The sequence below is a fragment of the Panthera onca genome, chromosome A2 (assembly GCF_046562875.1).
Source record: "Panthera onca isolate mPanOnc1 chromosome A2, mPanOnc1 haplotype 2, whole genome shotgun sequence".
Taxonomy (NCBI): domain Eukaryota; kingdom Metazoa; phylum Chordata; class Mammalia; order Carnivora; family Felidae; genus Panthera; species Panthera onca.
Window position 1 is genome coordinate 50215629 of NC_138340.1, and position 118281 is coordinate 50333909.

Sequence of the window (118281 nt, forward strand, 5' to 3'; positions counted from 1 at the left end):
CCCGCTTGTGCTCTGACTCTCTGTCTCTCAAGAATGAACAAATGTAAAAAATAAATTAAAAGAAAAAAAGTACTCACTAGTGTTCATAACAGCATTATTCACTATGGCCAAAATATGGAAACAAGCCAAAACATGGAAAAACTTGGTCAAAGTTCCCACAACTAGTAAAAGACATTAAACTCAAGCCTGTCTGACACCTAAGTACACTATCTGCCCAGTATGCCCAGTGTGTTGTAGGTGTTTAATAAATATTTGTTGGATGGACCAGATAATAGAAAGCTTTCGTGACACTTTTCCCTTTTGCTATGTTTAATCGATGGCTTCCTGGAAACAGAGATGGCAAATGATAATCAAGTAAAAGTAAAAAAGATGTCAGTACTATCCTTGTTCACTCCAGGGCTCCCAATCCCCAAAGGAAGCAAAATCCTTGGAGCTGCCAGTGAGACACAGTTCTCCAAGAGCAAGCATACAACAACTGCACAAGGTGATAAGAGCTGGTGGGGGGACATTCCCTTTTCCAGTACATCAGCCACACTGGTTCTGAAAGTCAGTGAGAATCAAAAAATATGGAGATAGGTCCACAGAGCTTTGCTCAAAGGAAAGCTGTCCCTTTACAGATGAAGAAAGTGAAGCCCAGAGACAGAGAGATTAATTCAATGCCCTCCATCCTACTGGTGGTGTAGCAGGGGCTAGAACCAGACCTCACATTCCACAGGTCCACAAACTTGGCAGTAAGAAGACTGTGTAGCCCTGGTACCTTCAGTATACACCAGGTCAAACTGGTCCTCCGTGAATAGCTGTGTGATCTTAAGCAAGTCACTGACTCTCTAGGACACTCAGTTTCTCCACTGATAAAATAAGATGTTAATTCTTCTATTTGGATTAGTAACAAGAACATAAGAAAAAAACAGAAATTATTAAGTAAAATACAGCCAATGCAATAGAAAAGTAGGCCAAGAAACAAACAATTCACAAAAGAGGGAACATAGTGCCAAAGAAAGATATGTGAACTGATGTTCAATATCATTAGTGATCAAGGAAATGCAAATCAAAGCCACAATGGGAGACAAAGTTTTTTTTACATGTATTGGCTTGGAAAAAAATTTTAAATCTGACAATTCCAAACATTGGATTGGATATAATACAAAGGCTTTCTTATACATTGCCATTCAGAGCGAAAATTAGTGCAACCATTTGGAAGAAGTGAGACACATAAGAAAGTTCAAAGGCCACACTGTTAACAAGAGCAAAAGTCTGGCAACCACCCAAAACCTCATGAGTAGAAGAGTGAATGAATAAACTGGGATATTCCCACAGTGTAATCTTCTAGAACCATCACCATGGATGAGGTACACAGAAGTGCACAATATGGATGGATCTCAGCAAGATATTTATTACACTGAAATTGTGTCAAGTATGGCAGCCTTTTGTATAAAGTTAAAACAACTAAAATGAAATATACACATACATCTTTATGGATGCATATAGATGCAATACAAGTATAAAGAGGAAAGCCAGAGTGTAGTGGAAATGGGGTTCAGGACAAAGATTGCCTCTGTTGGGGTGGCAGGGATGAGATGGGAGAGGGAGCCCTATGGGTAGATATGAGTCCATGTCAATGCCTGAGCTTTAGTTCTAAGTCCAGGGTCGTGAGTTTTCATGGCATTATTAAAACATGGGATTCTGAGCGTGTGTCATGAACCCAGAGTCACTATCCATGTAGTTCTTTGAAGCTGAGGACCAAGGGTGACAACAGGGATTCCTTCTTGGCAGGGCTGCTGGGAGGATTTAGAACGTATGGCCCAGCGCCTGGGCACCTGCACCGGAACATCCAGTCCTGGCTGGTGGTAGTGGTTGAGTGTACAAGTGGCTTGAGAACAGCTTGAAGTGAGCTAAAGAAAACCAAATTTCACTCCAGCTCCCTCTGCCTCATGGCTCCACTGATTTTGTGAATCAATTCAATCTCTCCATTCTCTTGGGCATCTTGCTTTTAAAGATCACATAGCTCTGGGTCATAACAAGACCCAGTTACTTTCAAAAGCTTCAGCCAACGTTCTCTGGAGAGTAACCTCTTCAGAGTGGTGTGACAGGCTTGTATTACCTTCCCTTCAGAAGGACCTCTCATAGTTCGGTCCCTGGCCCTGTCTTCTTGAAGGATTTCACATGGCCAGGACTTTGCTTTAAAAGAAAAACTGGCTTTCAACAGAGGTGGGGGTGGGGGTATGTTGTTGACATTGCTCTCTCACCCCACTGAAGGTAAGAGTTTTCTTTTTCCTCCCACACAACACAAGGAACAGAGAAGTCATTTAAGCCTTATAAATACTGGCAGGCTCAAAAAGCAAGTCGCCAGTCTTAAAAACATGTCTCTGTTTCCTTTGGCTATTCTGCAAATCCAGTCATATTTTCAGATAAGAAGGTAAACAGAGGGTGGAGGAGATTAAGAAGGCCTGTCTTAGGCCAGTATCTTTATAGAGAGACTGCGAGAAGAAATGTTACTGGAGTCTTTCCCTTTCAGGGAAAAGGATAGTAGCTAAACCCATAATAGCCCCCAAACCTAGGAGGGTGGTAGAAGTAGGCACTTCTCTCTGCACCTCCAAGAAAAAAACAGAACACCAGTGAATAGGGTGCCAGATATATTTGTGCCAGATCCCAGTCTCGGGACTTAGAGGCAGGGAACAGGGTGGAAAAGGAAATTGGTAGAGTCTGTAGGGCTGCCTCCATCCACTACTTGGATGGAATCGGCTGCCTGGAGAGGTAATAAGTCCATCATCTCTTTGAAAAAGAAATAAACCCACACCTTGTGGTAAGCTTCTCTTAGCAAGGATGCTGAGGAATGTTCTGAAGGTGGGAGAACCAGATCGGAAACTTGAGGCTGGGGAGATAGGAAGGATACAACAGAAACCCTCTGAAACTAGAGGCAGAAGTTGGCCTAACTCAAGGGTGGGTTCACAGCTTCTACAGTATTCTCAAAGAAACACGTCACCCTAAGAAAGATAATGAAACAACAGACTAGGTGATCTTCAAGGTGTCTGACTCTGTCAAATCCCAGGATCTGTGATCCTTTAGGTCTCTGAATTCAGGGTAAGGCATGTAGATATTTCATGAGATAAAGATGTACCCTAAGTGGCATGGGGGCTCCATAAAGGCAAGGATTTCTGTGTGCTTCTTTTACTGTGCTGCACCACTGGCATCGACAACGGTGGCTGGCACATACTTGGGAAACATCTGTTGACTTATGTGCATGAATGAACCCCAGTCAAAGCCTCTACTTCTTTTCCTTTGAGACCCCTGGACAAATGCAGTCTCTCATCTGGCTGGCGGTGGTGATGGCTGGGCCTTGGCAAATGCTCATCTTTGGGCCTTATCTGCACAGATTCAAAGAGTCTCCCCCATGATTCTAGTGATAATCTCATCTGGAATCTAATGTCAGCTCCTGATTACTCAGTCTGATGGAGAAACCCTGAAATGTCCCCCTACTTCTAGCCTGGAAAGAAAGCTGTTAACTGTGGCCCTGGACACCAACTTTATAAAAGGCTTCTGATGCCCCTGACTTCAATCCTTCCCATGTCGCTGATATTGAAACCTAACTGTGTTGATATTGGTCTCTAAGGTAAACAAAGCTTTACAGAGGAAATGTTTGGAACTAGAGATTCCTGTTTGCTCCAAGTTTGGACTAATGGCTGGAATAATGAACATTTCCATTCATTTCCTTTTAAAGTACCACTGATAATGTAGCTAAGTGGAGAGTCCTAAACCATTCCTATTGGTCACTTACCAAAAACAGTTTCTGAACTACAATCGATACTTCCCACCCCTGTGGAATTTCATAGAGAGAAGGCCAAGAACTATTCCTGTGTGAAGGCCTCAAGACCCTGAGAGGAAGAGCAAGGAGAGAAGGGGGAAAGAAGAGAAGGTTAAAAAACAAGAGAGTGACAAATAGCAGTGGCTAATCTGAATTGCTAATCTCCACTCTGATTATGGGCCTGTCACAAAATTAAGCCTTTTAAATATATTAACTCATTAAGCCCTTTCAACAGTCCTATGGGAAAGGTTCTATTTATCCCATTATAGATGGGAAAACTGAGGCCCAGAGACTTGCTCAAGGTCACACAGCAGAGGTGTGACCAAACTGGGATTTGTACGAAAGCCTGTGCTCTTAACCACTGGCTTGCACTGTCTCTCTTTATGCCCCAATTCTGCTCCTCTTTCTCTTTACCGTGTGTTTCCTTCGCCACCTATGAGGATGGTTTGACTTAAACAGTGACTCAGAGCCTGGAGAGAAGAGAAATCAAGCCTATGAAACAGGGCACTCAGGGTGGTTCTATATGGGTGGGTTGTAGATTGCAAAAGCTAGAGATAGAAGTGGAGCTTTGTGGGTAGGCCAGGGAGCTTGACCAGGGCCAGGGCAGGATTTGATGTGGAGGAAAAGCGTGGCCAGGACTGTGTGTTGGAAACACACGCTGATTGTGGCATGCCAACCCTCAATGGGCCCCGAGCAAGACAGACACCGCTGCATTGAGGAAGCCGTCTGGCCCACGGCATTCCCGGAAGGGGCGAGCCTGGCAAACCTCAGCCTCGTAACTCAGTCTGGGAAGCCGGCCCCTGTTGGGTTTGGCAAGGAGGCGTTTGTGAGCTCAGCAGGAGAGAATGCGGAGTGTCACTGGTTTAGAGAGGAAAAGAATCTGCTGCACCAAGATGACAGCTGGGCCATCGCACAGAAAGGCTTGGCAGTGCGTCTGGGCTACCTTTGTTTCTAACACGTGTGGTATCACATCCGAACCAGAGTCAGGCTCCTCCATGGTACATGGGGGCGTAAAGCTCTGAAAATGATCTCTGTGAATCTCGTTATCCCGAGTGTGGTCCAGAGACCAGCCGTGTGGGCATACCCGGGAGCTCATCAGGGATGCAGATTCTCAGGCTCCACCCAGGCCTGCTGAATCAGAATCTTTAAAGTCTGAGAGGTGCTGTCCTAGACATGCCCTGACCTAGGATCAGAATCTCTGGAGCTACATTTCTCAAATCTGCCTGACATATAAGCTCCCCAGGTGAATCAGATACAGGCTGAAGTTTGGGAACCAACACAGGAAACCTGTGAAATGTCATAAGGCATTGAAGCCTCATCTCTCAAATGCCTCCCTGACACAGAAATTTCCCTTTGAGCTAGCATGGAAAATATCATTAGTTGATTTGCAGTCCATCTACTTGTAAAAAAGGATTTATGACAGTTCGTGAACAGAGAAGATGGTTAGTGAAGCAGCATCACAGACTGGATTGCAGGGAAACTCCACCAGCCCACAACCCACTAAACACCTTTCTCCATACGTGCGGTATGACAGAGCCTAAAATCCCGCCGCTGGGTTTATCCCTGTGCTTCTTTTTAAAATTATAAGTTTTCCTTGGAGGAAAAGGCATCTTTACATTCAGAGTAAATTGCTGATGACTTTTCAAAGCCTGCTTTCCTGATGGCAATCTGTGAGCAAGTTCTGTCATTCTACCTCCAAAGAAAATCTCTAGGGTTCCACTTCTCTCCACCTCCACAGTGGCACTGGGTCTCACCTGCAAAAACCTGACAAGACCTTCCCACATGGTCTATTTCTGCTTCTGTCCCCTCTGATCTCTGTTCCACACAACTCTCAAGGCAGTCACTGAAGGAGGGAAATCACATCATGTCACATCCCAGCCTAAAGCCAAAACCTGCCTGTATCAGTTTCCTTCAGCTTCTGTAACAAATTACCACAAACATGGTGGCTTAAAACAATAAAATTTATTATCTCACAGTTCTGGAGACCAGAAGTCCAAAATCTGTATCACTGGGTTGAAATCAGCATGTTGGCAGGGCCATGCCCTGGAGACTCTAGAGGACAATCTGTTCTTTGCCTCTTGCAGCTTGTGGAGGCTATCTGCCTTCCTTGGCTTGTGGCCACATCACTCCAATCTCTGTCTCCATGGTCAAAATGCATTGTCCTCTTCTGTCTGTCCACTTTCTCACTGCCTCCATCTTTATAGAAATACATGTGATGGGGGCGCCTGGGTGGCTCAGTCAGTTGAGCATCCAATTTCAGCTCAGGTCATGATCTCCCTGTCTGTGAGTTCAAGCCCCGTGTTGGGCTCTGTGCTGACAGCTCAGAGCCTGGAGCCTGCTTCGGATTCTGCATCTCCCCCTCTCTCTCTGCCCCTATCCCGCTCATGCTCTGTCTCTCTCTGTCAAAAATAAATAAACATTAAAAAAAAAAAAAGAAGGAAGTGCATATGATGGCACCCAGGACCACGTGGATAGTCCAGGATAATCTCCCCATCTCAAGATCCTGAATTTAACCACATCTGTAAAGTCTGTTTTTGTCATATCAGATAATGGGGACAGTTCCAGGACTAGGGTGTGCCTATCTCTGGGGATCAATCGGACTACCACACTGTCTTTCCATTGCACTTGATTAAATCCAAAGTCTGTACTGTGGCCCCTAAGGTCTCATGTGACCTGGCCCCAATCCAACTGAGACCTTCTCCTGCTCCACTTTCCTCATTTTCCAGCCCATTCCTCTGGTCTGCTTTTAGATCTTAAAGTAAGTACGTCCCTGCCACAGAGCCTTTGGTCTTGCTGTTTCTTTTGCCTGCAGTGTTACCACTCTGGGCCTCATTTGCTGGATGAATGAATGCATAAATCAATGAGTGAATGTCTTATTCCTAAAAACTCAGGTAACAAGATGATGGGGAAAGTGGAAACAGCAGCATGGGCAGAAATGAACTTCATCTACCTCTCAATTTTTCCTAGAAATTATTTGGCTAAAGATGCTTCACCTACTCTTTTTTCAGTTGCCAAACACTTCAAAATACCCGCACCTCTTAGGCACCGGAGGCTCCCTAGAAAGGAGGTGCCTTAGATGGTTGTAGCCAAGGTGGAACTGGGCATCGATAGGAATAATATCACACGGAACCATCCCCACTCTCCTCATTCTTGAAGAAATAAGACAGTCCAGGGTACACAAAGCTATTTTGACTTCCAGCAACAATTTCGATGATGTTTCTTCCAGTGGTCAATGAATGTTCACTGTTGATTTTAGTGGCAATTTTACAAAGGCCACTGCTAATGGCTGCATCCTGCCCTGGAGACAGCATGCCTGCCAGTGGTTAAATGACCTTTAATTATCTCCTGATTCTGAGAGAAGGTCTATCATTAAGTGGAATTTCTTGCATGCTATTATGATGAAAATGTAAACAGAAGTTCTTCCTGCCCCAGAAAGAAGTCGTCTGAGTTCCATATAGTTATATAAATCAATAGTGGTCACTACATTATAGGTAGTAGGTAGTCTAGATTGACCAACTCATTTTCTTTTTAAAAAAATTTTTTTAACGTTTATTTATTATTGAGAGACAGAGACAGAGCATGAGCATGGGAGGGGCAGAGAGAGGAGGAAACACAAAATACAAAGCAGGCTCCAGGCTCTGAGCTGTCAGCACAGAGCCCGATGCAGGGCTTGAACTCACAAACTCCAAGATCATGACCTGAACCGAAGTTGTACGCTCAACGGACTGAGCCACCCAGGTGCCCCTGATCAACTCATTTCCTTCCAGTTTTCCCAGGTCTTTCTCCACTAGCACTTTAAATCCTGAATCCCAGGAAACCCCTTAGTCTCAGATACACTGGGACGACTGATTGCCCTAGTGGTAGCTAACAGGCCTACCTACCCCTAACACTTGTGGGACATAAGGAAAAACGGTATAAGTAGAGGCCCATGGGGTGTATGTCTAAATATACACAAGTTATAAATCAAGCTAACATACTGCTAAATAAAAATATATTCTATCCTCCTACCCGACAATTCTTCAAAACAACCTAGAAGGCTGAGTTTGAGTTCCAAGCTCTTGGACTTCCCTCTGGTTTCTGGCCTGTCACCACCTTCTCTTTCTGCTCCTAGCTCTGCCCCACACCCCAAGGGGTCTTGCTTAAATAAGTGAAGACACTCAAACTCCATCCACATCCCATAAGCAACCACCTCTTGGTTTCCTCCTGGGCCTAGGGGTAAAGTGTGACAAGATTCATCCTTGGAGGAGAATGGCGCTAGGGCAGAGGCCCACTCTGTTCTACAAATGAGACTGGGGCCATTGACGAAGAGAATTCTGGGGTCCATGGAACCTAAGCCTGGCCTGAAAGGAATGGACCTGAAAGGGAGGACCAGGACCAGATGGGTTTTCAGGATAGGAGCCACTCTTCCCTGCTGGCAGTCATCACTCACTAGAGTCCCCTTGACATTAGAAATGATGGGTTAATTTCCAATTTCCATATACACCACCAGGGCTTCCTGAGCACAGGTTAGAGTTGTTCAACCAGGAGAAATAAAGTTTGAGCAAAACGTTACAGATGCCATGAGACTGTTCCTAGAAAGAACTGAGGTCATCACTAGAGAAAACAAAATTATAGGACAGTAGAGAAAAGAAGTCCTGTATCAAAGAGGAATAACTACTTAAAAAAACGGCTCTCTTGCCTGGAGATTGATAAGTGTCTGCCAGAGAGGGGAGACTGGGAGTTTGAATGTCATCCTTCTGAGTCCATACTAATGCAGGATTTCTGTTTTCCTTCAGGGGATTTACTTTAATAGATGATGCAGACTGATCCAAATATCAGTGCATGCTGAACATTACCTGTCTGTTCCTGCAGTCTTGATCATGTGAGTATAGCAAGTATCAGGCAGCCAGTATTACAAAGTTAACCGCACAGAAGCGATAGGATGATGATATGAGATGGTGGAAAAGATCACCAAGTTAGAAAATACGGAGGTCTTAGTTAAAAGCATAGTGTCAGATAAGTTGGGTTTAGATAATTCCTCTGCCAATTAATAACGGTGAGACTGCAAGTGAGTTACTTTGCATATTTGAACCTTGTTTTTAACTCCTAAGCAAAATCAGGATCGAAATAGCACCTAGTACATGCGACTGGTATGAGGATTAATTCAGATAAAGCGTATTAGGAACCCAACCATTGTTTCTAACATTCTAAGTATTCCAAAATATTGCTTACTAGGAGAAATGATGGTAGGGGTGCTGCTGATGGTAAAGGCTGGATTGCACTGGTAGAATACTACTAATTAGTGTCAAGAAGAAGTAATACTATTGTAGTAATACAGAAGAGAGGCAGATTACATGGATTCTGAGGCTCACGGTTCTTGGGTCTAGAAAGGAAATTCTTCAAAGATAATTAAGGTACTTAAGAATAAGGGGATGATGTATGGACTACACCTGTGGCAACTGCGGAATACCAAACAGGACTGACAGGGAGACACAAGGAAACATGACTCACGCATACCTTCACTGAGAATACATGGCACAAACTTAGTGTCAATAAGCCCGGAATCATCTCAGACCACGTGGGGGACACCAAGAGAAGTTGCTGAGGGAGCTCGCTGTTGTATTCACAGTTGTACAGACTCGAGCTGAGTCATCACAGCAGTTCAGTAATATCTCAAGTGATAGAAGACAGATCACTCACTGGCAAGCCTGAATCAGCACCAGGGCAAGCAACTATCCCCATCTGTGGCCAAACTTAGGTACCACTCAATGTGCAGATGAATCATTTCTAAATTTAGCACAAAGATTTCCAAATTATCCCAATATGATCTAACATCTGGATGGGAGATATTTATTATTGCGTTCGTGTTTGAGGAGGGGACATAAGGAGAGAGAAAAAATAGAGAGAAGGCTATGTTCTCTAAGAAAACTATTTTCTTTTGAAATGACTATTTTTGCAAAAATGACTGACTCACATTATTTTTTCATCACTGAAAAGGAAAGAGAGCATGTGTAATGGATTGCTTTACACTAAATAAAGACATCCTGTGGACATGAGGCTTTCTAATTCCGTTTTATATTATTCTAGCTACATTTAAAATGCACATACGAGCATAAGATTGATTCATTTCTGCGTTGGATTGCCTAAGGTCTTTCTACTTTTACAAATAACTTCCCGCAAAGCTTTCTCATGCCTTCTGGGATGCAGGAACAGAGTTCACCCCAATGCTCTCTGACCTGATCACCCCAAGTTCTTGCTCTTTTTCCCATGGGCTGTGAGGCTCAATGCAGACCTCTTGGTTCTTTGGGAGTAGAGTAGGAAGGTCCAAAGGCTCTCTTTGCCCTGGCTTCTTAACACCTTTTGTTACAGAGTTTCCACTTCCTGGGCACAAAGGGGGAAAACATTCATGGTTATTTCCATGAGCTCTAGAATCAGATAGAACGGTGTTCCAGTCCTGGCTCTACCAATTCACTCTATGTGACCAACAAACAAGCTGTTTATCCTCTTGTGAGCCTCAACTGCCTCATCTGTGAAGTGGGAATATGTAAAGACACTAACTCAGGAAAGATTAGGTGTTGTCTCAGTGGCTGTCTACATCGCAAGGGCTCCACAAAGCTAGCTCTTATTCTTTCTAATGGAAGAGTGTTTGGAGTTATGTATTTAGACATCCAGGAAGTTAAGCCACTGGGATCTGATGTTTTAGGTAATGGAAAACTAATCTCCAGCCAAACTGAACTTCTTTTGCCTCAGGGTTCATGCTTTTCCTATCATAATGCTCCCCATTCATCACCTTTTGTTGCAATTGCTTGTTTAGCATCTCTTTTTCCCAGGAGACTTGATTCTGTGAATCTGTTTTCACTGCGCATGTCTGACACCCAGGGGAGCTCTTGGTACAGAAAGAGATGTGCAAGAGTCATTCAGTGAATGAAAGACTGAACAACCAATGAACCAATGAAATGACTGAGTAACTGATAGAACCACAGACCAAATGACTGAATGATCAACTGAGTGATCAAATGAACAAATGAATGAACTAATGAATGAATGACTGACATTGGTCATGTAAATTCAACAGGATGTGAAAACACTTTCCTGGGGCACCTGGGTGGCTCAGTCGGTTAAGTGTCTGACTCTTGGTTTGGGCTCAGGTCATGATCTCACAGTTTGTCAGTTCGAGCCCCACATCCAGCTCTGTGCTGACAGTGTGGAGGCTGCCTGGGATTCTCTCTCTCTCTCTCTCTCTCTCTCTCTCTCTGCTCCTCCCCTGCTTGCTCACTCTTTCTCTCCCGCTCTCAAAATAAATAAACTTAAAAAAAATAAATTTAAGATCTCGTGGTTTCGTGAGTTCAAGCCTCGCATCAGGCTCTGCTCTGGCAGTCTGCAGGGGAGAAGACCTGTGAACATACGACAGACCCTGCTTGGGATTCTGTGTCTTTCTCTCTCTCTGCCCATCCCCCGCTCACACTGTCTCTGTCTCTCTCAAAACAAATAAATAAACTTAAAAAATTAAAAAAAAAAAAAAAGAAAATACTTTCCTAGTGTGACAAAAGATACTACTAAATAAAGAATTTAAACTTGGAAAAGTAAGGTCTTTAGGGGGATACAGAACACCTGTTTTTTAATATCTCAGAGTTCAATTCACCCACCCCCACCAATGATAGGATGGGTGGTAATACCCTACTGAAAAACATTACTCATTCCACACTCACATGGCCCTTAAATTGTACATCCTTCCCACCCTCCATCATAATCCAGAATCTGTTTGACAGTTTCTGGTCTCAGCGTGTCTATCTGTGTCAGATGACATCATGGCCAAACCATGTGTCTTGGGCTGTGAGAACAACTTGGGAAATCAACAGGAAGCCCCAGATCTTCCAATGCCTAATTTCTGATAACTAAGAATCTTTCCTGAAATCTCCCATCCACCGTTTTCTTCTCAGTGAGCTCATCTAGTCTTTCCAGAAAGGCTGATCAGTGGCAAGGCATTGCTGGACTTCGTCAGGGGGATTTGGTGTCTTCATAACTTGTTCATCAGCCACAGGACACACTCATCTTTCAAGAGTTCTGGAATTCTGCCCATGGATGTCTGAACACTCCACTGCAATCCCGAAGGACCTCTTAGAATGTACATGTTTAGCCACAGAAGATCCAAACTGTTTTTAAATTAAATCCTGCCTCCCATGAACATACTTAAAATGACCGTTGAACAGTATTTTAACAGTCCTATCATCCTCCTAAGAATCTGTGATTGTAACAAAATACACGGAACACTCATTTAAAGCCCTTTTCCTGGTGTAAGGGAGTGGGGGGAGGGAAAACTCCCAAATCCAGGCTGATGACAATGTTAAAGGTCACTAGGAATATTTTCTAAGAGAACCAAGCATGGTAACCACTTGCCTAGAAATTAGTTAAAAAGTAATTATACAGTTACCACACCTTTTACATGCTGGGCAAGAGATTGAATACTTGGTACATACATTAGCACATTTAATCTGCCTGGGAGTCCTAGGATATTGGTATTACTGTTTCCATTTACAGATAGGTAAATTGAGGTTCCCAGTGGGTGTCCATGCAGGGATTTGAACCAAATGCCCCTGACTTCAAAGCTGATGCTCTTACCCCTCCACAGGTTGCAACACAGTTACCAAGATAGGGGAAAGGATGGCTATTGACAAAGTGGAATGGAATGGTGGAATGTAACTGGGGCCAGATAAAATAGTCCCTAAAGTCTGGGGGAGAGAAGACCTATGAACACATGACAACAGTTTTCTAACAGATCAACTGTCACTATTCAAGAAAGGGAGAGCCCTTCAAAGACATTGCAAAGGCTAGAAAAAACACGTAGGTAACAGCTCTAGGAAGGCAGATGTCAGCCAAGGTAACACAGAACCTTCTAACAATGAGAGATGTCCCAAACTGCCAGATTGGCCCAGTAAGAGCATGTGTTCTCGGACATGGAAAGCATCCAAGCAGAGGGTAGGTGCCGCATGGGTGGGGATGGGAACTTGGAGGTTCTGGCCCTCTTGTTTTTTTGGGGGGTAGATGCCCACTCATCAGCTGACAAGTTTACCCTGCCTGCACCTGATCACCATGTGCAAGTAAAACAATGTCTGCAGAAACAGTCTAATGCAAGTTTCATCTCTGAGGCTAAAGGAAGGAATAGCAGGGAACTGTTACTCTGAATCTATTTGTGGATTTGAAGACATTCCAAGTGACAGAAAACTTGGGAAAGGAAGGAAACCATGGGTATTAATTACTTTGTATCAAGCAATGGGTTGGGTGCTTTGCACATGCCCCCTCATAAAGCAGGGTGCTACCCTCTGGAAGTAGGGCTGATCATTTCCATCTTATAGCTAAAGCAGTCTAAGAGAACAGTTAATTTGCCCATGGCCACATAACTAGTAAGTAGTATAATCAGGGCTCAAACTCAGGATATTGGTATCACTGTTTCCATTTTACAGATAGGTAAGTTAAGGTTCCAAACCCTCACTCTTTTCTCAACAGTTTTCTGCCAAACCCAGCAGCAAGAGAAGCATTTTGCTGCATCTTGGCTGCAAAGTTGATGCAGGTCAGCAAACTACAGAGATTCAAGAGGGTCTACCTCAGTAAAGGGCTCCAAGTCCCCCAGCGTCTCACATTCAAGGCTTGTCCCCAAAGACACAAGACTGGCTTTATGTCAGCTGGAACCCTGGCATGGGAACAGAACATTTGGAAGGGCCGTCAGGCGTAGACCAAACTTTTGCATACGACCCACATTCATTCCTCACAATGAGCCCCACTGTGACACTGGAGAGGGCCAAGGCACAAGGGAGTTATGCACCTAAAGCCACTGTCAATGGCCATGGGCAGCCTCCTCTTCATGACCCTAGAGCAGCTGTGGCAGTCTTGTCATGGGGAAGGCCCCCAAATTTGTCTTATTTCTCCCAACACCTCCAACTGGTCTTCCTATTCTAAGCATTTGCAAAGCTCCAAATCATTTTAACTAATTCACATGCCAAGAGCAGAAAAGACTACATGAGAAACCCAGAGGGTGTTCTGTATCTCAACAACCCAGCAAAGGCTACAATGAGATCATCTCTAAAATCCACTCTGTTTCAGTACAGGTCAGGGCCCTGGCTAGACACACTTGAAGGGGTGACTGAAGGAAATTTAATAAAGGCACTCTCAAAGAAGGAGAAAACAAAGTTCAAAGGACTCACTTGAGAAGAGGAAGCACCCTGAGGCCAGTGACAGCAGGAAGCAGGGACCACGCCCAGGCCTGAAGCAGCCACGGGAGAGAGCTGTCCCCAGGCTGACAGGAGCTGTGGCTGTAGGTAGAAGAGCACGACCATCTCTAAAATCCAGGCCAACAAGGAGGAAGAGGGGAGATTAAATATACACACCCCTGATCTCCTACCAGTCTCCTGCTTCCAGGAAGACAGCAAAGGGGCCCGAGAGTGGAGACCCGTATGAGTCTCCAGGTACAGAGCAAAGAGTGGATATGGAAGAAAACACAAAAAATACCCATTACAATCCTGAAAGGTGAGGAGCCCATTCTCCCCGTCTTAGTCCAAGCTAAGCCCTTACTGTAAAGCCAGACATCTTGTGAGTGATCCCAGTTGGGTTTGGATCCTAACTAGCTATGAGGCTTTAAGCAGCTTAAATAACCCAGCGGGGCTCCATTCTCTTACCAGCAAATAGGCAAATACATTGTCCGAATGCCTGCGCCCATCCCTGTGACAGAGCTAAAACACATGCAGAGATTTTCTGGGTCTAAATCCTGGCTCTTCACACTCTCTCACTGACCTGGCAAATAAAGGGAAGGGCTCCATTGCACCATCAAGTGGGATATGTATCTGATATTCAGAGCAAATTTATCTCTGCCTCCTAGTAAATAACACATTTGAGTCACAAGTGGCCTTAGAGATGATGGCCAGCCATATCATTTTAGGAGAGCTAGGATCAAAATGTAGGGCTCTGGACTCCTGATCCAGTGCTCCTTCACAATGGATAGATTCTCCTTGGGTACTTCACAGTCCCAGTCAAAGTTGGGCTACAAAGCAGGAGAATGCTTGGGTCCAAAAACCATGTTTTGTTTTTATCCAGATGTTTTGACCTTATAGACAAAGCCTTTCCTGATCTAGGAATCCATCCAAAAATCTGGAAAAAATTAGATAGTTATTCTAAAATTAAAGTCACTGTAAGAATGGCAGGAAATAAACCAAAATATTTAAGTTGTGAACAAGTCATATATACTTGGTATAAATGATGGTCCAAGTTGATACAAATTAAAACATGTAAGTGGTTTATGGTATATTTCTATCAATTAATATTAATATATTAAACTATATCATATGGTTCAGGGATTATTTATATCAATCAATTATTACACATCAAAATATATCAGGTGACTCATGGATTATTTATATATACCTATTCTTGGGTGCTGGGTGTTTTAATGAACACAATAGGTCTAAAAACTCATAACCAAATAGAAGCCATCACTCATGTTTGCATACTAAAACAACTAAGCCACACCTGCTACAATGTAACAATAAAAACATCATCATTGTGAGCCATTAATTATTGGCAAGTTCCTAAAGTGTCTGGCATGAAGCCAAAAGATCTGGGTTCAAGGTTTGCTTAGCTTCTTTCTACCTTTGTGACTTTGGCTAAATCACTTGCCCTTCCCAGTGTAAGTAGAGTAGAGTTGAAACAGAGTAGACCAGACATGTAGTTACTGGTTTTCAAACCCTTGGTCTTTCCACCTGATAACAAGCTAGGTCTCTGTTAGTACCTCTTGGGCATCCTTGCTGTGAATTAAATAGTAAATCAGATACTGTCATTCCCTGCCCTTGCTTAAAACTCTGTAACTGCTCTGTTCAATATGGTAGCCACTGCCCACAAATGACTACTAAGCATTTGTAGTGTGGTTAATCTCAACACAGGTGTACTGAAAGTATAAAACACACACCAGATTTCAAAGACACAGTACCAAAAAAAGAATGTAAAATGTCTCAGTAATACTGTATATCAATCACAGGTAGAAATGACAACCTTCTGGATATACTGGGTTAACTAAAACATGTTATAAATAGTTCACCCATTTCCTTTTACCTTTTTTTAATGTGGCTACTAGAAATGTTTAAATGACTTATTTGGCACACATTATGTCTTACATGGAAAGCACTGACCTATAATTTCCCACTCTTCCCAGAAAAGAATTTAGCCTCCATAGCAAGGTCCAATGTGATCCAATTACCAAATACCTCTCAGGTCCCCTGATGTATTCTCCCTGTCCCTCACTGCCCTCCAACCACAGCAACCTTATGATCTCTCAGACACAGAAAACCTGTACCCCCCCTTAGAGTCTTTTCACTTATGACTCCATCCTTCTGAAATGTTCTTTCCATGGAGACTCTACTCACAGATGACTCATTCTCCTTCTTCAGGTCTTAGCTCACATGATCCCTTCAGTCAGGCCTTCCTGGACCATCTGATGTGAAAGGACCACATATCAAGTGAATGTCTTTTCCATGTACTTCCTCCAAGGCAATCACTGCCATCCTCAATTGCCTTATCTAATTATCTGTTCACCTGATTAATGCCTGTCTCCCTCCACTAGAATAGAAGCTGTGTGAGGGCAGGAACCTTTTCTGTCTTATTCATGGTGTGCCATATCTCAGCTCAGGGCCTCCTAACCCATTGTAGTTCTCAGTTCAATGTTTGTTGAATGAATGAATGAGTGAACAATGAAAAGGGCAGGAGACAGAGTGAAAAGTCCCAGTTAGGACAAACCCATTGGTAATGACAATAACAACACCATTTTCAAGTGCTTAACTTTTTCCCCATAATCAATCCTTAAGATTCATTTGAGAGGTAAAGCAGTACAGTTGAAAGGACACAGTTTGGAGTTAGAAATCCTGAGTTCAAATTTTAGCTCTGCCACTTACTGGCTATGTGACCCTGGATAGAGCTTGACTGTCCAATATCTCCATTTTTCTCCCAGAAAAATAATTAGAATTATTATGGAATAATTAGAAGTATTCTGTGATTGTCTTGAAGTTCAAGTAAGAGAAGAACTTTGTCAGCTGGAGAGCTCCAATGATGTTTATGACACCAAAACATTCTTGAAAGGGAAGGATTAGTTTATGTACCTGGGGTGTCCCCAGTACCCAGCACAGGGCTTGGCTAAGGCAGGTGCCCCCAAATTGCTTAAAGGATGAATGAAGCTTCTGATAAGCCCCAGCACCACAAAGCAATGAGCATTGGGAAAATCAGATCTCTCACTGTTCCTACCTAGAAATGACAGTCCACTTTCTTCCAAACAGAAGCAAAAGGATCTCAGAGCTAGAGTGAAGCTGAGGTATAATGGTCACATTTCCTCCTTTTTCCAGAATAGTCCAAAAATATAATAGTCTGTCCAGCTATCCAGCCAAGACTCTGAACTATAGGTCCCCTGGAACATTTGGCTCAAGAGAAGGGTTTGAAGAGTCAAAGTCAGCATCTTTAGCTGGGGACAGAATAAGTACTAAGCAGGGACTGGGGGGGGGGGGGTGCCTTTCTGCCCACAACAGGTTATTTTCCAGAAAAAAGAGACTGCGCCACCCCAAGCAGTAGCTCCTGATTCTCACAAGAGCCACAATATCTGCCTCCTTAAATGACACTGGGGCCAAGGGTAAAAATATGGAGAGGAAGAGGGTCATGTGTTTGGAGCTACACAGTGTTAAAGTTAATACAATTAGAATTATTCCATGAAACAATAATTTCTCAAGATGGGGCAAAAGGGTGGCTGGGAAAGGAGCGAGAAATGACTTCACTGAGAAGGCTTCTGCCCAGTTTGCTAGGGATAAAGCCTGTCTTTGTTATTCTCCTGGCTTCTGTTCCTGTAACTCTGAAATACAAAGGCTTCTGGCATGACTTCCCAGTTCAGCACTTTTGTTCCTAGGATTTGCTACTGAATGGGCTATTCACATGGAAACTCTTTCAGGCCAGTCTTCTGTTGGCCACCGTTTATTTATACACGGGTTTACTGTGCAGCCCACCTTGGAAGTTTGGACAAACTAAACCAGGTGTAGCACTGCACCGTTTCTTCCTAGCCCTGCCTGCCTGCTCACTGCTGATTAAAAGACAGAACCCAACCTGCATTCATTCAACACATGTGTTCCAAGTGTGTGTCACATGCTAGGTGTTGGGGCTACAGCTGGGAGCAAGCAAGACAAACATCAATTCCAGCAGATCCACGAAGGAGGAAAATGGGGAATCATGAACAGAAAGCCAGCATTTTCCAGGAATGTAAAAAAGGAATCATAATTTGGGATCGTTGGTTAAGATTTGGGATTGCTGGGGATGATGATGTTAACAACCAAACTGGAGGAGGTTTTAAGAAGGAAAGTATCTCCAATACAAGAGGAAGACCTAGAATGTGACCTGCAGCTCCCCCATCCACCCAAATAAGTCACATAAAGTACTTTGAGACCACTCCCCCCCCCCCCCCCCACCCTTTCAGTCTCCCTGCAACCTGGTTTATGTTAGCCCACCTGAGTCCTGGTAGAAGCGGGTACTCATTTCTGGCAGTGAGTTACAGGACCAAAAACCTGACGAAACATTAGTATTCTCCCCAGGGTAAAAAGGGGTTGGGGTTTAGTCCTCTGTCCGGGCAGGGAAAATGCCCCCAGGACCCCAGGTTTGTAGAACCTGCTTAATAGAGATGTGGAGTTATAGGCACACAGCACGGCACTTCGAGGGAAGACCTGGCTGATAATGTCTTACAGGACCTGTTATGCTAGACGTGGCCAGACACTTTGCCCCACGGATGTGAGAAATCCACAGATGGAAGCTTGCTGGTCCAGATCTCCATAACCCAATTTTCTGAGTTTAACTAGAATTTCCTGGTTTATGGCTTGCTATAATCCCATGCCCTTTCTTCCCAGGTAAATGCTCACTCTCACTAACTCAGATTTTAAAGCCTTGCTGAAGAGTTCAACTTTGGACCAGTTATCCTCTCTGATCCTGTGTCCTCATGTACCAAATGCAAGTGAAAATCACCGTCATTATCATCACGGCAACAAGAACACCTTAAGTATTCACGAAACTAGAAAGAAAATGTGCATCTCAGCGCTTATTTAAAATCATAATTGTATTCTCCTCCTCGCTGAATTGGGAGGGTGTACTCTAACACAACTTATGGAAGGCACATTCATATAATTTAGAAACCTCCATTTAAAAACAAACAAACAAACAAACAAAAAAAAAAAAACTTAACTCCGCTGGACTCTCACCTCTTGTCTGCTCACTGGAGGGAGGACTTGCCCGGGTTTGGGAAAGTTAGCAGGCCCAGTCGGTGAGGCTGAATACCACCTGCCTCCCCCGCCTCGCCCCGCAACACACACCCTCCCCCCCCCCCCCGCCCGCCCTCCAGAACAAGGCAGAAAGGGTGGGAAGGGGAACACGCTCAGCATTTATTTTTGGACCCAGCTCACTAAAAATACCTCGGCCTACCAGTTTGATCACTCTCCCCTCTGACCTGAATGGATCGCGGGGCCCAGCAGCCCGCCCCACCCTCTGCCCGTTGTCCTTTAAAGGAGAAGGGCGTGGGGACGGATTCCTGCCGCTCACTCGAGGGACTGATGAGAGCCGCCCCGACCGGCAGGGGCCGCGGCCGCACTGACGTCAGGACAGTGCTCGCGCCGCAGCAGCCGCCCAGCGCGGCCCTGGCCGCCCAGAGGGAGGGGGTTGAGCCGCGCGCTGCGATTGGCTGGCCGAGCGCGAGCGCTCGCGAGGATTGGCTGGAGCGGTTTTAGAGGGAGTCCCGCTCTCCAATTAAAGGACCTCGCGGCGCCGGGCTGCGCGCAGAGCTCCCCCTGGGCCCGCGAACCTGGCCATTCAGCCAGCGCTGTTTCCGCTGCGCGCCCTAGCGCCTCTGCCGAGAAGCCAGGCGCTGTTCCTGCACCACAGAAGATGGCAAAGGTGGCCAAGGACCTCAACCCAGGAGTTCAGAAGGTGAGCTGCTATCTGTCTGTACTTAACCCACATTCTACCTTTTCCTTGTGCCCCTCTCCCAGGTTTCGCGGAGACTTCCCCAGACGTAAGTAGAAGGAAATTCATTAAATTCCAAGACTTCCCAGAAAACAAGTTGGGAATACATATTTGAGCCAACAGGCACACACCCTAAAACTTACTCTTAAAAGCCATTGTGTAAAGTATTTGCAAAGAATCTTAGTTCTTCGGTGATGCTAATTAAAATTTAAATAAAACTTTTTTTTCTTTTTAAGAGTAATTCTGTTGTCTGAAACGAGGGGGAAAAAAAAATCCTACCTCCTCCCACCCCATCTTCCACCTCCCGGAATTGAGGTGAAGGCTTGGGGGAGAGTAACATTTACTCACAAGGAATCTCCCCTTTGGCTGTCTGACCTCCTAGTATTTTGTGTTTTTCACACACACACACACACACACACACACACACACACGCGCGCGCGCGCGCGCGCGCGCACACACACGTTTCTTTAGTTGGTGATGTTGGCAATGGCAGCAGTGCCAGCACAGGGGAACTAATTTCTGTCCCCAGGGTCTTCACGTTTCCCTTTCAGGAAGGGCTGGCCCAGAGCCCAGAAGGTCACGGGTGAGTTACTGCAGGAGAGGCCCTCAGCTGTGCCTGTAGCTCCAACACCCACCAGCTACTTACCTGGATGCAGTTGGGAGAGGGCACAGGTCAGAGACTTAGAGGGCAAGTGAGCTGGAAAGGAACAGAGAGACAGTCTAAGCCAGTGGAGAAACAAAAGCCCAGGGTTATGGAGCATTGGTTCCAGCAGGCAACACAGGGTAAGGAAAGCCTTAGGCTCTGAAACCCTGGCCCTGCCCCTTTTTAGCTATACTGTTTTGACCAAGTCACTTTTCTGTGCCTCATTTTCCTTGTCTCCAGTTTGGGGGATAATAGACCTCGCCTCCCTCCCAGCAGTTGTATCAGTAATGATACACTATGGGTTAATCTCCCAAAGCAGTCATTTTTAAACTCTTGCGGGCAGAGTCCTCCTTAGACATCTGCCATTACCTGTGGAGTAGGATGAGAGGCAAAAAACCAAAACCAAACAAACAAAAAACCCCAAACCCATGTCCGACTCAAAATAAAAATGCAAGCCAGATACTTAGAGCCACAGAGTTCGTGCATCTGATTTATTGCTGCACCATTACATAGCTGTCCTGCCCCAGACTCCCACACAGAGTCCTGCAGACCTTTCTGAATGTGTTCACCAAGTCAGACTTAATCAGGGCATCTCTGGAACCTACCGTGTCCCATCACATTTGCCAGACTATTTGGAGAATCAGGTCGTCTCTCCTTCTATGGAATTCTCAGAACACTTTAGATCTTGGTAAGGTACCTGCTAATTTCTACCTAGTAGTGAGTCCCGCACGCACTGCTCTTATTTCTTTACACATCTTTCTAAACTCCTTGAAGGCAAACCTTTCTGGTTCATCTCTGTTCCAGCACAGCATACCATACACAGCAGGACTCAATAAACTACCGGGGAACCACTGAATATCTGCCCAGCTAAGACCATAGTGTTCGCGGACAGTACATTTTGTACATGAATGTTTTTTAACTTGTAGCAGCCGGACATTTGTGTGCCTGAACTGCCTCCCCAAATTCAGCTGAGGTAAAAGAGTTTAGGACTAAAGGGGCAGAGCTCCCACTGTCCTCTACAAAGTCAGGTGATTTGGGGGTGGTTTTACTACATGTTGACTGATAGATAATGTCTGAAGTAAGGCAGAGTACATGGAAACCCTCCTCCTTACTGAAAGCCAAAGCCACAGCTTGGAGGAAGCCTTGTTTTTATTTTCCTTTGCATCGGAGAGTGTGATTATCCGGATTAGAGGTGGAACATGTTCTCCTTCTTGTCACCCTCTAGTGCCAACTTCCTTGGCCTGCAAAGGGTTTATTTTCCATTTAGATCCAATTACAGGCTTAGAGAAGGAATGTGGTGGGTAGAGATGAAAGAGTGGACTTTTTTTTTTTAACCTCTTGGGACTGTGGCAATGAGGAGGACGGTCACCACTATGTAGATTAACCAAAGTCTTCAACTCAAAAAGTCAAGGGAAAAGAAGGGAGTGGGAGAGAACTTCTCTTTGTTGAACTTTATAATAGTGATTAAACACTGTCATACCAACAGCATGCTGAAAAGCTTTTATTGCATATTTACTCTTTAAATCTGCAGCAGCAGGGCGGGGGGTATAACATTTGGCTTCAGGATGCCTAATCACACGTAGGCATTTTGAAACCATTTCATTAGACTCTTGGAGCTGCAAGAGATGCATTTACAAAATGAGAAATGGTTTAAAATGGCACACAAACTGTCTCTGCTGCCCTACCCCCAAAGGGAAGAGGGATACGAGGAATCCTTAGCAGCTGGGAAGTCATAAAAAGGTCTTCAGGAGAACATAAAATCCAGAACCCGGAGTAGCCTTAGAGACTGTCTAACCAATCTGACAGAGTGGCTCCTGAGGATCACATACCTAGTTAGTGGCAGACCTTAGGAACAGTTACCTGCCTCCTCTCATCTGTGCCAAGTTAAATGCTCCCAATGGCTACTCTTGAGCCATCATTTGTTTTTTTTTCTACTGGGAAAGAGAAGGTGTCCTAGCACAGAAAGTTCCCTGAGCATAGTCAACATTCCTTGGTAATAAAGGGCCTTGAAGGCCAAATGCCATTTCTTTTAGTGGAATCAACCACTACTGCGGATTTATTCTGTTGTTGATTAAGCAAATTTAAGAATACTGGTACTGCTGTTCTTGTAACCAGATCCAGGTTCCTACCCCAACTCTACCACTTACTAGCTATGTGCTCTTGGGCAAGCGAATTAACTTCTGAGTCTGTGTCCTTATCTGAAAATTGGAGAGACGGTCACAGCACCTACCTCCCAAAGTATCCGTGGTCATTAAATGAGATAATGTATATGACAGGCTCAGCACAGCAGCTTTCAGAGTTAGCTAGTAGTAGTAGGCGTAGTGGTAGGAGTAGTATTGGTTGGCAATGGTAGATTCCGATGGGTGTGTGAATGCTGAAAGGAGTCTTTTGGTGGATAAAGGACATGCTTTTCTTTATGACTATCTCATCTCAATAGCAACTAATTTTTATTCAGCTGAACCAAAGCCAGTTGCTCAGTCTTTTTTTTTTTTTTTTTTAACATTTATTTATTTTTGAGACAGAGAGAGACAGAGCATGAACAGGGGAGGGGCAGAGAGAGAGAGAGACACAGAATCGGAAGCAGGCTCCAGGCTCTGGGCCATCAGCCCAGAGCCTGACGCGGGGCTCAAACTCACGGACCGCAAGATCGTGACCTGAGCTGAAGTCAGACGCTCAACCGACTGAGCCACCCAGGCGCCCCAGCTCAGTCTTGATAAGTTGAACATTGATCTTGTCTTCATTCTCCCCCCAACAGATATAAAATCTGCTTACAGGGAACAGAGATCACCAGTCATCTCACTCTGGAGTCATAGAATTTTAGGCCTGAAAAGGGACATGGAGCTCTTTTCACTTTTTAGACAAGGAAACTTAGCCCCAGAGGGGTCCAGCTCCTTACGTGAGATTGCTGAGAAAATGTGCCGAAACCCATTAGGCTTTGCAAGAATACAGGCCTATTGGCTGCCAAGGAGCCACTTGCAGGAATTTAGAAAGGACTAGAACAAAGAGATCTAAGAGCATGTTCACTGTTGACTGTACATGTGCCAGTGGATTGGCTCCAAAGGGAGCCAGTTTTTTCTGTTTTCACCCCTCAACACAATGTCAGAAGAGGATTACATGATGGTTCTAAGTGCATTGCCAGGTTCAGCTGGGCGTCTCCCCACATCCTCATCTGCATCCCCTCCCTCCTGGCTTTCCTGTCCCCCGGCTTCATCCTCTCCTCTGCCCTCAGCGCTTCCTGCTTTCACCTCCAGTTCCTGCAGCGTGCAAAACTGCTGGCATGTTGCCTGAGCGAGCCGATCCAATGTAAACACAGCTCCTCAAGAACTGTCGTTGGCTCCTTCAATCTTAAAAATATACTAGGCTGTCACTTAAAGATCTTTATAGCCAAGGCAGTGGAGACATGCCCATAGGTGTATAAGGAACTTGGCCCCAAGGAGAGCCTTTTTAAAAAAGAAAGACAGAAATTATCCAAGTCCTTCTTAAAGGATCTCTGAAAACAGATGCTGAAGCCATTACTTGGTAAATTGCAGATGCTTGTCATCTTGTGCAGACCTGTGTGAATATGTGGGGTTGGTGGCTGCTGATGGACTTTCACCAGTGCATCCACCACCTGGGGTGGTGGGGGGCAAGGAAAGGCTTAATCACAGACCATCTCCAGGCTTTACACTCAGCCATCTAGGCTCCAAGACCTCCTCTTAGCCAGGGCCTATCCACCATTCTATAAGCAGGACAGAGGGAAAAGGACTTCGGTATTTCCCTCTGAGTTCCTGTGGTTTGATCCTCTTTCCACATTAACTAGCCGAAGGTGACAGGAAGAAAAAGAATAGGCTGAGTCCAGCAAAAGCTGGGGACCAGGAAGGAGGGACAGTGACACAGGCTCACGTGTGCCTCTTTCTTTCCCACCCCCATGCCTGCCACTTCTGGTGAGAATAAGGTAAGGACAGAAAGGTGAGGGAATAATTCCTCCTACAGCCTGCTGGAGTCAGCAGGTCTCCTGAAGAGGTATTCAATTTGATTTTGGAAAGGAGATTCATTTTTGCTTTCCAACTTACACATTCAAAATAGCGTGTGAATAATAAAGTGGAAATCTGTCATGTTGAGCATAGATCTTGGGAGTTCTTATCTCCCTAGGGTTCATCCAACACCATTGAAATATTTATTATGAGAAGTTTTCTGGCAGGGGTTGAGTCATGATAATAACTGCAGGCATTTCTTTACCAGGTGACTTTGGACAGGTCACCTTTCCTAGGAAGTAGCAGACCTTGAAGGAGAACCAGTCTTCCTTTTCCCTCCAGTCCACTGACCTTTCCAGTACACCAGACTGTCTCCCAAATAGCAAAGGATTATGGAAAACAGGCCTAAAACCTTGTCCCACTGAAAGTAGAATTGTGGAACAGCTCTTCAGGACATCCAGAAGGAAGAGACAGCTGTTGTCCTTTAAGTGCCTTCCTTTGGAAGTACCACCCCCCTCCTTTTCATTTGCTGTTGGGAAGAGGATTTGGCTGGCAGCTGCCATGATCTTGCCAGGTGCAGGGCCACCAACCACTTCTATAGGAGTCGCTCAAGATGATGATATTTCTTTAACTCCACATGGAATGTCTAGGGTGTCCTAAACCTATTCTTGGAGCTTCATACATATCAATGGCATGGATCTGCAGAAGTTCTAGAAATGCTTTCTATAAAGCTTTTATAGAAAGCATTAAACAAGAAGTTGGGTCTCATTATGTGCACTGAGATTCTTTCAGTGGCCAACATTTATACTTGGTATCTAAGCCTAAATATCTGATGTGGAAATTTGATGGTGGTTTCACAAAAACAGAAACGGTAATACAATTACAAGGCTTTGTCAAACTTCCAGATCAACTCTTTGCTCATTGTCTGCTGTTTTATATGAGAAGCAAACCCTTTTACATTTTCTCTCAGAAGGTACATGTTTGATCTTTTATCATTTATTTGGACTCCTGTCCCCTAAGGACTCTCCAGGAAGACTGCTTCATTGTCTGCTAGCATAGACAAATTCGAGGAAAGACAAAAGAGAGGAGGGAAAGACATCTCTTGAGTACATGCGGGTGCCTGACATTTTCTCACATCCCATTTAGCCTTAAAGACTACCATGCAAAAATTTGAATATCCTTTCTACACATGAGTAAATTAAGATTAAGTTTAAGTGATTATATGATGGCAGGTTACAAACTCAAACCCAGTCTTCTCTGGTCCCAAACCTTAACCTCTTTCCACTCTAAGAAAAAAATAAGAAGGCTTTCCTCAGAAGTAGCAGTCTGGTGGAGGGGAGCTGTGATTATCAGCGAGAGCTCCACTCAGAGATCAAAGTCCCTCTACACCTTACTAGTCTGATTCAGGAATTACCCAGCATTTACCAAATGTTACCAGGCATTTGTGCCTGTCTGGTATCTCTTGGTCACTATACTGTCACCCACATCAAGTCAAAGCCATTTCCAGATATAGAACAAGGGCTTTCTAGATTTCTCCTGGTTCCTGGTTTTCTAGAAGTCTGGTATAACTCTCAAGGGAGGGGGCTAGTAGGGAGGCAATCTAAGGAAGCATACAATAATATCCTGAAATTACTGAAGAAGTAGTGACCCTTGGCCAAAAAAATAAAAATAAAAATAAAAATAAATCCTAGAGATCCCAGTCCCAGAGCTTCCAGGAAATTCTAGCCTGGGGATAAGCTTGACCTCTGGAATGTGTATCTCTACATGCCTGGTCAGCCTGACTCATGGTCTACCCAATAACACGTGAATCAGGACCAAGCAAAACACAGCCAAGCCCCCACCAGGACATGCTTTAAAAGGAAATAAGATTGCTGAGGGGGGCGAAAAGCAAAGGCTCCATTTGGCACGTCACTCTTTGGAAGAACGAAAGAGGACTGGGGTCCAGCCCATGGCGGCTGTTTCAAATCCACATGATATGTTTATGGATTTTTTTTCTCCTTGTGTTTTAAAACATGAGGTTCTTTATCAAATTAATCTTTGGAGAAAAATGCAAATGAATCATTTAAAAGAGCTGAGCTGAATCTAGGGATCCTTTGTGTGGCAATTGGGACACAGGGGAGAAATAACATGTCCAAGATTTACTTGAGACATAACCAAAAGATGCACTGATTCACAGCATCTTTTATGAATGCAGGAGAAAAGGGGATCTTCTCTATTCTGTCACTTCCATGCCCAGAGGACTCTAATTTCACGTCAACTTCATACCCTCAAACTTCAGAAGGTCAAGTGAACGTTTTGGCTATGAATTTAGCTTTGGCCACATGATTTAGAGGCCAACTGAGAAGCGGTTAAACACACAGCCTTTGCAAGTATGGAGATCTAGATGTGACTCATGGTTCTGCCATTTGCTAGGTCTGTAATCTCTGCCAAGTTGCTTTTCCTCTCTGGACCTCGGGTTCCCCATTTGAGAAAGCGAGTTAACAATAGTTCTACATGTAAACAATAGTTAACGAGATAAAGCACGAAAAGTGCCTGGATGCCTCAAAAAATATTTCCTCTTGCTGTTACTGGTATCCCCTCTCATCAGTACAGCACAGAAATCCCATAGGTAGTTAAACCAAGTTCAGCTTACCTACGTCATGTCACATGTGGCTTCCAAGATATCAGATTGCAGGACCTTCTCTTTGTAGCTAAACTTAGACTTAGCCATAAATATACTCAGGCAGCATCATATGCAAAATCGTGACAATGGCAACAATTTGCTTTGCGTATTTGTTGCTCCACTTCTAAAAAGGAGCCCTCCCCTTGCCTGAGACCAGTCATTGACACCAGCCATGTGATCTTACACAGGGACTCCCTCTCACCAAGTCTCGGATGTCTTGCTTATAAATCAGGGTAATGGTCAGTCATTTCTTCATTTAGCAAATATTTATTTAGCTTCTGTCATGTGCCAAGCACCGTGCTGAGCACTGAATAAAAGACAATGAATAAAACAAGTTTTGGTCCCTGCCACATAAACTTGAGTCTGCTCAAATGCATTTCTCATAAAGGTAGGATAAAGGCCAAATAATGTCAGTGTCCTAGGATTCTGTGTGTTCCATGACCATCTGTAGCACTCAGGTGTATACACACACACCTACCTCTTCTCCTTTGCTACCCACCCTCATATTTCCCAGCACTGCACACATTTGAGCCACAACCAACCCCAGTCATGTCTACAGTGCAACAGTAGAACAAGTATGATAATTCTCCCAGTTACTGCATTTTAAACAGGCAGTTTAGTGATGAGAAGTCTGAGGCAAGGGGCATACTGGCAGCTCTCAGGTGCTACTGGTAACGAGCAGCCCCTTCAGCTGCCTTGCAGACATGGAAGAAAACAGATCGTCTGTGCTCAGCCTATGTCCTCAGATGCAGCCCAACACCCCAGGCTCTGTCCTTAGTGGTGTTGATGGCAAGGGCACCAAAGGACAGGAGCACAGAGAAAGGTCTCTTGGCTGACTAACACCCCATAACCTGCCCTTAAGAAGACAGCATCTATTTGGGCTGTATGACTAAGTGACATGTCCAGGTACTGATTCATGAGGTGGACTACCAAGGTGACTGGCCTGGCTAATCCATTGGCTAGAAGAAGTGGAGGGAGAGAGGAGCCCAGCCCTGCCCTCATCCTGGAAGAGAGCCACCTACCTGCTGAGACATTCCTGTGCTCCCTACCCAACCCTGGCACTGATGCCAGCCAGTGTCCTTCTTAAGGGAGATCTGGCCCCAATGTGGGCAGGGGTCAGCATTTGTGGGCTTATTGTAGAGGAAGTCAAGGGAATTTTTAAATCTTGCTAGCAGATGGAGGAGAGGTTTTTAACCAGGGATCTGTGGATAGAATTGAGGGTATCAAGGAATGTAAATGAGGAAAAATCGCATCCCAATATACCCAGCCTCTATCTGATTCAGCTTTTTCTTCAGTTATGATGGAAGGCAAAAGCCCAGATAGCTTAGCAGCCCGACTTGTCTTTTTAACCAAATAAAGCTATTGAACAAGATATTTACATTAGAAAAAGATAGCTGGATGTAGGCCCTATGCCCTTGATACCAGTGGAAATCTGATACTTTCATATCCTATTACAGCTTAGATAGATGTCTAATGTACCACTTATGCTTATCCATATTCTGGAATAACAATAAATCCACTGCTGAGTTTTGTTAATAACTTAATAAAGGCATGTGTGTTCCTAAATCATAGATCTGTTTTTATCTATTGATACTGTTTCAGTAATAATGGTTTCCTCTGTAATCCTACATATTTTATGCATTTAGAACATTATTCTAAGAGGGAATGCCTTTGTGTCAGACAACCAAAAGAGCCCAAATACATTAAGACCTCTGTCAAAATCAAGCTTTAACAGTATTCTATATACATGTACACAAATATGTGCATATATAGGGGCGCCTGGGTGGCTCAGTCGATTAAGCATCTGACCATTGGTTTTGGCTCAGGTCACGATTTCACAGTTGGTGAATTTGAGCCCCACATGGGGCTTTGTGTTGACAGCATGGAGCCTGCTTGGGATGCTCTCCCTCCCTCCCTTCTTCCCTTCCTCTCTCTCTCTTTCCCCCATCTGCTCCTGTGTGCTCTCTCTCAAAATAAACTTAAAAAAAAAAAAAAAAAAACGAATTTAGTTTGTGCAAACATATATGCAATTATGATATGCCAGGAACTAAGCTGATAAGTAGAAAAATAGAAGGAAAAGAGTCCCAGAAGCTGATGGTTTCAGAAGAGGAGCAGCCAGTCCGGCCATTCAAGAAGAAACAGTCCCTGAAGACCTTGACCAGAGGTAGGAGTATGGAAGTGAGGGGGATCAGAAAAGGCAGTACTTAACCCCACCTGGGAGGTCAGGGAAGGCTTACCCAGGAGGTGACATCTGAGCTGAGTGTTGAGAGACAAGGATAAATGAGCTGTTAGGATCGGGTCATGGTCTAGTTTTATGCTTTCCAAGTACGTCACGTATACTGTCCATCCTACCTGACTTCTAACTCAGGGAATATCATCCATCTTGAATTGCAGAGAAATACATTTCCGTGTATCCATCCATCCCTACATCTGCAGCTTTTGTTTTCTCTTCTGAGAACTTGCTCCTCTTGCCTCTCAACCAAAATATTTCGGGTGATGAGGATACAAACCCTGTCAGACGGGCACACAGAAAGCTTTATGGCAGTGGCTTGAGACTCTCAGCAAAGGAGATCCGGCAAACTCACCCCCGTCGAGTTTGAAGTTTTGCAGGAAGATTTAGATTCAGAGACCTGAGATTATGCAATAGAAATGGGAAGAAAGGAACACACACACACACACACACACACACACTGTGAAATTCAGCACACAGCACATGTGAGCAGAACATGAAAACAATCCAGAGCACCACAGGCAGCAGTTTTGCTCCCCGAGTTTTATTCACCTTTAAACTCTGAAACCATAAATGATACTTAGAGGAAAAGAAATCCCAAGTAGGACACCTTAATGAACTAACAGAAAGAAAATCAGCCTTTTGAAATGCAGGAAGTTGGTTAATAGGATGGAGAATCTGCCATCACACCAATTGCTTTTGTCCATTTCTTCAGATTTCTCACTTGGTCTGACAATGTGGGTTCCTTGTTGCCATGTGGTAGAGCAGATGAGGCATCAAAATGAAAAACACATGGTTTGGATGTCAAAATGTCACTGGGATGATTGTTCTTGATTTTTGTCAGTTGTATATGGCATGTAAAAGAAAAATTCCAGATGATTCCCTGCCAGTTATCTGGAAAATGAAATTATGGAGATCATTGCTATGTGTGGACCTGAGAAGAACCTGGGAAGAGGCGAAATTTAATGGAAAAGCTGTGTTTCCTCTAGAGTCTCTCCTCCTACACAGCCAAAGGCCTGAACAGCCCGTGGGGGGGAGACACCCCATAATTAAGATTCATGCTACCTAGAATGGCTGTTGTCACTCACCTTTATTTTTCCTTGGACCCAGCCCAGGGCTGGGGCCATCACAAGGGAAATCATCATACATTTATTTTAATAATGCTTGTAGTGAATACTTCAGCAACTACAATTAATTTTTAAGAGGTCGAAAGGGCTTCAGAGTTTCCCTAGGTCACCTTCCTTATTTTTTTTTTTAATTTTTTTTTTAACGTTTTATTTTATTTTTGAGACAGAGAGAGACAGAGCATGAACGGGGGAGGGGCAGAGAGAGAGGGAGACACAGAATCAGAAGCAGGCTCCAGGCTCCGAGCCATCAGCCCAGAGCCCGATGCGGGGCTCGAACTCACGGACCGTGAGATCGTGACCTGAGCTGAAGTCGGATGCTTAACCGACTGAGCCACCCAGGTGCCCTGGTCACCTTCCTTATTTAACAGACAAGGAAACAACAGATCTAGCAGGTTAGGTGACTTGTTCCAGGTCACAGAGCTAGTGAGTAGAAGAGGTGGGGTAAGAATTTGAGGTATCATAGCATTTCAGGTTCAGAAAAACTTTTAAAACTTTATTTTGTTCAACTGTCCCATCCTTAAACATCAGATGAACTGGACACGACAGGCAGATGCTCTGAGAATACCACTGACAAGCACTTGCAGCTCCCGAGGAGACCTATTGAACTCCTCTGCTTATGAGACAACTCCTCCTCATTGTGAGCTAAAATCTGTCTCTGCAACCTCTTCCCATTGCTTCTGTTTCCCTAGCTCCTCAGTGCAAGGATGTGATGACCACTTTTTCCTAACGTTCCTGTTCTGGTAACTGACCAAGTCCTACATGTTGTTCAGGATTAAGGTCAAAGCATCTGTTTCCTGGGTTAGTTCCTGGCTTCTGGGGGACCTGGTATCAGCCTTTAGCCAAGTGAGATGGCCAACAGACAGCCCCCATGTTTTGTTTTGGCATGAGTTTGGTGACCTCCACTTAAGCAGGTTATTTACCTCTCCTTAAAATCTCACCCAATTGGGAAGGTCACTTCTATGCCACCAAACTATCCTATTTCTTGGAGGATAGCTTTTAAAGTGGAAAAACATGGCAAAAGAGGAGGGGATAGGCAACTCTAAGAACTAAGAACTCCAAACCTGTGTCCTAAATACTCATGAAAAATCAGCACTGTTCTAAACACAAAGTACCTGATTTATAAAGGGCGGAGGTGTGGAGGTATGATAAGAAATCAGAAAAGGCTAAGGAGGAAAAGAAGAAAACCTTGATAAACAGAGGTAATATCTTTTTTAAAAGCTTTTAAAATTATTTGCAAAGTTGTCATAGCTTACTATATGGAATGCGAGAACAGTAACAAAGTAGTCTAAATTTTATATCCTGGTGACTTTACCATCTAGAGGGAATGCTCAAAATATAAATATGAAGGGGGCACAAGCCTAGGTAGCTCAGTTGGTTAAGTGTCCAACTGATGATCTCAGCCCAGGTCTTGATCTCAGGGTTATGAGTTCAAGTCCCACATCGAGGTCCATGCTGGGCATGAAGCCTCCTTTAAAAAAAAAAAAAAAAATCGGGGCGCCTGGGTGGCTTGGTCGGTTAAGCGTCCGACTTCGGCTCAGGTCATGATCTCACGGTTCGTGAGTTCGAGCCTCGCATCGAGGTCCGTGCTAACCACTCAGAGCCTGCAGCCTGTTTCAGATTCTGTGTCTCCCTCTCTCTCTGCCCCTCCCCTGTTCATGCTCTGTCTCTCTCTGTCTCAAAAATAAATAAACGTTAAAAAAAAAATTAAAAAAAAAAATGAAGGCTGGTCACCATAATAACTTGCTTTCATTAAAAGATGCCACTAAGAAAGTGAAAGACAATCCACAAAGAAAATATTCACAGTACATATATCTGACAAGAGATTGTATCCAAAATATATAAATAACTGCTTTAAATCAAATTTTTTTACCTTTTTTTAACATTCATTTTTGAGAGAGACAGAGCATGAGTGGGGCAGGGGCAGAGAGAGAGGGAGACACAGAATCAGAAGCAGGCTCCAGGCTCTGAGCTGTCAGCACAGAGCCCGAGGCAGGGCTCGAACTCACCAACCCTGAGATCATGACCTGAGCTGAAGCTGGGCTTTCAACCAACTAAGCCACCCAGGCACACCCCATTTAAATCAATTTTTTAAAAGCAGTCCAATTTAAAAAAAAAATAGGTGAAGATTTGAACAAGCATGTCACAGAAAAAAATGTCTAAATGGCTAATAAGTGTAGGGAAAGGTATTCAACCTTATTACTCCTGAGAAAAACACAAAAGCACAATGATACGGCATTACATACCCAGAAGAGTAGTAAAATTAAATATTGACAATAGCAAGTGTTGCCGAGGATGTGGAGCAGCTAGAATTCATACATTGCCAGAGACAATATAAAATGATACAACCTTTTTGGGAAACTGGTAGAAGAATCTTAAGGAGGTAGAAAGAAGGAAAAAGCATGAGGGCAGAGGACACAAGACAGACATGGAAAAGAGTAGGTGAGACCAGCGTCCCTCAGCGGGATCCTCAACCATGGGGCTTATTCTAAAACCTTCTTACTCCTGGGCCAAGATCAGAACTGACAAGGGAGGAGTAGAGCCAGAGACATGGGAGGGAGACTCTGGTAGATTTAGGAAGAATCTGGAGACGAAAAGGAAATGAAAGTGAGAGGGTTGGGGAAGGCACCATTCCAAACCAAACTGAATTTTTAATGTCTGGTCCCAAGTTTTATTATCTTCCTGCAGGCTCGCCTATGAAAGGATTGGCTTTAGGATGGTGGATGAGCCAAGCCTTGATTTGTTTCCCTTCTTCAAACAACTGACTTGAACTTTCATCTGATCCTTGAGGCCCCCTCTTTCTGGCTGGAGGTCTCTTGAGAAAAAACTCTAGTGATTTCCATGGTCCGGGGAGGCAGTTGGCTCAGTGCGCTGGACAACAGCAGCCACATCTCAGCAGAGTTGGCCCTCCTGAGAGACAAGAGCCAGAGGGACAACTGAAAATTGGCTGAAATTTAGTCCAAACCACTCAGAGCTCAGACCAATATCGATGTTAAGTTTCTAGTCCTTGATGAATATTTATACCAAAATAGGGCCAGTGGAAAAGTTCCATCTGTGTGGATTTTAAGAATTTTGCCTTCCCTCAGCCACGTTGACCAAACTCAGGAAAGCAGTAGAATCATTGCCAAGTACGTACTCTTTGAAGTACAAGAAATTCTGAGAAGGCCCTGGACCCATCATATTTCTTCTTATCCCAAAAACTTAGATTTGGCACTCCTTTCTTTAAAAAATTCTTACTATCTCCACCTCTTGGTGCTTTATTATTTTAGCCTAGCCTTTGACACCATGAACACTCTTTTTTTAAATTTTTTTTAAATTTTTTTTTCAGACACACACACACACACACACACACACACACACACACACACACACACAGAGTGTGAGCAGGGGAGGGGGCAGCAAGAGCCGGAGACAGAATCCGAAGCAGGCTCTAGGCTCTGAGCTGTCAGCACAGAGCCCAATTTGGGGTTCAAACTCACAAACCACAAGATCATGACCTGAGCAGAAGTCGGACACTTAACGGACTGAGCCACCCAGGCACCCCCAATATGAACACTCTTTTGAAAGAGTGGATAAGTCTATTCAAAGTCTTGTTGGGTGAAATTGCTTTCCTGGTTGATATTTTCCCCATCTTTCTAAAATCTGGGTGGTCCAGTTAATCACTTTAACTCACCTCCTTACTTTGCTAGTAGAGAAATGGCCCCAAATTTTCTCCTCAGTTGTATTACTCACTCCATACTCCTCAGAACCAAAAACAAAAAATTTCAGTAAGTTCTGCCCTTGATAGGAGGGATTAAACTAGAAGCTTTGCTCTTGCACCAGGCATATTAACTGCATTTATCAAACACGGGCCATGTGCCAGGCACTGTGCTACATAGTTTTTTCCTAATGTTTATAGAAATCTCATTTTACAGATGAGTAAACTAAGATTCAGAGAGATTAAATAAATTGCATTGGTGACATAGCTAGATGATGAACATGAATTAAATGTAGGAGATTCAATCCACAGCTCTCCCTCTGCCCTCTATGCCATTTCTTATCTACATGTAACACATTTGCAGGGTTCCAGAAAGATGAGTAATGATAGAGAGTAGTGCTCAGGCTCAGACCTTTTAAAAGTCAATAGCACTAGTTAGAATTTAATAATGTTGTTTTATATTTGTTATATTTTTTACACTTACCTTCTATTTTGTTAATTCTTTTTAACGTTTGTTTATTTTTGAGAGAGAGAGAGCATGCACACGTGTGTGCAAGTGGGGGAAGGGCAGAGAGAGAGGGAGACATAGAATCTGAAGCAGGCTCCAAGCTCTGAGCTGTCAGCACAGAGCCCGACGTGAGGCTCAAACCCACAAACCGTGAGATCATGACCTGAGCCGAAGTCAGATGCTCAACCGACTGAGCCACCTAGGCGCCCCAGTTTACCTTCTATTTTAATATATTTTAGGGTTAAAAGGTTTTTTTCAAGAAATAAGTTTTTTTTTAAGTAATTTGTTTAAAGAAAAATTATAATAATCACCCAGGTGGTATACTGAGGACAGAATTCATAAAGGAGGAACATAGGCTTTCATAAACATCTAATATTGGATTACCCTTGATCTCTATAGCACTTTACAAATTTCTCAACATCCTATATGCATGATCATGTTTGATTCTCACAACAGCCCCATGAGGATGGTAGGAATTATGATCCATTTTAAAGGTGAAAAAAATCGAGGTTCAGAGAGCAGAAACTGCTCACCAGGGTTACATGTGTAGTGATAAAGTAGCCAGGGCTTGGGTTCAGCTCCAATACAAATGGTGTCCCCTGCTGCTCCACCAGCAAATTCAAGGGCAGGAGTGGAGAAAGAGATGTTCCAAAGCAATGATCCAAGACCAGAAATGCCATTGAAAGTCTGTAGAACTGAATGACTCTCACAGGCTGGCCTGAGTTTTCAGTTTCCCAGTGGTTGTGTGTATTCTGTTTCATGGAGAAGCCCGAGGTTGCTAAGTCTGAGTTGCTCTAGAGAAGTCAGATTTTCTCTCTCTGGTGAGTCACCTTTCAGAAGGTCAGAAAGTAGCTCTCCCATCATGAGAGCATCTCCTATCTTCTGGGGTACACCATGGAAGCGATAGCACACACTAGAAATGGGCCCCTCAAAGAGGAAAAGCTGGATTCTGCCCAAGAAGAAGAGCATTTCTTTCCATGTCTACTTGCCTTGAACAACTGACTGGGATGCAGACCACAGGTCTGGGTGACTGGATGGGTAGGAATACCATAAAGATGGGAGAACCAGTGGGTTTGGGTAGCAAAGAAGGTGAGGTGGGAGTGCCAACAGCCTATCCACGAAGAGATTCCAGGAGCTGAAAGCACTCATGGAGGGAACACTGAGAGCTGGAGAGAATACTGAAGCCATTTGAATAGACAAATGCTTAAGAGAGAAAAGCATGTTGAAAATCAAGAGGCTATAATGGGGCACCTGGGCGGCTCAGTTGGTTAAGCGTCCAACTTCAGCTCAGGTCATGATCTCATGGTTTGTGAGTTCCAGCCCTGTGCTGACAGCTCAGAGCCTCGAGCCTGCTTCTGATTGTGTGCCTCCCTCTCTCTCTGACCCCTCCCCAACTCACTCTCTCTCTCTCTCAAAAATAAGTAAACATTAAGAACAAGTGCTGGAACCTTAGAGTAGAGGGGAGGAGGAAGCGGTTGGGGAGGGCTGTTAAGAAGGGTTGGCCAACCAGGGGAGGCTAGAATCTTGGAAACTACAGGAAATCAGGTTGATTCTTGTTTTCCCAACTCTTCCTACAGGCATCAGCCTCAGATGAAGGGTATCTATTACGCATTAGCTTTTAACGCAACACTGAAGAAGCATTAATCAAAGGCAAAAATGAAAGTGTTATAAAAGAAGCTAGTCAGACACATGTTTATTAAGGAGCTACTATGTGCAAAGCAGAATTTGAGGCACTGGTGACAGAGCAATAAACTAGACACACAGGGACCCTGCCTCCATATTGCTTTCTGTCTAGCAGGAAAGAATGTCATTGAAGAGTTATATTCAGGATTAAGTAATAATCATGATGAGTGCTACAAAGAAGTATAAGATACAGGGTTTTCTAAGACCCTATGATAGGGGTACCTGAATGACAAATACGAGTTAGGTGAGGGGAGAGAGAAATGTTCCACACAGAAGGAACTGCATATGGGCAGACTCAGAGGTATACAGGAATGTATCATCTTTCCCGGGGCGTATGGTTAAATGAATAATCCTAAATTTATTCAAGAGATAACTTTCTGGAAAGTGACTTGGTTTCCATAGTTCTGACTACATTTTAATTGTGTTAAATGAGCTGCAAAGGTGAGACCTTGAAAATGAATTATTTGCAAGGTGAGTGACCAAGTGCTGATTTCTGTTTCATAAAACTAGCTTGCAAAAACTTGATCTAAATGCCCTTAAAGTGTTTTTATTTCTAAGACTATGATTTCCTTCTGTCAGATTTTCTTAAACATAGAATTCCACTATATAAAGTATATACAACTGATGCATTATGGAGAGGGAAAGTCAAGGAGAGGATTAAGTATTTGAAGATATATTTAATATTAGTTTGAAAAACATATGCTAGTGAAGAAAAAGAGGGAAGTCATTTGTAAGAAAGGGTACTTGTTTTAAACCAAGAAACCTTCTTGGTAAAGGCACTCCAGTAAAACGGAAGTGGTTTCTTAACATCAAGGCACCAATGTTGGCTGAAGGAAATGTGCGTGTCTCCATGCTTCCAATGTCATAAGTTAACCTGAGAATTTATGTGTGCGATTCCCAGCAGGAGTCATTTGCATAAGCAAAGCCTTCAGACTTTTAATAACAGTGCTGTACTTTTACATGGCACACTCCCTATTACAATGTTAAGATTCGGATAAGCAAGATTAAAAATTCTCCAACTTGGTTTGCTAAGTCTCTCCATTTCCAAAATTAACTCCAATAAAAGTGTGTTATCCTTAGATCAGTAATGCTGCAAGAATTCAGACACATACACACACACACACACACACACACCCAATTAACATCCTTTTAGGAAAAAATTCTTAGGACATCAGGCCGCTAAAATCAGGAGTCTTATAAAAACTGGGGAGGTATAATAAGTAAGTATTGCTGGCCTCAAGCTTAGAGTTTTATACTTGAGGAGGAGTCTACTAAGGGCTGAAACCTAAGAAGTAGGAAGCCACTTAGATTTTAATTTCCAGGTATGGCCTGAAGGTATTAGGCCTGGGGACACCAACAGCTTGTTCTCATTTAGGAAATGGGGGAGGGGAGAGTAAAGAAACCCTACAAGGACTTTATTTTATCTTAATTTCCCTCAAGCCACTTGGTAAATCTCTGATAAAATTCCCAAGGGGGTTGGAGAGCTTCTGGCTCCTAGCAAAACTAGTGGCATTACTTAGATCTTCCCAAGAACTGGCAGGGCCTATCAGTGAAAGAAAAAAAAGACAAGTTTAAAAAAGATATGTTGGAGCCTCTGCAAACAATTTGGCAAGAAATGCCAGGTCAGCTCTTGCCCTGTGGGAATCCCTTTCACAGTCAATGAAAACAACGCCCATGCTTTGGGAACCTAGTGGTCTCAAAAGATCCATAAAAAGTCTGGATGTTGGGGGGGGGGGGGGGGGGAGAGAAGGAGGACCCTCCCCCCACTGACTATTTTAACTAAGCAGTGTGCCCTCAAATAATGGGCTGACCTGTCTAAAACCAGGCAGTTCTCAAAAACAGGAGAGAGTGGTTTTGGCAGTCTGGTTTGTGCAATTCACACTATTCATGTTAGCCTGGGCAGTCCAAAGGAAGCTGGTGTCAAAGGAAAATATTAGTTCAGCCTGAAAATCCTATCACTTCAGTCCAGCACGGTCCCTTACACGTAAAATTTGTGGACCTGCTTTGGATTCAACCACGTGTACCCATGAGCTGTCAGCAAGAAGCTGGCAGCACACAGGCTGCTTTCCTCTCTCCTTCAGTCACCATCATTTCTGCACTACCAAAGGAATGTTCAACAATGGAGGCAGAGTCCTGAGCAGGGCCTGACAACTTCCAGCGTTTTCCATGCGCTGCCTTCAGATGCAATCATCCAGCCATGGAGCACTCGTTTTAGGATTTGGAGCTTTCTGCCTTGTTCTGTACTCCTCTTTTTCAAAGTGACCCCAGCCCCATCACCTTTGAAAGAAGAGTTACTCTGAAAATATTTCGAGACTGCCCACTTTGAAGGGCTCCGGCCATCGCCAAGTGGGAAAGGAGCCCAGCCATGTGAATTGTCTCATGCAATTGCTACAGCTCCTTTGTCCAAAGGTCCCTCATGTCAGGCCTTTCCAAGAGCCGCAAACCCTTGGAAAATGTACTGATTTGAGTCTTACCGCTTTTTTGCCTATTTTTGATGAAAGTGCTAAAAATACAAAAGAGTAAAATTACCCAAAAGGCATATGGAAGCAAAAGAAAAAGGGGGTAGGTAATCCCCTATCTTGGCTAGCGGAGCACTCACAGTGCCTGCTCCATTATGCCAAGTGATGATGTGGTAAGAGGTAGACATTACTAACAGACGCAGCCAACCAGGCCTGATAACGGGAAACAATGGTTGCAATAACTCGTTCTAATCAAGAGGAGACATTCAGGATGCAGACGGTTAAGGATGGGGTCAGCTGTTGGATGGGCTGCAATGTTAGAACCAGCTACCTCAAAGGCAGGCTTCCATGTGCCCACTCTGTTCATGGCCCTGGGTCTGGGCGTTCCTGTTTTTCTGGAACCAGCCTCAAATCAGTGAAGGTTGGCTCAAAGAGGAGGGGGGGGGGGTGTTAGGAAGGGAGTTGAGAGCAGGGTCTTAAACAGAGAAAGCTTTCATTTCACATTTTCCTCCCCCCATATGGATTTGCTTTTCTATTCAGTTTTCATAGCTAGATTAACCCTTTGTGTTCACACATGTGAATCTTGGGAATCTCCAATAATTTCCTTCCCTGGAGGGGAAGACAGAACCAAACAAGTGATTACAAGTATAGAAAATGTTCCATACAGGGCTGTGTGTGCGTGCGCACTCATGGATATGCATGCCGTGTGTGGATGTGTGCACGTGTGTGGATGGGTGTCTAACAGGTCATACGTGGTGGTTAGGAGCTTAGAAAGGATAGGAGAGGGGAGAGCTTCCTGAAGAGGTAATGGGAGGAACTGGCTGGCAGTTTCCGGAACTACTCCAGGGGCATGGTCATCAAGGAGACTCAACAGATGGATTGGGACCCATTTCAGGGGAAGCTGGCAGGGTAGACAGAGGAGCGAAAAGCTTCTTTCACCACCCCAACGGGCTGGGACCGCCGGGCATCCTGCTGACTTTTCACACCTTCTAGAGCATGTGCTGGGATTCTGTGAATTTTCTTCTCCTTGCTGGCTGCCCTGCTTTCAACTTAATTTTACCTGTTAAATATCATGTGTTGAGAGAGGAAGAATAGTAAAGAGAACATGGTGTATTTTGTCCCAAACAAATTCTCGTAGAGTCAAGCCTGGACAAACCATCTTGACAAAAACAAAAACAAAAAACAAAAACAAAAAAACTTTTCTTATAGAGAGTAAAAAGTGCTCTTTTGTTGGGCATTTGTTCAAAACTTTATTTGGGATACCAGACACTCCTAACATGAGCTAAATCCATCAGACTAACTCAACCACAGCTGGTCTGAGGAATCAACTTAATACACACAAACCATTTAACAGGAAAGATAATCAGATCTATACCCCAAAATACTGACAACTCAAGCATTTCTGCCATCAGCTCATCAGCCACTAAATGTTTTCCTTTTCTGCTGCTTTAAATAGGATTGGGCTTTAAAAACAAAAAGGAAAAAGAACAAGTTTTCCATCCATTGAATTCTGAGTACAAGATCAGCTGGGCTAATCTCAATTTGTTTAGTCTATGCATTTTTATCCTTATTACACAATTCAGGAAAAGGGTATCTAAGTTGAAGTGATTTCGTTACATCTGTGCTTGTCCAGACAGAAGACTAGGAATGCCCAGGGAACAACCATGGAGAAGAAACAGTGTATGTGGACACATACCCACACAGATACCCACATGCATCTGCGCACACACATCCATGTACACACATGCACACACACACAATCCCCTGAGGAATATTTGTGTCCCCAGATATGACCTCTGATGTAGGCAAGGTCGTTGTTGCTGCCTTTGTGAGACTTGCTGTGGTTTTAGGAGGCACTTTATTCTAAGTTGTTTCCATGGCTAATTTGCATGGCATTATAGAGAGCATAGGTCAGTCAGTGCAGAATGGAAATTTGAATAAGTAAGTTTCTGCTCACTCCTCTGTACCATATTTGAAGCCAGCCACCTTAAGGCCAGGCTACACACCCCACTTTTTCATCTCCTGTTTGGGGAAACAGGGTTTTCTTGGCCACAAACTGAAGCCCTGGCTTGAGGCTTCTGCAGCCAGAGTACAAGTATCAGTAGGGAGGAGAGAGAGGCAGGAGATCAACACAGGGCAACAGTTGTGCCTAAGATTGGAGGGGCAAGATGGGGAATGCCCATTTTATATATAATATTCCATATATATATATATGTATATATATGTATACATATGTATATGTATGTATATGGAATATGGAATAACGCCCAAAGTCACCCTAATGTAAGAGTTTGTGTTGTTCATCCAGCATCCCTGGATTTCTGGGCCCCAGTCTTTACCTCTGGTGGCACACAGGACATGTCACAAGGAGGGTTTATGTTCAGGAAGGGTGACGAATGTAACTCTGACATTAAGAATGGACAGTTATTGTACTAGTAAGTGTATTGATTTCATTACTCTGTTAAGATTTTGTAAGGCTATTTGGCAACTCATTCTTTCAATCACTGGAGAGCTTCAAAAAAAAAAAAAAGAAAGAAAGAAAAAAAGAAAAAACACAGAAGTTCAGACCCTGTCGAGGCCATGGGGTTCTTGAGTGGGACAATGAAATATAAGGCCCCCATTACACTTCCCAGCCAGGTCAGTCTCTGAAAGGATCACACTTCTCAAGTGGGGGTGGGGAAAACAACTATCCACGATGCAGCTTGTAACCATCTGGGCCTTGAGTGTCCCAGCTTGGGCCCCTCTGTCTGGCAGGACCTCTCAGTTCCCACTTGGGCCCCAGGTTTAGGGAGGACCACCCTGACCTCAAGCCTGGCAAAGGATCTCAACATCAGTGGGAGTCACCCAATAAGTCATCCAGCCAGGGAACTTTAGAAGCAGAGGAAGGGCTGTGGTCTCCCTTCTGTCTGGCTATTCAGAGAGTTACTGCATTTGGCATGAATGCCTGTGAGGTGGGCTTATGCCAGGTAAGAAGGAACCAAAATGAAATAACAAAAGTCAGACATGCTGTAAATCTCACCTTGTAGGGAATGGTGGTCTGGGAGGAGATGTCTCTCTCCAATGAGCTGAGAGCCACAGATTCCAAGTTGTAGTGGCTGAGGGTACAATGGGGAAGCCCAGTTGTTCCCAAACTTGTCTGCACATTGGGCTCCTCCAGAGAACTTCCCAAATGACTGAGGTCTGTTGCCCATCTCCAGCAATTATGGCTAAATTTCAGTGGCATGCAGCTGGGATTTTAGAAGTGTTAAAAGATCTCCAGGTGATTCTATTGTGTAGACAAGTTGGGAACCACTGATGTAGCCCTTTGCTCTTTAAACCGTGGTCCCCGGACTGGCAGCATCAGCTTTCCCTGGAAGGTCGGTAGAACTACGGAATATAAGGCTCATCCCAGACCTGCTACACCACAGTCTTCTTGTTAGCTAGATCCCAGCTGATGTTCATGCTAATCAGAGTGTCTGATTAATTTCAAACACATGCAGACCAGGCCAAATCCCCATACTAAAGTACAATGTCATGGCACACTCTTTCTAATTCCTGGCACCAAATGCATTTGCAGTTCTACAGTTACATGGGTTCTTTGAGAAGTAAGTGTAAGGGCCCCAAAATACCTGGAAAATTTCATTTCTTGGCATTGCCTGTAGTGCATTGGTTAAATTAAGATGGAGATTGGGGATTCTGAGAGACCTGGGTTTATTTCTAAGCACCAGGACTTTAATTTGACCTCTGTGAATAGTGTTAATTAGGGAGACCAACTCTTTGTGGTTTGTCCAGAGCATTCCTGGGTTCAGCACTAAAAGTCCTGCATTCAAGCCCTGATTCAGTCTGGGGCAAACCAAGACCATCCGTTTCCTTCAGTTCCTTTATGCACAGCCTGATCAGTGGTTGTCAGACTTGAGCTGTGCATGCAGATCCCCTGGGGGGCTTGAACAGCAATGGCTAGGCCCTACACCAAGTAACTGAGTTAGTGGGTCTGGGGTGAGAACTGAGGATTTGCACTGCTACCAAGGTCCAAGGTGTGTGGGGGTCCACACCTCGAGAACCACCACGAGGCAGCGTAAGATTTGCCTGAGCTTGGGCTTAGCACAGTGGCTGGAAGCTGCAAGGCCTAGTAGTCATTGCAGCTGCAACTGATTATTTTTTTTATGGAAAAGATGCGACGTGAGCTGGTCTCAAAAGAGTAGGTGGGGCTGAAGCTCCCTGAGGTTTGATGAGCCTGAGCAAAAAAACAAAAAAACAAACCCCAGTGTATATTTCAGAGAACTTCCAAGTGATTGGAACTTCTCAAGTGATTGGAAAGAGAATCTGGGTAGAAATAGTAGATGATATGGAAGTAAAAATAGATAAATTTGGACTGGTGAAGTGGGCCACATTCTAGGAGAATGGAGACATCTAACACTCAACAACGTTTATCCCTCTTAAAGTGGCTTAATTCAACTTCAAAATGAGATGGGTGTGAGTATCCTTGATCTAAACAAATTATTAAGAGTTGGGAATACGTGTGCCTGGGTGGCTCAATCGCTTAAGCATCCAGTTTCGGCTCAGGTCATAATTTCAAGGTTTGTGAGCTCGAGCCCTACATTTGCCTCTGTGCTGTCGGTGCAAAGCCCACTCCGGATCCTTTGTCTCCCTGTCTCTCTGCCTTTCCCCCTCTCACACAAGTTCTCTCTCTCTCTCAAAAATAAGTAAACATAAAAAAAATTTTTTTTAAAAGGAAATACTTGAGAATAAACCCCAAAATGACTTGCCTCTTGCCTTAGTTATTATGATTTTGTTCTTTTTTAAAGTGGTAACAGTTTCTAGAAGACAGTTTTCAACATGTTGTCCCCCAAGCCACTGTCTGTCCAGTCATCTCCAGACCTTGGGTTGGAGGGTGAGCCCCAGCTCCCCAGTCTGGTACTAAACATAAGTGACCTCTCGCCCCTCACTTGGGCTTCCAGGGAGGGAGCAGATAAATCAACTGAAGCCAATACCCTGGTGCTTTTCTCCTACAGGCACTGCCTGTGGTTCTGATTCACTTTCTCCTCCAACCACTGCCTCTCTAGCTGCCTTCAAAGCCTGTCCATTGCCTTGAACATGTATACTTTAGTTTATTTAGCAGAACAGGGTTGGATGGTAAAAGTACTGAGACCAATGTGATCATGGCCTTGTACTACTGCCCCCAACGCTAACCTGGAACCCCCCCCCCCACAACTCCTACAGACACACTGTCCCGCCTGTTTGGATCCAACTGGCCTAATGCCCAGAGTCAAGGCTAGACCTGTAGGAGGCCGTCTGAGGTCTGGAGACTCCTAGTGTGGTAGGAAATCATAGGGTCTGGATTCCAAAAACATGAGTATGAATTATGTCCTGAGCAGCAAATCCCATTAGATCTATGAGCTCAGTTTTTTTTTTCATGAGACAAATGCAAAGTGTCCACATCCTAAGGTTGTTGTGAAAACCCAGTGAGATAAGGAATGTAAATATACTTTGTAAACTGTCAAGTGCTATATCCTTGATGGAAAGTACCAGAGCAGATCAGATGAGAGCACAACTCTGAAGTAAGACCCGCCTGGTTTCACTTCTTGGCTTCACCACTTGCTAGCCGTTAGATCCTGAAGAAGAGGCTGAACCTCTCTGGGCCGGCTTCCTCATCTGAAAAGGAAGTCACTAACAGTACCTCTCTCACAGGCTTGTCAAGCATAAATATTATGAATATGCCTGGCATATGCCTGGCACATGAGGTCTACTCAATAAATGTTAGCTACAGTCAGAGTCATTAGGAAAACTATAACATTTTGGCTTGAAGTACAGATGAAGGTAGAGTGAGGGGACTCCCCCCTTCCCCATAGGGGCTCCAGCACAGACCATTCTGAATGGACAAGTTGCTTCTCCTTTCTCAGTCTGTCATGCATCCTCTGTTGTTTAGGAATAATGATTATCCTTCATAGTGTCATCATAATTGTTCAGGAAAAATGCTTAAGTAAGTAAGATCAATCCATGGATTGTCAAGCTGTTAATAGTTGGGAATTGTTGATAGCAATAGAGTCATTGCTGGAATCATTTTTTCCTGTTGATGATGGCAGTTCTTTTCTGGGCCTTCTCATAATTTCACCCCACCCCACTCTTCACTACCCTGACTCTACCTTCTCTCCTTGGTGGGGAGGAAAAGGTTTGTTTTTAAGAAACAGCATGTTGGCTAATAATTTTTAATAACACATATGCTTATAGGGGCTCCTGGGTGGCTCAGTCGGTTAAGCGTCCAACTCTTGATTTTGGCTCAGGTCGTGATCTGACAGTTCGTGAGATCAAGCCCCATGTCAGCGCTGACAGCTGACAATGTGGAGCCTGCTTGGGATTCTCTCTCTACCTCTGTCTGCCCCTCACCTGCTCTCTCTCTCTCATTCTCTGTCTCTCAAAATAGAATAAATAAAACTTAAAAAACAAAGAACACATATGCTCAGAGACTTTACCTGTAAAAATCAAGTCAGAGTAATTGACTTGAAACAGAATTTAGTGTCAATATTCAGAACACCCCAGCTCAGAAAGCAAACCCATGGAGAGTCAGGAGTGCGTGTGATGGTGTTAAGATAGAATTTTCAAAAACATAAAATCACAACTCTTGTGCAAATATACAATAAAACTTAGTAAAGATTTTACTCAACTCATTAGTTAATAAAGTAATCAGTAAGATATTTAGGCCAGTTCATAAAGCATCTGAAGGGCTGTGTATTTCAATGTTAGGACAAGATTGATGGGTTAGGTACATAACTAGCTAATGTCCAGCAGGACAATAAACCATAACCTTTAAGGTTATCTGTTTCAAAAAGACAAAAACTGCTTGTATTTGTATCTTTACTGGACAAAAAATCTGTACGTTAACATGTGACTGCACCAAGTCTTGGGGTAAAGCAAAGTAAATTTGTCTAGATAATCCTCATAGGGGTGGGGGGTGAGGGCCAAGGTCATTGTCACCATATGATACTGAGAAGATGTGCCACCCACTTTTCTGCCTCATGCTCAACGTTTGGATAATTGTTTTTAACGATGGTAAATATTTTACTGTGCAAACAACCTTTTAATCTGATTTGTGGCTTACTACAGCCTGGTGGAGGCAGAAAGGGCAGGGAAAACCCATTTCTCAGAGGAGGAAACCGAGTTACACAATGGGAGGAGAACTCGCATTTTCTAATCCCAAATCCTCACTTCTACACTTCATATCGTATGCCCTCTTTTCCCTTCTTCATCCCCGTCCTGCCTTGTTCTTGGCTACGTTTCCTCCCTGTAATACTTCCCCCGGCGGTTCACCTGAAGGAAATGCTCAAAGTGGGGAAAAGGCTCTGTGGCCCCCTGCCCTTTGCGCCCCGTGGCCCTTGCGCCCCATGGCTCCTGGCCTGAGCTAAGTCCTTTCAAGTCCCTGACAAGATTCAGTTCCACAACATCCTACTCCTCCAGAGCCAAAGAAAATTGTCAAAACATTTTATCTCCCCTCAAGAAAAGGGTTAGAGTACATGCTACATTCCAGGGACCCATTTTTTAAAGTGATGGCTGCTTTTAAGCTCTTCTGTGTTCAGCTACTGTGAACCACTGTGAGCAGCCACTGGGCCATCTTCCATCTGAGACCGAGTCCGCATCGGAGAAACCTACTGTTTATAAACCAGAATGTCTTGTTTGAAACGCTGTTTCTGCTTGGTGTTTTCCTCCCCTCAATAAACAGGATCATCATTTTCTGTGTCCCAGATAGCTAGGTCTGTCTGGCTCCTGGATAAATGACACGCAGTGGACAAAATGGCTATTTATTGTGCTAAGCAGTCGGCCAGGAAACTGGCTGCAAGTGTGTCCTGATGGCCCAAATCTGCTGCTTCCTTGCAAGACCATCTATTTTTCTCTCCCACGGACTTCTGTCACCATGGAAACTGTCCCACTAGCAGGATGAAGGCTAAGGCCAACTGTCTGCCTCCTCCCCTTAGTCAGAGAGACAACATTTGCACGCATGAAGCAAAGTAGACAGTAAGAAAGTCTATGAGGTATGCGCTTAGAAAGTAGTTCCTCTGAAGCTCTCTAGAATTCTGAAGCTGGGAAAAGAATTGTTTTTAGAATGTCTGATTCAGAGTCTCTCAGACCGTTTACACAAGGTACAGTGACAACGAGAACAAACACTCGGTGCATAATATGTGCATGCCAAGCCCTTTCCATGCAGCAACCCACATAACCCTCATGGTAACTCTGCAAGACCAGTTACTTGCCGAGGTCCAGCAGAGGAGCCATCCACTATTTGGAAACACATCATACAAGAGGATTCCGGGTAACAGAATTCCAACAACCTCGATCCAGGCCAGTTTTCTCATTTTACAGGGGAGCAACTTAGATGGGACAAGGAAATGAGTCGCCTCTAGCCGCACAGCTAATAAATGTCAGAGCTGGCACCATAGAGCCAGCCCCCCGCCGCAGGCCCGTGCTCTTCTGTGCTGACTTACATCACTAGTTCTAACCAGACCCTGAGCCAGCAGCTTGGCCCTGCCGGCCAAGCATCAGGTCTAATCCCCTTATAGGATGACTGTTGAATCTGCCGCTCGTTAGAAGAATGGCAATGCTCACACGCAGGGTGTTTTGCCACTTGTGAAATGCTTCCACCTAGCTCTTCTGTTTCCAGGCTTTGCTGCCTCTGGGTCTAAAACAATCCAACAATGAAGCCTTATTCATACGTTGTATACCTTCCAAAATAACCATTGAATCACTCAAACATTAAGTGCGGAAGGATGGCTGCATTTCAACTAGTAGAATCCAAGGCAACAGGAGGCAGAAAGGAGAGATGAAAGTTTGCAAGGTTTTAGATGCCAGGGTCTTAGAGAGTAAAGTTCCACGTGTGAGTGAAAGCTCCGCAGCTTAGGACGATGACTTGATGGTGAGCATCAAACTCTTGTTTTCAATTTTCAACATGAATCTAGCACTGAACGGGCACAGATTGGAACGTGATCCCCTTTAGATATGTGCAGTGTGGCTCTTACTCTCCAAAGTTGTGAATGTGTATAAGAACAGCATGGTATGGGGGCACCTCGGTGGCTCAGTTGGTGGAGCGTTCAACTTCAGCTCAGGTCACGATCTCACAGTTTGTGAGTTCGAGTCCCGCATCAGGCTCACTGCTGTCAGCACAGAGCCTGCTTCAGATCCTCTGTCCATCTCTTTCTCTGCCCCTCCCACACCCCTCCCCTCAAAAATAAACATTAAAAAGAAACTTTACAGAACAGCATAGTACGAGAAGATATCGTGCAAACAGCAGTTGTCAAAGTTGGGGGGTGTGAAACCTAGGTGTCATTGTGGGAAGATTTGAGCAACGGAAGAGAAATCTGGTAAAGAATAACTGTGACCTTTCGTGTACTTCTCTGGATTCTAACAGTAGCGGTGAGGGTGGACTCACAAGTTTCACTCCTTTTTTTTTCCTGCTTAAAAACAGGAAGAGGAAACAGGGGTGCTCAGAATACAAGACACCCCCCCACACACACACCATCATGCCCTTTCATATCTTTTTGCCCTCACACATTTCTCTTCTAAGAATCCCCTTCTCCCTTTCTGCCTGCTCATTTTGCATAGCCCCCATCCAGAGTCACCTCTTCTAAGAAGCCTCACTGGACTTCCCCTACAGGTTTATTAACACCTTCCTCTGCGCACCTAAACTCTGTGCAAAATAACAGCAGCTACCGTCTTGAGTACCTCATGTGAATGGGCACTTTGCATACATTATCTTTGTACCCATTCGACAAGTAAGGAGACTGAGGCTCAGTTGGTCCAAGGCCAGTATGGCTGGTAAGTCCCGAAGCTGGGTTGGGAATCCTTGTCTCCCAGGCTCCAAAGTCCAGCCTCTGCCACACAACAGGCAGCTTCCTTTGCCTCAAACTTACCCCTTCCAGGAGCAGGTGATAAGTATGTGTTTCTCTCTTCATCCCCTCCTAGTCTGCGAGTACTCCTAGGGCACACCCGAATCTTATGATGTATCCCTGTGCCTGACATACAGTAGATACTAAATTAGTGGTTAAATGAATCAAATGTCTGTTGAATGAGGAGCTTATCCGTTTATCTTACTAGTTGATGAGGACTTGTTCTTGATAAAATCATAGTACGTGTGCATACCTGCCACCAAGTCTTCCCCACCCCCAGTTGAGAGTTAGGGAAGTTTCTCAGCCAGCAGATCCATACACTAACCCCAGGCTTCTCCCATCTTAATGTCATACAAATCTCCCAGGAAATTTGTTGGTGTGCAGATTCTGATTCCGAGGGCTGGAGCGGGGCCTGAGGGTCTGTGCTTCTGGCAAGCTTCCCATGATGCTGCTGATTTGAAGACCCCGTTTGAGAGTCATTTGGGTCTCAACACATCGGCAGCGGCTGGTGACAAAGAGTAAAACCTGTGTCGGGTGTTGTTCTCCTTCCAAAGGACAACCAGATTTCAAATGCTCCTGATTTTCCGTGGTTTAGCGAAATATTTAAGTTATGGTTTGAGCTATAGACACGTGGCAGCTTGCGCATTTGTTTGTGCCTGTAGCTTTGGTTTAATCACACCCTATCAATAAATCACAAATAAATGAGGGAGAGGAGGCACTCACTGGAAGATTCCATTCCAGTGACAAGTGGACCAGGGGAGCTGATGAATATAAAGGGAGGAGTGGAGGGTTTTCAACACAGCCCTGGTGGCTGGTGACAGCACTGAAAGGCCAGCAATAAGCCCCCGCCTCATTCCATTTTTACTAGCAAGGACCCCACCCTTCCCCACTTGCCTGCCCTATGGCCACTTCCCCGGCTGGTCTTCTCCATTCTTGGTAAACAGTAACTGATGGCTTATTCATCTTGAGCCCTTTGAACCCCACACAATCCCTTTGCTGGCATGCCAAGTCTTTTAGAGGTCAAGCATCCCCGATCCAAGACTTGTGGAAGTGAAACACCCTCTTTTCTGTCTCCTTTTCCAGATGTCCCTGGGCCAGCAGCAGTCAGCAAGAGGTGTGCCTTGTTTGAGATGCAAGGGGACGTGTTCGGGCTTCGAGCCACATCCATGGAGGTAACAGACTTTGTCAGGAGAAGCTCTGCCTGCCTGCACTTCTTGGCTGTCCTTTCTGGGAACCCCAGCCATTCTTCTCTGCTGGGACTGCTTACTTAGGATGCATGCATTTCAGGGAGGACTGGCTCCAGAATGAACGCACTCCTGCTTGGCCTCATTCAGAAATGACAGAAAAGCCCTTAGGAGCCAAGATGAGGAAGGAGCTTAGTGCTTCATGCACCGTTTTGAGGTGGAGACCACCAAGCTGGCCCCATGAAGGACTGCACTGGGCAGATGTGGGCAGATGTTGGTGCCTCGTCTTCTCTGGACTGCTCTATCCTTGGGCTTGGTGCATGTGGCGGATCTCCCCATACGGTGCCATCACCCCATTTGGATCTCAGAGTACCCCTGGGCCAGAAATAAAAGTCACTGTGTCCACAGTATTTAAAAACCAGGCGCTACATTCATATCCGTGAGGGAGAGCCATGAGATCCAGCTGGACTTGGAACTGTAGAGTGTTTCTTTCTCTCTTTTTATTGAGGAATCTGAAAAGCAGAGGTGGAGACCTCACACTGCACAGCCCCCAGGCGCTATTCCCATCAGCATCTGTGTGGAGTTGTGCAGGGCACACAGCCTGTGTGACTGTCCTGGCAGCCCTGGAAGAGAGAGGCAACCTCTATAGGGCACGATAGCAAAGTAGAGCTTTTGATCCCCCTACCAGAGGGGTTCCTGGGGCACTCAGAGCAGGAGTGAAATTTGGGAGGTATTTGTCTCAGAGTTGTTGATTTCCATGGTAGGATGGCAATTAGAAAAACATTCATTGCTAAATCTTGTACGTTGGAATATTGAAGCAATCCTGAGCAGTTGGTATTAGTATCTCAGTGTCTCCATTTTTCATATCAGGAAACTGAGGCTGGCTAACAGGGGTGGGGAGGGGATGGCTACTAAATGCCAGGATTCAAAGTTGGGTCTTTGTGAAACCCCACTCCATGCTCTTAGACATTCTACAGTAGTACTGTGGGTCGTGAGCTTTTGAAGCACGGGACTGTTCCTTGACTCCATTCCCTGACAGTCCTTGACCTCACAGGAGCTCATGTGGTCTTCTGGATGCAAGCGACTTTCAAAGTCATCCAAACCCCACTGTATCCCCCGCACAGATTCCTCCTACAGCTAGCACACTTCCTGTTGGGGGAATGCCCCACGCATCTAGTTTGGCCACTAGAGCTCTTTCTGGCCTTGAGGAGTCAGCTTCCCTATCATTCCTCCCCCTTGGTGCTGAACCTGCCATCACGGTGTCACGGAACAATGCTGACTCCTCATCAGCTCTCCAAGGACAGCTGGGATGCCTCCTTTCAGAATCCTTAGGGCAGCGGGGAGAGATAATGTTCCCTGAATGCACCCCCTGACTCAGTCAATAATGTTTCCCCCTCTCAATGTTCAGCCCCTTGCTGCCTCTTGTCTGACATCTGAACAGGGTCATTTAACATATTCTGTCTGGTTTTCTAGCTGTTTATGGCAAGAGGACACTTCTGGGCCCTGTTCTTCAGGACTGTAAGCAAGGAGTCTCAGCATTGTTGTAATCCCTACATTCCCCCACCATTCTACAAAGGACGTGAACATCCAGTGAATTTATCCTTGAGAAATGTAGATTGCAGCTTCGGGTCCCCCATAGCAAGCATTGTATTTGGTTTGAATCACTTTAATGGGGACTTAAATTCAAGCCACACTGGAGCAGTGAGGTCCCAGAACCTTAGCAGGGAAGCTACATAAAACCATTTTTATGCTCCAATTTTCACACTGTCAGTAGTTAGAAATTTATTTAAATGACCCAAGTGGCAGCCAGCCTGGTTTAGTGAGCAATTCCCTCAAACAATAATTCATGTGCTCACTCACCTTGAACAAACACTTCCCTTCTGTAAGCCTCACCTTTTCCATCTGATAAATAGGAGCATTGGAGTCAGTGTGCTCTTGGTTCCCCTTCTGGCTTTACAATCCATAGTTTCAGGCAAGTTGTCTGTAATCAAACCTGTGATTGACATGGTTAATGGAATTAGAATGGAATTAGAGGCACAGATGGTAGAGTTATTTGAAGAGGACAGTATGGAGTGAAGGCAAGAGCAGACTTTCAGAACCAGCATATCATGAAAATGGAAGGGGAGGCTCCCCCAGCAGCCTGCAGCCTCCCACTTCCCAGATGGATGTGCTGGGCTTGCTGGCATTCCGAGACAACCTCAGGATGCTGAACTGCCCTTCAGGGCAGTGGGAAACACGCCTCCAGGACTTCAGGCTTTTCAGAGAGAGCCCAACAGAAAGTCTCTTCCTTGCATGCAGAGATATTTTTACATTATCTTTATTGTAATAGCTTTATTTTTTTTAATGTCTACTGACTCCAGTGAGTAGAGAAAAACCGCAATTTGAGGGAAGCAGGGACACAGTATGAAAAATGGGAGACAGACCACACAGGCGCTTCAAATTACAAAGTTTTACATGCTTCAGGGGTCACTCTCCGAAGGATTCTCCTGGTCTCCTCATTGTGACGTGCCTTCTGATGAGGTCTTGTCTCCATACCAGCTGCAGGAATTACATTGTTCCCTCTGCCTCTTCTGCCCAGGGCAGTGGATCTTCACAGATAACTGTGCCCTGAGATTTGGGCTTCCTTTGCTTTTTGACAGACAATCTAGAGAAAGTCAACCAGAGCCGCTTAAATTCCCGAAAGGGACCGACTAGTGACTCTGGCACTTTGATGTGCATCCGAATTACCTCTGAACAGGATTACAAGTACCCATGACCAGATCCCACTCCTGACCAGTGCATCTGACTAGCTGGGGCCAGGGAGGGCATCTCCAAGTTTACCAAGCTGCCCAGGTGATTTGGATGCATAGCAAAGTGTGAAAACTCATCAAATAGACCAGGGGTCAGCTAACTTGCTGTAAATAGCCCATTAGTAAACATTTTAGGTTTGTCAAGCCATAGGGTTTCTGGCATAACCAATCATCTTGGCCCTTGTAGCATGAAAGCATCCATTAAGCGTGTAAATGAATGAATGTGATTATGTTCTGTAGATCTCTGTTTCAGGACACTGACATTCAAATTTCCTATCATTTTCTTGTATCACAAGATAGTAATCTTCTTTTGAATTTTTTCAGCCATCTAACAATGTAAAACTCTTCTTCACAGGCTGTGCAAAAATAGGTGATGGGTCAGATTCAGCCAATGGAATGTAGTTTGCCAACCTCTAATGTAGACCAACTCTCTCATTGTCAGATAGGAAATTTGACCACGGGCTGGTGTTGGGCTAGTGTTGAGGCTGGCATTACATTCCAAGGCTTTGCCTTTTCCACCATTCCAGGTAGCCCAGGAGAGATTGCAGAAATGGCCATTTTAACACCTTTGGGGATCTTCCTGGGTGTGTCCGTTGCCCTCTTCAGTCTGGGTGCCTGGAAAGAGTAGAGTGGGGCCAGAGGGGTGCCTTCTTCATTTATGGTGTCCCAGCAACAATACCTGGCAACATGACGGCATGAATAAAAGGAGAAATAATACTGACATAATGTCAAAGAATATCTCATATCCGTCAACATTTTCCATTTCAAGGTGTTTTGCATTCCACACATCTCTAATAGCATCCTGAGAGTCTACATTAACCAAATAAGCAAATTCAGCCTCCCCACCCAGCTCCACACATGGAAGGCATTGGGGGTCCAAGGGTCCACTTGGACACTGGGCTTTCCCTCACTTCTTTCCACTTCCTCCTTCCATTTCCTCCTCGGCTGCTGTCACTCCCTACGTGTAAACTAGTGGTTTATTCCCTACCTTAGGGAAGCAGTCTCCTCCATGTCTAGCTCATGAAAGGGAGAGGCAAGAGAATATTTATCATGAGTAAGATGCCCCAATTCTGAAAACACAAGCAACAGAGAAAAAAAGAAAAGACTTCTTGGTTTTGCCCCATGTCATCTTTAGGGTCATATTCTCTTTTGTAGTGCTGGAATTATCCTTGAGATCAACAATTTTACCATTTTTCAAATTATAGCCCACGGAACATGGACTGGGGCTGCAAGCTTCTCCTTGAACAACACTGGAAACACTGCATTTTCCCTGACTTAAAGTCACGCTGTACATCAGTGCGTTAAAAACAAGAATCAGCCTTGCACTGATGAAACGTGTTTCACCTTCTGTAACCCACTGTTTCCCCACACTGAGCCTTTTTCCGTGTGCCACATACTTACATGCTGGGGGAACTGGTCCAGACCAGCGGAACCACCCCAGAGCATATGTGACTCTCATATGGCCCAACCTTACTCTATGTTACATTTTCCATCTGATTTGCTTTCCCTCTCCCACTCCAACTATAGGCTCCTGGAAGGGTGCACTGGGTCCTCCTCACTTTATATTAGACAAGGTTTCTCAACCTCAGCACTATTGATGTTTGGGGCAGGATAATTCTTTGCAGTGGAGGGGGCTGTCCTATATTTTATGGGATGTTTAGCAGCATCCCTGGCCTCTACCCTCTAGAAGCCAGTAGCACTCCATTGCCATAATCAAAGGTGTCTTCAGACATTGCCAAATGCCTCCTGGGCATCAGAATTGACCTTAGTTTGGAACCACTGAGGTAGACTATCAAGGTGTGCTCCTGCGGGCCTCCCAGGCAATATTTGTGATACATGGGTGAACATATCAATCTCCTGAGTTTAGAAGAGAAAAAAAGGAGGGTTCCTTCGGGCATGCCTAGCTGTGAGGCGCCCACGCTACTGCAGTGACACCTCTTTTGCTTGGGCCTGCCCCATCCATCCCTGCTGCAGGTTCCGACGTTGCTTGCTTTACTTAACAAGCTCTTAAGTCTCGTGCATGGGAGCAAGTGAGATACAGCACGCCTCAGGAGTCACAGCACACCTCAGGTGACAAGCCAGAAAGGGAGGGAAGAGGTTTTCCTCTACACTGCGAACACTTGGATTTCACAACCTTAACAACATGGCACAAGGCAGCCAGATGCTTTTGTTTTTCATTGTCAGAGACAAGTGTCAGGCTTTCAAGTGAATGTGAAGCTTCCCTAGGATGCTTTTCCTTCTCACAGCCTCACAACATAGCCTTGCCAGTGAATATCAATCTCTCCAGCCCAAGGGGTTTTCTTAGCTCATTCTCTTTCCCCTGGGTCCCAGCCACAAGTTGCTTAAAGAAATTTTCCAGCTGTATTCTAACTTCAGTATGAGTGCTAAAGAGTTCACAGTTGCTGAAGCTCCAACGCTCATGAATCTTGGGAGACAATTTCAATAATTCCTTAGAGCAGGGGTCAGGAAACATTTTTTATAAAGGACCAGAGAGTGGATAATTTAGGTTCCGTGGGCCAAATGGTCTCTGCTGCAATTACTCAAGTCTGCCGCTGTAGCCCAAATGCATCCACAGACAATATATAAATGAATGAGCATGGCTGTGTTCCAATAAAACTTTATTTATAAAATCAGGTTGTGGGCCAGGTTCAACCTACAGGTCATAAAGACTCCTGCTTTTGAGCATCTTTAATGAATGAACCAGCCCTTGCTGCCACCATGAGTAAAAATGTGCTGTTCTTCTGACCAGCTGAAGTCATATCCCACATTCCCCACAGACAGACAGTCGGATTGATAGGTAGTCTCCCAAAAGCAGTTCCCAATCCCAAAGTCCTTTTGGTCTCACATTACCATTCATCTGCTGCCAGCCGTTCCAAGTTACTAAAGTTGAGCCTTGAACTTGCTTTCAAAAAGGCAGATGCTACCAGCAGGAGACTGCTCCTCTTCTCTGGAGGTTGATCTCACTTTTCCCGATTACCGCCCCCCCCCCCCCCCACCCAGGAAAATATGCAAGTCATGCAAATGCAGCCATGAGGACCACTGCCTGAGCTCTGAGCTGGAAGATGATCGGAAAATTGGCCGCTTGCTGATGGACTCCAAGTATTCCACCCTCACAGCCCGAGTGAAAGGCGGGGACGGCATCCGGATTTACAAGAGGAATCGGATGATCATGACCAATCCCATTGCCACTGGGAAAGATCCCACCTTTGACACCATCACCTATGAGTGGGCCCCCCCTGGAGTCACCCAGAAACTGGTAAGACAGCTTCCTCCAACCAAATGGTTGTTGTCCTGTCCTTGTAAATGTTAGTCATGCCTGAATTTCAAAGACAAGGTAAGAAGAGGGCAGTATTATAGAAATGATAGGAATAACTAAGGTTCCAAACCTGCTCCTGCATCACCTATGTGATCTTGAAGTGAAAACTGTCTGGGCCTCGGTTTTCCTCTTCCATGAAATGGATAGAAGTGTTTCTATGAATTCTGAGGGCCCTTCCAATTCCAGTACAGGGTCGTTCATGATTCCCTTTGGGCTCCCCACTTCTGAACAAAGGCTGACTTATCATTCAGGACTCCCACAGTGCTTGTCTTCATGTGTGAGTTGTTCCTTTTCCCTCAGAGTGGCCTGGGATGTATCCTTTGCAGGCCTGTGGGGGAGCACAAAAACAGTTCTCTCTTCTTGCCAACAGCTGAAGGCTCTTAGCCTTGGAAGGGAGAACCAGACTAGCTTTACACAACCCTGGGGGTGAGGCACCCAGAGAAGGACAACATCCAGAGAGAGCAAGTAACTTGCACAAGGTCACACCCTGGCTGCCCACTATAAAGACCCGTATCAAGTTCCCATGCACAGGCCTCACCCCAGATCAGAAGCTCCAGATTACAGGATCAGACACCAGACATGGGCATTTAACTCTTCAGATGATACCTGCAGCCATTGTCAAGACCCCACAGACCTGACCAGTGCCCCTCCAATTTCAACAAGCACATACATCATCTAGACAACTTGCAGAAATATATCTAGGAAGCTTGGGGCTGGTCCTGAGACTCTGCACTCCTGACATGCTCCCAGGGGATGCTGGTCCCCAGACCATGCTTGGAATAGTGAGGGCCTAGATGATTTCCACAAGTTCATGAGATTGAAAAAGTTCCTACAATTTTAGATATGGAAGCCTGGCATGTAATTAAATCTCTTCTGGGAGAAAAGGAGAGCCTTCAGAGTCCTGCATGGTCATACCCCCACAGGCTGCACCCGCAGCTCTGGCTATGACCCCTCACCCATTACTTTATAGTGCTCTGACCTTCTTCTTTCCTGCTCTGGAACACTCCAGGCTTTTGCCCTCCTCATGGACTTTACACTTGCTGTTCCCTCCCCTTGAAATGCCTTTCCCTGCTCTTTGCATGGCTGGGTCTTTCTGATAGTCAGGTCTCAGACGGGCCTTCCCTAACTCCCCAGTCCACCTATCCTCCAGCTATATTTTTTTCTCTCTCCCTCAGTTCGCCATTGATTCTTTAGAAGATTTATTGCGAGCTGCAATTGTCTTATGTATGTCTTTGTTTGGTTATCTCTCTCATTGGAGTGAAGCGAGGTCCACGAGGGCAGATACCACACCTGTCCTGTGCACCATCCTATTTGGCACATCCTATTTGTGCTACATCACCCTCCGGGCCAGTGGCATTCCACACATGGTCTGTGGACTAACAGTGTACCACAAAATCCTGTGACTGGTCCACAACGAGAAGTACAGAAATTGAAAATAAATGTTGGGGAAATATAGTAGCAACTGACATCCAAGCATGTGATCAGACAACTCCTCTCACTGAACAGAATTCCACTGTGGTCAGACTCACGTGGAAATCTCATGTGGCATGGGCTACATTCTCATCGCATGCAGTGAGCCCAAGAATCCTTCTGCAATCAGTGAAAAAAAAAATCAAACAAAAAAACCTGATCCTTCACCGTAGAGCACCTGAGCAGCACCCTTCTAAGCTATAGCTTAAGTGGAGGAAAGGAGGGGGAAATCCCTTTTCAATCAAGTGGAGAGAGGCAAAGATGCTTTTTTTTAAAAAGCTATAGTTCTTGAAAACATATTTTAAAAGAATACGTCAGCATTTGTGAGCTCAGCCACCCTGTGAGGTAGGAATTATTTTACATGTAAGGAAACATAGAATGGTTAATTGGGCTTGACCAGTTGGAGGGGCTGGGCAGGGGCAGATCCGGGCCACAGAGAGTGGCATCCAACTATAGCAGTGCTGGGTGGCTCCAAATGTGGGTCTGCCTCCAGCACCCAGGTCTGGCTAAGCCATCAAGCAGGTCTCCAAGATGTCAGTGGAAACTAAAGCAAGCAGCTCGTAAAAGAGCTGGCTGTGGGCGTCAGGAACTGGCTGGTGAAAACCCCAAATGCTTCGGCTCCAGACTAATCAGAGGAAGGCATCGTGAGGCTGTGATTAATGCTCGCTCATAAAACCACATGGTATAAAGGCCCCTCTGTCTGCTCTGCATCTGGCCTGCCTGAGCAAGTCGCCTGAGATTGGACAGCTCTCCCTTCCCATTCACCCTCCCCACTTTTTTCTTTTTTTAATTACCAAGTGATCAGGACTGATTATATTTTGGAAATGGAACTGAATCTTGCTGTCATCCTTCCCAACCAGAATGAAAAATGGAGAAATTCTTAAGCCTTTAAAGATTAGTAACAATAAACCTAATAGCTAATATTTACTGAGTACTTTCGTGTGCTAAGCTTAGCATATGCTAAGAGCTATGCATACGTGGTCTCATCTAATTTTCCAACACTGTTAGGGATATACTGTTACTACCCTTATTCACAGAGGAGAAAATGGAGGCTCAGAGAAGTGACACCACTAGCCTGATGTCCCATAGCTGGCTTAAATGACAGAGCCAGGTCTTGGATTCGGGCCTCCCTGACTCCAAAGCTTAGGCTCCCACCTATCAAGCCAGGCCAGGAGAACCAGACAGGTAGGAGGAGAGGCAGAAAACAGCATGTATTTTGGGTTAGCACTTTTAAGGGAAGGCTTCTAAGAATAGGGAGGGACTTGGGAAAATCTTTGAAAGCTAGCCAGGATTTGGGAGAGGGAAGGATGAAAAGATGAAGGGAACCAGCATCCATTGAGCATTCTGCATGTGTGTGTGCACGTGTATGTGTGTGTGTGTGTGTATGTGTGTATTTATGATGATGGGGAGAGAGGTTGGGTCAGAGGTATCTGTGCCACTCAGAGCTTGTTAGAGACTCTCTCACGAATCCCTGTGATATATTTATGATTTATGATAAAAAAATACTATGATACATATGATATATGTCATCAACATCTCACCACTCCCTACGTGCTTAATAACCCCATTTTACAGGAGAGCAAACAGAGGCTCTTGAGGAACTCGTGCAGGTGTGGCACTCCTACCTTATCCTCTACTCCCACACCCATGGCAAACATTGCTGGTCAGTTAGAGCACGATCTTCCATTGAGTCTCTTTGGGCCTCAGAATCCTTCTCAACACAGCACTCAAGTAGCCACTGTTGATGGAGATTAGCATGTAACACAAAGCCCATGTACTGTCCTTGCCTGACCGCCAGAGAAGCCGAAAGAGCAGGCAGGATGGGGTCTTCCGATTCCAGAGTCCATGTGTGTTCAACTATGCCCAACTCTGGGAATAAGGCACCTTTCTTTTCCACTTTTCTCTCTGCCTTTTGATTCTTCTCCTGATAAAGCCTGATTCTGGGAACCTCTTCACCCAAGATGTCCCAGCCAGACAGCAATGCACCAAATGACTCAGAAAGGTCCTCGTGAAAAACTTGAAACCTAAACCAACCTTTCCAACTGCTCTGAGAAAAGGCCTCCTGCTAAAGGTTTTGGGAACATGACCTTAATCAGCTTCCTGGAGGGATTTCTGAGAGATTCTCTTACAAGCTCTGAGTGGCACAGGCAGCTGACTCTGAGCCAGCCCTCTCTCCCCATCATCCCCGTCCCAAGCCCATGCCAGTCAACAGCAATTGTCTGAAGGGCTGTGTTGAGATGGACTCTGATGCCCTCACCGGGGTTGATGAGTAATGTCTACCACAGGTGTGTGAATAGGGTTCTCAGGCCAGCCAGGCAAGGCCAGCCATCACAAAACAACAACAACAACAACAACAACAACAACAACAACAACAACAAAACATTGGCGGCCACATGGTGTGGCCTTGACCCTGCAAAGGCAGAAAGCAGGTACCCAGCTGGGGCTTTGACCTGCAACAGGTTCCTGGGAGGGAACACTCCCTGTCTCCAGGGTTCTGGCCAGGAATCTGTTAGCCCTGCAGGTCACAAACACCTGTAGCCAGGACAGAGCCATGAAAGGACACTGAATACACGGATCAACAAACAGGTGGCCAGCAAGGCCGCTACCCCGGGACTCCTACCACAGTGTTTATTTGTAAAGCTATGCAGGGAGGGATGCATGCTCTTGAAGGCCGGAATCAGGGGCATATCCAGGGGCTGGGGGATCATCTCACTAGGCAGTGCCCACACAGCCTCCTCACCCTGAAATGAAGACAGAAGGAAACTCCCCTAGAGATTGGGGGAATTTGTTTTTTTCCTCTTTGCAAATTATTCGCCTTCTAGAGAGGCAGTGTAGAAGGGGTTGAGACCCAAGCTGCTGAGTACAAAGCTGTGTCCACCACAGACGAGTTGTGTGACCCTCTGGAGGTTATTTCTCTGTGCCTCGGTTTTTTGAGGGGTAATATTAGTGCCTTCCTCCCGGGGGTTCTGTGAGAAGTAAACGGGCTAACATGGGTCAGGCATTTAGAAGTGTGCTGGAACATAGTAAGTACCACGTAAGTGTGAGCTCTTCCTGCCATTCCTTCAACCACTCAACCCGGGAGGTCAGCAGCCCTCACAGAAGAAGAGGCTGTGCTCCCATGAGCTCGATCAGCCATGCACTTGGAACTGCTTCCACAGTGGGAGCGAATGAGATGCTAAGCAGGTCTGGGTGCCCTTTCTGGCACGGTGAGCCATAGTCTTGTCACCACCTCCCCATCCCTTCCACAGATCCCGAGGACGGGGCAGGCCTCAGACACGAAATAAGAAGGCCTGGGATAGATATTTGCCCCCCCACCCACCTGTCTCTAACCCATCTCCCCAGGGCCCTGTGCCCTGCCCCAGCCTGTGTGCTGCTGGTCTGCTGCTTGCCCTGTCCTCAGATGGTCACACCCCTTCCCCCTACCCACTGTCCCTGAGTCCCCCGATGTCCTGCTTCAGATGACCCAGGAGGACCTGCAAAAGTGCTCACTTCTGGGCTCCTCCAGACTCCCAAATCAAAGTCTAGGGTGATCCCAGGAAGCTTTTTCACAAGGTGGTCGGGCGATTCTCATGCACCCCAAAGTCTGTGACTAGGTTCTTCAGACCTACCTGCCTGGCATTTTTGTGCTGGAAGCCACCTATGGTTTCATACTGACCCAGGGAAAAACCGCATCACCCCACACCACCCGCAGACAGAGTCAGGACCGAGCCTTTCCCAGACGTGTGGTCAGCCGTGTGGCTCCCTGGCACTTCTTCTTCCGTGTGTTGGGGTTCAGAGTCTTGGCCTCTTTGGCGAGCCAGAAACCACGGGCTCCTTGAGCCACTTTCCTGCACTGTAGACCCGGGTCAGTGCTACTGCCTCTCTCTCTGCTAATTGTGGTGAGGACCGAGTGAGGTCACCACAGACTTCTCACAGTGCTCAGGACCCTGAAGATCATGCAGTCTACCCCAAACTTTGCAATGATGAAACCGAGGCCTGGGTGGCTGTGTACTTTCTCAGTGTTACACAGAGAACAGCATCAGGGAGGGAGCTAGAAACCAAATTCCCCGACACCCTAAGATTCTATCTACCACCCAGTCCATCTCCTGTGCCTGAAAAAGCACCTGGAAAAGTCCTTAGGGACTGTACAGGTGAAGGGGGATTCACAGGGTATTCTGTGAGCCCACAGGTGTTCCAAGCTCTAGGGCAGAGCCACATAGGGCCATCTACAGCCATCTCTCACTTCATGAGTCCACAGAAACCCGGGTCATCTGCCTCTCCCTTCTCTAAAACTGCTCTGACCCGGAATTCATTTATTATGGAAGTTAGCAAACCAGGCTCTGGACTAGTACGCCCCTCCATCAGGTTCCTTGCCCCTCCTCCCTAACGTGAGGCAAAAGCCGGGATTGTTCATTATGAATTACAGTATGACTTTCCATGTTGATTACCACAATCCAGTTCCAACCACAGGATGTGATAGGACACAGGCAGGTTCCAAGAGGGTAAATATGGCAACAGCCACCTGGGCAGTGGGAATCCGGCAAACTGGTGGGGGTGTCAGAGTCACAGTCAGGGTCAAGCACAGAAATGGAGACCAGTTGTAAAGGATAAACAGTTTGCTTTTCACGCTTCCTCATGCTGTGTGGCCTTGACCTTTTTCTCCTCTGAATCTTCCCATCCCTGCAACCCACCCAAGTATAAGATTACTGTTCATTACAAAAAAAAAAAAAAAAAAGCCAAATCGGACAGTTATCTATGGACATATTAACATTCAGATGGTTTTCAGTCATACCGATGTGGAAATGTTATTACCACGAGACCTTATCAACTTGTTCTATTAGAAGGTGCCTTTGCCTGTTTTTAAATGAACAAACCATGAAATACCTTACACCTATAATGATTTAATTATACTTTTCCAAGCAAAGCAATTTTAAACTAGATTGACTCTTTTTCTTTTTAAGGAGCATTGCCATGAGGTAAAGTGAAGTAAAAATATTTAGTTTTGAAGGAAACCAAATCTGCGTTGCAAAGCCAACGCATCCAGTACAACACTCCCATTCAGAATGTGAATCTGCGACCACTTGGGTGGAGAGTGACAGCTTATTTAGGCCTCTCCGGGTGTCGCCAAACTCACAACATTTCTGCCTTGACAAGCCTCGGGGCTCTGCAAAAACAGATGGAGAAGCTGGAGGCTGCTCACCAATTCCAGATCTGGCTTGGGTGCCTGAGAATCACAGTCGGTTTATCTCCTCCCCACTAGGGCCTACAGTACATGGAGCTCATCCCTAAAGAGAAGCAGCCAGTGACAGGCACCGAGGGCGCTTATTACCGCCGACGCCAGCTCATGCAGCAGCTCCCCATCTACGACCAGGACCCATCTCGCTGCCGCGGACTTCTGGAGAATGAGTTGAAAGTAATGGAAGAGTTCGTCAAGCAATACAAGAGCGAGGCCCTTGGCGTGGGAGAGGTGGCCCTCCCTGGGCAGGGTGGCTTGCCCAAGGAGGAAGGGAAGCAGCAGGAAAAGCCAGAGGGCACAGAGACCACCGCTCCGACCACCAACGGCAGCATCGGTGACCCGTCCAAAGAATATGTAAGTGTCTGCCGTGCCTCCAGGTCTGGCTGAAAAAACCAGGCCCAGGGCTTGCACAGGCAGGGCCCCAGCTCCAGGCTCTTGCCCCTCATTCCAACATTCATTTCATGCATTCATGTTGCCAGCGGCTGTTTGGTGCTCAGTTACTCTGTGCCAGGCATTATCCTGTGAAAAATAACACAAGGTCACTGTGCTTGAGAGGCTACTTGTCCAGTGGAGGTCACAGGCTACCAAACTGTCACGGCTTAGAGAAAGGGCATCTAACCTTGCTTGAGGTGAGGGTGGGCTTGGAGGAGGAGCTGAGGCCCAGCCTGGCCGGGAGAAATGACTAGGACGCACCCAGAGCTGAATTCAGGCTTGGCAGGGAAGACCCAGGCCATCTTAAAGAGGCAAGCTTGGGCAAAACAACCCTAAGTTCCAGAGAGTACGGTGGAGCCAGAGGATTGAACAAAGTCCCATGTGCCTGAGAGCGTGGTGTGCTGGGGGGCGTGGGGACACGACGCTGGCAGGGTCAGCAGGGGCACACTTCCTGAAGAGGCAAGCCTTCCATCCATTCATCACCCAAGTATCAACCAGCCTGTGCTGTCCGCCAAGCCCCAGGAAATCAAACAAGTGGAGGACTCCGTCCCCACACTGGAGAATACCATGGATGTAGGACTTCACTCTGAGGGCCACAGACAGCTATGGCAGGTTTCAGCGGGAGCTATCACAGGATCTGAGCTGTGCTTGGGAAGGCGCCCTCTAGCAGCATGTGGAAGATGTGCTGTAAGGGAGTGAGGGACTGGAGGCTATTTGAGAGAAAATGAAGAAGGTAGAGTGTCCGGGAGGTGAAAACCTCATGGATGGCTTTGTCTTCATCTGCCCCACAGGAGGTATAAAGGACTAGCTGGAGACGGGTACCACAGAGGGCTGATGTTTGCTGTTTCACGGCCTCTGGCTCCCGTCTACCTTTTGCCTTCTGCCCCAGTCAGCCAAGTGACTTCAGCTGCCTCTAATTGTTATTTGGAGATAAATGTCCCAATACGTGAAGCCCTCAAGCAAATAACCTGCCTTGCTGGTAACAGGCTGGCAGTCGCCCGTGTGAGCCGGACCGCCCAGGGAAATGCCAGCCCTGCTGATGTTGTCACTACATTCAGAAAGGGCCAGGCTCTTTCCTGCCTGCAGTGACTCAAACTTGCCATCCAAAACCTGTGTCCTGAATGTCCAACCCCCATTTGTTGGCGCGTTCATTTGGGCTTACCGTCCAGTGAACTATGGCCACACACAGTCAATCTGAGAACTCTAAGTCAAAAGAACAAAACTTATTTTCCTTACCACAGGTTTGGCGATGGTGTTGAAAAGACCCATTTCCGAGGAAGAATCCATGTCCCAGCGACTTAAAAAAAAAATTAGATCCAGTTACAGTGTTTCATAAACTAGTGTCCTCCCCATCCAGCCCTATATCCAAATAGTTATCTGTCCTTAAAGCATAAATACTGCATAATTCCAAGTTGGAAGGCGATCTCTTTAAGTCGTTGGGACATTTCCCAATTGCCATTCCCAGGAGAGATACGCTATTTTATCCTTGACTCAGCCCCACATATTTGTACAGCATGGAAGTGGGGCAAAGGTGGCCTGAGATCCTGAGCCCCTGCCTATTGTCAACTTTAGGAAGTAGTTCTGACAGTTTGGAAGCATTTAAACAATAAGACCAGACCAAAAACAGAATTTGAAGGAAGCCCGTGGTGGTTGGGCTGGGCTGGCTAGGGAAAACGGCCTTCTCCTTCCTTATCCTACCCCCAATCTTGATTGGATAACTAGTTATGTAACTAGTGGATCCCTGCCTGTACGTCATGTGTTCATGTCACCTCTAGGTGCTGCGGGTTTCTTTTTCATCTCTGTATCTTCAGCAGGTGCCATTGATATAGATAGTAGGTGCTCAATAAATATGTGAACCATGAATGAATGAACAAATGGATGAATCAGTGAATATTCAGACTAAATAGAGCCTCTAATGATGGGGACAGTTTAGATGACCATTTTGCCCCGGAGGATGATGAGATCCAAGTTCACATTTATTAAGCACCTGATGTGTGCCATATGCCATGCCTACTCTTTCAGAGTCTTTGTTTAACTCACCCAGCTGCCTAGTAGGGTGAATTTCACCAACCCCATTTGACAGGTATGGAATCAGAGATTCATAGAGGGTAGGTAACTTTTCCAAGGTTCCACAGTTTCTAAGGAGTAGAACCTGGATCCGATACTTTTCCAACTACATGATGCTGAGTTATAAAACCCTGCTTATTATCTGTTCCAGGAAGAAAGAAGGCTGGGTGCTTTTATTGACTCCCTGTTTATCTCCTAGAAGCCAGGGAGCAAATCCTATAAAGGTAGCTAGATAGCCTGCCAGTCCATAGACAGTGTGTCCCCAGCAACCCCAAATTTGTTCTGCTTTACCCTAGTCAATGGCCAAGTCAAGTGGACGTGGGTGCTGGCCATCCTGTGTGCTGTGTCCCTTCTGTTTCTCATAAAAGGGAAGTGTAGGACAGCTACCAGAGCCAAGCATCAGGCAGGAAGCCTGATTTTTGCTCCCCTGATGAGGACAGTGGACTTTGCCAGAAATGGTCAGGGCATTCAATTTGAGAACCCAGATATGGGGAGGAAATTGTAGAACTCAGACTGATGCCCCAAATCCAAGCGGTGATTTATGAGAAAAAAAAAAATGGGCAAAAGAAAGAACACGTGAAACACATTTTCCTAGAATGATCTTGGTGACATAATATTGTTTGTCATCCTAAGAGTGATCATTATTACTATCGTTAGCAGCTACGATTTGGTTTTCTCTGAACCAAGGGCAGCGATAAGAACTAGAGGGTCTGATTTAAAGCCCCCAACCACCCAATGACTTGAAGAAAAGCTGTGGGATTTGAACCAACCCCCCATCAGTCCCCAAGTCCATCTTTCCTGTTGCCCAAAGCTTGTTCCTTGGATAGCTAATGGATATTAGATCCTAAAGGGGTTACATGGCCATGTAAGTTTGGGAGACATTAGAGTAACCAAAACTAAGTGGGTTTCTTTGAGGTAGGACTTCTGAGAGCCTCCGGCAGGTTGTGGCTGTGGTTCTGAAACTAAAATCACCTGAAAGGCTGGCTAAAATCCAGAGGACTGGGCCCCACCCTAGAGCTCCCTGCTTAGTAGGAACAGGTGGGGCCAGAGAATCAGCTATTCTAATGAACACCCGGGTTGATGCTGACATTGGTCTGGGGACCACACTTTGAGAACCACTGCTAAAAAAAGTATAAAAATAATTTTACATATAAGTCGAGGAAAAATAATATCATTAAAGTGGCATATGGTGAGGATCGGAGAAGACAACAGGGCATTCTATAGATGTTTTAGGCCTCCTGGCTTAGGGAGTCCAGCTCTGAGGATGCTACATAGGAATCTTCCTTTAAAGACCCACAGGGAGTTCAGGAAACACAGGCAGGGCATCACACACTGCATTACACCACACCCAACCACACTACTCAGCAGCCTGAGGCCACCAGCTCCCTTTTCACAGAGCCACAATCAGCCTATGCTGCAGGGCACTTCTGTGAGCTGGCACGGCTCCGTCTACACTGCAGGGCGTTTCTCCTCGGAGCTGGCACGGCTCCATCAATCTGCTGTCAGCCTGTTACAGTGCTGTCCTTCCTCAGAGACCTTGGGACCCGAGTTACAACAGGATCGGGCTGTTGAGTCTTCACCAAGCCCCTCCACCAAAATGTGCTCAGAGGAAAGGGTTCTCCAGACCAGAGGAGCATTACTGCCAAAAGCCTTTTCCACCTTGTCCATGTGGAAATGGGCCCCTTGAGCTGAGTTAGGGGTGAGGCCACATGTATAACAGAGGTCTATCCAGATTGTGGGAACAGCACCCTCTGAGCTCAACTCACCCGTATGGCTGGTGCTATGCAGTCCTTAGATCCGGGTCCTTAGATCCAGGAGCTGTGGCTGCCCTTGCCCACCTCAGAGCAGCCCTAAAGAGTCATTATTACACTGAGCTTAGGAGAGGCAGGACACCATGGGAAATGCCATCAGAGGCACCTGTCTTTGTGAGGAAACACCGCAGTGAAAAATCCCAGATGCTAACTCAGACACTGTCACCCCACAAGTGTGCCCTTTAAATCAGTGAGGCCAATTAAAAACCCCAAATATTTAATGTCTCCCCCTCTCTCCTTTACTTGCCCCACCGTGTGTGTGTTGGCAAGGAAGGGGGGCAGGTGGGAAGGGGACTGTTCACAGCAGGCTCACTCATGTCTTTGAGTCCTCCTAACAACTATTGGCAGAGGCTGGAGTTGTTCATACCCATTTCACAGCTGTGAAACCTGCAGCAGAGAACTTAAAAGGCTTGCCGATGAGAGGTGGGGCTGGGATTCCATCCCAGATCCTTGTTGGTCACCAGTCCTGAGGAGTCTGAGCAGTCCTGGGGTGGGGCCCTGGGTGGGTGAGGACACTCCACAAAAGTGTGTGTATTTATGTTTGTTGGTTGAGCCACAGAGTTTGGAGTCACCCACAGCCCAGTTCAGTGAAGAATCTGGGGGCCTCTTGTAGGCATGCCAAGAACAATGGAAGGCCTCACCCATTACACCCCAATCCCACACACCATGGGTTCTCATGGGTTTGGAGGGCTTCAGAGAGCTCCATGGCCAGGGATCTGCCAACTCCAGCAATCTGGAACATTCCCTGGAGAATGGCAGAGCCCCATATCCACTTTCCAGGCCCTCCGCGCCCCACCTTTCCCACCTGGATGGAACCTATGAGCGCCTGGGCTGCGAGGTCAATGACCTCAATGCTCTGATTGTTAACAGCCCCACCAAACCATTTCCCTGCATTTAGAATGCTTACTTGGTATTTTCTCAGAAATGAAATGTGCGGATTTCCTGGGCATGGAATTTCCTCCCTTCCCTACACCCCAAACTTGTAACTGAAGAAAGGGGAAAGGAAGCCAGAACATAGCATTCAATGTAATCTCCACCCGTTAGTAATTTACCATCACTGCTGGGTGCCCCTCACCCAGCCCCTTCCCCACAGCACCCCGCCCACTGAGGCCTGCCTCTCAGATGGAAACTTACAGCATCTGGCTGCTCAGCCCAACTCCTGCCCCAACAAGGGACATATTTGTGGGCAAGGGACTTCCAAATCTTTGTGCAGCAGATGTTTGGCTTGTGGGCTCGGCAGGCTGGCTTTCCTGCAGGCCCCTCTCTGGGAATTTGAAACCACTGCCCCACCCCCAGTCCTGAGCCCTGTCTGAGCTGGAGGACAGAGGGTAAAAGGCCCAGGGAAGCAGCAGGAAAAATCACCATGGTTACCAGGCTTCTCAACATCTGCCTCCCTCCTTCTTTACAGTGGAGATATTTTAATGACATTAAAGGACTTTTTTTCCACTGAAAATTCCCTTCATCCCACTTTTTTATGCTATAAATATATTTCCATGTTGCCACAGAGACTTCACAAGTTGGTTTTGGTTTTTTTTTTTTTTCTGGAGTGGGCTGCATAATATTCCATTGACTAAAACAAGAGCTGGCAACTTTTTTTCTGTAAAAGGCAGATACTAAATATTTTAGGCTTTGCAAGCCACATGGTCTCTGTCACAACTACTCCCTCTGTTGTTGTAGCACTAATGCAGCCATAGACAATATCTAACAGATGACCATGGCTGTGTGCGAATAAAACTTTATTTGCAAAAACAAGCAGTGGGCTAGGTTTGGCCCACAGATGTAGTTTGCTCACCCCAGAATTAGAACAACTGTAAAACATGGTTTTTATTAGCTTTTTATGAATTACTTTGGTTTTATTCAATTTCATTTTGCTAATGCAGGTTAATGAATAATGATGATAATGACGTCATCTGCCATTCCTTGACTACCTAGATTGTGCCCAGCACTTGTGCCAAAGGCTTTACCTAGTTTTGTTTTTTTTTTCAACTGAATCCTAAGAATTCTCCTACAAAATATAATTTCCCCTTTTTCTAGTCATCTAGCTTGTGAGCGGTTAAGGCAGAACTGGAACTTACCCTAAACCCCACAAACACCACAGATGATGGAACCTCCTTTTTCCATAGCACCCCATGCAGCTGCAGGCACGTGCATGACCACTGCGACAAGATGAGCACATATAAGGCTTCTTCCTACTCTGCAATGTCCTTGGTGGGAAGCCAGCTCTTGCCCACACACTTGTCAAAGCTGGAGTTAAGAACACCCCAGGCTGACGGTCTCTCTTCTGAGAGTAGCATTTATGAAGCCTTCCTGGCTCCGTGTTCCCCCTTTATCAGGTAACCAGTGAGAGAGATTCAGTTAGAGATGCCTAACATGTGACTTTGCTTGGCAGAGAGGCCCATGTTCAATCGTCTGCCCCAAGAAGAAGCATGAGGTGAAATTGTTGGCCAACAACAGGGACCGCCATGTGTAAAGCATCTCCCATAAGCCAGGGCCTGTCATATGTTTACAAGTGAGGAAACTGAGGCTCAGGGAGGTGGGTGATTTGTCTCAGGGCTTATCAGTGATGGAGCAATGGTACAGATCTTATCCCAAAGCCCCTCACCCTAACCACTGCACCCAGCCTGCCCAGTCTGTACTGTGAGGAGTCTCAGGAAGATGACAGTGTGGAGGAACAGAACACAAGAGTCTAAAGATACCAGAAATGACACTGGGCTGAAAAAGGAAAGAAAATGAGGAAAAAAAAAAAAACCTCTGGGATACATGAGGCTGCAAAGCAAAGATGGCGAATAATCACCATAAGAGGAAATGGGGAGAGGCTGTTTATAAATAAATTGTTGAGTATTTGTGTTGGAAAGAACCCAGCGCCTGAATTCAAGGCCCTTGTGTTAATATTTACTGTATTGTAATAGTGAGATTTTCACAAGGCACTCTGGGTTTAGACTGAGTAGGCCTTTGGATAAGAGCCTTCCAGAAAAGAACAGAATTATTGGGACAGAGCTTCTGGCAACCCCAGCAGAGAGATTATTGCTGGAGAGGGTTCTCCACATCTGCTGATCCTGCTCTGAAGGCCAACACAGCTCGGTCCTTAGAGACAGGTCTTTGGCCATGTAACCTTTGGCCACTGTCCCTAATATACTGTTGCCTAAAACACTTTGTGTCTAGGTTACTCCCATTCCAGAAGTCTTAATTCTGTGTGCTCACATTGGATGTTCTTGTCACCTAATGTTGCATATCCAACCACCCAAAGGTGGAGAGGCTTAAAGAAAGAACATCTGTCTTGCTCAGAAATCAGCAATGTGGGTAAGATTCAGTGGGGATATCTTGTCTCTGCCCACGTGGCATCATTTGGAGCAGCCTATAGGCTGGGGGCTGTCTTGGTGGTCTGGCTTCAGTGCTGGGAAGACACAAACAGCTGGGTTGGACCAGCCAGGGAGGGGGTCTTTGGGCCTGTTGCTCTCTGTGTGGTTTCTCCACAAAGTCGCCCTGGCATAGAGGTCTCACGATTTCTTTCCTGTCCTCCCAGGGCTCCCAAGGTGTGTGTATAGAGAGAGATCCCAGTGAAAGCTGTGCTGTCTTTTATGCCCTACCACAGGCATCTGTAACATCCCTCCCACTACACTCTGTTCAATAGAAGCAAGTCATTAAGGAGGGACCACAATCAAAGGAAGGGACTTAGATACCCCATTGGATGGAGGAGTGTCCAAGAATTTGCCAACAACATTTCCACACACCATGACCAAAAGAACCCCAGCCCTGCAGGGTCTTCGCTTCTGAAGTAGCCAAATCTGAAATGTTCCTCAGCTTTCTCAAACCAGACATTTTTTGTTTGTTTTTTGTTTTTGTTTTTTTACAGATTACAAAGGCCCAAAGTATAGAATTTTCAAATCCTTTCATTTAGACCTTTTTCATTAAGAATCTCTTGCCATTTGAGCAGGGACAGGGCAAAACTTCAGGGTCATAAGGAGAAACTTCATACCTGTTCCACCTGTGAAAGATTTGGGCCACTCCCCCCTCCTCCCAGGGGGAAATGGTCTGCAAACTAAGTTACGTGGCAAATGTTAGAAAGATTCTCATGAGCAAGCTCTGATTTTAGATGGTTGAGAGTATGAATAAGAACCAACTGATATGCTAATGATAAGTGTTCTTCTGTATGCTTTTTAACATAGTCCCAAGGGACTTGTACTTGGCCACACTATCTCCTTCATGGGGGAAGTAGCCTGGGAATGACCACACTGGGCTTTCTTAAAAATTGTGTAGAATTTAAGCATCCCAGGAATTCAAACTGGCGTTTGCTATAACTGAACAGAGTTGATGATATCATTTTTGCTGAGCTTATTTTTAAGGTCATTTTTAAACTCTGTGTGGCAGTGGTTCACAAAGTGGGTCCCCTGACTACACCAGCATCCCCCAGAGCTTGCAGAATCCTGCACCCCATCCCAGACCTATCCGAATCAGACACTGTGGGTGTGGGGCACAGCAGTCTGTTTTAAGAAGCCCTCTGGGGGGTATTGGGGCAGACTCCAGTCTGAGAACCAGGGTCTTACAGGGGGCGGTTTGGGGAAGGGGACTGACTGTAGCCGAGTCTGGGGTAGTGATGGACGATACAACTCCCAGAACCCTGTTCTCTGGCCACGCACAGATGGAGACAATGGAGATGGGAAACTACTAAGCTCATCAGTGGGAAAAGTCACTTCCTGCCAACCTACATGATCGTGGTGTTACGGAAAGGAACCTCAGGCCTCCAAACCTAAAGCTCATCCTGCCTCCAGTATATCTTTGTCATCTTGGGAAAGGGATTTAACCCTTCCGGGCCACAGGTCTCTCATCTATAAAGAGAGCTGGGATACGGATAACCAGAGATTTTAGCTAATTATTACTGAGCCCTTATAAAGTCCATTAACTCTATTATCGCATTTAATCCATGCAACAGCTCTATGACATTGTTAATATTATTGGTATCCTCACTTGATGGGTGAAAAAACTAAGGCACAGAGAGGTTGGGTAACTTGTCCAAGGTCACACAGCCAGCCCCACTCTCAGCTACCTACTGCAATTTAGAAATTGTCCACTTCAGTACCAAGGATTGTTGGAGAATAAGTTTGTGCAGAGAAAGGCAAGGCAAGGATCCTAGGAGCCAAGCAGGCAAGGGGGCGTTCTGACTCTTGGTTGCCAGCCTGCCCCTGGTGGCTGAGGGGCCACCAGGCTGACAGAGCCAGCACACTGTCAGATCTACTATCCAGGACACTGTCAGACAGGGAAAGGAACACAGAAAATAGCTCAGAGGCCAAGGGAGGAAATTTGTTCCTGACACATGCTGACAGGGCTCATTACTCGGACATCTTGTTTTCATAAAATGGCAGTGACACTGTTTGCTTTAAAAAGGGCTGGCTACTGGTAATAACGAGGCCAGGAGCCAGGGATGCTGAGGGAACAATGAGGGAAGGGCCACTCCTCACTGAGGGAGGTGCTTAAGACAGCACTTTCAGATGTGGTGGGGGAAGGTCAGGACCAAGCTCTGCGGGCATGACTCTCCCTCCCTTCTCCATGCTGCCCCTGCCACTACAACTATCTCCTTCCAGTGCAAACCAAACACAGCCCTTCCAGCCTCAAGAACCAGTAATGGCCCCCTATTACCTCCAGAGATCTCAGCCATAACCTAGGCTCACAGCCACCCAGACTGCCCCTCTGACCTCCCAGCCCTCCGTTTCCTTCTATGGGTCGTGGGTGCCTTCAGATGCTCCCCAGACTCCGCCACGTGCATTTCTATCTCTTTCCCTTTCTCTGCTTCCGTGTTAAGCAACATCTGGAAATCTGGAGTTGGGAGCCCCACTGGTATACCACAGTGATACCCAGCCAAGGTGGTGGATTGACCCCAAGTCCCTTCTTTGCTGGACGAAAAGGGCTGGAAATTTCGTCCCATGAAATTTAGAAAGCCAGGCGGACAGAAAACTCACTTGGTACTCACATGACACTTGCCAAATAGTTTACACGTCCTGGCTGTGCTGAAGGGATGGTGAAAATAAGTAAATGATGATTCATCACTTGTTTTTGGTTTAAGACCTCTGATGAGCTCCATGGGAGCTGGGACTCAGTCACGTGCAGAGGAACAGGGTTTTCATTGCGGTGAAGGACTCACACCGTTCATTCTTGTGGGCATAACTGAAACAACAAGTCCAGCACATTCTAAGGAACATTGTCAAGCTGTCCAGATCCATTAGCCAAGCATATTTTTTATGTAGACATTCATTCAACAACTACTGTGCTCAGGGACCCCTGAGCAGTACATGGGCATTCTTCGTGGTCTGGTTTTCTTTCCCTATTTTTTGTCATCGTAGCTTTTATTTTTTCTTCATACGCAAGAATATATATTAAGAATGTAATTAAACTATATAACTTAAGAATGCCAAGTGTCTAGGCTCTTAACTTATGCCTACTCCTGTCTGCATGGCAGAACGAAATTTCTAGTTTGGCTGACACATAATTGGTGCTTGGTAAGCTTAGAGTCCTCATCTAAAGCTGGGGTCTGCAAACATTTTCTCATGGAGGCCAAATGGTAAATATTTTAGGTGTTGCAGGCCCAGAGCCAAAACTGATGATATCATGTAGGTACTTTATGTAACAAGAGGGAAAACAAATTTCCACAGTTTTCCATTTCTGAAATTCACAATCTAATAATATAAATACAGGTTTTTGTAATACAGGTTACATTGGTCAGCTCAGACCACCGTAACATAACACCACAGACTGGGTGGCTTAAATAGCAGAAATTTATTATCATAATTCTGGAGGCTGGAAGTCCAAGATCAAAGTGCTGGTGTGGTGGGTTTCTGATGAAGCCCCTCTTCCTGGCTTGTACATAGCTGCCTTCTCCCTGTGTCTTCACAGGACCTTTCCTCTGTGTGCACACAGGGTGGGAGAGAAGTTGATTGGTGCCTAGTCTTCTGGTAAGGACACCAGTCCTGTCAGATTAGGGCCCCATCCTTATGACTTCATTTAACCTTAATTACCTGGTCTTGTAGCCACATACAGTCACATTGAGAATTAGTACTTTAACATATGAATTGGTGGCAGGCACACAATTCAGTCCTTAATACAGGTCTACTAATGAGGAAAATGAAGTTCTTTTTTGGGAGAAAACATTTCAGTGAACTGGAGCTCAAACGTAAAATCTGTTCTTAGCCAGTGGGTCTTACGAGTACAGGGAGCATCAGGGTTTGGTGTGGCTGCAGTTTATGGACACCTACACACAGTATAGTAGAAAGAACCTTGGCTTTGGGGTCAGGCTTGGCCCATGTTCAAATCCCAGCTTTGCCTCCTATCCGCTGTATATTAATGAACAACCACTGAAACTCTCTGAAACTCAGTTTTGCCAAGTCTGGAGGGAAATAATGATTTCCTTAAAAGGGAGCTAAATCTAGAAGGGGGAATATCTCTCCAGGGCTTCTGTAAGGAGTGCAAAATCCTGAGCATAACGCTGGATGTAGACCTGTCTTTAAGAAATGATAGCCACTGCCATCATCATCATCATCATCATCATCATCATCATCATCGGAATTTTGAGGAGCTGGAAAATAACTCCAAAATGACTCAAAAGATTTGATGGATTACATATGTACTCTGGAAAGTATGTCAGGAGAATAGCAATTAACCTCTGTGGTTTTTCTCCCAATGTAATCATGACAATAACATCAGACAAATCCCAGTTGAGGTCCACCTGACCAGTACTCCTCCAAACTGTCAAAGTCGTCAAAAACAAAAGAAGTCTGAGAAGTCACAGGCAAAAGGAGCCTAAGGGACATGAGGACTAAATGTGATGTAGGATCCTAGAATAGAAAAAGGACATTAGGAAAATCTAAGAACATCTGAATAAAGTTGGGACTTTACTTAATAATAGCATATCAATATTGGTTAATTAATTGTGACAAGTATATCACTTTAAGATGTTAAGAACCAAGGAAATTAGGTGTGGGGCAAATACCTTTCTGTAGTATCTTCACAATTTTTCTGTAAATCTAGAACTGTTTTAAAATGTAAAGTTCATTAAAAAAAATAATTATACAGGACACCTGGGTGGCTCAGTTGGTTAACCACCCAGCCTCGGCTCAGGTCATGATCTCACGGTTCCTGAGTTTGAGCCTAGAGTTGGGCTCTGCGCTGACAGCTTGGAGCCTGCTTGGGATTCTCCTTCTCTCTCTGCTCCTCCCCTACTCAGTCTCTCAAAAAAATAAATAAATAAAAAATAATTACACGTGGGTAAAAGATCCATTCAAAGTGCAAGGTGGTCCAGTGGGTTTTAATGTAAGCAGGATGAAAGGTTAATTGATGTGGTTCAGATTCCCCACTGACTTTTGAGAAACTACCACTTGTCCCATTTTGATTTAGTATCAAGGAAGAATATCCACAGTTATCTGGAAAGGCTATTAAAATACTCCTCCATTCCTTTTCTAACTCCATAGCAGGGTGAGGTCAGATTTTTTTCATATATTTCAAAGAAAGCAACATAATGCAAAAGACGAAAAGCTACAACGGTTACAAGAATCCAGCAGTCCTTTATTGAGCTAGTCATTAAAGAGATTTACAAAGATATAAAGCAATGCCACTCTTCTCACTGAATTTTTCTGTCTGGGGAAAATGGAGCTATTTTTTTTTTAGCGTTTATTTATTTGTTTGGAGAGAGAAAGAGCATGTGCACATGCGGTAGACGGCAGAGAGAGAGGGAGAGAGAGGGTCCCAAGCAGGCTCCAAGCTGTCAGCACAGAGCCCAACATGGGGCTTGATCCCATGAACCATGAAATCATGACCTGAGCCAAAATGTAGAGTTGGACACTTAACCAACTGAGACATCCAAGCGCCCCTACAGTTATTTTCAATTACAAATATTTATATTAACATGTCGGTTTATTATTTTAAATGAATCAACAAATAGTTATTCAAGTTTTTAGTCAGTTTTAATTTTTCTTTTGGTAAATCCCAACAGCTGTTACCCATATGAACAAAAATTCTTTGGGGTTCTTAATAATTTGTAAGAATATAAAGGGTCCTGAGGATAAAAAGTTTGAGACTCACTGAGCTAAACAACTAATTCGTCCCCACAGCAACCTATGAGGTAGGTTTGAAGATGAGAAAACTGAGGAACAGAGAGGTTTAGTAACTTGCTGGAGGGCCCCCAGGAAGGAAAGAGATGAGCTGAAGCTCAAACCCATGTCACTATGCTCTCCTGACCCTTATATCCCTGGTGTCCTCTCCCCTTCTAGGTCTGTGAGCTCTGCAAGGGAGTGGCCCCTGCGGACAGCCCTGTGGTCTACTCAGACAGGGCAGGCTACAGCAAGCAGTGGCACCCCACCTGCTTTGTGTGTGCCAAGTGCTCGGAGCCACTGGTGGACCTCATCTACTTCTGGAAGGACGGTGCCCCCTGGTGTGGCCGCCATTACTGCGAGAGCATACGGCCCCGGTGCTCTGGCTGCGATGAGGTGAGAAGAGCTGTTCTGCTCTTTCTGAATTCTTTCTGAGCCTCAGGGCTTCCTCAGCATACAAGTACATATTCCAAAGTGTGTGGGGCGCCTGGGTGGCTCAGTCAGTGAAGCCCCCGACTCGGTTTCAGCTCAGGTCACGATCTCACAGTTTGTGGGTTTGAGCCCCACGCCGGGCTCTGCACTGCACTGTCCGTGCAGAGCCTGCTTGGGATTCTTTTTCTCCCTCTCTCTCCCCCTCCCCCGCTTGCATGCTTGCACGCTCTGTCTCTCTCAAAATAATACGAACTTAAAAAAAAGAAGTGTTATTTATTCAAAGCCCCAGTGACCCTGTGTGACCTTGCTGGTGAAGACTGGCCATTGGCCACTTAGCTATTGTTGGGCTGTCTTCACCAGGATATGTAATCCCATCTCAGAACAAAGCCGGGCTTTGGATTCAGGCCAAAGAGTATCATGGCTGCTAGCTAAGTAAAACTGGCCTACGGCAGAGAATTTTGTTTTCCATCTAACAAGCTAAGAGACAATTATGACCTGTGCAGATAACCGTACTTACTGCCTGAGGTTTGTGTCCCATTCCTCCACTGACGCATTTGAAGGTCACACGAGAATGGGGGAGGAGGAACCACCATTCTGCAACTTGTCCTCGATGCCCTGTCTCCACAAGGGACAGAACCTGACTGGCGCACTGTCTCTGCTCCCCTCCCCAGATCATATTCTCGGAGGACTACCAGCGTGTGGAAGACCTGGCCTGGCACCGAAAGCACTTCGTGTGTGAAGGCTGTGAGCAGCAGCTGAGCGGCCGGGCGTACATCATCACCAAGGGCCAGCTGCTGTGCCCAACCTGTAGCAAGTCCAAACGCTCCTGAAGGGCTGCCCGGCCACAGCCGGAATCCACAGGATCCCACCAAGGAGGGGAGCCAGGGGTGCTGAGGTCATTCTAAGGGTCCGATGTGACGGCCAGCAGGCAACAAAACCAGTGATTTTTTTCAGTGGGAATATATATATGCACACGTACACACACGTATTCTAGGCTGGTAGATCCTTGAGAGTCAATAGTTTTAAAGCCAGCAGTGTTCTGAGAGGTCTAAGAATGGGGTTACATTGTTGTTTCCCAGCCACCAACTACAGACACAACTGGCATCCTGCAAGGGATCTCTAGGAGTTTCCCAAAATGCAGTTCTGAGTGATCAAATCGCGTAGCTGTTGGATGTGTGTGCTTTCTCACGAACGTGGGGGCTCCTCCAGGAGCTGGCTGGGATCCCAACAGTCATTTGTGGCCTCCTTTTCAAATGGAATTTGAATTTGAAATAAAAAAAGATGTTTTTGGCATGATGAACGTATTCAATAAAAGTCTGATGAAGTCCATCTATGCCCTGATCTAGTCATTTACACCATGGCGGTGATTGCATGGCACCCGTTTAGACCCTCGGTCCTGAGTGCTGGCGGTGGCAGAAGGCACAGAAGTGCTGCGCCTCCTTGCCAACCACGTCTCGTCAGATTTCTCTGTGAGCACAGGTGCTCAAGGCAGAACCCCTGGACCGCCGTTCCAGGAACCCCCAGATCAGTGATAGGGCATGTCATGGTTTACGGTACATCAAAAAGCAGCCTCCGGGAGCTGATCGGCTGCCCTCACAGGGAATGAGCGAACCCTCTGAGAGTGAGACCAGGTGGAGTGTTGGGGAGCAGCCACACAGGGCTACCTGAGCTCAGCCAATGGGTGCCCCGGGGGACATGGTGACCAGTGAGGGCAGTCTTGAAGAAATATAGGATGTTTATGTGAAATCTCTCTTCTTCTAAACGTTGCCAACTCAGCACAGAATGAGCCAAATAGAATAGGTCTTTGGGCCAGATTTTCTCTCTTTTTATGACCTCTGAGCATTTGCAGCTCCCAGATTAGTTTCCTTTGCACAACATCTAACAAAAGGAATCTCTTTCTCTACTGGGGAAACAGAGACAAAAAAAGACATGAGGCTTAGGGGCTCACAGCCCGGTCACCCATGGCTTTCCTTCTTTCTCAAATTTCCCATGTGTTGCCAAGTTTCTTTCATTTTCCCACCCGAATTTCACTCTGTTCATCTCTTACCTACAATACCCTGACCTTGCAAGTTTGACCAAAGCTTTTGCAATTGCCTCCTGAGGTGGTTTTCTGTTCCCAGCTCCTTGCTCCAGTCACCTGCTACCCTGTCGTGATTGTCCGCCCCCCAGAGAGAAGCTTGGGCTGTGTCATCGTCCTCACCCACCCTGCCTGGCTCCCTGGTGTCTCCAAGTTAAGAACCAAGTCCTCACCCTGACATTTGAATCCTTCCAAGATTTGGCTTAATTGTCTTTTTGGCCTTGGAACACTTCATTTCTCTTGATTTCCATTTCCCTCTTTCTCCTAGACATTCACCCACTGCCTCTGGTCAAGCCCTCTTCTGAGCTTTTCCCAGTTCTGTGCTGGTTACTTGAAGGCCAACACCATCTGTTGAAATTCTATCTGTCCTGTAAGGTGCTACTCAAGCACCTTTACTTGCTTCTCAATCCCTTCCCAGAGGCACCAATGGAATATTCACTCTTTCATTCACTCACTCACTCATTCATTCTGCAAATATCCACTGGGCATTACAGAGTTCCATTAAGCAACCTGAGTACAGGAGACAGTGTTCATAGAAAGCACAATACCCCTGCCTCCTGGACTTTACAGTCTGTGGGGGAAATGGCCTTAGGCAAATATTCCTACAAGTCAATGTAAAATTATAAAAAGGGGAGGAACATGTCTCTATAAAGAATATAAAAGAGATTGGACCTAGACAGGAGAGGTGCTCCTGGAAAAGTGATACTTGAACTGAGATCTAAAGGGTGAGTAAATTCTGAGCAGCCAAAGAGGGAAAGGAAGATGGTTAAGGATAAATACATGGGTGGCATGTGCAAAGGTCCTGTGGCTGAAGTAGCATCAGTTTATTCAGTACCTATATATTAGTGTTGAAGATACAGTGGTGACCATGGCCCATGAGTGGGGCTTACAGAAGACTACTGTGGTACATACAGAGATGTGAGGCATAAGAGTTGCACCAATTTTGTGGGCAGTGGAAAAGACCAGTCTCTCCTAAGAGCAATGGGGAACCTTCAAAGAGTTTTAAGCAGGGGTAGTGATGACTGGATAGAGAGATTATTGGATACATGCTCTCTCCTCTGCTGAAACCCCAGCATGATACCTGACTGATTTTATCCTGGTATCTTTGTCCACACCATTGTGGGCAGGAGTGATGTCCCCCAGTAGACCCTACCAGATATCACCCAGAACGTCCTCCTGCCTTCCCCATGTCTACTAACAACACCTCACGCTTGCCATTGGAATACCTGAATCCTCTCTGACACTCCTTTCCTGTCAGATAGGTCACTGTCATGGCTTTCCCTCTATCACTGAGGTCTTATTTCTCCTTGAATGATTTTAGCCGAGACTGACAATAGTGTCCTAGTGAGTCTCCCTACCCGAACTCACCCTCTCCACACACTGCCCAGATGAACTGCTCAGAAACACAGGCCTCCTCTAAAACAGGGGCTCCCTGTTGCATACCTAGAAGAAAATCAAAACTTCTTAGGCTTGCAATCAAGCTTCTTAATTTCTCCGGCCCCAAACCACCTTGGCTTCCTGCTCCCCATTCAGAGGCCTGGTGAAAAGCTTGCAGGTCCCTGCTTCATGCTTTCTCCACCTCTGCACCATCACTCAAGCTATTCCCTCTTCTGGGAGTTCCCCACGCTGTGTTCAACTGCTGCCTTTTCCAAGGGACCACCAGAGCTGAGTGGCAGTTCTGTAGTAGAACTGGAAGGAGGTAGGCTTTAAAAGGCTACAACGTTAACTACCCCCCCCCCCCTCCATTCAGCAAAAAAGTCAGCCACTGTTCCCATCACTGTCTTTCTCTAGGAAGACTTCCCTGGCCTCACCCTCCCCTCGGGGGTGTTTTAGGTTCCTCTGTGTGCTCAAAAGCATCCAGGCTTTCTGCAATCATTGACTGATGCTATTGTGCTATAATTACTGGTTTCTGAGAGCCTTCCTCTATGAACTTCTTGCACTATCTTTGGTTCTCCAATCCTTACTATGGCACCTAGCAACTAAATGCAAGGACAAACAGCCTAGGGCTCTTGGAGGATGCATTGTTGCCAATGGCCCTGGGCTTCAGAAAGAAAGAGCATGTGACTCAGTCCTGGCCAACGGGGCTTCTCCACTGGGGAGCTGCTGAGAAAAGTTTTCTTCCTTAATGGAAAGAGACGTTCTGGGGAAAAAAAGCCCTGTTTTGGGGTTTTTTTTTTAATATATATATAATTTCAAACTTACAAAATAAGTTTCAAGAAGACATTGTTTTTCCCTTGAACCATGTGAGGGTGGGGCTGACACAATGCCCCATCACCCCTGAGTATTTTAGCGTCTAATTCCCATGAACAGAAACATTCTCCTACATAAGCACTAAACAACCATCAAAATCAGAAACTAACACTCCAAGATAGATCATATACTGGGTCACAAAACAGCCCTTCATAAGTTTACAAGAATTGAAATTATACCATGCATACTTTCAGACCACAATGCTATGAAGCTTGAAATCAACCACAGGAAAAAGTCTGGAAAACCTCCAAAAGCATGGAGGTTAAAGAACACCCTACTAACGAATGAGTGGGTCAACCAGGCAATTAGAGAAGAAATTAAAACATATATGGAAACAAACGAAAATGAAAATACAACAATCCAAACGCTCTGGGATGCAGCGAAGGCAGTCCTGAGAGGAAAATACATTGCAATCCAGGCCTGTCTCAAGAAACAAGAAAAATCCCAAATACAAAATCTAACAGCACACCTAAAGGAAATAGAAGCAGAACAGCAAAGGCAGCCTAAACCCAGCAGAAGAAGAGAAATCATAAAGATCAGAGCAGAAATAAACAATATAGAATCTAAAAAAACTGTAGAGCAGATCAACGAAACCAAGAGTTGGTTTTTTGAAAAAATAAACAAAATTGACAAACCTCTAGCCAGGCTTCTCAAAAAATCAGAAACTAACACTCTACCATCTACTCCTCAGATGCAAGTTTCACTGATTGTACCAATAATATCTTTTACTACAAAAAGATCCAGCCCAGGATGATGCATTCCAGTTTAGTTACCTTGTCTCTTCAGTGCTCTGTAATTTTGAAGTGTTTCTTGTTCTTTCCTTGACATTTATGACCTTGACATCTAAGAAGTCTGCTTATTGAATAGAAGGTCCATCAAATTGGGTGTCTAATATTCTCTCATAATTAGATTCAGGCTATGCATTTTTGGTGGGAATGCCATGAAAGCGAAGCTGGTTTCTTTTCATTGCGCCCTATCGGATGATACGAGATTTTTATTTGTTCTCTTAGGTGTTGCTATTAATTTCCAACACTTGATTAAGCTAGGTTTTTCCTTTGTAAAATTACTCTTTTCCCCTTTGTATTAAATGAGTATTTTTGTGGGAAGATGCGGGCCTATCTTGGAGATGCTACGGGTTCAGTTCCATACCACTCAATAAAGGGAATATCCCAAATAAAGTGAGGCAAATGAATTTTTTGGTTTCCCAGTGCACATAAAAATTATGTTTATACTATACTGTAGTAAGCATGTGATAACAATATGTCTAAAAACAACGTACGTACCTTAATTAAAAACACTTTATTGCTAAAAAGTGGTAACTATCATCTGAGCTTTCAGCAAGTGAAAATCATTGATCACAGATCACCACAACAAATATAATAATAATGCAAAATTTTGACATATTAAGGAAATTACCAAAAAGTGACCCAGAGGCATGAAGCGAGCCAATACAATTGGAAAAATGGTATCGGTGGATTTGCTCAATAAAGGATTGCCACAAACCTTCGATCTGTAAAAGAATCATAGTATCTGTGAAATGCAATAAAGCAGAGTGAAGTGAAATGAGATACGCCTCTCTTTGACACTATGTTCATATCCCGTTCCTCATCAAAATGCCACCCACTCGCTCTTAGTATCCATTGATGTTTCTTGACTGAATTAATTATTATTACATGACATGAGTGACTGACTCACTGGGTTATCACAGTTTGGCTCCACAGGTTTGCATTCAAATACAAAAAGTTACACAAGAGGGGCGCCTGGGTGGCTCAGTCGGTTAAGCAGCCGACTTCGGCTCAGGTCATGATCTCTCGGTCCGTGAGTTCGAGCCCCGCGTCGGGCTCTGTGCTGACAGCTCAGAGCCTGGAGCCTGTTTCGGATTCTGTGTCTCCCTCTCTCTGACCCTCCCCTGTTCATGCTCTGTCTCTCCCTGTCTGAAAAATAAGTAAAAACCGTTAAAAAAAATTAAAAAAAAAAGTTACACAAGAAAGTTAGACAAAAGTGTGCAATGGCCAACATTGGAGGTGATGCTGTTGAAGCAAGAAGTGTGTTGGCTCCTTTTTCTCAACTGCTACTTACATGCAGTCAGATTCTACTAATTTGAAGCAAAATGATCTCTTGGTCTGGTTCCCTCTGTTCTTTGGTAATAGAAACTACAGGCATCAGCATAAAGCATTTCTTTGGTCTGAGTTTGGGACATTGGTTCTTGAACAACAGAAAGGATTTGGACTTGGAGACAGGAGAAACAGCATCTAAAACGCTGTTGTTGCAAGTGAGGAAACTCCGATCCAAACCAGTTTAAACAAACAAACACAAAAATTGGAGGGAATTCACATTCCGGGATCTATTTTCTAGTCAGAAAGTTCAAGAGGAGCACCAGCTTCAGGAACAAGTGTATCTAGTACTTCTAATAATGTAGTTAAGAATCTTCTTCCTTTCCCTCTCTCACCTCTGTTTCTCTTCATATTGGCTTCATTCTCAGGTAGGCTCGCCTGGATTAGGTAGCAGCCACGGACACCAGCAGCAGCCAGGGTCACTTTTACCCCTGGAGCTAGTGAGCCCAATGAAAAGGGGCGGTCTCTTTCTAGGGCTTCCTGGGAATTATTCTGATTGGCCCAATGTGGGTCACGTGCCTATCCCTCAACCAGTGGCTGTGCCAGAGGACTGGGTTATTGTGATTGGCATGCCTCAGTCACATGCCAACCAGCCAACTGCAAGGGATTCACAAAGACAGCCACAAGCAAATCACCTGAAACAGGCCCCTTGTTAAAAAAGAGAGAGAAAGAGAGATGGTGGGGGTGCTGTTAGAGCAGGAGCCAGCTGGGGGGGGGGGGGGGATGTGGAGGGGGGAGCCAGTGGGGCAAAGTAGAGCTGGCTTCGTTCTCTACAGAGAGGAAGGGTAGATAAAACAACAGAAGCAAAGCACAGAAAAGGAACAATCTGAGAAGCTGGAAAAGAACCAACCCGAGGAACCTAAGGGACTAAGATTGTGCGAGGAATGGGTAATATGCAGGTTCCTGAGAGGCTCCAAAGAGCAAGGATAGAAGCCAAGTCACAAAGCTCATCTTGAACTAATTATCAGGCCACTAAAAATCTCATTTGTCTTGATATTTTTTTTAATTACTGGCAAGAAAAGACAAATGTTTTTAAAGGCCTAAATAAAATGGTATTCCCTAAAGGAGGTGTCTGAAGGGTTTTACTGTGGCTTTTTTTTTTCCTCTTAATTCTGTGAAAGATGATGGACTCTCACTAAACTGTTTTTATGGGAAAACTTTAATAAATGTGAAGGATGTACTTCCAGGAGTTCAAATATGGAAAGTTTTAAAATAGAAGAGTGACACAAGCAGCTAATGATCCCAATATGTTAGATTATTCAGGCTGCTGGCAGTGGTTCCAGTTTTTAATCAAATATATAAATTATGAAATATTGTTGCAAAGGATCGCAAGCCTTTGCCCTACAAGGGAATGGTTTGTGCTTCAGTTGACAGGAGAGCTCTACAGAGTTCATCTTCAGCTGATAAGGAAAGAGGGAGAAGGAGCAGGCAGGCGGGTACCCTTGGCTGACGCAAGGGGACCATGTGGTGCCAAAGCTGGACGGAAGATCATGCTCCAGCCAAAGCCCCAAGCCAGGCGGGAAGATGTCTGTTCAATACGTTGCCTATGTGGTCCCCCCTGCAGGAGAAGTGTTTGTGACATCTTGGACCAGGGGCTTGTGGACACTGCGCTTTTTTAATACTTGTTCCCACCTGAAAGGTCACACTTCCGCCACCTCTGCTTCCACGCTCAGCATAAGCACTCCCTCTTCCAGGAAGCCCTCGGTGATTCCTTCAGATGTTCAGAGTCTTAACCAGCTGCATTAGTGATTCAGCCCTTGACCAGACTGCACTGACGTCAGACTCTGTGATTTGTCTTCCAAGCAATTGGCAACTCTCTCTCTCTCCCTCACCCATTCTGTCTTCTTTCATTTATTCAGCAGGCATTTACTCAGCATTTCGTATGCCCCAAGCACTGTGCTAAGGCATCAGAAATACAATAGTGGACAAAGGAGACATGGCTTCTGCTGTAAAGGAATCACACTCTATCAGAGGACAGTAACAAATAACAGATAATCATCTACTCAGACATAAGGGCATCCAGGTGGAATCCAGCCTGTGTCCCTTCCCAAGATACTCCAGGGATCCCTGTACATAGGCCACTGGCAGGCCTGGTCTTTCCCAGTCACCTACCAAACAGATGCACTGTGGCTGGCAGCACAGCATTGTCACTGACAGTGGGGAGCTAGATGCTTCCATTCTAATCCTGACTCTGCTGTGTAGCCTTAGATAAATTGGTTCACTCGTTCCCAAGTCTCTTCAATGTAAAATGAGGATAGGAATAGTATTTACCTTGTAGGGTTGCTCTGAGGAGTAAATGGGTTCATGCATGTTGAAAGATTTAGAAGAGCTCCTTGCACATAGTAAGTGCTCAGTAAATATTGGCTCTTACCATTATTGTTGTTGTTTGTATTATTGGCCAGTGGACCTGGAAGATGAGTCAAATGCAATCTACTCTTGGAAACAGATATGTTTAAAAATTCTGTGTGTGGGGCACCCAGGTGGCTCAGTCAGGTAAGCATCTAACTTTGACTCAGGTCATGATCTCAAAGTTTGTGAGTTTGAGCCCCGCATTGGGCTTTGTGCTGACAGTGTGGAGCCTGCTTGGGATTCTCTCTCTCTTTCTCTCTGTACTTCCCCAACTTGTGTTCTCTCTCTCTCTCTGTCAAGATAATTAAATAAACTTAAAAAAACTCAAAATAAAAATTCCGTGCATGTTTCTTAAAGTCCATTAGCAAACATCATCATTAGTTTTCTCATTTCTCATCTCTGAGACCTTCTGGCAAATGCCCCTATATGACCTCCCCACTGAGAGAGACACTTCAGCATTTTGCTACATATGCATGCGTGCGCGCGCGCGCGCACACACACACACACACACACACACACACACACTTGTGAATATAGATTACTCTTTCTTTACTGGTAAAGCCAAACTGCTATTTCAAAGTCAGGTGGTACTGACCTCCATTTGTACCATGTATGTTTTAAGAATGGTGAGTGGTTCCATTGACCATCAGACTCACAGTGGGCCCCCTAAAGTCATAAGCAAGTGCATAGAGAAATGTTACATTAATAAAATTATGCATTTTGCATCTCATCCTAGGACTAAAAACAACTCAGAAATTGAAATCCTCAGCCACCTCTATTTTACTTTGCTGCTAACATCATATCAGGGAGGTGGTATTCTAGAGAAGTGCTTCCCACGCCTAGTGTTCATGAGAATCACCTGGAAGCTTGCTAAAATGTGGGTTCTGATTCAGCAGGTCCGGGCTGAGGCCTGAGACTGTGCATTTCTAGAAAGTGCTAGGTGATGTCACTGCTGCTGGCCTGAGGACCACAGTCGGAACAGCAAGACTGGAACATGTGAGAGGTAAAAGGGCTAGTTAGAAGCCAGATGAGATGTGGGGAAACTGAGGCCAGAGAGTTGAAGTAGCTTTATTAAGGTCACATAGTAAGCTCAAAGTGGAGCAAGACTGCAAGCCAGGTCTCCAGGTTCTAAGTCAGGCCCCTTCCTGGGTCCACTAACCAGGACCAGGGTAATGCACGAAGCAGGCCCAGTATCAACACCTTGGGCCATGTTGCACATACACCTGCTTCTGGCTTCACTTTTTAAAAACACCAGCAAAACATACCTGTAAGCTATGAATGGTCTGTGGGTGGAAAGTCTGCAGAACCTTAGACCAGAGGCCAGCTAAATTTTTCTGTTAAGAACCAGATAATAAATAATTTAGGCTTTGCAAGCCATATGGCCTCTGCTACTACTCAATTCTGCTGCTGTAGTGGGAAAGCAGCCACAAACAGTATGTAAACAAATTTGTGTGGCTGGGTTCCAATAAAACTTTATTTACAAAATCACGAGGTGGGCCTGATTTGGCCAGTGGGCCCCTGCCTAAGCTGATTAGACAATGGAGGGGAGGGGGTGTCTCTATTTATACAAAGTATGATTTATAACACAGTTTAAGATGCAACTTGTATCCTTCAAAATCAGTAAAGTGCTGCCCTCTGTGAGCTTGTAGAAATGGAGGACAGAAGTTGAGTGTCTTGTATCCTTACTTCCAAAGTACACATTAAATGAAAACAATACATTCTTACAACAGGGATTCATCTTAAGTTACAGTATACATTGAATTTGATAGAGTTTCTCCCCACAGCCCCCTACAAAGTGGTTACCTAAGGGGATGGTATGCACAGTGAGGTAAAATCCACAAGTAAGGAAACAACTCATACAAAGAAATCCACCTCAGAGAAGGAGCTAGTCTAAGACATAGTGTTCTTGGCTTCTCAGTTTGCAATGGGATGGAGTATGCAAGTTGAATTTCGAAATCAGGGCAACCCACGCTTTTCCACTTCGGAAAACCGTATGGCTTACGTCCATGAAAGGCATGGATTCTGTTGGAAACAGATATTAAAAGTTGTCATTTCCAGGGCACCTGGGTGGCTCAGTTGGTTAAGCATCCAACTTCCGCTCAGGTCATGATCTCGTGGTACATGAGTTCGAGCCCTGTGTCGGGCTCTGTGCTACCAGCTCAGAGCCTGGAGCCTGCTTCGGATTCTGTGTCTCCCTCTCTCTGCCCCTCCTCCACTCGTGTGTGTGTGTGTGTGTGTGTGTGTGGTGTCTCTCTCTCTCTTCCCCCCTCCTCCCCTTCTCTCTCTCTCTCTCTCTCTCTCTCTCTCTCTCTCAAAAAGTAAAAGTTGTCATTTCCTTTCAGAAGTTATATTCTCACTCCAGCCCCACCCTACTCCCCCACAGGGGGTTTTCACAACATACATGACCAGTGTAACTTCACTAAAGGAAATCAATTCAGTAAATTATCACAAAGACTGAATTACCAGGTGGTCTGAAAGAGAATGAGCCATGACTCATGAGCACCTATATACTACACTCACATTTTTTTAAAAAGCATTTTTTTTTAAGTGAAAGCATTTTTCAAAATAGGGGCCTGGAAGAAAATGCCAAATAATCTAGATGAAATGCCCACAACTTCAAATGAAAACACCTTATTTTGGAAAAACAAAACAGCAGTTTATAAGGCTCCCGAGACACTTCCTATGAACTAATGAGAAGCCCGGTCACCGAGTTAGGATATATCTGGCAGCCCACCGCTGGCCTCTTTTTATTTTTTCTTCTGTGTTCAGAGTCCAAAGTGCCTTCTGCCTGGGACACATATCTGCTTCGGTCCGGCTGTTGTTAGCCTGTCAACCTGCCAATTAAAGTGAGATCCTCCAGATTTCGCCCAAACTGTGACTGCTTTCTATTGTCTTGCAAAGGAGTCCCCTGCCTGGGAACACACACAGGGCTCCATTCATTGGCCATCCATCAGTATCAGATCAGGAGTGGTCTGGGGACCAATTTCACTCTGGAGTCAGACATTATTGACTCCATGAAATTTCTTTCCACCCCAAAGTGTAAAGGCAATCCCAGTTCTGGGCAAAGGTTTTATATCAAAGGTGGCATCCTCCACACTATGAAACTCTCCAAAAGGAAAGGAATGATAAGAAACAGAGCTAATCTGGATCTTGTTGGTTTCATTTATAATGCATAATGAGAGCTGTTTTCTCTAATTCTTTAGAATTAGATGGCTTTTTTTTCCAAAAGGCTAAATCATCTGCAGGTAACTGGGCAGGAGCAGTCCAGAGAGTTATTCTAACAAATACATTAGAGGCGCCTGCCTCATCAGGCTTCCTTTCTACGGCGGATGAAGAGCATTGAGCATGTCTGCCTTAACTCAAGGCCAGATGCCTGGGTTCTCCCCTTCTGTGAACGCTAGCTGCAGTGTTGCAGGAAAAGTTTAGGAAAGAGGAAAAAGGGCAGACACTGTAACTCACCATCAAAGGGGTCAGCCCTAGTTGTTACTTAGAGGATCTTTCTGAGGATCCTGCACACTAGGACACCATTCTGACACTGTGCTCGTGGTACCCATGCCTCTGCTACCCTGGTATCTGGGCCCCACTGGCAGACTAGTGTAAGGAAGGAAAAAATTCTTCGTCCCTGCATGCATCTTAGGTTCATTGGCTGGGGCCAAGGAATCAAACTGAAAAAAGAAGGATTACGAAGAGGAAAGAAAAAAAAAAAACAGTTACGATTACATACCTATGCACAGCTGTTTGCAAAGAAAAATGTGGCTCAAGGAGGTGGCCAGATGAGTGAGGCTTATAGATGGGCTTAGCCTAAACGAAGGAAAAGGGGTTTGGGGCTCCTGGAAAGGACAGGCAAGTTATGGAAAGGGGACCAGAAAAGTAAAGAAGGATTGTTTAGCGAGGTTGGTCATGCAGAATTAAGTCCATGCTTTCTCCACTGATGAGTTAGTGAGTCCTTCTCTTTCTATTACAGGAGACAAAGACAGCTTTACAAATACAAATTCAGTTTATAAACGTGGATTTCCTTTTGTGCCCTGCTTTAACAGCTTTTTGGGCACCCGTCTGTCCTCACTGGCCTTTAGCTCATTTTGGGTGGCACATATTCTTGTATACTTCATTAGCGAAGGGCTTTGTTGAGCCAGGGTTCCGTTTCAGAAGCTGGGGCTCCCAGCTCTCCTTGGGGGTTCTAGATGTGAAACAGAGGGAACAATGGCCTACAAAGCAGAGGCTGCACTTGGCTCTGAGCTTTCCTACTTCCTGGCAAGTCACGAGATCCCTCTAAACCTCAAGAGACACCTGTAAAATGGAGGTGATCGCACCCCCCCCCCACCTCCCACGATTGCTGCAGTCACATGGGATAGCAGATAGGAAAGACTTGTGAAAACGAGAAAGAGCCCTATTCATGGAGGGCCTGCTTATTTGATGTTCCCAGAAAAAATACCAGCTTTCTCCTCATGCAGTTTGAGATGAACACTCTTTCAGTGGCACCCAGTGGGCTAGCTCAGGCATGTTCACACATTTTTGAGCCATTAATATTGATGACATTTTATACAGTTTCCTTCTATATGAAATAAATGAAAGTATATGAAATAGAATATAAGATTAGCAGGGGGAGGGGAGCTGGAGACACCCCCCCCCCCCATCCATTCCTCTTATGCCTCAAACTGATGGCTACATCTGATGTCTCCCCACAGACCCTAGGGTTCCCAGGAAGCAGGGGGAAAGCTCCAGGCCAGACCTCACCATCAGGCTCAATCCCAGCTAATGACCATTTCACAAACAGGTAGGAGCTGAAGCCCTCTGTGTCCAATTAGGCTGCCAGGCTGGCTGCTTCTGGGAGCTCCTTGAGGAAGGACATAGACAAGGGTGGGAAGCCACAGCAGACAATCTGACCAAACAATCCATGGGGTGATGAAAAGCAGAAAGAAAGGAAATTTCCCTGCTTTTGTTTTTCCTAAACAAGCAAGCAGTTGGGGCAGTAAATTGGCCCTGGAGCTGCCGGCTGCCAGACGAGTTTCAGTGTCTTCCAAGTAGAGGATCAGGGCTGCTATCCCACAGTGTCAGGAAGGAAACCAGCAATGAAAGTGGCCCGGAGCTAACCTGCGGGTGACCAACCTTCACTCCGGAACAGTAGACAACAAGATTCTACACAAGACACACAGGACGCAGGTCCTGGCCTCATGTAACTGGCGGGGACTTGCTCAGGCCCGTTTGTCCCCAAAACTGACAGGCTTCCTCCCCCACCCTCCACACCTAGAAAGACAAGCTCAACACAATTGTGTTCACTTTTCCTTGTCTGTGTCATTGTAGATCATCAGATACTAAGTGTGGAGCAAAGGAAAATTTTAACAGGGAAAATGGCAGGGCGGTTCAGTAGGAAGACGTGATTGTCAGCAACGCAGCCTAGAAAGAGCATGTCCAGGGACCCTCCCACAGGCCTTGGGTTTTGCCTACACTGGAGTAGGTGTTATTAACTCCTCGGCGCAAATGTGTCTCTGCAGTTCAGAGATGATGTGCCGTAGGGATCTTATACATGAGGAGACTGAGGCCCTGAGGGAAATGTGACTTGCTCAAAACCCCGTGGCTAGGAGGTAGCAGAAATGGGACCAGAACCCATTTTCCTGGATCCTGGTCACGAGACCTTCCTCTTTAAGAATGGTGCTAGTGACCCCTGCAACAAGTAGCGATTACTAAGGATGATGTCGTCACTATTTGTCTTGCTGTTTCTCTCATCTCTGACCAAAGTTCAGCGAATTTAATTGAAGTGGATTGGCAAAGGAAGAATTAATCCTAAAAAAAAATACCACTTGTTTTTCTTGTTTTATTGTAATTCTTCACTAGACTCTCCCCGTGATGCTGTGTGGTATTCCACTCTCAGCTTAAAAACAAACAAAATTCACGCCACCCCAATCACTTTAATCCACACTGAGCCCGGTCCCTGCTGGCAGATCGAGTCCCCGTGTTAGCCAGAGTTTGAGTGCTGTTCAAAGGATCACAACGCACAAACATGACCTCCGTTCTCACAGAATCCACACTAAAATACTGACTGGCCTAGGGAAGTACTTGTAAGTCATATATCTCCAACAGAACATGTAACAAAAGCAGGAAAAACAGTCAGTGACCCTGGCAGACCTGGCCGCATGCAAGGCACCTGCCGAGGGTCCTGCAGCCCTGTTCATAGTTCACCCAGACCACAGTGGAGAGGCAAGTTAGGTGCCTAGAACATTCTGTTATGTGCTCTTCTAGGGAGCAGCTACTTAAGAGGTTTTGCTTATGTCTCCCAGCAGGAAAGTAATTTGGGAGAGAAAGTTGGACACTATGCAAACTGTCCGGCCCCGTTAGGAAGACGAGGCTCAAGAAACTGGCATGAGGGTGACAGGTGATGAGATGCTAGTCTCTGTCCTGGGTATGTAAGGGTCTCTTCCTTGCTGGTCTGCTCTTTACTCTGTGAGCCCCTGAGGACTGTGGCCCTTCAATGCCCAGCATGGTGACTGTCGCTCGATCACCACTCACCTGGTCCACTTCAGTTCCATCCCAGCTGGTCTCCATTCCTGCCCCCACCATGACACATTCCCCGCAAGGTGATGTTCTATATGCATTAGCTCAAGTCACTCCCTACTTATGGCCCGATGATATCTCCCTATGAGGATGATATTCTCCCTAGGAGAATATGACATCTCCTTCAGGGACCTGCCTCCCCATCCCCACTGAACCTTTGCCTGGGGTATCTACTGTCACCTGGACTGACACAGCCACCTTCAGATGGACTGAACTCTGCCCCCGTTCTCACCCTTTCCCTTTCTCCCTTCACCCCACCTCCCAAGGAATTCAATTCTGGTGTCCTTGCCACAGGAGTCTTGTTAGAAAATATCCATTTTATCAGGTACGCCCTTGCTCTAAACTCCTGACCCTCTGTACAACTTAATGTCTAAACTCCCTACTGGAACCTACTAGGGCCCCAGCCTGGCCTCTTACTACCCTTCCAACCTCAGTTCTTTCTACCGACTTCAAAGCCATCTTAAATGATAATCGTATCCTAGTGGGGAACACAGACCAATTAACAAATGAAGAAACAAGGCTATAGAAGAACTATGAAGGAGCTGCTCAGGGTAGTGTCATAAATGATCATGGGTGGGTCAGCTTAAGGTAGAGCATCTGGGAAGGCCTCTCAGAGGAGGTGGCTTTTGAGCTGAAACCTGGGCAGATAAGCAGGGTTGTCTGATGAGTGGTCCCAGAGGCTCACTCAGGTTGCTTGGGTGGTATATTCCAAAACGAATCCAGTCCTTCATGTCTTCATGTCTTCACAGCCCTTGCAATATGACTTTGCTGCCCATTCCATCATGAGGTAGAGTTTAGGGACATCTCGGTATTTCCTCATCAAATTGCTTTGGCACCTTTGTTGAAATCAATTGATCATATACATGTAGGTCTATTTTGGATTCTCTCTCTTCTACTGATCTATATGTCTATCCTTCATCAATACTTCCCTCTCTTGATTGCTATGATTTTATAGTAAGTCTTGAAACCAGATTGTGTACATCTTTCAACTTTATTCTTCTCTGAAATTGTTTTGGTTGACTCTATATTATTTGCTTTTGCACATAAACTTTAGAATCAGTTCATCAGTTTCTACCAAAGTGTCTGCTGAGATTTTGGTTGGGAATGTGTTCAATCTGTACATCAATTTGGAGAAAATTGTCATCTCAACAATATTGAGTCATCCAATCCATGAATATGGTATATCATTTTTATTTCTCTTACTGCAAATGTCTTCCATTGCAAAAGTCTTGGATCTTTGGTTAAATGTATTCCTAAATTTTTGGTGATATTGTAATGTCTAAAAATTTCATTTTCCAATTTTTTACTGCTAATATATACAATCACATATGATTTTGTTTAACTTTAGCTGGAAGCTACTTACATCTGCCCTGCACATGTGTTTTCTATGTTCAACCAGAGGCATCCTGGAGAATAAGAACTGGGGTGGGAGGGTTCCCCTTCTCTAGTTCACTCCTGTCCAGGACTCCATTTTGGCTGTCCAGTGGTCATGGTAGCCCCACAGAAATTACCCGTGGTTCCAGGTAGGATCCTCATTGGAGTTTTAGCTACTGTTGATTTCACCATGAATGTACCTCACCTTCAAGCTAAAGCCACAAAAACTGAAAACTACTCAATGCTAGTCCCTTCTTTCAAGTTTTGACCCTCTTCAAAATCTGTTCATGTTAGTGCACTTTTCAGAGGCTTCACATACTGGTTTTTGTATTTTATCCAGAGTTTACAATTGTTCTCTGAGGGAGGACAGGCTATCAGGAGCCTACTCTGCCATCCTGGAAGTGTAACTCCTTGTTGTTGATCTTAATGGCTCTGGCTAAACCAATATTAAAAAACAAACATATCCCCCAAAAAAGTAAAATAACAAGTGCTGGCAATGCTGTGGAGAAATTAGAACCCCTGTGCTTTACTGGTAAGAATAAAAATGGTATAGCCATTTTGGGAAACAGTTTGGCAATTCCTCAAAACGTTAAGCAGTATTACCATAGGATCCAGCAAGTCTCCTTCTGGGCATATGCCCAACAGAACTGAAAGTAAATACTCAAGCAAATACTTGTACACCACTATTGAAAGCAGCGTTATTCCCAATAGTCAATAGATGGAAATAACCCGTGTCCACTGACAGGTGCATGCATTAGAAAAAAACGTTGTCTATACATTCAGTGGAATGTTTTTCAGCCATAAAAAGGAAGGAATTTCTGGTATATACTGTTTTCTAGGGCTATCATAACAAAGTACCACAGACTGGGAGGCTTAAACAACAGAAATTTATTTTCTTCAGTTCTGGAGGCTAAAAGTCCAAGATCAAGGTATTGGTAGGGTTGGTTCTCTCTGAGGACGGTGAGGGAAGGATCTGTTGCAGGCCTCGCTCCTTGGCTTCCATATGGTCACATTCTCCCTGTGTCTTTATAGGACCTTCCCTCTGTAGGTGTCTGTGTCCAAATGTTCTCTTCGTGTAAGGACATGAGTCATATTGGATTAGGGCGCACTTCAACAGCCTCACCTAAACTTAACCACCTCTGTAAAGATGCTATCTCCAAATATGGTTATATTCTGAGGTGCTGGGGGTTGGATTTCGACATATGATTTCTAGCTGGGCAGGGGACACAATTCAGCTCATAATATGCTATAACATGGATGAACCTGGAAAACAGTAAGCTAAGCAAATAAGCCAGATGCAAAAAGACAAATGAGATGAGGTGCTCAAAGTAGTCAAATTCATAGAGACAGGAAGTAGAATAGAGGTTTACAGGCTGGGAGGAGAAGGAAATGGGGAGATAGTGGTGACTGATTATAGGATTTCTATTTGGGATGAGGAAAAAGTACTGGAAATTGATGGTGGTGGTGATGGTCGCAACATTGGGAATGTACTTAGTGTCACTGAGTTATTCCCTTAAAAATGATCAAAAGAGTACACTGAGTTATATGTGTGTGTGTGTGTGTGTGTGTGTGTGTGTGTATTTTAAACCACATTTTATATATTTTATATATATTGCATATATATAACCACATATTAACCACATTTTATATATTTTACATATATAAATGGTTACCATATTAACCTTGGTTACATATGGTTACATTAACATATGGTTACATATTAACCACATTTTATATATTTTAACCACAATAAGAAAGTCTACTTTTATAAAAAAAAATCTACAAAAAGAAATTGTTACCTTACGTTTCTTCACCACATCTGAAAACAGGTGGAATAGTAGAGGGTATTCCTAGTTTTTTGCTTACTGATAAAAGAAATTTCAATTTTCTGTTGTCTTTTCCCCCTTTGAATAATGCACCTCAATACAGTGACACCAACCATTATTTTAAGACAAGAGGCAGGTTATTAAAGGCAAAATGAGAACAAGGAAACAGCTTCTGGACAAGTCTGTTAAAAATGAGATTAAAGTCAGGTCTTCAGTTGGAATAGTGGGTCATCAATAACCCAGGCACTTAATTTAAATAGTTTACTTGCAGTTTCCAAGGTGGTCAGCTGGGTGTCCTTTTGTCCCAGTAAAATGCCATCTTCTGGGCTGGAGACTTAGAAAGATGTTTTATCTCTGTGTCAAATGACATCATTACACATGGCACAAAATGTCGTGAACCTATGAGTTTCACATAAGAGGACAAGCCATTCTTGTTGCGGGCAGCCCTTCAGAGGCAAAGCATTTCAGACTCTTCATTTAATATTTACAAGAGGCTTGGGGTGACTGGGTGACTCAGTGGGTTAAGCGTCCGACTTGGGCTCAGGTCATGATCTCACAGTTCGTGGGTTCAACAGAGCCCATTTATGATCCTCTGTCTTCCTTTCCCCCTACCCTGCTCATGCCTTCTCTTTCCCTCTCTCAAAAATAAACATTACCAAAAAAAATTTAAAAATATATTTACAAGAAGCTTGAGAGAATTACTACCATCCCCATCAGACAGGTGAGAACACTGAGGCCCCAGTCTTCTTCCAGGAGTCTACATATAGCTTAATATCTGGAAAGTCTATGTGAGAAAAGCTTTTCAGTCTCTCCTCTGCAGGGTCCAAAATAACTGCCTTTTCTTTCCACTGGTGAAAGAAAGGGCACGTAGCTGATGCAGTTATATGGAATATATGCCTATATTTTACCTTTGAGCACTTGCCTTCCCATCATTATCAGTACACTGTGTGACTTCAAGCAAATCACCTCACTTCTGCACGCTCAGGTTTTCTCAAGTGCAAGATGGAGATAATAATAGAACTTGTCTGAAACATAGTCAGCACTGAATAAAGATGAGCTCGTGTTACTACCATAATGGTGATTAGTCTCATGCTCTCAGTAGAATACCAAATGCTTTAAGCATATTATTATCTATTTGGTCTATTTCTACAGACAGACATCTGTCTATTAACATCCATCTACACCATCTAACTCAACCACCTCAACAACTCTGCCGAGTAGAGTTATCCCCACCATATAGGAGGGGAAACTGAGGCTCTGAAACATTAAGTAAGTTGTCCAAAGTTTGCAAATCATATTGGTTTGGAAGTGCAGGGGGTGGAAAAAGCTGTGGCTTTGAAGACCTGGTTCCAACACTGGTTTGTGATTGTCACCAAGTTACTTTCCCTTCTCCAGTTTCAGTTTGTTCATCTGGAAAATGGGAATAACTGCCTCCTCTGCATACTTGTTGTGGGTACCAGCTGACTCTGTCATGATCAGAGAGTATTCAAGCTTCCCGGGGGGTCCACATTTGTTGTCTTCCTGGCTGTGCCCCCAGTTCCTTGCGCTTTGGATGGGTCATGGTAAGGGGCTCAATCAAAAGTAACTGGATGGGGGCGCCTGGGTGGCTCAGTCGGTTAAGCGGCCGACTTCGGCTCAGGTCACGATCTCACGGTCCGAGAGTTCGAGCCCCTCATCGGGCTCTGTGCTGACAGCTCGGAGCCTGGAGCCTGTTTCAAATTCTGTGTCTCCCTCTCTCTCTGACCCTCCCCCGTTCATGCTCTGTCTCTGTCTCAAAAATAAATAAACGTTAAAAAAAATTAAAAAACAAAAGTAACTGGATGAATGGGAAAATTAATTGGTTTTGAGAAACCAATTGCTTTGAGAAACCGTTTCTCAGAGCAGAAGTTTCCTGAGTAATTCCCCAAACGCTAGCAATCTTGTGGTCCTCAGAACCTGAGACAACAGTCCCAATATTTGTCCTAGTTTTATCTGTGATTCCAAAGAGGAAAAAAAAAAACAGATCCCAGGTTTCAGGAGGGATTGGGATGCCTTAATGCCAGGCTGGCTGTGCCAGAGGGAGGAATAGTTAGTATTTTTGCAAAGGCTGCGGTGGCTGGGCCCACTCCACAGGGAGGGTAAAGTCCCGGGAATGTCTCATACACTGAATTTCACATAGAAAATAAATGTCAGTTTCATTTATGTCCTTATTTTGGTGGTTCAGAGCTCAGCCTCCCTTTTGAAGGCCACACTAGGTTGGGTAGAGCATTCTAAGTCACTCACCGACTGCCCTGTGGCTGTCCCTGCATTCAACTTGCGTTCCTCCAACTCTGCTCAGCAGAGATTAGATTCTCATTAGTTTTCTACTGTATCTTGGAGGAAGCATATATCTGGTGATGAATCATGCCTGGAAAAATGAAGAAAACCCTCCAGAGGCAGCCATTTATTTGTTTGCAGATAAAACTGCAAAGGAAACCAATTAAGGTTTTTATTTTTAATTTAGGTTCAGTTTTGAAATGCTCCATTACCGAGAGCCCAAAGGAATGTGCTTCTAGTATCCTGAGGACTCGAGCAGCCAACGCAGGAGAGAAAGGAGCTGGGAATCAGAGGAGCCACAGACACCCTCCAGGGACAGGTAGCAAGGTCCCGAGGATGGAGCGCAAGCTTCCTGCCTGCGACAGCCCGGCTCTCCTGGTCACTGAGATGCTCACTCGCTGTCCTACTATTATGCCCACTGACACGCAACCCCCAGTTCTGCCCCTTAAGAGGGACAAGCACCTAGCCCCTTTGAGCCTCAGGTTTTTCATCTATAAACAGGGATAATGACGCTTGCCTACGTCAGAGTTGTTCTGAAAATTCCAATACTATGTTGATTGACAAAGCAACTTTGCAAATGGGGGTGCGCTTCTAAGAGTGGGAGCTTTCTTTTATTGTGCTGTAGCTCATCCTTCCCACCACTACCACACCTTCTCCAAAGAAAAGGCGAGCTCTTCCAGGGCGAGGTCCACGTCTTGCACAACAGCAAAATGCAGCTCACAATGAGGGGCTTTGAAAAAAACAGCATCCCTTCAATTCTTCCCCCAACACTTTATGGCTGGGTCAACATGGGCAAGTTTCTTACCCTGAGACTCTGTTTTCTCTTCTGGAACACGGGGGTCCTAATATTTTCCCCATAGGGGTGTGGTAAGGATAAAATGAAATAACAGATTTGCAGTGTGTGACAGTGGGTGTTGCGATGGTTCGTCATTCTCTTCTCCTTTTCCTTTCCCCCACGAAATTTGCTTTTATAATTCCACAGTTTTCAGAACAGGGCTTATGCACATAGTGTGTGCCAAATTAATGTTTGCTCGAAAAATTATCGGCACTCAATAAATACTTGTTCTAGATCATCTGGCTAATTTATCTGACCTTGTAGTGCAGCAAAAGAGTCATTTCCCATAAAGCGCACCTATTACTCTCTCTGTGGAATACCCAAAGGGAACTCACAGAAGTGATAACCATGAATCAGCTATTAAAAGCAATAAGCTAGACTTCAGTGGTCTGGTGTGGAAATCGCCATCATCACCATCATCACCGTCATCAGCATCAGCATCATCACCTAGGCAACCCTGACTCCACGCCAGGCACTGTCTAAGAGCTCTGTTAAAATGTTCGTTCATCTACTCCTCATAACAACGCTATGGATACAGGTTGTGGTACTATCCCATTTTACAATAAAGAAAACTAAGACATAGAACCCTTAAAAAATGGTCTCTAAGTACATAAAGGTGAAACAATTCAAGCGCCAGAACCATGAATAAAATTCTCGATCATGTAATTTTAAATACACAAACACACACACACACACACACACACACACACACACACACACACACAAACACACATCACCCAGTGATGAGTTTAGGCCAACTTAAAGTTAGAGGGCACCTCCCCCAAGACGACCTTCACTTCCAACACTGATTGTGAATTCAGGGAGCTGCCCAAAACCCTCAGGATCAATAATTTGCTAGGAAAACTCACAGAACTCATGAAAACTCTTATAATCACAGTTCTGGTCTGTTACAGGGGAAAGACACAGATTAAAATCAGTCAAGAGAAGAGGCACAAGGGCAGAGTCCAGGAGAGGGGACAAACGTGGAACTCCCATTGTCCTCTCCCCACTGAGTCATGGATGTGTTACTCTCCTGGCATCAATGTGTGATGATATGCACAGAGTATCATCAACAATGGAAGCTCACCCAAGTCTTACTGTTCAGAGTGTTAACCGGGTCTCATGACATGGGCATGATTAATTCTTTGGTTGGTCTAATCGGCAAGTCAACAACTGATCATGACCCAAAGCCCCCACCCTAAATCACACTGTTACTATCTGGCTGGCCCAAGGCCCCTTGGCAAATGAAGATCACCTCCCAGGAGCTGAGGGCCAAGGCCAGACTTCCTTTTGTGCAAGGCTAAACTCTTTACTGCAGAGACACATATATATTTGCATTTGTATTTACACAGATATGTATATAAATGCATAGAAGAAAGACTGGAAGGAAACATACCAAGCTGTTAACAGTCAGAATTGAATGAAATGGAACCTAAAATATTTTACTCTTTCTAAGTGTTCTTCCTATATTTCTCTATTTTGAGTCTTTCCCAATGAGAATATACTTGCATATTATTTGTAGGAATCATCATCTTTAAAACGTAGAGAATAAAGAAAAAAGAGAAAAGAAAACAGAGTGTATTATGGCCGCCAGGCCAGCCTATGAGGCGCCAGGTCTGAACTGCTACATCATCCTATAAATAGTATGAAATCTGCTGACTTAACTGAGTGAGGAATGGCATGGGCTGGCCGTGTCAGGGAATTTGGAGTTGGGAAATCCTAGTGACACTGTGCAGTGTTAGGGCTCAGGAGGAAGGGGAAAGGGAGACAAATCCAGGAGAGAAATGGTGGTCAGACAAGGTTCAGGTTGACCTGCAGCGAGCTAGAGGCCAGATGGGGCTGAGCCCTGTGAGTAGGTTACTAAGGACAGCCGGCAGGATGCAGAACATGGAATTCAGACCTTGCCCTTGAAAATGGAGGGGGAGAGGTGAAGGTCAGCAGAGCAGGAGGAATCTTCCCCACCGTGATGCTCCTGAACCCCATGCCGTAGCCAGGAGCCCAGGGGAAGTGAGTGGCACCACCTCACATCCCTTCTGTGTGACACTCCATGCCACTGCTCTGGCCTGTTGTCCTGGCCACACAAAAGCACTGCTAGCTCAGCACCTCCGGGGGCTCCCTGATGTACACCCCACCTCACCGCACAGATCGGGGCAGGCCCGGGCCCACCTGTCATGGTTTGTCAGGACAGACCCTTTCCCTGTGGGGCCCAGTTGTCCCAAACAAAGGCAAGGCCTGCAACCTTCTTTCGAGACGCAGCTGCACTCTTTCCTCTCCAAAGACTTTCTAATGAAACTTAACAGTGAAGAAAGGCAAACTTACACAAAATTACATGCCTGAGAGACACACATTAGAAGTCAGCTTGAAACCATAATTCAAGCCCTCTGTGGAAATCCCTATTATTCATATTCTCCACCATTTTCCTTTCAGAAAATGTTTTTCCTTTTTTTTCCTTTTCAGAAGAGTCACAGATTTTTTTCGAGAGCCCACGGTGCTCTTAGAGGCATCACAGCAAAGGTATAATAAATGCGGTGTCTGTCATATACCAGGTGTTGCACTAATTCAATGAATCCTCACAATTGACACTGCAAAGGACTATCCCCATTTTACAGATGTGGAAAACTGAGGCTCAGAGAGGTTAAGAGGCTCAACATCACACACACGGTGAGAGGAAGAGCCACCCTACAAACCCAAGACTGACGTGAGCATCTACACTCTTTCCAGAAGGTGCTAAGAGCTCCTGGTTCTCCCAGGCTCCCAGCCCACAGTTGCCCCTGGTTCCAATACATATTGACCTATGGTTAGTTGCTTCCTCTCAGGCTTTGTACCCAAATTCAGAAGCATCCCGAATCCGAAAATGACTTGAGCTGACTTTAAGAGCTTGACCTATTACAGGGGTACATTTTTCAAACCAAAAATAAACCCAGGGTCTAACAGAGAAATTTTACTCTCCTTCAAGTGGGGAAGTTAATCTGGACATTGTCATCTGGACACCAGAGAGTGATGATTCCAGGGGGAGTTCAAGGGCTCGTGAAGACCAGCGAGTAGAACCTCAAGCCCTGGGATTGCACAGAAACCCTCATTCCGGTAGTACCCTGTGAGCATCTTGGGCACGCCTGCCACCCTGATGGATGCTGGTGATTGACATGTGTCTTGCCCAATGGCCTGCGACCTGACAGCCTTGGTGAACACAGACTGTGCTGAGGGTGGGGAGGCAGTGCTGAAAGGAAGGAGGAAAAGGGAAAGAAGGCAGGGAAAGTGAGAAAGGAGGAAAGGGAGGGAAGGAGTAAGAAAAATAAACTAGAGAAATGTTGAGACCTACAGTCCCTCTACTTATGAACCCACTGAGTCAAGCCCCTTGGAAAGGTTCTACAGGTGAGCAGGGCTGTATGAGGTGGGAGGCTCCCCTTTCCCTGCATCTGTCACCCAGGACCCAGCCCTCCATGTGGACCTCCCTGTGGACCTCAGCCAGAAGCCTGGAGCCTGCACCCCAGCACCCCTCCAAGCTCACCTTCCTCTTGCTTCCAGGGCAACACAGAGGGTTCCTCCAGGGTCCTCCAGATAGCAGAGGTCACTAGGAGTAGCCCGGGTTAACTGTGCACGAGACACCGCTGACCCACCTCAGTGCCTTCACCAGTACAAGTCAGTAGGGGCTGTGCTTGGACACAGGGTATCTGGATTGCAGCCCGGCCTCCCCAACCGTCCCTGGGTGCGGGAAGAAACGGGAGCTCCATGACCTGTAACATGTCGAATGACCACTCTGAAGGAGCGCCGAATAATGGTTTCACGGGAGCCTGAAAAGGGACACACCAGCCCATTCCCACAGGTCGTGTCTCTGGTGACCCGGCGAGCGGAGGCAGCACAGAGCTGGGAGGGTAAATGGGAGGATTGGGACCCAAAAATACCCAGCCAGCCTGGAACAGCAGCAGGAGTTCGACAAGGCAAAACTTTAATGGGGACAGATGGTTGGAAGCCCTGTGCCTGGGCCCTGAAACACAGCTGCCCCAATCCCAGAGTGTGGTGTGGCTTCCCAGTGGCACGCGTGAGGAAGACGGAGGGGGTTCTGTTGCGTGTAAAGAGTGTGGGCGTCTGCCAAGCCAGGCCATGATGGTGGATGTGTGAGGGTGGGAATGAAGTGAGCGTCTGACTCCTCTCTGCTAAAGGACAGTGAAAAGCTGGGACCCATCCAGCGGAAAATGATGAGGACAGTGGTGTGGACTGAAGCCATGTCATATGAGCAATGGCTGAAAGAGCTATGTTTAGCCTGGAGAAGAAACTCGGGGAGGACATGAGAGCTGCTTTCAAATATCTGAAGGGTTGCCGCAAGAAAGAGGAATTTAAACCTGTTTTATCCGGCTCCACAAGGTGATACCAGGGCCATGGAAATGGCATCAAGGCATTCTGGGCCATGTAGAAGTCAGGTTGGCACTGTCCAGCTGATAGAGTTGTCCACTAATGAAACAGGTTGTCCCCAGAGAGCCTGAGCTCCACATCATTGGAAGTAATCAAGCCCAGCCAGAACGACCACCTCTTAGGGGTGTCAGGAAGGGTGTCGGCGGGCCCAGATGACCTCTGTGGGCCCTTCCATCTCTAAGAACTGAGAGGCCTCAGGAGGGAAGACCTGCCTAGAGGTAGGCATCTCAAAGGGCCTTCTCCTTAAATTCTCTGGCTGAAGGCATGAGCCAAGCACTTTCAACAGCTGCCATCCCACTGATTCCTTTTCCTAAATTAGGCTCCCTGGGGCCTCTCACCGGCTGAAGCCTAGAAACGAGGGCCCTTCATAGCCCAGAAAGTAATTAAGTCCGTGATGTCATCACTCAACTGGTCCCAAAGAACACCGAAGCCCCAGGGGCATGGGGCCAACTTTCCTCAAATTACCATTCTTGTAGCAGATTGTGGCCTTTTGTCCCTAAGGGCCCAGGCCTCTGTAAGGTGACACATGCCAAATGGTGACTGAAATAGAGCAGAGCGCTGGGACCCAGGCTGTCACCCAGGAGGGGGACATTCAGTCAAGGACACTGGGAAAGCGGCATCCAGTGTCCCTGACCCCTTCTCCACCAGTACTGTCTGCAGTTACTTTCTTCTCAGTCAGCCAAGCAAAGTCAGGGGCAGGAGGTGGACAGGAGACATCTTGACGTGGGCAGGACTGGCCAGTCTGGGTGTCATGGAAAAGCAGGGCTTCAGAGTGGAAGGGCTCCTGAGAGCACGTCACCCGCTGGCCCAGGAGATGAGTGAGGGCTCACGACACACTAGGTATTTTGCTACAGCGACGAACAAGGCAGGCTTGATTCTGATGGCGGGGAAAGAAAGGAACAATAACCTAACAAACGTTCTCTCTTGTGGCATATGAGGAAACTGAAGCCCAGAGAGGTTCAGGGACTTGGCCCGGGTCACAGGGCAGTGCACGGACTCTGTCAGTCCTTACACAGATATGCCCGCCCCACGGGGCCCAGAAGAACCAAGGAGGCCCTTCTACCATCGAACTCATTGGCTCTTCTCATCTCTAGAACCTCTTTTTGGGGAGAATCAGAATTTGTTGAGAATCAAAACTCATAAAGTGGTAGAAAATATACAATCTCTGAGTACCTAAAGAAGGCGGGTGGGAGCCCTACAGAGCTGACAACCTCCAGAAGAGCTTGGGGGCTCCGACGACAAATTTGCCTGCCTTCTAAATTCTGCCCTAGGGATGGCTATACACCTGGGGGAGCAGAACAAGGACAGAGGCTTGTGGACGGAAGAGAAGCAACAACACGAAGAAGCTGCCAAAACATGTTGGACCACGTTTGAATCTTCGCTCTAAAAACCAACTTCAGATAAATGTTTGTCTATTACCAACTGCGTAGGGTTCAACCTAACACATTCTTTTTTTTTTTATTTTTTTTAGAGAGAGGGAGAGACAGAATCTTAAGCAGGCTCCACACTCAGCATGAAGCCTGACGCAAGGCTCAATCCCACGACCCTGGGATCATGACCTCAGCCGAAATCAAGAATCAGATGTTCAACTGAGCCACCCAGGCACCCCCAACCTAACACGTCCTTAAGTACTTGTGGATGAAATAATATAATTCTAGGACTTCCTTCCAAATACCCTAGTGGGGTAATGGAAGACAGGGAGGTGGGAATAGATGAAATAAGACTGGCTGTGAGTTAATATCGCTGCAACTAGATGCTGGGCACGAGGCTCATTATATATACTACTCTCTCTACTCTTGTATATGTTTGAAATGTTCTATAATTAAAGATTTTAAAAGGGGATGGTGCCAATATTTTGAGCATCACTGCTAATGTTACAGCCTCAAAAGAGAATTTTAAAAGGATGCAAATAGTTGGCAAAGGTCAATTTTGGTGTTAGTGATTATGTCAGTGCTTATTAGGCATTCTGGAAGTCATCTGAGTGAAATGTGATGGAGCAGGGCAGGGACTGAGAAAAGCACACTCATTAAAAACATGACAGTGGGGTGCCCGCGTGGCTCAGTCTGTTGGGTGTCTGACTACCGATTTCAGCTGAGGTCATGATCTCACGGTTCATGAGATCGAGCCCCATATTGGGCTCTTGGCTGACAGCATGGAGACTGCTTGGGATCCTCTCTCTCCCTCTCTCTCTGCTCCTTCCTGGCTCATACTCAAATAAATAAACAAATGAACATTTTTTTAAAAAACATGGTAGAAAAGTGGCTCATCCTTGCTTCTCTTTTCTGGGAGACCAATTTGCTGACTTCAGCCCCCTTCATGGGAAGGGGGTACCTCTTGTCCTTTCAGTTCATTTGTGGTGATCTCCAAGCTGCACTGTTGTGCCCTGGCTCCAGCGATGTCACCAGCATCCCTTTCCCTTTCTGCAGAGCCTGGCCCATCCCAGACCCAGTTGCTCAGATGCCTTCTCTAAATAGAAGCGTTGCGTGAAGATGCCTGTCTTTTGCTGCTTGAGGAAGCCAGCCTCAAAGGCCAAGCCGATTAATCCTGAGCAAATTTGTACCTGTGACCACCTGTCAATGTCAATTTCTACGGGTCGTGGATAGTGTAACCACATGACATGAAGATATGATAGCCTGTCTTTGGGGCAGAACTGTCCAGGATGTAGGGTGGATGGTCCACAGCCCGGCGCTTAATAATACTGACTCACACACTGAGAGCTTTGTCATGTTCTGCCATCAACTCTCTTCAAATCTTGCTGGTGACTACAAGGAGAAAGGCTCATTTTTGGTGCCAGTGTCTTTAACACCTTTCTAAGGTTAGCTGATCCCCCTTTTTAACAAACAGAAAGCAAGCCCCAGGTTTGGAGCACTTGCCGGCAACAGTCTCTAGCCAAGATTAACTAACTTAGATTTTCATCATATTGAATTCTTTCTATTTATGGAACGGAGGCCACTTTGATGTACAACCATAAGACAATGTAAAGAAATGTTACGTAAATACAATTTGGGTGTTCTGCATATCGTGACGACACAGAGATTTGATGAAGCTTGCACAGGCTTCCGGAGGCTGCCCCAACACCACCCAGCACAAGAGAGGAGGAAGTCAGAGGACAGAGAAGGCAGTCAGAGCCAACTGGTGTTAAGATATCCAATATCCAACTTTTCAAATTCTACAAAAGCATATAACCATATGAATATATTCTGAGTGGTATTTTTCTTTTCTTAAAAGGTGGTCTCTCAGTCACCTGGCTTAGAAATCCTGACTTTTTCTTCAAATTCCACTTGTCATCTCCATCCATTATGGTAGATGTCACCATAACTATCGTCACCATCATTATCTTCACTGTCATCATTATCGCCACCACCGCCATCTTCATTTATCATCATCACCATCATCACCATCCTCCTCATCACTACCATCCTCATCATGAAGGGTTAACAGCATTTACTGAATGCTTTCTATGAGCCAGGCAGTGTGCAGGCTTCCTTTGAGTTATTTCAGTGAATCCTCCCTCTCTCCACAAGCAGAAATACTCTTATCTAGCCTATCTGGACCATAAAACAGACTCAGAGAGGTTAAGTGACTAGCCCATGTTTACACTTACAAGTAAGTGGCATAGTTAGGATTCAAACCCAGATTGATCCTTAGAGACCAAGCTCTTAATCATTACACTTTCCTGCCTTTGGTGCAAGCAATGACCTAGCTTACACCTTCAGTATTTCTTCTCTGGTCTTCATTACTACTTAACCAGTCTTCTTGCCTCCTATCTACCTTCCACCCCCACAAGAACCAAGCCATCCATTGTCCACTCACCAGCATGGGCTATATAATATTCAAACATGTCCCAGAGACTCCCCTGCCTAAGATCTTCCAAAGGAGCTCCACCACCTGGATGGTATAAACTCCTTGTACCTATTAGGGCTCATTGATGAAAAGCAACAGAAACAACTCTGAACAATTTAATAAAGAAAAAAAGGCAAGGGCAGAGAATTCGTTGGAAGGACAGGAGGTAGCTCACTTAACCACAGAGCCTAAGGTATAACAAGTACTCACTGTGAGTTTGTTAAACAAATAAATGAATGAGAGAGTAAGTAAATGGATGGGGCAGGTTGCTTGGTTTCTAAGTGCAACTGTGAAGATCCATGGAATTGCTTCAAAATCCCAGGGCGGGGATGAGGCTCTGGGCCACACAGAACCCCCTCCCCACTACTTCTATCTGTTTATGAGTTGAGAGGACTCAAGTAAGACTCATCTGTAAGAGGTTCTACTTTTGCAAAACCACAGGTTGAATAAGTAAAGCACCAGCCTGGAATCTGGAGATTTACATTCTAATCCTGGCTCTACCTCTCACTGCGTGGGCATTCTTGCTAGACATGTTCCCTCTCTCAGCCTCAGCTTCTACATCTATAAGATGGTCACATCCAGCAACCCAGGGAGAAAGTGATCCGGGATGATAGCACACACAATGGATAAGACCAAACACAAGCTCTGGGGATCAACTTTCTTAATCAGATTTTTCTGAGTTAACCGTAAAATGAACTCTACCCAGCTACAGCACATGATAGGGCCACAAGCGTAGTGACAGGAAGATGGCCTTGTCAGGGGCACGGCAGCTCTAGGTTTTAATAGCTATTACTGGCAATCTACGAAGTGAATTTCCAGCATTAGGGTTAGCTGGAGGAAACCAAACATTAAAGATGGATGATTTGTCATTTCACCATCCACCAAGTGGACTATGCAGTAAAATGTATATTTGGGGCATGTATGTGTGTGTGTGTGAGCTCATTGGGAAGGCCCTAGAAATCTTTCCAACACTAACCCACGTGGTGAAGCAACGGAGACCCAGAGAGGCTAAACACCTGCTTCTTGTTCTACCGTTGATTTTGTACCAATGGCCTCTCAAGGCCCATGTCTCCTGATTCCACACCTAGCGCATGCCTACTCCTCCCATTCCCCATACATAAATCCTTTCTCAAACCCATCCTGCCTGCTTCCTGCCAGGGGGTCCCGGTGCTCAGGCAGTTTCCTGGAGGAGACTGCGGTGGCTCTGAGCCCGTGAGAGGAAGTTGCAGACGCTTCTCTCCATGTGAGCCCAACACACAGTGTATTTACTCTAAGTGGGTTGGCACCACCCCATCAGCAACCTGCCAAAAATTTCCTGTACTCTTTGGGTTCAAGCCCAAGGTCATTGTATCACCTTCCAGGGAGCTATGGAATTGGTCCCAGAGGGAAGAAACATCTAGAAAGTAGAAAATAGATACGTATTACCCTTGGAGCCAGAGAAACTCTCACCTACCTACTGCATATGCTCACTACCAGTGGGCTCACCTTTAAGACTAATGGTGGTGAAGGTGGGACCTGGGGGTGGGGTGGGGCCTTGAAATGAGGCCCTTCCCAACTCCAGACAGGTAGAGCCACATGGACACCTGACCTGAACAAGAAATAGGACGAGCACAGCTTCTCCAGAACGCAATTTATCCGCACATAACAGGAGCTGTTAAAGTATATGTATAATGTCACGCACAAACTTTGTACTCACATTTTTATGTTCATGTCTGATTATTTCCTTCATGCAGAATTTTAAAAGTGGGTTCATGGCCTGAAAGGACAGAAACATATATATATATGATATATTGAACAATATACATTAGATATGTGTATATATTGTTACATGTGTGTGTTTAACTATAATAGCAAAAAAATTAGAAAACAGAAATTAAATGCCCACTATCACAGGAATAGTTACAAAAACAAGCTATGGCAATCTGCATGATATAAAAAACAGTTTTAAAAATAATGTGTATCCATAATGTTTACTCATAATGCTAAGAGAAGGGAGTAGAATACAAAGTTGTAGGAACAGAATGACCACTATACTGGAAAAAAAAAAAAAAAAAAAGCCTGGAAGAAAATATACTAAAATAGCAACTGAGTTCTAAGTGGTAAGAGCCTGCGTATTTCTATTTTATGCCGTGGTTTTCAAATGCCCTATAATGAACCTGAATTGCTTTTATAACCAGAAAAATGGAGGAGCATCTTTTCAATCTCCTAGCTGACTTGCCCGGACTGTTCTGTAAGTGCCTGAGCTCTGCACCCTCCAATCTGGCCAGCTGCCCTCTGTACTTACTTGTCTGACATCTCCTCTGGTTGACAGCGTAACTAATCTTAAACCAAGCCCTGTGTTCGCGATCCTTCGGCTCTTTCAACGCTGCCATCTACCTGACATGTAACCTTGAGCCCCTTACAGTTTTCACATCAGTGAAGTGATCACCCCCAGCCATTCTCCAACTCCCCACTCTCTGAGTCTCCAGATCCTCATTGTCCCCAGCCTCAGTCGAAAGAAGACCACACCATGATGGTGCAAGGGGCCCCAGCCTGGGCAAGTTCCTAGGGCCACCCTGATTATTTTGGGACTCACAGTTTTTACTTCCCAGCGACCATAGCTGCTAGGGGCAGCCAGGCTGCCAGGAGATCCCACGAGAGCACCTGTTGGCTACAACCGGAAGTCAGCGATTCCCTCACCTGAGTGAACCGCTGCTCGGGCCTCCCGCCCAGGGAGCAGAACCCATGCCTCTCAGGCTTCCGGGAGAAATGTGCTCATCCCAAGAGAGTTGGTCAGTGTCTTGGCGGGAAACAGCCAGCACACTCAAATTAGGACAATTTAGGGAGTGTTTAATAGAAGAAAATTTTACAAAGGTGTGGGCAGGGTGTGGTTGGTTCCCTGGGGCTGGCAACAGCCAACTCAAGGCAATGTGGAAGCAGAGGAACAAGCAGCGCCCCCATCCCCGCCACACACACATCACTCTCCTCATTCCCTCTGATGCCCTGACCAGACATAAATTGGCTCCACATTGGCCAAACCAAAAGGAAGCCAGAGGGCAAGAGAACCTCTGCAAGATGGCCTCCCGGGCTATAGAAGCAAAGAGAAGAGATTCAGGCCACCAAACCTTGGGGATCTCTCAACAATTTCTACTCACACTGTGTATGTTCCCAGGGAAGGCCCACACCACCCACCACCCTGAATTTCTCTTGAAATGTCCCCCACCTGACCCTTCAACATTCCTCAGGCCCTTCTCTGCTATTCCTCCTGTCTGTCGTCCTTCCTCCACACAGTGATCGGGTTTTTTCATTTTTGTTTTGTTGTTTTTGTTTTGTTTTGGAGAGAGAGAGAATGTGAGGGAGAGGGGCGGAAGGAGGGAGGGAGGGAGCGAGAGAGAGAGAGAGAGAGAGAGAATGAGAAGGAGAAGGAGAATCTTAAGCAGGCTCCACACTCAGCACAGAGCCTGATGCAGGGCTTGATCCCACCATCCCAGGATCATTACCCAAGTGGAAATCAAGAGTCAACCAACTAAGCCACCCAGGAGCCCCCAGGGGTCAGCTTTTAAAACCTCCCCAATGTCCAACTGCCCCCTCCTTAATTATGCAGAGCCACTTATAAGGCATCCTGCTCTCTGCTCCAAGGGGTCATCACAACATCTCTTCCGGGCCATACAGCCCCCTCCCCCAGAGGCAGTTTGGCAAATCATTTTCTCATCTCGCTTCACGTTTTTGTCATTCGTGTTGCACAGACCCAAGTCATTATCAGCCGCAAAGCCTTGTTTGGGGAGTGTTGCAAAAATAAATAAATAATTCTCCCTAATTGATCTGGATAAACACATGTCTGTCAATACAAATCCCATCCTTTCACGGATCATTTGCCGCATCTCCAGCTCTACGCTCCAGGGCAAAGCTAAGAAGGCTTTTCTGCATCTGTACAGGGGCAGTCACTGAGTGGATCTTTCTTTGAGAAAGCTCTCTCAGAGCCAAGCTGGAGGGATGAGAGAAATCAGCAGAGGCCAGGAGGATTTTCATGTTTGCATAATGAAATCTGGTCTGTTCCCTTGCAAGAGTCGAGATTCCCTCATGCCTACCAACCACCACAGACCCAAAGCCACCTGCCCAGTCTGCCTGTCGCTGCCCAGGGCCAGACCACACTGGCTCCTGCAGCCCAGCTTGTCCTCATTCACTCTGTCATTCTAAGAGGCTGCATTCTACACTACCTGAAGACAGCATGTGTCCCTTAGAAGCAATTGGCTTTTTGTCTTCCTGAACCAGCTCCCCACTTTGAGGCAGAGCGATCCTCAGGGGACAGTGTGCCACAGGGAGGAAGGAGAGTGGAGAGCCTGACTTTGCTGCCTAGCTTCAGAGAGTCTCAGCCCAGCCCCTGCATCCTCAAAGGAAACTGTGCACCCACGTTTCTATCATGTATGACACTGAACAGGTCCAAGCTCACTGTATCAGGATGAAAAGAGGTTGGTTGGGGAAGGGACCAATCTAAAGTGTGCACAAATGCTGCCCTGGGCATTGTTTATTCGGTCCCATGGATTCTCCTCTCATTCTGGGAATGGCACCCAGATTATCCTAAGGGAACCAAGCTTCTCCCCTTTTGTATCCAGGAGGTTTCCATGGAGCTGGTTCCATCCTTGGATCAAGGCTTGGCTGATCAGCTCATTTCATCACCCAGGCCACAGGCATTGGCACTAAGCTGGCCCAAACCAGGCCATTCGGCCCAATGTGTCTCAGTACTGGAACCTTTTCTGGAGCAATCAGGAAAGCCATGTGCTCTAAGCTATAAGAGTTGCTGAGAGAGTCAGCATAAGCCTGGAATTAAGGTGGATGGACAGCATGTCACCCAACTGGACAAGAGGTGGAGAGAAACAGGTTCCCATGGCACTGTTTCAACCTTTGGGTGCACCCAGGCCCCAGGCCAGAAACCACCTGAGGCTTTCCAGTTCTGCATGTCAACAAACTGTTTCCATCAGGGTGAGCAAGGCTTCTGGGACCCACAACCAAGTGGCCCAGCACCCACGTGTCCACCTATGTTTTTCTTCCACTATATCTAGGTCACTCTTTGCTGCTGGAGTCAGCAACATCTATCCTCTGCACACCTTCCTCTTCTGTCTTCGAGTGTCCTGCCTTGGTCTGGAAAGGGCGGTATGTGATGAGTGAGAGTCCTGGCCAAGCTGCACGGTGGACGTGTGGCAAGCTGGCAGGTCTGGGATAAGAGCATGGAAGCTGGACCTAGGGACGTCCGGGATCAGATGCCGGGAGAGAAGGCTCCGGATGTCCATAATGGTCTGCACTGTGAGAAGTGGGGCGGGTTTGGGTTCCAGGACACGGCTCAACAGGAGTCATCAGTTACAAGAGGGGACAAAACTAGAGTCAGAACAGGGGCTTCACAGACAGTGGGAGGCTGACCAGGGAAGAGAGGACAGGGAAGGAAGAACCATGCTCTGTGTTAGTATGTGCCTCCTGGCACTCCTGAACCTCTTCTGGTCTTAAAGGAACTCTCTTCAATTCCATACTGGAGGTCAAGAAACCAGAAGGTCCTGGCTCTGGTCCAACCCACGTGACTTTGGACAGGACGCCCAAGCTCTTTGCACTTCATTTTTCTCATCTTTGAAATGGGTCTTAAAGTAAATAGGTCTCAAAGGATTAATGAGTACATCAGATTGGGACAGTAGGTGGAAAGGTGTTTTATAAATAAGCAGTTAGAAGCTGGTGTGGTTTAAAAGGCTGTTTCCAGGGCACCTAGGTGGCTCAGTCGATTAAGTGTCTGACTCTTGATTTTGGCTCAGGTCATGATCTCACAGTTCATGAGTTCGAGCCCTATGTCAGGCTCTGCACTGACAGTGTGGAGCCTGCTTGGGGTTCTCTCTCTCTGCTTCTTTGTCTGCCCTTCCCCTCCCTCAAAATAAATAAATAAACTTTAAAAAATAAAAATAAAAGACGAAAGGCTGTTTCCTACATAACAGGAGGTCAATTTCAAAGAGACTTCAATGCCTAAGAAGGACGTAGGATTTGGAGCCTGAATACTTTGAATTTCAGTCACGACTTTGACCCTTACTCTTTTAGGAAACCTGGAACAAGACATTTTGCTTTTTTACGTTTCTGCCGGAACGTCTTTCAAATGAGAAACGCATTTCCAGCTTTCCCTCAGATCCAGAGTGAGAACCAAATGAGCATAAAAGAACTTAGCAAAATAAAACACCAAAATAGTAAACGGCTCTTTAATGAGCAACTTATGGTGTGCCGTGCATTAAGTCATTAAGTCCTATAGTGATCTCCGAGACAGACGCAACAAGAGTGATAATAATAGTCGCTGGCACTGGCTTAATGACAGTGACCACTACGGAGTGCTTAGTATGTGCTAGGCCCACTGTAGGGGCTTTCCAGGCATTATACACCCTTAGTGCTCAAACCACCCCTGAAGGAGGAACTACTATTAACATCCCATTTTGCAGATGGGCAGACCGAGTGCTCAGAGATTGATGAGCAAAGGTCTTCAGGCTAAAAAGAGCATAGCTGGGATTTATCCAAATGTAGGGGTGATTTTACAATTTATCCCACACACGTTGTGGGATATATCATGTATCATATGCAGTAGAACATATGAGTAACTCTAGCCGCGTGAATTCCTGGTGGGGAGAAGGATCACACAGGGCTCTGTTAGCCCCCTTCCCCAGGACGGTATCACAACTAGGAAGCCACGGACAGGACTGTTACTTGCACTCCAAAATAAAGTTCCTGCTCTCGGATGTGGCTAAAGAGGTGACCTGGGACCCAGCCACCTTGAGAAGAGGCCAAGTCAGCTGCGGCCACAGAGAAAGTTGGGCCCCAAGTTTCTGCCCAAGAAGAACAATGCACTTCCTTCCAGCAGCTGCCAGGCTGGGGCCTCCCAAAAGCCGCAGCTGTTCCAGCCGCCCACAGGCAGGCACACTGTCCGCCCACCGGCCTCGGGCAGGCCCTGCTGCTGCTGTCAGCTGCTCCACACGCTTTTCCCCTGGAGTCCTGGGGGTCACCCCCTCTTAGGCACATAAGCACACCGTCTATACTGGACCACTGCATTTGCACCCAGGACTGAAAGCCAGACAGCATGGCTCTGCACTTTCCTGCTCTGTGACTTTGCACAAGTGATTTAAACTCTTGGGGCACCTGGGTGGCTCAGTCGGTTGAGCATCCGACTTCGGCTCAGGTCATGATCTCACAGTTCATGAGTTCGAGCCCCGCATTGGGCTCTGTGCTGACAGCTCAGAGCCTGGAGACTGCTTCGGATTCTGTGTCTCCCTCTCCTGCTCATGCTCTGTCTCTATCTCTCAAAAATGAATAAACGTTAAAAAAAAAATTTAAACTCTCTGGGCCTCAATGTGTTTATCTGTAAAATGGGGATAAAAACCGTCCTTCCTTCACAAGGTTGTTAAGAAGATTTAGGGCTAAACGCTTGTAAAATGGTTAGAATAGTGCCTGGCACTTGGTAAAGGCTTAATAAATGTTCACCGTGATTATTACCTGCTTCAATCAGTGAAAAGGGGAACAGGGAATTGGAAGGAATCGCAGTGCCTTCCCAAGGCAGGTTAGATGAATCCCACAGAGCTGTGCAGCACACTAAGGTGGGAGGAGGTGAGGTTCTGTTAGCATAATGAAGTCCAGATGTCTGGTTGGGTCTCCTGGATGGAGTCAGGACCGCCTATTTGGCCACGTGCCTCTAACGCAAGATGCTTGGATTTCTACTGGGTGTTGGGGGCATCCAAAAGAAACAGGCAAGAAATACAGCATCTTTCCTTTTGACTTCTTCCAGGAATCCAGGACACCATCACGGAGGGCAAAGACCAGACTGAAAGACTGCCTGGGTGAGGGGGGCAGAGGTAAACAGCTAGTGATGGAGCCACCTTCATTCACAAGGTTACAGCGCTGTGCTGGGAGTCCCCCCAGAAGGCCCTGAGCTGACAGCCCATTCTCGCCTTGTCACACTGAGACTCACAGGTGCCTGGTGGGGGAGCATTACTGCCCCCATTTTACAGATGGAAACTCAGGCCCCAAAAGGTGATCTGTGGCCTCACATGGCTAAAGAAAGCCAAGCAGAAGCAATCATTTGGTTCACGGTGCTGATAAATCCGTGGGAAGAAAGTGCTTTGAGGTTGACAGCGCAGGGCTCAGCAGGCACTGGAATCCCGGGGGGCTGAATCATGACTCTCTGAGACCTCTGAGAAGCAAGTGGGTTTCAAAGGCAAGGAGGAAATCAGTGAGAGAGAACACCCCTTCACAGAGAGGTAAGGGGAGCATCCAGATTCAGCAGTTCAAATGTCATCTCTTCCAAGGGGCCTTCACTGCTCCCCACTGGGTCAAATCAATGCCCCCTCCCTCCAAGTCTTTTTAGCCTCCAACTCCACTCCATTCAGCCCCTGAATGCTCGGGGCTGAGGCTCTAGCTATAAACTGGATCCAGCTCTTTACTCCTTAAGGGATACAAACTTCAGGGAGATAGGTGTCACAGGTAGGGCTCCCCCCAAAGCAGGTCCTGAACCAAGGATTGCAATGGGAGTCCTTGCAATCCTTTAGTTGGAAGGTGATTCCAGGAAACAATAGTAGGAGTGAGAGGAAATGCTACCTAACAAGTAGGAAGGCAGGGAGCATGCATACTGGAGCTGATACCGCTATGACCACCTAGAGCTCAGTCCCTCTGCGGAGCACCAGAGGGCGATAGAGAGCACACCTCAGAGTCGTCCTGCCCTAGGAGCTGGGGTTATTGATTCTCTAATCCCCGCCTCCACATCGTCTCCCCAGCACTGCCCCCCTGCCCGGCTCAGTAAGGCGTCATCAGCGTGCCTGGGAACAAGGAGTGACTAAGGCACGAGTGTCTTACAGCTCTTATTGCCAAGTCATTATCATGCCTGCCTACCCCACTAAATCAGGTAGATCATGGGCTCTGGAGTCACACTGCCCATGTCTAAATCTTTGCTTCTCCCCTCAAAGTGGAACCTTGATTTAACTTCTCTGGACCTTAATGCCCTCCTCTGTCGAGTGGAGGTAATAATAATACCTACCTGGTAGGGCTCACATCAGTTAGCACATATGAAGAGCCTAGGACAGCAACTGATACGTGAGTAATGCTCTAAAAATGTTCACCATTATCTTAAAGAACAGTCCTCAAGGCTAGGAGGTCAGTGGCTGACCTGATTCAACTTTGTTCTCCCTGTGACTGCCCTAGTCAGTGCCCAGCACAGAGAAGGTCTCGGTTTTGGGGTTTCTTTTTTAAGTTTTATTTACTTATTTTGAGGGGGGAAGGGAGGGAGGGGCAGAGACAGAGATAGAACCCCAAGCAGGGTCCTCACTGCCAGCATAGAGCCCCATATGGGGCTCAAACTCACAAACCCATGAGATCACGACCTGAGCTGAAATCAAGATTCAGAGGCTTAGAGAAGGAGTCAGTCGTATCTACTGAACGAATGAACGAATGAGTCAGTGAGTGAACGAATGAATTGGTTTCGAGAGCCAATGTGTTGACCTCAACCACTAACTTCTGGTTTGGCATCTGCAGCCTGGCTTCCTAAATGTCAGTCAGTATTGTTTCCCATGATGTCCTTCTGGAAGGATAAAACATTTTAACTGGAGCCTCTGAATAATATTCAGTATAAATATACTGCATGCATTCCTGAAGACCTTTCTGGAGACACCTCAATCTCCCTGAGGCCCTGACCTTGCAAGGGTCTCCGTGGCCCATGAACTGCTGAGCACCACCTTCCTAAAGTTCTGATTTCATGAGACAAGGAACTCACTTGTGGGAGAAACTGCTCCAAGGTTTCGTGTGTGTGCACCTGCTGCCCCCTGGTGGGCAGGGTCAAAAGTAACAGGAAACCTTAGAAACCATCAAGGTTATCTTTCCCACTGGTAATAAGATATATATATATATATATATATATATATGCGGTGTGCTGATTTACAAGCACTTTCACATTCCAAGTCTTATGTGAGCCTTCAAACAACCCTGGGATGTAGGTAGGGGACTGTCCCCATTTCATAGAAGAAGCTGAGGTTTTGAGAAAGTAAGCCCACAGTGAGCTAAGAACTGAAATTTAAGGCGGACAATTTTGATTCCAAAGCCCAATCATTTTGACTCCAAATGCCAGTTTCCTGTTCTATGCACAAGAATCATCTCAGGGCATTTATTAAGGCTACAGAATCTTAGACACCAATATCCTGAATATCTAGGGGTCAGACTGGGAATCTTGATCTTTGACGAACTTTCTAGGGAAGGCTGCTGCAGTCAGGTCCCAACACTCCGACTGGCTTTTGGAAACCACTGCCTTGTATCACATAGCATTAGATTCTGTACTTAGACACCATCTGCCTTATTCTGTGCTGCTCTAACAGAGTACCATAGACTAGGTGACTTAGAAGCAAAAGAAAGTTGTGCCTCACAGTTCTAGATGCTGGAAGTTCAAGATCAAGGGACCAGAAGACCACCAGTGTGTGGTGAGGGTCTGATTCTTAGTTCATAGACGTTGTCTTCTCACTATATCCTCACACGGCAAAGGAGATCCCTGTCTATTCTATAAGGGCACTAATCTCATTGATGCGGGCTCTACCTTCATGACCTAATTACCTCCCAAAGGTCCCATCTCCAAATACCATCACATTCAGGGGTTAGGGTATCAACATATGAATTTTTCGGGGACACACATAGTCTACAGCACCCTCCTTCTGCTCTACCCCCAATGTTAAGGGGGTAGATCTTTCTCTCCCAATAGTTGCCTCTTCCTGTATACTATTAACCTATACATACTACTAACCTCTCACACCATTGAGGACTCAAATGCCACACAAACCACACACACTATTCATTGCATCTCCCACAAGGTGCATGAGTCTACATGGTGAATTATGGCTGAGCCAGAATGGGAAGCCCAGGCTGTGGCCACGAGGCCACATCATGTGGCTTTGTGCACACTGTGCTATCTCCCCTACAGAATGCCCCACCCTCTGCCCCAACCCCCTTAAAGTCATGCCTGGCTTTCCAACCATGGGACAGAAACTAATTGTTACTAAAATGACAGTGACTAATTTTGCCCTAAAATATTAGCTCTTGAAAATATTAGCTCCCTATATCCCGGTCACCTCTTTCTTCTCCTTCAGGGGAAGACACAGCCTTTCCCAGTATGGAGCACCTACTGACTGAGCTCTGCACATCCCGTCCCTTTCCAACATGCCCTGCAAATCTAGTGCTGTCATCCCCATCTCACCGGTGGCGAAACACACTCAGCAAGATGAGTGAATTGCTGTGTCACTCGGCTGACAACAGGCAGAGCCAGAGCTTCAACCAGAGGGTATATGACCCCCAAAGCCACGTCCTCTCCACAGTCCCCGACCACTAGACACAAGCATATGCAGCCTGGAATTCTGAGGGTAAGCCGGCGGAGTCCAGGCTGCTTGAGCCGGAAGGGTCTCTCCTCCTGCTGAGAAACAAACACCTGGGTTGTTTGTCCTGACTGTGAATAAAACAGTTGTCTCTTCGTTCTCCATAGCAAGGGCTGCATGTGAACTAGAAACTGAAGTTGGCCGTGGACTCAACAAGCTAACCATACAATGAAGGTTGGGTATTGGGAGCTACACGGATTAACAGGGCCCTGGAGCTAAGGGAGGAAAACTAGGTCAGGGGAGGAAGTTCCTCCAGCCTTCTAAGCAGTATGCTCCCCATCTGGCAAACACACACACACACACACACACACACACGCACGCACTCCCTATACATGCACAGCCCATACACACACACACTATATACATGCACACACACAGACATATACACATACACATGCACACACATACAATGTACATGCACACTCCATGTGCACATACATAAACATGCACATACATACCATATACATGCACACATACATACACAATGTACATGCACACCCCATACACACATGCATACACACTCCATACACACACGCACACACACACACACACACACACACCCTATACATGC

At 45.7% G+C, this 118281-nt stretch overlaps 1 protein-coding gene across 1 annotated transcript; it reads left to right on the forward strand.

Annotated features, from left to right (window-relative positions):
- Positions 1 to 19601: 19601 nt before the first annotated feature.
- LMCD1 (LIM and cysteine rich domains 1) lies at positions 19602 to 77731 on the forward strand. The gene is made up of 6 exons (XM_060631629.3): positions 19602 to 19762; positions 49692 to 49780; positions 55582 to 55837; positions 62607 to 62936; positions 76147 to 76362; positions 77070 to 77731. Exons 1-6 carry the CDS (start codon positions 19721 to 19723, stop codon positions 77226 to 77228), a joined length of 1092 nt encoding a protein of 363 aa, XP_060487612.1. The 5' UTR covers positions 19602 to 19720; the 3' UTR covers positions 77229 to 77731.
- Positions 77732 to 118281: the final 40550 nt, after the last annotated feature.

Excerpts from the sequence above, each read along its gene's own strand:
- LMCD1 (XM_060631629.3), top strand. The coding sequence starts at position 19,721 with ATGGCAAAGGTGGCCAAGGACCTCAACCCAGGAGTTCAGAAG. Across the intron at positions 62,937-76,146 it reads GTGACCCGTCCAAAGAATAT|GTCTGTGAGCTCTGCAAGGG; the intron begins GTAAGTGTCTGC and ends CTCCCCTTCTAG. Across the intron at positions 76,363-77,069 it reads GGTGCTCTGGCTGCGATGAG|ATCATATTCTCGGAGGACTA; the intron begins GTGAGAAGAGCT and ends TCCCCTCCCCAG.